This window comes from Daphnia pulex, chromosome 10 (genome assembly GCF_021134715.1).
Source record: "Daphnia pulex isolate KAP4 chromosome 10, ASM2113471v1".
NCBI classification, from domain to species: Eukaryota; Metazoa; Arthropoda; class Branchiopoda; order Diplostraca; family Daphniidae; genus Daphnia; species Daphnia pulex.
This window is the reverse complement of record NC_060026.1, coordinates 9,519,374-9,650,107: the sequence shown is the minus strand read 5'-3', so window position 1 is coordinate 9,650,107 and position 130,734 is coordinate 9,519,374. Positions and strand designations below refer to the sequence as shown.

At 40.5% G+C, this 130,734-nt stretch overlaps 8 protein-coding genes and 1 long non-coding RNA gene across 11 annotated transcripts; 5 read left to right on the top strand and 4 right to left on the bottom strand.

The window, feature by feature from the left end:
* Window positions 1-32,139: 32,139 nt before the first annotated feature.
* LOC124203501 lies at window positions 32,140-35,806 on the bottom strand. The gene is made up of 2 exons (XM_046600175.1): window positions 35,539-35,806; window positions 32,140-35,366 (listed from the first exon to the last, which is right to left on the bottom strand). The coding sequence occupies exons 1-2, from the start codon at window positions 35,804-35,806 to the stop codon at window positions 32,140-32,142; spliced, it is 3,495 nt and encodes a 1,164-aa protein (XP_046456131.1).
* A 279-nt stretch (window positions 35,807-36,085) lies between these two features.
* On the bottom strand, window positions 36,086-39,973 carry LOC124203500 (mucin-4-like). Its single transcript, XM_046600174.1, has one exon. The coding sequence runs from the start codon at window positions 39,971-39,973 to the stop codon at window positions 36,086-36,088; it is 3,888 nt and encodes a 1,295-aa protein (XP_046456130.1).
* Window positions 39,974-43,704: 3,731 nt separating this feature from the next.
* LOC124204105 lies at window positions 43,705-44,311 on the bottom strand. The gene is made up of 2 exons (XR_006878748.1): window positions 44,204-44,311; window positions 43,705-44,132 (listed from the first exon to the last, which is right to left on the bottom strand). It is a non-coding gene; the product is annotated as an uncharacterized LOC124204105 (long non-coding RNA).
* Window positions 44,312-45,178: 867 nt separating this feature from the next.
* LOC124204104 (lymphoid-specific helicase-like) lies at window positions 45,179-49,450 on the top strand. The gene is made up of 17 exons (XM_046601117.1): window positions 45,179-45,402; window positions 45,489-45,548; window positions 45,621-45,850; window positions 45,922-46,179; window positions 46,238-46,378; window positions 46,443-46,625; window positions 46,715-46,856; window positions 46,916-47,003; window positions 47,071-47,299; window positions 47,368-47,526; window positions 47,597-47,799; window positions 47,865-47,983; window positions 48,037-48,131; window positions 48,189-48,425; window positions 48,514-48,673; window positions 48,823-48,939; window positions 49,033-49,450. Exons 2-17 carry the CDS (start codon window positions 45,515-45,517, stop codon window positions 49,182-49,184), a joined length of 2,547 nt encoding a protein of 848 aa, XP_046457073.1. The 5' UTR covers window positions 45,179-45,402; window positions 45,489-45,514; the 3' UTR covers window positions 49,185-49,450.
* An 11,086-nt stretch (window positions 49,451-60,536) lies between these two features.
* LOC124204138 (thyrotropin-releasing hormone receptor-like) lies at window positions 60,537-90,573 on the top strand. The gene is made up of 4 exons (XM_046601149.1): window positions 60,537-62,627; window positions 81,751-81,931; window positions 87,497-87,847; window positions 89,059-90,573. Exons 1-4 carry the CDS (start codon window positions 62,078-62,080, stop codon window positions 89,474-89,476), a joined length of 1,500 nt encoding a protein of 499 aa, XP_046457105.1. The 5' UTR covers window positions 60,537-62,077; the 3' UTR covers window positions 89,477-90,573.
* Window positions 90,574-92,876: 2,303 nt separating this feature from the next.
* LOC124204298 (cuticle protein 38-like) lies at window positions 92,877-94,297 on the top strand. 2 transcript variants are annotated; one of them, XM_046601347.1, is made up of 4 exons: window positions 92,877-92,991; window positions 93,191-93,782; window positions 93,854-94,028; window positions 94,127-94,297. In XM_046601347.1, exons 1-3 carry the CDS (start codon window positions 92,980-92,982, stop codon window positions 93,982-93,984), a joined length of 735 nt encoding a protein of 244 aa, XP_046457303.1. In that variant the 5' UTR covers window positions 92,877-92,979; the 3' UTR covers window positions 93,985-94,028; window positions 94,127-94,297. The 2 variants fall into 2 exon arrangements, with proteins under 2 accessions (XP_046457303.1, XP_046457302.1); XM_046601346.1 differs by having other exon boundaries at window positions 93,854-94,297.
* Window positions 94,298-96,823: 2,526 nt separating this feature from the next.
* On the bottom strand, window positions 96,824-98,400 carry LOC124204396. 2 transcript variants are annotated; one of them, XM_046601451.1, is made up of 4 exons: window positions 98,196-98,400; window positions 97,852-98,136; window positions 97,146-97,793; window positions 96,824-97,088 (listed from the first exon to the last, which is right to left on the bottom strand). In XM_046601451.1, exons 1-3 carry the CDS (start codon window positions 98,351-98,353, stop codon window positions 97,706-97,708), a joined length of 531 nt encoding a protein of 176 aa, XP_046457407.1. In that variant the 5' UTR covers window positions 98,354-98,400; the 3' UTR covers window positions 96,824-97,088; window positions 97,146-97,705. The 2 variants fall into 2 exon arrangements, with proteins under 2 accessions (XP_046457407.1, XP_046457408.1); XM_046601452.1 differs by having other exon boundaries at window positions 96,824-97,453; window positions 97,515-97,793.
* Window positions 98,401-104,328: 5,928 nt separating this feature from the next.
* Window positions 104,329-107,856, top strand: LOC124204311 (trypsin alpha-3-like). The gene is made up of 8 exons (XM_046601354.1): window positions 104,329-104,432; window positions 104,637-104,768; window positions 105,205-105,293; window positions 105,352-105,484; window positions 105,563-105,648; window positions 105,797-106,013; window positions 106,093-106,150; window positions 106,219-107,856. Exons 2-8 carry the CDS (start codon window positions 104,637-104,639, stop codon window positions 106,302-106,304), a joined length of 801 nt encoding a protein of 266 aa, XP_046457310.1. The 5' UTR covers window positions 104,329-104,432; the 3' UTR covers window positions 106,305-107,856.
* A 7,702-nt stretch (window positions 107,857-115,558) lies between these two features.
* On the top strand, window positions 115,559-125,183 carry LOC124203499 (putative leucine-rich repeat-containing protein DDB_G0290503). The gene is made up of 3 exons (XM_046600173.1): window positions 115,559-118,088; window positions 119,654-119,734; window positions 125,038-125,183. Exons 1-3 carry the CDS (start codon window positions 115,559-115,561, stop codon window positions 125,181-125,183), a joined length of 2,757 nt encoding a protein of 918 aa, XP_046456129.1.
* The last annotated feature ends 5,551 nt before the right edge of the window (window positions 125,184-130,734 follow it).

The following is a 130,734-nucleotide window of genomic DNA, read 5'->3' as shown; positions in this document are numbered from 1 at the left end:
CCAGCTCGAGGGTGTCACTATAAAACCAAAAACGGAAAAAAACCTTAATCCTATAGGGAAACTTGCGCGCAAGGCAAGGGAGCGGCATAAGTAGTTATTAGGTCACGGACAATAGCCACCGGCAAAGTTCACCATAACCATCCCGACATTACCACTCCCCCTAAAAAATATTTTGAACAACCGTTAAAGGTGATAGGAAGCACAAGCCCACTCCAACAAAGGTCTTCTGGCCACAGGCAATGAAATGTCGGTTGAGCAATGGAACGGGTTGGAAAAAATTACTGATGCAACAGCACAAAAATGCTGCGCTTTGGACAATCGAGCAGGGAGTACCGTTAACAAGGAAAAAGAAATTTAAAAAATTCAGTCAAGGTTAAATGTAATTTTATTGAGAAACCCAAACAAAGAAAGTAAATTAAGTCGGCATACTTTGCCGAACAGTCTGTGTTCTGAGAAGAAACAAAGGAAACGAAGCAAAAGGTAATTCTGCAATGAAATTCAACGACCCATGTAGTAAACGAAGGTTGGAGGCACGTCGTCTGCGTCGCAAACTGTAAAAAAAAATTTAAAAAAAGTGGAATATTTCAAACACAATACTTGATGCGATTAATTTTTTTTAAATAATTCACCTACGGTGGCACTGTGACGAGACACAAATTCTTCGAGACGAAGCGGAAGCCGTCATCCATCAAACGGAATACCATGCTCCCGAATAACTCGAGCGCAATAACAGGACAGTGGTAAAACGGTGTTCAATAGCGATACGTAATAGCGGGGAGGGCTATAGCCTAATATCTGGCTGTTGGCTTGTACATACTGCAGCGATTGCTGGAGGATGTCAAGAACAGAGTCGCCGTTAAATGTGGCCATGTCGAGATGACCTCCAGCGTCAACCAAAGCCTTGAACAGTGGCAAATGTTCCGGCAAACGCTGATAGTCGGCAGCCAAGCGGTGAAGCAGAGTTTTACCGTACTGATCAATGATGTTCGGATCAGCTCCAAGTTTGAGAGACACTTTGACAAGCTTGATGAGCACTGCATCAGGATTGAATCCATAGTCGTCGGCGGACAGAATTGCCGCGTGAATCACAATAGTGGAACGATCGGAGAAGTAGCAGCGGAAAATAGTTGAATAGTGCTGTTCCAACTTCTGATTCTCTCGCTCAGTAAAGTGGGGGGGGGGAATTGAATCCAAAACGTACAGAAACCGATTGACAAGATGGCCGAAATTGTCGAAACCGTCCCAAACTTCCCGCGACATCCAGTGTGGCGCTTTGAAATAGTTAAAAATGGTGATGAAGAATTGGGGAGGCGCAAGGAGATTGGCGCAAGACAAGTGCTCCTTTCCTGGTGTTCCAGGCGGTTTCAGTAATAGCCGGGTGAACAATGTACACAAGTAGCGCAGTGTCCTGCTGAATATTTTAAATGAATTTCCTGAAATGCTTCCAAGATCGTATCCTCGCTTGTTCCAAGATGAGTAAGCAAGTGTTCATGACAAGCTTGGCAGCTTGGCCATAGTTGCTGCTGCTTACTGCCCAAAGGAAATGAATTGGAGGGCAACGTTGCAGATGTCGGAGATACAGAGAATAGGGTCCATCTAAATAGTCTTGCTTACTAATCCGGGGTACAACAAGAAGGACGTGGCCACGCAATAGCGTAGACAAAGGTTTACTTTCTGGTTCGTTGGTTTCCAGGGTGTTAAACTTGCGTTCGATGTGTTCCTGCAGCGAGTCTAAGTCTTGCATCGTCATCACTTCAACGAGAGATCAAAATATTTCAAAAGAGGCTTCCGATGGAAGTTTAACATAAGGTATTTTGGGGAGAGGAGGCTCACCGTTGGCCGGGAAAAAAACGCAGACTCATGGCTTGCCTCCAGTACCGTAGTCCATCCTTTGCCGCTGGATTTCATAATGGTCTATACAGAAAAGCTATGCCGTCTATAAGCAAGTGAGCACCAATCGTTCTAGTGCAATAATCTTGTCCTCTAGAATGAGGTTGTTGGAGTCGATGAATGCTTGTGCGAGAAATTCTAACCAAGCGTTGCTGGAGAATTCGTTGATGAGGTGTTCCAACACCACCAAAATAGGAATTCTATTTGACAGCGCATCAATGACTTTGGAAGACAGCGCTCAATAATTCAACGCGTCAACTTCTGGAATGTCTTCGACATCTCCGATATCTTTAAACGACATGATGGATGCCACAGTTGAAGAAAGTCCACCAAAGCTTCAACACAACTGCCACTGTTCGCGATGTTTTTGATGGCAAACTCTAAAGGTGTTTCACCGTTGGCATTGCACCGCAATAACATGTTGAGGAAATCCATCTTGCTGTTGACAGATATAACCCATCGCAACTTTTTGAAAGAACCTTCGCCAAGAGCTTCAAACAAGACGCGCCCGCACTCTCGAACACACACGTCTGCTGGGCTCTCGTCCAACGACGAGAACGACAACGACGACATAACAGCCGGTGAAGGAGTACAAGTAATGCCAAGTGCAATTGTTACTTTAAGTCACGATTGTCACTAGACGACAACTTGAAAACAATTGCAAGTCGGATGAGTTGATGTACGCAGCAGACAGTCACAGGCTAGCAAGTCGGCAAGGTACTCGTACAACACACGTTTGCGGTCAGGAGTTCTAATAAGAAAACAGTAACTATAGCAGTCAGGGAAGAAATACGTGATGTGCAATACCTGGCAAATGACAAGGCGCTCTTGCTCCACAAATAAACAAAATGATGACAACTCACACAAAACGAGAAGGTGCCAAATCAACCTGATGAAATGGAAATATTGAATGAGTAGGAAGTGTAGGTCGTAACAATTAGGTTATACTACCGTAGACGTGGAGGAAAAAACAAGAATCACAAAGCCACACAATCACTGTGCCACACATTCACAGGTCAAAGGATGAGCAGGAAGGCAATATACTAAATAGACAAATAAGTTTTCGATTCAGGAACACAAAGAATAAAAAAAATGCTGTACCCGATTCCATATTAAAATTTAACGAGTGCAATAAAAGAAATCAGTAAATCTGTTAGCCAACGAAAACTCCAAGATTCCTTGGGCGCACGCCGCACAACCTACGACAAGATGGCGATGAGAGTTACTGGAAGAAGAAGGAGAAAAAAGGGAATGGTGAAGAGAGGCGCAAAACAGCAAAGCAACGTTTCCAAATTGGGAAAATTTGGATTTCGTCGCTTCAATCACTTTTTACTGGAGTCTTGAATACTCAATGAACACACACACGTCAACACCAAGCAACACCAGCTAGTAAACAAACGCGAATGCAATGGTTGATACAAACGACAACACGCATCAGACTTTTGTTTTTTTTGTTTACTATGTCACCCTATTGCAACAATTTGGCAACTCGGCCTGCTGATTGTCTATCCCTGCAGACGACTTTTCGGTATCAGACGAGTCTAGAAAATACCAGCAACTGGTTCTAAATAGTCTTTTTGTACTGTGTAGAAGACTAGAAGTAGTTGCGAGTGACTGGCTAGTCTACGAGGAAGTTATTAGTGGTTTCTCGGCTGAAAAACAAATTCAGATAATCTGGAATTGTAATCAGCTCTGCCACAATCTCGTGATGGAGAGTGACTTGATTGCCAGCCTGTACCGTAAGCAAATTTTCGTAGCATTGAAACACAAAAGCTTGACTGTCCAAGAAGACGACTCACCCGAATCCTATCGCCAAGCCTGCTATTTAATCGACGACTAATTGCAGGTGATTACTGAAAGTGTACCCAATGTTACTGTCGCGTGCTATGTGGGAGTTTTTTTTTAATTATTGACAATAGGTACTAGAATCTAATTGGAAGACTATGACGTAGTCGGAGTGCAGCATCGACTTTGGACCCCTTTGCCGTTCACCACACCTTTACGACGCGGACTACTTTGACGTGAATAGAAGTTAGATTGTTCGAGTATATCAGAAGGAACAAACAGTAGTTGTACGCAATCGTTGGACCCTCGACATCGTAGACGTAAGTCCAAAATGAGAGATGCACAAACTTGTAGTTGGTAAACAACCTTTGGAATGTGTTTTATTTTACATTTCAGGTTTTAGAAATCCCCATCGCTCAAATCCGATTAAACGGACTTGAGCCTATCGTGAACGCCGTCAAGATCAACGACAGTTACATTGTAGTCTCATTTTGCATTCATCCGGAAATTTGCGTCTGGGATACGACAACAAGGGTTCTGGTAACTCTTTTGAAATGTAACTTTAACTTATGTTTGCCTCATTTGTAGTGCTATTTGTTCGATATATCTTTAGCTGTGCGTGATAGATGCAAACTCCCTTGGCATTGAAGAGAGAGAGAGACACAACGGAGACGTCAAACTTTCGTTAGCGTACGGACCACAGCTGTGGCATAATCTTTTACTGACATGCTACGCCGTGGTACAAATCTTATCTTTTTTTGTGTAAGGACGCTTGCCTTCACTAGAATAATGCAATTTTTTCTTCTCAGCCGACGAACGAGCCACCAGGTTGCTACAATTGGACTCGCACCTTGAGATGCTTGCCGGCACGCGTCGGCGAAAAAGCAACGTTGCTGCATAAGACGGCCATTACTGCCTTCCCAGGTGTCCTTTGTGGACTCTTTTTGGACGATTCCTACACCGTACTTTGCTTTATGCAATTCATTTCATGAACGAGATTGTTGTAGGCTGGAGGATCGATGGAAATAGCTTCGATAGCAGCAAGTGCTGATTTGATGGGTAATAAGGAGTATAATGTTGGAGGCGATGGTTCGATGCTAAGCGGAGTGGTATACGTCAAGGCTAGTGCATCAGAACTATGTGGCGTTACGACAGGTAGATTGTTCATAACTCACGTTTTGTGACGAAGGGACACTCTAAAATTCCTACAAGAACCCAACGGCAAAGGACAATGGATGACCACTCAAACATTCGTTGCAAAAAACTGTGTAACACAAGCAATCAAACTTGCCAAAGAATGCCACGACTGTCCCGTCACATCACCATTCGGAATAATTCCAGTTACGTGACGTCTCTCAGCTACGGATCTTCCACCAGCCAAAAGAGGACGTCCGCAATCTCAATGAAAACAACTCTTAAAAAAGGAAGGGAGGGGAGGAGAAGACACTTATTCTCCTAGCATTACATTTAGAAACATAGCAATACGTAGAATTTTTTTAAATAATGCAGCTACTCTGGGTCCGACTACACAATTTATAAATATAATATATACTAAAAATTGAATTAATTTAATAGTGCGCTATCGTTACCACATAATAACGTCAGGTTGCAGGCGACGAACTGTTGGTTCATCAATGGAACCTGTTGGCTAATTACTTATGAAACCACACAACAATGCTGCGCTTGCTTTCAACAAACGAGCAGTGAGTACCGCTAACATGGAAAAAGAAATCTAAAATTGAGTCAAGGTTGAATGTCTTTTTATTGAGAGACATCGAAAACATAATCAAAAATCTTATACTTTGCTATTCAGTCTGTGTTGTGAAAAGAAACAAAGGCATTGAATCGAAAAGGAAACGTTTAAATCAAGTTCAACGACCCAAGTGGTAAACGTAGGTTGGAGTCCCGTCGTCTTCGTCGCAAACTGTCAAAAGATAAAAATTAAACAAATTTGGAAAATTACAAACACAATACTTGATGCTATTAAGTTATTTTTAATAGTTCACCTTCAATGGCCCTGTGACGAGAGACAAATTCTTGGAGCCGAAGCGGAAGCCGTCCCCCGTCGAACGGAATACCATGCTCCCGAATAAATCGAGCGCAATAGCAGGACAGTGGAAAAACTGTGTTCAATAACGATGCATAGTAGGGGGGAGGACTGTAGTCTCGTAGCTCGCTGTTGTCTTTTATGTGCTGCAGCGATTGATTGACGATGTCGAGAATAGTGTCGCCGTTGAATGTGGCCATGTCGAGATGTCCACCAGCGTCAACCAAAGCCTGAAACACAGGGAGAACATCATGCAAACACTGCACACAGCTTCCGCGGCTAAACGGTGAAGCGGAGTTACACCACAGTCATCAATGACGTTTGGATCGGCTCCAAGTTTGAGAGAAAGTTTAACGAGCTTGAGCTCTGCATTACAGTCTGACTCAAAGTCTTCGGCGTGCCGATACGCCGCGTGGAGAACGATGGTGGAACGTTCTGAAAAGTAGCAGCGAATAATGTTTGAATAGTGCTGTTCCAACTGTTGATTCTCTGGCTCAGTCAAGTGGGGGAGACATTGAATCCACAACATAAAGAAATTGAATGACAAGTTCACCGAAACTGTCGAAACCATCCCACAGTGCAAAAGAGATATAGCGCGGCGCTTCGAAGTACTTCAAAATGGTGATGAAGAATTTTAAGGCGCAAGGAGATTGGCAAAAGACAAGTGCTCCCTTCCGGGTGTTCCAGGCGGTTTCTCTACCAGCGTGATGAACAAGGTTGATATGAGGCGAAGTGTCCTTCTCAACATTTTAAAAGCAAGCGAATAAATGTTTTCAGGGTCGTAGGCATTGAATTGTTCCAAGATGAGCAGGCAAGTGCTCCGCGCAATATTGTTATCTTCGCCAAAGTCGTCTCCGTAGCGCACATCCCATTTTGAATGAATTGGTGGAAAGCACATCAAATATTGGAGATACAAAGCATAGGGTCCGTCTGCATAGTTTTGCTTACTGATCCGGCGTGCAACAAGGAGGACGTGGCCATGCAGCAGCATAGACAGCGGTTGGCTTTCTTGCCCGGAAGCTTGCAGCGTGTAGAAATCACTTTCAATGTGTTCCTGCAGAAGGTACAATTCTTCCATGGTCGTCACTTCAACGAGAGATCCAAATACTGCAACAGATGCTTCAGTTGGCTCAGCCACATGGGGTATTTTGGGGAGAGGAGGCTCACCGTTGGTCGGAAATAAACGTTGACTCATCGCTTGCCTCCAGAGCTGTAGTCCAATCTTTATCGCTGAATCTTAAAATGGTCTAAACCGAAAGGGTGTGTCGTCCATTATCAGGTAACCACCAATCAATTCAAGTGCAATAATCTTTTCCTCTCGAGTAAGGGTGGTGGATTTGAAGAAAACGCCGCCGAGGAGTTCCAACCAAGTGAGAGAGCAGTGGGCGTTGATGAGGTGTTCCATCATCACCAGAATGGGAATGCCACTACAAAGCCCACCTATGACCTTTGCAAACATCGTGTAACACTCGTCGTCAAATTCCGGGAGCTCTCCGTCATCAAGCGGGAGTTGATGCCAACGTTGTAAAAAGGTCACCAATTCTTGAGCACACATTCCATTGCTCCGGTTGGTTTTGATGGCAACTTCCAAAGGTGTTTCATCATTGGCATTGCGGTGCAGCAAAGTGGAAAAAACATCATCCGCGTGTATGCTGCTATAATCGATCGTAACTTGGCAATGCAACCTTCCTCAGGGGCTTCAAACATGATACTGCTGCACTCACACACAGTCAACTCTTCTTCCCAGCCATCAGACGGCGACGACGAGAAGGACGACGACGACAAAGACGACATAGCAGTTGGTAATTAAATGTAGCACGGGTGTGCTTCCTTCCTTGGTGCGCTGATCTTCTAGCCGCTTCTACTTTTTTTTACTTTTTTTCATATCATCCCTTCCAAATATTGAAATGTTTTGAAAAATTTATATAACCAAATCGAAAGTTTTATTTAATTTTTTGAATTATAAGTTAAAATAGTTTATCGACATCTTCCTGAAAAGTGCTTTTAACATTTACACAACACCTTTGCAATTTTGCATGAGGTTATGCATGTCATTCCATTTTTATGACATGTATATTTGTTGTTGTCACAGGATCAATTAAAATCACAAGTAATCATTTTCATTAGCTCCTTAGGAGCTAGTGGTACATCAGTGGTTTAAGGAAAAAAATAATCCGTCATTTAGTGACCATCCCCAATCAGTTTTAAATTGGTCACTCCTAACCAAATTTCTTCCTATATGTAAAAAAGACGAAAAAACATAACTCATCTGTGGTAATAATTTACTTATTTAATCTTGGCAATAGACGTCATATGTTTTAAGTCATATGGTTGTCTAAAAGATGTAAACTTATTTAACCTCTGTAAGTGAGTAAGTCTACTATGAAACTTCACAGATCTTTTTGTTGGAAGAAGCTCTTCTGGTTTAATGGACGACGTAACATTAGCAATGCTTACTTTCTTCTTGAAAATTGTGAATCGAAGGTTGTCAATGTCATCACTAGGTAAGCCACCATATACAATGCACATAGCGCTTTCTCCTGCTTTGTCAACTTCTTCAATTGAACAATTAGGCAAGTAGAAAAATGTTGATAAACTGATTTGAAAGTGAACACTATTTTTTAGAGTTTTAGTGCAATAGCATCCTTTACCAAAGGCTTCGATGTAGTGTCACAACCAAGGAAGGCATGGTTAAACAAAGGTGAATTACACAAGTTGTTTCCTAAGATTTTCTTCACTTAAGTTACATTCCACATTCCCCCCCTCTTTTTGGGCTTTAGGTTCGGTACATTTCTTCATTTATTTCATTGCAGTAGTGAAGTATATATATAGTAAGATGAGTACATCGGTGTCCTTCCCTATAATAATAATGGTAGTTGTTGTTACTACGCATTCTTGTACGGTACTATTTTTAGGTCAGCATCGGACTCTGCATGAATAGTAGATACTCCTTTCTCATTTAGTCATTTACCTTGTTCAAATATGATTCTTTGTTTGTTTCTGCAATTCAAAATAAATTCTTCTTAAGTATTAATTAGGTTCGTGTAATTTGAAAACACAGTTTCTGGTTCAACACTTTTTGTTCTCTTGCATGCGTTATGTCTTTTAAAGATTGAATATCGTAGCCATCAAACACTACTTTTGATCCCTTTTCCATAGTGAGTTATGCGTACTTACAAATATTCGTTATAATTTTCGAATATTTTTCGTTTTTAAGGACAAGATAATCTGTGCAGAAGGCCAGAAGCTAGCCACCATCAATCAAAATGATTAATTCTTAATTTTCTGTCTTCGTGTGTCTTTCTCCAGTTCCCGGATCATACTTTGCTCGAGTTGCCATTTCCTTAGCAAGTTCCAAATTTTTAGAGGTTCTTAAGCTTTAATTTTTACTGAAAAATAAAAGGGGAAAGGAGCTGGTTATCCTAGAAGCTTGAATTTCTGGGTTTTGTTCACTAATTTTAAGGTGAATACCACGCAAATCCAGAAAAACAAGACACATATTAGTTATTAAAGGCTTTAATTATATAAACTTAGATTTATTAATCTTAAATTTTATTATTCATTGGAATAGCAGGATTGATGTTCATAACTTTTGCTAATAATAATGAATTTATATTTAATAAGATTTATGATGATACAGCTTCTTTATAACATTCCCTCTCTACTAGGCATCATGCACCAAGGAGGTGATTGTTGATACAGGTCATTTGTAACATTCCTGTCTGCTTGGCGTCATGCACCAAGGAACTCCAAAGTTGTAATGGAATCTTTGCATCGGTTCTTGTTGTATGGAATTCGAAATACCGTCAATTTGCTAGTCTAAATCTTAAGTTAGTGTAAGTTCCTTGAGTTCAAGTTTAGTCTAAGTTTAGTCTAAAACAGCGTTCGGAATTCCACCCCTGCAGACTACTCCATCGGCAAGACAGGTGAGTTATAGTAAAACCTAGTGTCACTATTTGGATGTTCAGCTTTCTTCCATCTTCAACACCTCCCCTCAAGCTGAAGATCCTCTGACATCAATAATTTCCATCTTATCACGCTGATTCTGGAATCGGTTAGTCTCGAGGGGTTTTGTCAGGATGTCTGCAAGTTGGTACTCTGTTCCAACGTACTGTAAGTCTATTCCATTCTTGAGTTGTTCCCTAATGATGTGGTATTTCATTTTTATATGCTTTGTTCTTTGATGAAACTCCGTATTGGGCTAGGTGGATTGCACTCTGATTATCACAGAGTAGAGTAATTGGTAGTGTTTGGTCCTATCCAATCCCCTTTGGCAGTCAGTCAATCCACATGGCTTCTTTCGATGTCTCACACCCTGCTACATATTCCCCTTCCATGGTCGATAAGGAAGTGCATTATGTCTTTGGCTGGCCTACACCACAGGTCCTCCATGGTAGATTAAGATATATCCAGTTGTCGACTTCCTAGTTTCTTGGTCTCTTGTGAAGTCGGCATCACTGAAGCCTTTCATTACCGGGTGGTTGCTACTTTTGAAGTAAAGCCCATGGTACGGCGTTCCCGCAAGATAAGCAAAAAAGTTGCTATGGCATTTCAATGCCCGTTTCCTAAGTTCTGGCAGAACTATGATACCTGCCCCTCTGCAAAAGCTATATCTGGGTGTGGCTAGATAAAAGAGGGACCCAAAAGCTTCCTGATACGGGATCTTCTCCATGTCTCCTTTTTCCCTCTCAGTTTTTGGCGACATTTCGTTACTTGGGTGTGTCTGCGGGTCTGCGGATACTGATTTTGGATGGCAGTTCTCCATTCTGAATTTCTTCAGTAGTGCCAGAGTGAACAGCGGTTGTGCTGCTTTTAGTTCTTTCTTCTTCCTGTTTCGGATAATTTCGACTACAAGAAACCGTTCTGCATCCATGGTGCGGGTCTGAGATTGCTCTTCCAGGTGTTTGATGATTCGCCTGAGGCTTCCTTCTTGGTTACTGCAAAATATTATGCCATCATCAACAAAAAAGGACAGGATCGTGAACTCCTCCCATTGATTATGGTAGTAAATGCAGGGATCTGCATCGCTCCTTACGAGACCAAACTTGATCAACAAATCGTTGAATCTGTTATTCAAGGCCCGTGGGGCTTTTTTCAGGCCATATAAACTCTTAATCAGTTTGCATACTTCCATGTCACGGCCAGGTACCAAAAATCCTTCCGGCTATGACCTGAAAATCCTCTTATCTAGTTTTTCATACAAGAACGCGAGTTTGACATCCAGCAGAACAGTTTCCATATCCAGGGAGGCTATAAGACCAAATACAGTTTCTTGGGGTGGAGTGTTTTAGAGCAGGGGCGAAAGTTTCTTCATGGTCGACGCCATATTCTTGTGTAAACCCTTTGGTCACCAATCTGGCTTTAAAGCGTGGTGGCGTGCCCTTGTAGCCTAGTTTTTTATTAAAAACTCATTTATTTTGGATGATTACACGTCCTTCTTGGATTGGGGTTAGTTTCCAGGTCTTGTTTTCCATTATTGAAAATAATTCTTCTTTTATGGCCGTCTCCCAGTTTTCGGCGTCTTCAGACATCATCGTTTCTTGGTAGCTTTTTGGCACTTTTTGGAAAGCAGTTATCTCCTTTCAACTTTCACCAGCTAAGCCTTCTAGTGGATCACCACCTTTGGAATATCTCTTTATCAAATCCAAAAGACGGGTCTTCAATATTAGCATCTCCGTCAGTCTCTTGGCTTGGTCCTGGGTCTTCGTCTATTTCAATTTTTTCATGTTGTTGTGTCGTTTCCTCCATTCCCGAGCTTGTAGTTTGTTTCTCGACTTTATTCTCGATTATAATTGGCTGTGATTTTGTTGATTCTCGATCATTATCATCGACTTTTGAATTTTCTCGTCTGACTTCTGTTTCCTATATCAAAGAATAACTGTACGAAAACACAATACTCACGGAATAGAAAAAAAATATTGACCACAGTTACTTCATCAAAGGGGAATAATGAATCGTAATTAGCCTCATTTACTGCCCCACTTTCGTAGGTAGCTCCTTCTCTGAAGACAACATCACGGCTGTTAATAATTTTTTGTGTGAATGGGTCCCACATGCGAAAAGGTTTATAGTTTCATAATATCCAACTTATAGGCATTCCACAACTTTTGAGTCCAATTTACGTCTTGTCTCGTCCAGTATATGGACAAACTTGGGCGATCCAAATATTCTGAAGTATGATACATCTGGTCTTGATCCAGTCCAGATATCGAATGGAGTCACATGGTTGGTACTGGAGATTTTTTTGTTTTGGATGTGTGTTGAACACATTACTGTTTCTCCCCATAGTTCTAGTGGGACCTTCTTTCCGTACAGCATACTCCTGGCTGGTTCAATTAGTGTCCGGTTTGTCCTTTTTGCGACCCCATTTTGTTGGGGGGGGGGGCGCTCTTCTTTCATGACTTATTCCTTCTTTGTTGAGCCACTTTTGTATTTCACTATTTAGATACTCCCCTTCGTTGTCTGATATGATGTATTTGACGTCTTTATGAATTTGCTTCTTTACTTTTGCCACGAAGTCTGGAGGGCAGTAGTCATCTCATACTTCTTCTTTAATATATTATTTGTGCAATGCAATTTAGTTCTTACCTCAGTATTTCTTAAAAATAAGTGTTACGTAGGAAATTTGGTAGTGTGAACACGAAATCGTGCAAATTTTTCAAAATTTTTTAAGGGTTTTTACGTAAGCTATAAAAAACGCTCTTGTGTAACCTAGGCTTAACTTCTCGGGTGTGCAGGAAGCATTTCTATGAAATTACATGATTAGGGGGATTTTTTTTTGGGGGGGGGGGGATTGGGGCAGCATTTTTACCTCTAGATAATCGTAGGCATAAGAAAAAGGAGATAGGCATAAATTTATGCTAAGTAAATTGATTTTACATTAACCCTTTCATGTTTGAAGATTCTTGAACTACTATTTGCTATTTCTACAGACACTACTTATTGAAGAAAATTGGATCTACCATTGGGTTTACCATTTTTGATCATTTTCAACTGTTCTCTCAAATAGGGACTCCAAAATATTTGACTCAGTCTTTATGATATACAATGTCCGACATCAATTTCATGTCCAAAAAATAACATTCAAAGGAACCTCGTTTGCGTTCCCACTTGGATGTCTAAATGATATGACATCGTATCAATTTTTTTAATTAAAAAAGTGGGCACATTTTTTTAATAGGAGGTAAAAATTAGGTAAAAATTTCTTAAAACGGGGGTTACAGTTTGTATCATGTGGCTGATAGAAAAAATAGGCTAGTTTTCATTTAAATAACAAAAGTTAGGATTGCCATTGACATACAGAATTACACTTGGTGCCCATATTCACCTTGAAAAACTGATCGGTCAAAAGAAGGGATCATTTTACGATGGTTTTCATCGGAATGCAAAAGGAATTGGAATTGAGCTTCATTCTGGAAAGTCTTAAACTATTTTCATGCCAGGCTCGTCGCAGTCATTTACTACCTCAGAATTGAAACGAAAGTCTCTGTCAGTATGATTGTATGTCATCTGATCATAGTACTGGCTTGATAACTGCAACCAATCTTGAGTCTGGTTGATGAAAATTAATGAAATAAATGCCAGGAGCGTGGACCGATAAGATCATGAAACATGGGGGGGGGGGGCATTTATTTCAATGAAAGAAACGTAAGTTTAGCAATTAAAAAATTATATAACCTTGGAGTAGAAACAACTTTCTGGTGATTAAGATACGAACAGAAAGTTATAAATTTCCATTAATTCATTAAATAAAGCGGATACAACTAACTCTTCTTTTAGGTACCAACAATGTCGCGCAATGGATCATTTACAGCGTTTTTTAAGAGTTTATTTTCTTCAGTAAACCATTTCATATTACTTGTTAGTTGTAAATAAACTGTTGGAGCAAATACGGGCATGCGATGACGGAGAAAAAGACAAGCATAAAAAAGACTAATGAATACAGCCATTTGATGTACTTTTTGGCGCCCTTGTAATGTTAAATCGAATCCCTGTTAGCAAATTTAGATTGCAAGAATAGAGTGTATATGTCCTCTTCGGTAGGAAGGATACCATTACTTCCCTAGTCCTTACGCGGACAACTACTATTGTGGCGCTCGCTACCAGATGAAGACGGCTGAAGAGTTGCCGCGGAACTATCAGGAGGTGTGCTTTTGGCCCTTGAACGCGATGTTGGCCCACCGCGAGTATGACAATCCGATTCATGTTTAGCGAAAGTTCGCGGTTTTGGCTGTATTTTTTTTTTTACATTTGGAGAAGTCCGACCAACGATTGAAGATTCAGCAGTTGGCGTGGTTGTTGCAAATTTGGTGAGTTCTACCATTTTCCAACTCCGTTAAATTGGCACCGACCGCTTGGGTTTGTTCCACCGAAACATCGATGGTCAGATTACGAAATTTGTCAAACAGCGGGTTGTTGACTACCGCAACACCCATCAAATAATCTGCATTCCGACCTTCGCGTAACGCTGTAAAGTGGGGCAAAATAAAAAAACAAGTTGCACTTAGAACCAAATAGAAATAAATAAATAACCAAATCCAATTTACTGCTAACATTTGAAACACATATTAAAAAGTTAACTTACACGGTTTCACGAGGCTCGTCATATCACACGGAATAGTACTGTCTTTGCCCAGGGGAAAGACGAAGAAATTGTTGACTGGCGACGGTAGACGCTGATGGTGGTGGTCGTGAATGACACCAAACGTAGAAAGCTCAATCAGAGAGTCGTACACATATTTGTAGGCAGATAAGTCATTAGCAGTATCGGGAGTTATTTGGAAAACGATGGTGCGATGGCCAATCGAGCCGGGGGCTGACTTCAAGTAAACAGCATAACTATCCGGGTTAACTTTACCCACGATTCGTAAAGATGTCGGCATTTTGAACAGACGGAGCCATTCAGAGGAATGGTCCTACAGTATATTGCAAGCAAAGTTAATGTGTATCGAATAGTTGCAGCAACTTAAAACACTTACAGTCACGCAGTCCAAGCCCACCTGAACGTCCCTGATCCCTAGACGCATTGTTCCATTCCAAAAGTTCTTGTCCCGGGCAGAAAACGTTAGTATAGATTTTCGTTTCCTTGTCACACTGCCACACGGCCTCTTGCGGTGAGCTCCTGCTGGCCCTACACTCTGTGAAGATTGTCGGTTAGTGTGCCTCGAACTGCCCTGATTCCCCTCCCGTTCAACTGCAATGCCAAAAAGAGGGGGACGGCCATCACTACGCCGCCCATCAGATGGAATCGTCGAAATTTCACCCCTCTGAGAAGAGTGGCTGGTGCTCTGTGAAAAAGGTAAAAGAAATATTATAAAGCAATGTTTAACACCAACAAAAATAAAATGGATATTAAAATACGAACTGCGCTGTGCTGTGGTCGGTGCTCTTCACCTGCTCGACTACCTCTTTTCCGGCTGCGTGGTTCAGCGACATGAGCAGTTACATTGCACCTCTGCTTGTTGGAGTGGTTGCTTCTAGTAGCTGCACGTCCTCTGGCGTAACTTGTAACTGCAACAATTGAGAGTAGCAATTTTTTAGATCATAGTATCATTTATAAGGTATTTTTGGGGTTTTCTTTCTTTTTTAAACACGGAAAATGATTATTTTGTTACCGTTTTAAGGATTACATCAATTTTAGTTCTGGCAGCCCTGAAGAGATTCAGAGACAACTGAAAAGCTCACCCATTCACAAACAAACCCTGAAGGGTGACAACAAAGTGTCGTTATTTGATTTGATCATATCAATTTTATGGTGCTTTTTTATACCACATTTGATGTACGACTTTAGACGTAAATTTGTCAACACAGTTATCAAATTACTAAGTCAACTATATGTTACATCACTCTAATGTCAATTTTTACATTGCGGTGATATATGTCGTAAAACAAAATTCCTTTGGAACTAACCTTCTTAAAACTTTTTTCCTGTTTATCCTCGAGTTTCTAGGTAATAAACGTTTTTCGTACGCTAGCATTAACTTATGCTGGATCTAAAGAAGCGATTGTCTTTCTGTTAAGTTCCTCATGTTCGAACAACATTCTAGTCTAGGCTTGGCTGAGATATGTAATGTATCTGTTGGACACTGAATAAAGAGATTGATGGAATTAACTTTCGGGAAAGGATTAAATGGAATTAACTTTCTTAATTGTAGATTACTCAATAAAAATGAGTAAAATTGAGGAACTGACCCTTAACCATGAGGAAATGACCAATAGTAGAAAGGTACTCAGCTCTTCCCTAATTGTAATGTGCTGCATAAATGCTTATTGAAGAGCATTTATTTCTCAAATAGTCTTGTTCAAAATTGTTTACTTATTTTGCCAAGCTTTAACTTTGACTCAATTCTCTATTTCCATTTCATAATGTGGTGCAAGGTGAGAATGAAAAATGCTTACCAATTTGAAAAACTTATGGTCATGTGTGAAGGATATGACTATTTTGTTGATCAGTATGTTTTAGGTGTATCCTAAAGAATAAAATTTATTTTTACATTTCATGTTAATGCTGTGTGTATATGCAAACTGTAATTACAGTTGGAATATAATATCGATTTCACTATTGAAGGAAAACAATAATCATCCACGTATTCCAATCATAGAAATCAAGCAACCAACCAACCAAGGAACATGAACGGAACTGTCGTCTACGACCGCATTTTTTATCGACTTTGGTGTTTCACTATTGGTAACCTAGATTTTTGGATTGATTTCCAGACGGACCACAATTTATAGTACATGAACACGAATTTATAATACATTTCATTTTTACAACTAAAAATTAATATGCGTGTTCTACTTATGTAAAGGACAAGAAATGCCAAAAAAAGATACAACAGAAAACATGAATTTTACTTCTGGGAACGGAGGGGAATAGAAAAATTGCTAAATAAGTTAGCAGAAAGGGAGTTAAAGGACTTTAATCCGAAATGTTTGAAATTTTGTGGGTGAGGATTCACCTAAGCGCTGGAACGGGACATAGCCATGGAAACTTTGACGTTCGCGAAGACATTCAAGGCATTCTTTGCGTCTTGGGAAGGTTCAAAATGGACAAATGCAAAATTGTCAACCATCTCGACTTAGGGGGTGTACGTCAAGCCCCCCCCCCCAAGCCCGGAGAAATTGTCTACCATCGAACATACGTTTCAGCGTTTCTTCCTTTAAATCGTTAGGAACATTGCTCACGTGAAGAACCTTACGCTGAACCCGGTAAAGAAAACAGATTGCAATTAATTTCATGAAATTACCCACATTGCCCCAAGGAATAAACTAGGAAAAGTCAAATTGTCTTTACCTTAAATGTAACATCCTGGATTGCTTATTGCTTGGCCGGCTCTGCGACAACTTCAAGACCCACATCTGGGGCAAAATCAAGATCGACAACCGGGACTTCGTCAAGGCCGACAACCGGGACTTCCTCAAGACCGACAACCGGAACTTCGTTAAGACCAACAATCGGGACTTCTTCAAGACCACCAACCGGGACTTCGTCAAGACCGACAACCGGGACTTCATGAAGACCGACAGCCTTAGGACCGGTGGGCCGGTACACTTGTGCTTTGTAGTCAAATTTCACGATCCCATGTTAGTAGGGTGAACTACAAAAAAAATCATAAAATCATTAGTATTAACTAAAAAAAGCAATATGGAGGACCTCAACAAACAAGCTGTAAGGTAAGTTTGCCATACCACATATATTGACAACAAATGAAACTAACATTCTAATAATTTCTCTCATCTTTCAGGTCTTGTGTCGAAACATTTCTCCAGACGTCTACGAAGATTGACTGATCCCGTTGTTTGAAGATTGTGGTAAAGACCATATTACGTACCAATATAAAATTGGTATTGGTATATATTATTGGCATCATATTATTGCATTTGGCAATATAATAATATACGTAACGACGTCAGGTAACATATGTGTTTTAACCTTTTCTCATCGTTTCACAGTGTTTGCGGATGCAAACTATATCGAAGTTATTAGTGAGCACCTGTCTGGGAGAACTGTCATGTGCAGACGCGAGGGACGTTTGCACGTTGTATTCGGCGTGGATTTTTCGAGTAACCCATTAACGGAGCGAATTGGTGACGCAGATGTACCGCTTACTATGTCTTTTTCAGCCGAGAACGGGATGCTCACCGCCGAAGACCACCCGTTGCTCTACACTTTCACTGACGGGCAACGGCAATTCCTCTTCCCTGAAGATTGCTTGTTACAATCATCCAACCTGGACACGTAAGTTCTGCTACTTGCTCAGAGTTTCGATCTGTTTTCTACACAACTGTTCGACACGGTAGGCATTTCTTGTCGCCGAGCAACATGCCATTGTTCACGACATGCATCACAATCCTTCCAAAGACGCTACTTTGGAACATCCGGCAGCTTTTGGCTGCAATCGTCACTCATGAGCGGGTGAGTTTGAATTGCGAAGCCTGGCAGGAAAGAAAATTTTGTTGACTGGCACACTAAATCCCATATATGTTCTTTTGTTGTATTCGTAAGGAGTGTAACCTCTTCGCCAGGTGGGGATTTCAGTTGGCCAAGTCGCTAGCGCGTCACACGGTTTTAGACTACATGCCACCTGGGCTGACCTACGGTTACGGCTAAGATTTCCCCACGCCTAAAGATGGCATTTGGCATAACTTGAATGGTATGATGGACTTGTCTACTTTTTTTCTGCACTAGATCTTGACAGACACCTACTTGAAATACCGTTTTGTTCACTAATCGCTAGGCTTTTTTCTGTTGGAAAAGAAGAAGAAATTTTTTAAAATAAAGATAGTATCTTTATTATCCCTAGTTTCTTGAGTTGACAGAAGTTGATAGTCAATCCAGTTGATGAGCTCTTCAACCTCGAAGTTGGTCTGCAAAGCCAATTGAGATCGATCTAACGACCAATACCGGTAAGACAAGGATGAGGTTAATTTCCGATAGTTGTCACTCATGCCAATCTGCCAATTTCAACATTGAAACAAATACCTAATGCAACTTTTCAACTCGGTACTCTTTATTGTCATTGACTTTATAATACTTTTGTTCGCTCATTGTACTTTCATGTGTTGACGGCTTGTTTTGGAATCCCATATCAATCTGGAAAAGGCACTGTCCACGGTTATCATGTAACACAAAGTTGATTTTGCAAGGAACACGTGATGCATATAGCACAACAGGCTGACTATGTGACTCAATTATTTTCCGCTGAGAGATGTTCTTGTAAAGTGGCAATTTTCAAACTTGGCAATGTATTGCCTTTCCTTCTACGGTAAATGCTACTTTGTAGCTGAGATGACAAAATCACTTTGATTACCTTTTTTGTACTTGTTATCATTTTCAAATAAGGTTTTATTTTTTTGGTAACACAAGCTTTTGTTGATTTTGACAGTTGTCTCCTTGCTAAGAGCTTGTCTCGCACCGACTTCATTGCGGTCGTGGAACTGTGTCCATGCGGCATGTGGATCTGTGTCCACTCTAGTTGTCGAATTTAATTTTTTTTCTTGTTGCAATTTTTGATTTGTTGCCGAATAGTTATTCTCTTTTTATGATGGCGTCTGCGGCCGCACCCAACCCTTCGGTGGTGATTTTGAAGACACGCACCATTTCTGAACTTTTGCGGAGCAGGATTTAATTGACTTTTATCACGTCTTTCGGCGCATTTCTGGAATGCATGAACGACGACTACGCCCGGGACATGCCCCATTGTAGAATTATGGACTGTAGCGTTCCGTCTGTCGAAAATAAGTGGAAGGTGGGTAACATTTTATTATGACTGTGCGGCTCGTTATTATTTTTTTTTAATTGTTCCCCTCTCTAAGGAATATGTCGGTAAAAATTTCCGACTGCAAAGTCGGCTGCAAAATGCAGGCCTTGTTGGCCAGCCGAGTTTGGAATGGTCACCATTGCCGAGTTTGTTTTTCTTGCCCATCTCCATGCCAGATGTAATCGCCACTTGTTGGATTTCTTTGGTTATCTCAAAACAAATTGTTATTGTTATGTGGCTATATCTGCTGTGTTTCATGTAAACTGAAGGTCAATTACCGAAATTTTAAAAGTTGTATTTTTATTTGGGTTTTGGCCGTAACATCCATCACATGTAAACATTTTGTTCTCGTTAATGCCGTGACGAGATGTTTGAATGGAAATGTAGTAATTTTTTACCAAACTGTTTCATTGTTATGTAGAATCACGGTAACATGTTGTTGGAAAATGCAGGCGTTCAACGATCAACAACGGAAAGGTTACAGAACGTTTGCAGACAAGTTGGACTCTTTGTTTGTTTTGAAAATCTATTGTTTGTTTTGAAAATCTACCCTTTGATCGTGCTTCTACAACGGGGAGATGGAAGATTCAGCTAAAGATGTGGATGAAGAAAATTTGTTTTTTTTATTATGAATGGCAAGAGATCCTTACAGGTATTCAAGTACTAAATTCTTCAATTATGACAAATTTTTTGTCAAATGATTTTTTCCCAAAATTAATTTTATTGTTGGCTTTAGTATGTTGTAGATGGATGGATCGCACATTATAAAGCTGACCATGACTCAGGGTTGTGCGCTTTAATGCAGCTCATCATAAGTGCTTCAGGATGCAACGGAAAAATTCCATCTAAAAATAAAAGTAGCATTTAGCTTACCACAGTTATCCACGAGATGGCAAAAAAATTTAATAAGGTACAATAGTTAATTAGCTAAGTTCGTTTGCAGCTAGTGATTTAACTCAATATAAGTATGAACTCTAATTAATACTCTTGTACTTTATGAAAGTGGAGAATATCAGTTAATCTGGTCTGCTTCTCAATGGAAGAATTTCCAAAGCAACTTCTGTGAATTTATCCAGAAACTTGTAAAGCAATGCCAATATTCCATCATTTATGATCAGTACCTGAAGGATAAATTAATTCCACTTCTTATTATTATAACTGATTCACAAGTCCTGACGTTTAGTCATACTGCTACACAGTGGCTGGTAAACTTTATTTCATATAAATAGTTGTTTTCTCCATATCTCCACTAAATGTCAAAATCATTGTTTTAGCTATAAAGATCATGACTGCGTTACCGCTTGATGTTGCTTTTTCTATCTCTGTTTCTATTGATAACATGTCTTGTGATTGTGAAACAGAGAAGAAGAAATCTATTCAACAACAAAAGAAGAAACAGGAATACTTCCATTCAACAAAAGAAGAAACAGGAAATAGATGCGGAAATTATCAAACTTCGTCCCGGACCTCGAGACTACAGAGGCTACCGAATCATTAAAGAACTCCGTGTTGCTGATAAAGAGTTTAAGGACAAGTTGGCCATGGACCCAGTTTTTTCGTGAGTTTATACTATTGGTGGTTTTCAATTGGGGTTAATGGTAGTTACGTTGTAAGTTATTCAACCGTTACTCAGGTACTATTGCGACGAACACCGAGTCATCTACAAAGACGGTTACGTGACAGCATGGATGGAGAACTACCCAGAGTTCATTGCCCCTTCATACAGGTCGTGGTCCAAATTGAAGGCGTCAAAGAAAGCTCTATTTGTTCGTCATGCAAAAAGGGAGTACTTCAAATACAACGGGGGTAACATGTCCTACTTTTGGTAGTCTTTTGGAGGTCTTTTTGGTCGTATTTCTGCTTGGATAGTTGGCCTTACTGATTGAAAATGCTCCCAACTGGCTATTGACTTTAAATAATAGTTTAGTTTGTCGTAGAACTTGCCCGAAATGATTAGACATTCTTTAACTGACATATCCCCAACCCAAACCCCCTTTTCCCCCAAAAAATGTGTGTATGTGTGGCAATTATTTTTTGAAAGATCACAAACGTGCAACTATTTTGGTTTGATAGGTTCCAATTTAGGCAACGATGTCATCGACGAAATTTTAGAAACGTCTCTCCGCAAGCACGCCCAAATCATTGGTCAGCCGTGGAAGCAGATTGAGTAACTTAGTGATGAAGATGATTTCGAAGGAGTCTTGACGCCAACGAAAACAGTTTTCAGATTTACTGTGCTGTTGGTGTGCAAATGTACTTTTTGGAGGGGGGGGGGCAAACCATTCTGTTGTTTTCGTGTGTACCGAAATAATTACATTTGGAAATGAAATGCGAAGATTTTTTTTACGATATTTCATTATTCAATACCGAAAGTATTCCATTATGGCTTGCCACACACTGGCTTTCCATATGACATGTCACACGTATAACAGGGCCCAGGTTAATGGAGGGAAAGGGAACCAATGAGTGTAGTGGGGTACGAGGTGGACGTGGAGCACCGAGGATGTCATACATCCAAGACACCTTTAATTTGGTTCTCTTTGCTTAACAGGTCAGTAAAGTCTACGGTGTTGTTTCCTCAAAGAAGTGTAAGCGAACTACCAATTCAAAAGTAAAACTTTTGAAATTCTCGGAATTTCAATTCAAAACAAAACGACATAGAGAGAGAAAAAGAGAGAGAGATTGGCAAGTGTGATGGGGGGAATGAAGGGGGTGTGGATTACGCTTGTGCTGCAATTTAACAACCACGACTGCTGTATCCCTTTGCCTGCATGAAAGGCGTAATAAGCTTATCTGTCTGACATTCTTCCTCATTCGTCCGTACACTCGCTCGAGAGGTTCACGTCCCCGAATAAAGCGTTTCTGGGGATTTCTTCATTGCTGCACACAAGTTAAAATCAGATAGAAGGACTAGACTAGAGTGCAACCTCCCCGGAAGGTTGAACGGAAGGGGATGGGTTGAAACAGCTACACTACGGTATAGCTCGACCACCGGCCTAGAGAAGATCAGACCACCCTCTCGTGAAGGCTTTGTCGCCATCTTTTTTTCCTGCCGAGTGCCGATTAGTCGATTACCAACCGTCAGCACCTCAGCGGTCTTTTGTCTTGAATATCGTTTGTCTTTGTTTTAAATAACTTATCCTACCACTAAATTGGTGACATTTTCTTAATCGAATTGATCAAGAATGAGTAAACAAGTCGTGTGTCGACGTTTAGTCAAACCGAGTCGGGGACGGAATGTGCGAGCTGTTGTTTTGTTTTTGAGGACTATTACCCTGGATTGTAAGTTGTTTGTTTCTTCTTCTTTTGGTTTATTACTAATTTTATTATTATTTTTCTAGTTTGCCTTGCGACCATGTTGGAGTGCCAAAATTGATCAAAGGAATCAATGTCTACAGCGTAGGCACACCAACCAAAGAGTTGCACGAGAAAGCTTCAACTGCTGGATATCACGCAAGCACGACAGCCACTACAAAAACAAGTGCACAGAAGAAGTCAAAAGGTAACACGGCAGAAGTGATCTACTCTTATTTGGTGCATATTGAGCCCAAAGAAAGAAGAGTTGGAGGACCTCCATTGAACTGGAAAGGCCCTCGTCCTTCAAGTGAACGCGAAGTAAGTTTCTAGTAAAATAAGTAGTTGTGTAGTATGTAAGCATTCTAATCATTCCTTCTACCAGGATTTTGTTGGAAACCTTCCATTGGACGTGTTGGAAGACGACCTTATGCCACTAATCCAAGATATTGGATACTTGTGGAGCTTTCGCCTGCCTATGAACCCATCAACGAATCTCAACCACGGTTATGTGTTCATCAATTTACGGCCAAAGGAACGGGGGGGGACATACTGAATATTGAACCAGTTCCATAAATTGGTCTGAGGACAACCCAGAGAAATGTGAAGTGGAACTGCAACTGTACCGCCAGGTTCGCTAGGTAAGGAGGCCCATCACTTCCCGGAGGTACAGTATGGTCCAAAAAATCTGAACAACCTAAAAGCCACCTCAGTCATGCAGGAACTATATTTGGCTTTTTGGTTCTATTTTTTTTTTTTGGGGGGGGGGGGCTAGGAAGAAAGCAATGGTGGGAAGAAAGAAAAAGAAGTAATAGGCTCATTTAGCCACTGGCCATGTCTTTCCCCACAAAAAATTATGAATGAAACCAGATAGGCTGTCTGGAATTTCCTTTGCGGGTTAAAACGAAAAACCGCATTACAATAGCATTAGGCTCACTGTCAATCTTTCGACAAGTGACGAGAAAAGAAAAAAGCTGTCCAAATCCTTCTAAATAAAGCGGGAAAAATTGTACAATATGTTGCTTTGAACTGGTAATGAATTTTTAAATTCACGTATATAACTAATATCTATATAATTCAAGCAGGTAAATACAAAACTAGTATATAACCAATTCTTATTTTGAAGTAGTCTAACTTTAAAACTATCTAGGCTGAAAAGGGTAAAAATGGTCTTCGTTTTGGCTGTTTGGCGAATGATTTGGACGCTAACCGTCCTGTAAAAAAGCAAGCATTCTTTTACCACAAAAACTATTGAAAGATGTTGGGTTCATTCTAAATTACTACCTAAGCTTTCAACTGAATTTTGTAACAACGGAGGGATTGAGCATGGAAAAAAATAGATTGAGCGAAGATTTATGACGTCTGCTCTCTATTTCCTGATATGTCAATATCACCGTGACAAATTAGTTTCAATCGTCCCTGTCATTACAAATGACCGAGAAGGAGAGACCACAATAAAAAGATTGTTTGATCTTAAAGACACAGAAATTTTATATTCAACTTTATTCAACTCTATTTCAACTAATTCATTTTTCCGTACCTATATTTCAAAAATGTAAAATCTCTATCGATTGGAAACTCAAAAAATTGGGTCTATATTTTCATTTTATGGAAGGACCACATAGAGCATTTAATATAAGTGATGCTTTCATAAACATTCTGAAGTTCTTTGACATTTCTAAAAGGTAAATATCAATAAAAAACAATAAATACACAGGTTGCAATAAAATATAGAATACCTTTGTTTTTCGTAAAAGGTAAAATCAAATTTTAAAGTATTTACTGGATTAGAGAATAACTTAAACTTAAGTTTGGAACTTTAAAGAAGCAACTGAATGCATGAGCAATGCGGAATTACTTAAATTATTTGAAGTTCCTTCTGTTTTTAATTTCTTTCTTGTAGATATGAATAAGTTTCTTGTGCCACATTAATAATGTGACATTATGGCAGAATCAATGAAACTGGAATAAACCTGACAGGGGAATTGCCAGACGAAATTCGAAAAGCCTTTCTGGCAGCAAGGAACAAAATTCATCAATATCATGACCTCGCCAATCTGTCAACAATATATTCTATTTCCATAGTTATAGTTTCGCGTTTCAAATTAAAATATTTTAAGGAATCCTTTTACCTCACCAATTTTATTGAAGAAGAGGTTCTAAATGGATGGAAATACGTGGAAATATTACAAACCAGAAGCAGAAGTCAGCCTCTCTTGTTAAGTCAAGCAATAGCATAGTAGAAAGACTCTATCATCAAATTTAGGGAAGAAGTCAAATTGCTTTATCCACAGACGGTATGGAAGAACTCGATGTTGATTTGTCGGAAGATACTGTCAGTTATGACTTAGAAAATGTCTTAGACGGTTGTGATGAAAGGTGCTTCTTCATAACTTTTTATAATTTTTTTATTTTTTCCTTGATCAAGTGTTCCAGTTGAGAGCCCTACAATGAAGTTCCAAATCGCTCTACACTGAAGCCTGAAACTGTCAAGATCTCTTTGGAATTAAAATAATATTTGACTGAATAAATTTCCTGAATCAGTACATCGAGTTATAATTGTTTTAATGTTTTTTTTTAATATATTTCGGTTAATTTATCAACGATTCGGTTTGAACGTTTTTTTTTTAAACGGTATGCTCTCGGTTCCCTTCAGTACGGTATCGGTACCGTTCTAACTTAGCATAACCTTACCTAACCTAACTTACCTTACCTAAACTAACCTATTGTATTGTAACGTAACGTAACCTATCCTCACTGAAAACCAATAAAACTGAACTTAAACCGAACCTGTGCAGCCTTAAACATGTATCACTACCTGTATTAATTGAAAATAACTACACGTTAAACATAAAACACTTTTATTTTCAGTGCTTTTGCTTTTATTTTTTTGTTTTGCTCTTTTCTCTATTTATTCGGGCTTCAGCTTTCTCATCTAAGATAAAACTGAAAAATAAACATTGCCTGACGAGCCCTTTTTAGACATCTTACATACAATTTTTCTTTTTAAGTTGGCAATATAACATCAAAAATTGACATCTAAGTAATTTCAATTTGATATTATAATTTAAAAATTAATTTTTGCAACGTAAATTTAACCCCAATTTGATGTAAAATATTTGTTTAAAAGTCTCGCGAAAATATAGGCTAAATTTAGCATTGTTTTGACATAAAATTAACATACTTTTTTGTTCCATCGACAATATTACATCAACAATTTGCCTCAATTCAATATTAATAAGACATTATAATTTATAAAACAAATTTCACTAGGAATTCGATGTCAATATGTTGTTAAATTTTATTTTTTAATTTCGCCTTCAAATATTGGTATAAATGTAGCATAGTTTTGAGGTTTGACATCATCAACTTAACATCTATTAATGTTCGTTGTTAAATTGACAATATAACATCACTAATTGACATCAATTCCATATCACTTTAACATTTTATTGAAATATCAAATTTAACTACGAATTTCATGCATTATATTCGTCTTGTCAATTTCATATAAATATTTTGTGTAAAAATTATGTCAGTAATTGAAATCAAATTGAGAAATTTTTGACCTAAATAAATTATGTTTCACATTTGATATCATATCAAAGTCAGAATAAAATCAACGTATAATATGTTTGCATTAATTTGAAATTTGACAATCAAACCGATAGAAAAATGATTTAATTAAACATATTGTGCAACATGGGTACACAGATTTGAAATCATTCCTTCTAAAATTTTCAAAAAAAATTTTTATTCAGGAAATAACTAAGGTTTTTTTATTTTAAATCACTAATTCTTGTGGAGAAAACCCAAAACAAGTAGTAACCCAACTCAACCCACTCTACCGTAGTAGACATTTATAGTATTAGATCTATATCCAGTTGCGTAAATGATCGATGCACTAGAAAGTTTGATAAAGTTATCTGTTGAGAATTATGTGATATGATCCAAGAACGGCATCTCTGCTTACCTTGCAAATCATTTTTACGGTTCTTTTCGGACCAATTGGTACTGGAAACGAATTTCACTGATCACATTCAGAAGCGACATTTTACAAAAAGAACATCAGAGGAAATTTAACACATAAAATAAATTTAATTATGGAAAACACCGTTCTTATTGTTGTTTTAAATTTACTTAGCAGATAAGGAGAAGCTAGGATGATTCCAACAAGGCTTCGAAGGAATTAATTGATTTGACAGAGGATGGAAAACGGGTTAAAGAAAACAATCTGGTATATGCCCTATATATTAACCTTTTAAAATGCTACAATTTTATAATAACTCGTAAAATAATTATCCGTGATTTCTTCAGGACAAGGAGGAAAATGTACTAAAAAACAATTCTGAGGTTAAATTCCTTAGCAAAGGAGATGAAGACGATAGCAAAAATATTGAAGATTCTGACAAGGATTCTGGCCGAGCAATCGAAGAATTCTGAAATTGAGTAGGAAGACTTGATTGAAGATAATGATTGGATCAAATGGAGACCAAAAAAACCAACATTTCCAAATAAACCCCTAAACGTCACCACTATCCTTCTTTAATGGAGAAAAAGATGGTGCGCGGATGGATGCGCTCCAAAAGCAAAAGCGAATATGGCCAGTAGCCACTTCACGCGAGAATTAATGAGAACCTTTCATTTATCTTAAAAGTCATCTAAGTGACTTTCAAAAGTGATAACGATGACATTAAGGAATACTAAAGCCTCTTACTTCTTCCACTAAAAAGTTTATTGGACTTCGAAGAGATTACATAAAAAGAGAGTAGTGTACTCTGAATTGCCTATGGAAGAAAGGACAAACGGGTTAAAAGTAAAGAAAAACGAAGAATCGTGGACTACAACGTCATCAAGGCCTGTTTAGAAAAATATTTGTGTTAGTGGTATATAACTTATTTAACCTTGGTTGTCTTTCAGTCGAAATAACTTCACACAAGAACTTCAAAAGCATAAAAAACCATGAATAAATCGTGGAACATCTCAGAAATGTCAAAAGGCCCGCCATCTGCTATATTCAACGAGCGGCAGCTCAGAAATATAGTGATACGGGCGCTGACTATTTATTAATTTAAACTTAAGTTGCAATGTGCTGTCGTAAGGTGTAATTTTAAACGCAAGTAATTGGTGACTTTGTCAATTCATTTTAATAAAATTTTGCAATCCTTTGATTATTGTCAGAAAAAGCTGTGATTAAAAAATGACAGAAACTAGCTTATTTCAATTATAAATATATGTTGGTCTTAAAATTGAGAGCGGAAATTAATAACGAATTTCTTTCAACTATTTGTTATTTCCAGAAAAATATAAAATTCAACCATTATTTATTTATTGAGAAAAACGCCTTGCTTGTTTGTTTGACAGCTGTTTGCTGAGAAATAGTTTCTATTAAAAATATATCTTGTAGCTATGTTATTTAGATATCGTTGATAACAGGACAAAGATTTATTTTGGTATCTATTAAGTAGATATTCGGATATCGTTTATATCTATAGCGTCCCATACCTCATGTACGACTAGGCGAGAAACCCGGAGAAACCGAATCATCGTTTGGTTAGTTATTCCTACCTAATTTATTTTCTATATTTTTAGGGAAAAGATAAATTTTTGTGTTTAATTGGCGGACTTTTCCCCCACATAAAACCCTCAACCAAAGAGACTTCCCCGTCTCTTCCAGCAAGCCTAGTGGCTCAACTTCCCTCCTCGGCGCTTCTACAGCCTCACCCCGTCCCGACTGGCCAAGCCTCGCCAGTACGCCGTTATTTTTCTTATTGTCTTTCTGTCTCCATGTTATGTCGATGTTATGTCCGATAGTATGTTATGCCTTCACGTTATGTCGTGACATAACGTTTTTTTCGTGAAAATTTTTTAGGCCTCTTAGACAGCAAGAAATATCAGCTGATTCAGCTCGTTTGTTGTTCGAGATCGAGGTTCATCTGTTTAAAACGTTTATTTCTAATTAGAAATGTTGATGATGAATTGCATTTGTGTTTATAATCTGAAGGAATTTGAAAAAAAAAATCTTGTGGACTTTCTTTAGCTACGACTATTCTTTTAGCAGACGAGGCTGTCGCAAGAAAGCAGTTGTCGCAGGTAAAGGGGCGTTTGGAAAAGATGGAGGGAAAGGAAAAGGAGATGTTGCAATGAATTTTTAAATGTTTTTTTTTTATGTTTGCACGTTTTTTTACATTAACAATTCAATCATTTCCGGTCCATTGTTTAATTTTAATCTTTAATGTTCTTAATATTTTTAGGAAGTACTTCCATAACTAGAAGAAATTCCTCAAAAATGGAACGGGAAGACCTACTGGCTTTGAAAGTTGGATTGCGAAGAAAGTGAAGCCAGTGATTGGAAATACTGGAGATGGGAGACCAAGGGAGAAGAGGAAGAAATAAACATGGGGGAGTCCAGCGAGGGAGAAAACGAAAGTTTGGGAGAAGACATGGAAAAAGTTCACATCAAGGAAGAAAAGGAACACAATGCAGAGGGAGGGTAATTCAATATAAAATAATCGATTATTTATTTTTTTCTGTCACTCAACATCTGTATGAGAATTATTCAATCAAAATACATTAAATTTCAATACTTATAACTTTTCGTCAGCTTTTTTCCCACAATGACCAAAATAGATTTTAAGGTTGAGTAAAAAAACAAATTTGTTTAATCTAAAAAAATGAGTCATTAGACAGACAATACAAAAGAACAATAGTCACAGAAAACTTACTTTCCTTTTATGAAGGAAAGCTTCAATTTTTATGCCACAGAAAAGAAGTTGCATTATTAAAATTTTAATGTTTACACACATTACTGTTTGATTAGGTCACAAAATGTCCGTCTTGAGTGGAAAGAAAGGAGCAGTTCAAAGACAAGCAATGAATCCAGTTTTCGTTACTATCATACAAAGTATTACGGATTTTTTGTTTTGTACATTACAGCTACTTTACTTTAGTTTAATTGACTTACCAGAACAGATAACGTAATATTGATGTGGAATACCAGATAGTACTGAAGAACAATTAATGGAAATGGAAAATCAGGGATAAAAAAATTTTGCAACAATTATAGTCAAAAATGTAAAACTATAGACATCTAGCTTTAAACATTGCAATGTTGATCACATTTCAATCTTTACTTAATGAGTTTGAAACTTATCTTTAAATGAAAATAGTTTTGTGGATATTACAATGGCGCTTTGACAAAAGATAATTGGAATTTTGATTAAATAACTTTGAAGAATGGTTGAAAACATTATGGATTTAGAGCTATAATGAATATTTTCATTTTCATAAATTTAAAAAGAAAGTATGTGACACATGAAAACGAAGAGTCCTAAGAGCTCACTACAGTGAGAATTACGAAATCTAGGTGACATCAATTTAAAAGTGTCAAAAACTATTGCTCCCTTATATAACAGCCTCGTAGCTAGACATCCATCACGAAAGTGGCAGCCAGTACTGATTAGGTGGGTCTTCTTGTTCCTGGTAATCCCTCCTGCGAACAAAAGGAAAAAAACAGGCATGAACACTGCACAGTGACATCTATAGGTCAAGAATAAAGTACGTTGTTAAATATAGAAATTGCGGGAAGTATAAGTTTCAAAAACTAGTGATGTTGTCTGAGGTATTTTTTCAAATATTTCCTTATAAGAGAAAAGAGGGAAATCAGTACTGGAAAACTGATCTATATCATTTTTTTCCTTCTTACTACTAGTATTGAGATTTTCAGTTGTTTAAATAATGATTTATGTAGCGGAGAGAGTTTTCATTTTAAGTTCTAAAAGTCCTGTTTATGGATTTGAATAAAGGTTGCACAAGTAAAAAATGGTAATTTTCAGAAAAAAATGTTGAAACGTAAAAACACGCAAAAAATGTACTAAAAGGGTAATAACCCAAAATAAACTAAGTTAAAACAGCGAATTAGGACAGCGTTTTTCCTAATACACTTTTTTATGTCGTTTACTTGTATCAGCGAAATGCGATTCATGAGACAAAATGCGAACTCATGGGACAAAAAATGGTTTGGCAATAGATGGACATAGAAGGATCACCTATAAAACGGTCCGTAAACCGGATTTACATAAATAAATTATGACGTTAACTTCCTGAAACGAGAACAATGCTAAGTTCGGAAATGATCTTGAGGTTAACCGGAATTTTAGACGAATCTCTAAAACTCGATTCCTCTCTGCTGTAAAGTCGACTACACCAGAGTGCTGCTGACAGTGGCGGGATTAGCAGGCTGAAAGCTGGCGTTAGCCATACTGGTCCATTTGCGTCCGAGAAATTATAATATTAGAGCGGATCGTTTTGAACTCCACCATTAAGACCGTAATCTCCAAGTCAGTAAAAGGTTGATAAACGGTTTAAAAATTCGTAACCTATCAGGAGTATGCGAGAGAGCTTCCCAAGTCCCGTGCAGGCGTTTGTGCGGGCTCTTGACTGAGCACGGACTATATTTGAAGAAGGTACATTCCACGCAAAAACGCAAAAACCTTGCTACTGCCATATTAACGATTGAATTTTTTAATGATAATTCTTTAATGTAGGTTTAATAAGATTTTTTGTCGAAGGGTTTTGAAAAATAAGGGGAAACAGCTTTGCAAGCAGCGTTTCGGCATCACTGTTCATTCTCACGAGAGAATGAATATACACTTTTCTTTCCGAGTTCAAAAACAATTTTATTTTGAGTGTCACAGTACGTTCAGTCTACAAATTCACTTTAGACAATAGAGCGGAATCAAGAGTCATCGATATACACAATCAAAAGGGACACTGACTGGCAGCTCTCCGCACACCGCCGAGCTCGCCATTTAATGGCCTAAAGCTACTTGCTCGACTCGGGGTGGGGAGGGAAACGGGTGGTGTCGACGACATCTATGATTCAGATTAAAAGACTCAGCAATTTGTTTGTTGTGGCAAAGCTAGTGAGCGGGAACATCGCCGGCTTCATTTACGATACTGTCGGAAATTACTATTGGGTTTTCCTCGATCACGCACAGCTTGGACACAGGTCGATGATAGACTCCTGCTTTGCTTCGTACAAGAGCGGATCTTGGGATTCCGTCCTTTCCAGGGTAAACTTCGTCGACACGGCTGATGGGCCATCGCCCTCTTGGAGTGTTCGGGTCGATGACGAGCACCGGGTTTCCTACTTCTATGTGTCGACGATCAGCAAACCACTTTTTTCTTCTTAGTAGAGAGGGAACTACCTCGGCGGTCCATCTTCGCCAGAAATGATCCCCGATTATCTGAGCGTTCCTCCATCGCTGACGAGAAGTTGGATTGGACTCGTAAATCACATCAGCCGGGAGGCTAGGATTTGCTCGGCCCAGGAGAAGATGATTAGGCGTTAAGACGGCCGGGTCATTTGGGTCCGTGGAGCATCTGCCTATGGGACGGTCGTTCATAATGGACTCCACTTCGACTAAAGATGAGATGAGAACTTCGTCCGGGAAGGAATGGTCCTGAAGGATGAAGCACAGAGCATCTTTGGCCGTCTTGATGAGGCTTTCCCATGCCCCGCCGAAGTGTGGGGCGGAAGGGGGGGGAAAACGTCCACTCGATGTTCTGGGCGCCGAGTTCCTCTGCAATGATGGTTTGATTCAGGCGTTCAAGACCGGCCTTAAGTTCCTTTTCGCCGGCTGTCAGATTGGTTCCATTATCCGAGTATACTACATCGGGCCGAATCCTTCGACGTGCAAATCTCCAAAAGGCCAGGAGGAATGATGACGTGTCCAGGAAATAAGCCATTTCAAAATGCACTGCTCGAGATACCAGACAGGTGAAAATGATTCCCCATCGTTTCTCCTTTCGTCGCCCGACATTAGTAACAATAGGCCCAAAATAATCAATTCCGGTGTTAGAAAAGGCGGGTCGATCGTCTTGAAGGCGGTGAACTGGGAGAGGGCTCATCAAAGGAATGTCCGGCTTCGCCCTGAATCTTTTACAGTCAAAACATTTTCTTATCATGCTGTTGACGGAAGTTCTGCCTCGGGGAATCCAGTATTTTTTGTGTACAGCAACGAGCGTTCTTTCAGCGGTCGCGTGACGGAGGAGTAAGTGAGCTTGTTGCACGATGAGCTTTGTGACGTGATGGTCCGAGGGCAACAGTATCGGATGCTTGATATCCGTCGGGAAATTGCAGTAGCCTAGACGACCACCTACGCGGATGAGTTTCGCCTTCGAGTCGAAGAATGGAGTCAGAGTGATTATAGGGGAATCAGGCTTTATCTCGTTCCCCTTTTCTAGATTTCGGAACTCCCCTTTGTAGCTTTCTCGTTGGGCTAGTCGAACGAGGATGACTTCGGCTTCTCTCAGCTCAGGAATCAGGGCGTAAGGTTTTAATCTTCTTTTTTCGGCTGGAACGGAACGATTATGGATAAATCTGAGGACCCAGGCGATAATCCTTTTCAACCGACACAAGTTTGAGTTCTTTTGAATCAGCAAATGAAGAGGATGAGAATCTTGAACCGAAGTCGATCCTACAAATTTTGAATGGTTGATTTCGGGGTCGTTGTCCGGCGGCTCGAAATGTTCCGGCATGGCTGGCCAGCTGGTTGTAGGTTGGCGGAGAAAGGTTGGGCCGGTCCACCAGCGGTTGTCTTCCGTCAGAGAAACCGCTTCGACGCCGCGGCTACAGTCATCGGCCGGGTTTAAGACGCCCGGTACGTGTCGCCATTGCTTGGCCTCCGTCAGAGTAAGAATCTCGCCCACTCGGTTGGCTACCCAAGTGTGGTAACGGCAATGGGTTGAGTAGATCCAACGAAGTACCGTAGACGAATCAGACCAATACGTTTCGGCGTCTATTTTCAGTCGTAGTTCCCTTTTAATCGTTTGAGCCAAACGTGTGCCGAGGAGAGCGGCGGATAATTCCATCCTCGGTATGGTGAGGTGGTGGATCGGAGCTACTCGACATTTTGACATGACGAACGAAGTCGTGACGTTCCCTTCGGATTTCAGCAACAGGTACGACACGGCTCCGTATCCAGCTTCGCTTGCATCGACGAAGGTGTGGAGCTGGATGGATGTTGGGGAAAATGGTTGCATGCATCGCGCAATGTTGACCGATTCCAAATGATGCAAATCGGCGACCCATTTTTCCCATCGCTGGATTATCGCTTCGGGAAGGATCTCGTCCCATTCGGGCTTCATGCGACAGATGTCTTGAAGAATGATCCTGGCCGGAAGAGTGATGGGAGTCCAGAAGGCTAGTGGGTCGTAGAGGCCGCAAACGTCGCTAAGAATCGACCTGTACGTCTCCGATCCCAATTTGATTTTTACTTTAAATAAGAAATGATCTTCTTGCCAGTTCAACATTATCCCTAACGTTTTTTCAGCGGGGAGGGCGTCGAGATTCAGGTCTAAATCAGGATCGGACCTCAGATTACTAGGGATAGTGTTGAGCACGGTCCTCGATGTTGACATCCATTGGGTCCATAGGAAACCGCCGTTTGCCAATCCTTTCTGGATTTTTCTTCGAGTTTCAATCATTTCTTCTTCGGAGTCGAATGAGTCCATGTAGTTGTCCATGTAGCAATTGTTTTCGACCTTTTCTACCAGTCCCGGGAAGTCCTTCTCGTTGTCTGCAGCAGCTCTTCGGAGGACGTATGAGCAAACGGTGGGAGAGGAGGCGGCTCCAAATATTTGAACCAGCATCTCGTAGACATCGGGTGGCCCTTGTGCGTTTGGCGATCTCCATAAGAAGCGTAGTGCAGATGAGTCCTCTTGTCGTACACGAACTTGATGGAACATGCCTTTAATATCTCCGGAAATGGCGAATTTTTCCTCTCGGAGTCTCAGAAGAATCCCGATGAGGTGCGTCAACAAATCAGGGCCAGTCAACAGGCATTTGTTTAAGGAAATGCCACGGAAGGAGGTGGCGCTGTCGAAGACTACCCGGCATTTTCCGGGTTTGTTCACGTTGAAAACTGCGTGGTGGGGAATGTACCATGTACGGCCGATAGGGCCTTCGAGTTCCTCTTCAGTCAATTTCCTCGCGTGATTTTGATGGATATAATCTTCTATCGTTGCCTCGTAAGCCTTTGCCTTGGCGGGATTTTTCTTTAGGTTTCTGTCATTGGATTGGAATCGGCTCAGTGCGACTGCATAATTATTCGGCATGTCCGGGTGATCCGTGGCCCATAACAGCGGGGCTTCGTAGCGTCCGTCCTTAAAGCGCACCATTTCTTCCAGTAGTTTTAGTGCTCGGGCGTTGTCTTTGCTAACTGGCAGCTTAACATCTGGAAGGACACCGAACGACTCGATAGACCAGAGTTTGTGGACCATATCATTTAGATCGGGTTGAGGTTGTTGGTTCCGGATGAGGTTAAAGGAAGGCGGGGCGTTGTGGCCGGCTGTCTGCAGGAGCGGGCCTCGGACGCACCAACCGAACACAGTTTTGATGGCCCATGGGCCTGGCGAGCCTAAAGCCGGTTTTCGTACATCTAACTCTTCCAATGCTTCTTGATAGTCGGATCCCAGGAATATTGTCACTTTAGAGAAGTCGATTGGGTTGAGATCTAGGTCGGCAAGATGCGGATACTTCAATTTTTCTTTTGGCCAATCGACCACTCCGGGGTGAAGATTAAAGCCTTTGATCGCGGGCAATTCCAGTGCGAACAAAGAAAAGGAGTCGTCGAGTGACGATATGGTGGTCCGCCCGTTGCACCGCCATCAATGCATCCCCGTGCAGGGTTCCCATCAATATTTCTTCTGCGGGCGGGTTCAATTTTAGGGCCCGGAGCGCTTGGTGTGACATCAAACTGAGCTCCGAACCAGGGTCGACTAAAGCGTAGGTGACGAACGAGTGCCCGTTGGCTTCGACTTTCAGCTTGACTACGGCTAGCTGGACCTGTCCAGTCGAGGCTCTCTTGATGCAGTAGCTCTTTCCCTTTAGTACAGGGGGAAACGAGACCTTCGACGTCGTAGATGCGGGCGTCGCTGACGGGGAAGCCGTAGACACGGCGGTCGTAGATGCGGGACCCAGGCGTGCTTTCTTCTTATCTGGTTGAGACGAAAGTGGCCAGGACATCCTTGGTGCACCGTGCATCATCGGATGATGATATGATTTACAGTTGTCACGAGTGCAAGTAATTTTCGTCGTACATCCTTTGCTCGCATGGCCAGGTAACAGGCATCGGAAGCAACATTTTTTGTCGAAAACCAATTCGGCTCTTTCCTTCGGCGGCAATTTTGAGAATTTTCCGCAGTTTGGTAATGCGTGTGACCCTGAGCAGAACACGCAGGGACTCGGTTGAATCGTGTTGAATATTCTTGGCGGGCGGGTGTTCGTTGGCGGCTTCTCTTCTCTTTATTTGGTCGTTCTTTGACGTTGCCGGCTGGCACTTGAAGCGCTGGGAAGAGCTGGAGCTGCCATTACTCTTGAATCGAGCCAATGATCGAAGTCGATAAGAGTGACCGCCTTGGGCTGAAGTTGACACATCATCTCTCCCCATTTTTGAGTCAGTACGGGTGGGAGCTTGGATGTGACTTGGTAAAGCAATCCTGGCGCCAACAGATCGTGGATGTGTCCGCCATTTGAGAGATCGGCGACGGCGGCTTGGATTGCTCCCGAAAACACACAGAGCGAATCGAAATCTCCGTCCTTGGGCCCGGGGAGCTGCATGAGACTCTGGACGTGGGCTCGGACGACTAGCTGAGGGTTGCCGTACCTTTTTTGGAGCTTTTCTAGCGCTGCGCGGTATTGCGCGGGGTCTCGAAGAGAGTTAGCCACGCTGTTGCGGACCCTTTCGGTCAAGTAGTCTTTCAGGAAGACAATGCGTTGCGCGTCGTCCGGAACAACGTCGTGCACCAAACTCTTGAAATTCTGTATGAAGTGGGACCAATTTCTCGGGTCTTCGTCGAAAGGAGCGAGGTTGATGCGAGGCAACTTCGATGCCAGCCAAGAGGACGGATGGCTTCTTGGGTTGGACCAGGTGGCGTCGTTTATCCAGCTATCCGGCGTCCGAAGTGCGCCCGTCGGTAAGGCGGAGGGGTTCTCATCCGGTCGTTTGTGTAGATCCATGCCAAATTTTACATTAGGCTCGGGAGCAGCTGTCCTGGACGAAGTCGGGTCGCCATAAGCGCGTGCTGAGTGACCGTCGGCCAACGGATAGTGGCTGGCAGGAGCATAAGCTGAATAACCAGCGGCGGATGAAATTGGCGGGCCAGCAGGAACATAAGCTGGATAGCCAGCGTCGAAAGTTGGTGGGCCGGCTGCGAATGTAGTCGGTGGGCCGGCTGGAACATAGGCTGGATAGTCAGCGTCGAAAGTCGTCGGTGGGCCGGCAGGAACATAAGTTGAAGAGCCAGCGGCGAATGAAGTCGGTGGGCCGGCAGGAACGTGAGTTGGATGGCCAGCGATGAATGAAGTCGGTGGGCCGGCAGGAACGTGAGTTGAAGAGCCAGCGGCGAATGAATTCGGTGGGCCGGCAGGAACGTGAGTTGGATGGCCAGCGATGAACGAAGTCGGTGGGCCAGCTGCAACATAAGTTGAAGAGCCAGCAGCGAATGAAGTCGGTGGGCCGGCAGGAACGTAAGTTGAAGAGCCAGCGGCGAATGAAGTCGGTGGGCCGGCAGGAACGTAAGTTGAAGAGCCAGCGGCGAATGAAGTTGGTGGGCCGGCAGGAACATAAGTTGAAGAGCCAGCAGCGAATGAAGTCGGTGGGCCGGCAGGAACGTGAGTTGGATGGCCAGCGATGAACGAAGTCGGTGGGCCGGCTGCAACATAAGTTGAAGAGCCAGCAGCGAATGAAGTCGGTGGGCCGGCAGGAACGTAAGTTGGAACGCTAGCAGCGGACGGAGTCGGGAAACTAGCCGGAAAATAGGCCGGATGGCCAGCAGTGGATGACGTCGGGATGGTAGCCGGAACATAGGCCGGATGGCCAGCAGCAGACGTAGTCGGAAAGCTAGCCGGAAAATAGGCCGGGTGGCCAGCAGTGGATGGCGTCGGGATGGTAGCCGGAACATAGGCCGGATGGCCAGCAGCATATGACGTCGGAAAACTAGCCGGAACAAAGGCCGGATTGCCAGCAGCAAATGGCGTCGCGGTGGTAACTGGAACATAGGCCGGATGGCCAGCAGCAGACGTAGTCGGAAAGGCGGCCGGAATAAAGGCCGGATGGCCAGCAATAGATGACGTCGGGATGGTAACTGGAGCATAGGCCGGAACGCTAGCAGCGGACGGAGTCGGAAAACTAGCCGGAAAATAGGCCGGATGGCCAGCAGCAGATGACGTCGGAGCGGTAACTGGAACATAGGCCGGATGGCCAGCAACAGACGTAGTCGGAAAGGCAGCCGGAATAAAATCCGGATGGCTAGCAGCAGATGACGTCGGAGCGGTAATTGGAACATAGGCCGGATGGCCAGCAGCAGACGTCGTGGTGGTAACTGGAACATAGGCCGGATGGCCAGCAGCAGACGTAGTCGGAAAGGCAGCCGGAATAAAGGCCGGATGGCCAGCAGTAGATGACGTCGGGATGGTAACTGGAGCATAGGCCGGAACGCTAGCAGCGGACGGAGTCGGAAAAATAGCCGGAAAATAGGCCGGATGGCCAGCAGCAGATAACGTCGGAGCGGTAACTGGAACATAGGCCGGATGGCCAGCAGCAGACGTAGTCGGAAAGGCAGCCGGAATAAAGGCCGGATGGCCAGCGGCAAATGACGTCGCGGTGGTAACTGGAACATAGGCCGGATGGCCAGCAGCAGACGTAGTCGGAAAGGCAGCCGGAATAAAGGCCGGACTACCAGCAGCAGATGACGTCGCGGTGGTAACTGGAACATAGGCCGGATGGCCAGCAGCAGATGACGTCGGAAGACTAGCCGGAAAAGGGGCCGGATGGCCAGCAGCAGGGGACGTCGTTCGACCGGCCGGAACAAAGGCCGTGAGACCACCAAGGATCGAAGTTCGAGGGCCGGCAAGAGTTGAAGTCAAATGGCCGGCTGTGGCCGGGAGTGGTACGCCTGCCGGAGCGAAAGTAGAGTAGCCACCGAAGATCGAAGCCCGATAGCCAGCGGCGCTTGAAGTTGAGAGGCCGGCTGGGACGAAGCCTGAATGGCCAGTTGGAAAGCTAGCCGGATGGTTGTATTCCGCAATCGTTGGAAGGCTATCTGGAAATAAGGCTGGACGGTTATACGGATAGGCGGCGAATAGGCTGGATGAGAATAAATCTGTAAAGCCAGTTGGGACGGAGCCTGGATTATCAGCGGGAACGGTGGCCGGATGGTTATCCGGATGTGTGTCGAAGAGGCTTGTTGGAAATAAATCTGTAAAGCCGGTTGGGACGAAGCCTGGATTATCAGCAGGAACGGTGGCCGGACGGTTATCTGGATGTGTGGCAAGGAGGCTAGTTACGGGATCCAAAACTAACAGCGACGATCCGGGGCTGCTGATAGGAGCTGTCTGGTCATCGATGTTAGGTGGAACTAGACCTGGGTCGTCACTTGTCCGTCGTTCCGTCAACACGTGCGCGGGAACCTCGTGCTCAGCTACCTGCGGCGGGGCGTCACGGTAGCCGGCTCTGAATAGCCCTGGTGGTTGATCCCAACCGTGAAAGGCGTCATCGCCTCTATAAGAATTAAATGAGGTTACTCTTGGTCTGGCCCCATAATGAGCGTCGTCCACGTCGGGGTGTTGAGTCGGCGCGGAAGATGGTCTCGGTGGAGGATGCGGCGGTGAACGTCCTGGGCGTAGGCTTGGGCTTCCGGAATAACCATGCACTCCATGAAGCTCTAGTTGGTTCACCCGACGTCTCAAATCATTCCAGTCGGGGTCGGATGTCGGCCGGGGCGAATGCGGTTGATTGATTCCTTCACTCAATAACTGCTGCTGAGAAAGCCGTGATCGGACGGATGCCTTGCTCGAAGCCGATTCACCCACTCTGCTGAGCATGTGTTCTTCGATGGTGTCGAGCCAGAAGTCGAGATCCGTTTCGATCTTACTGATCCAGTCAGCGCTCGATCGATCGTCGGGGTTGGCTGCAATATAGCAATCGTTGAAGCGGCTGCATTCTTGGAAGGCGCCGATGATATCTTCCCTCCTATTTTTTATTGATGTACGACTACCGTGGTCGGCCATCAAATCTCGGACAAGCTTCACTAAATTCGTGAAACGCCGTTTTGCGTTACCTCGAAGCACCTTGAGTGTTGCTGGGTCGTCGGTTTGCGTTTCTGCATCGTCTTCGGACATGTTGTTGGCCATTTTGATGGATGAACGCGGATAAACTTGATAAGCTGCGTGGGCGTGGCTCGAGTGATGAGCACGGCACACTATCGAGACCAGCGTGCGAGGTGGGGCAATCGACGCGATTGTACGCTGCACGAGAAAGCTACGCACTCAATAACGGGGCGGCACGAGTGGGGAACACGATTCAATAATGACGGGCTACACGTGGTGGGCATTGGCAAGTTATACACACGACGGGCCGCACAGGGGCCGACAAAGTACAAGCACACACGATGGGCCAAACTAGGTGGGCGACCGCGAGTTGCAATATAGGTTTAAGTCTGGTCGATGAACTGAATTGACAATAGTACGAAAACAAAGGGGGACACAAATGGCAATTACACGGCATTAACTGTTACGGATTACCATTTGTGTAGGTCCTGCCACGCGGGACTTGGGTGGAAAGAGAAGTGCACACTGGGACAGGCTTGTCGAGTCACTTTCCCGGTCAATGCACCATGTTCATTCTCACGAGAGAATGAATATACACTTTTCTTTCCGAGATCAAAAACAATTTTATTTTGAGTGTCACAGTACGTTCAGTCTACAAATTCACTTTAGACAATAGAGCGGAATCAAGAGTCATCGATATACACAATCAAAAAGGACACTGACTGGCAGCTCTCCGCACACCGCCGAGCTCGCCATTTAATGGCCTAAAGCTACTTGCTCGACTCGGGGTGGGGAGGGAAACGGATGGTGTCGACGACATCTATGATTCAGATTAAAAGACTCAGCAATTTGTTTGTTGTGGCAAAGCTAGTGAGCGGGAACAATCACAATTTTGCGAAGGAACTGGATTCCAGATTGCGAGCGAGAAAACAGAACCCCGATGAGCCGGGCATGTCATACTGTTAGGGCATGATCTATCTTTGCTCTAGATTCAACCCGGGGATGACCGATGAGCGAAAAATCCAATTCATTTTTCAAAATATGGAACCGGCGTTAGAGCAAATAGTGTTTCCCCCAATGGATCAGTTAACCACCAACGAGCTATTTCGGCGTCTACAAGCTCATTACCAGGCTTCGCTGACTAAGGAATGATCCATCCCTGTAAACAAAATCACCCCTGCGCCACCCGTAAACAAAAAGGAGAATCGAGAAACTCGTACGGGATGAGGCATAAAAGAGTTAGGGGTCCAATTGTTCGTAAATTGGAGCAAGCAATGACAACTGCCGGGGGGTCTGGATTCAATCCAAGAATGCGGACACCAGAAAAAGGACGAAATTCACAATGGGAAAATCAAGATCGTCCAAGTAGAAGGACAATTGACGGGCATCCTATATGTAACAATTGTGGAAATCCAGGGAACATCGCGCGTAATTGTCCAAAAGGGAAAGGATGTTTCAATTGCCTCATCCTGGGAATTTCTCGCGCAAATTTCCCAAACGAAAACAGGATGGTGGGTCCACAAACAAACAAGAACCAAAAGATTCGTCCCAAAAGCCGACTAATTTCCCTGCTCGTCAGTCAAACTAGAAGCAGTGGCAAGGGGGGAGCGTGCCACCGTTGTCTGAAATTTTCCCCAAACTGATTCTCCTCGTCTTATTCTTAAACAAGTTGATTGCCAGGGGCAGAGTGTTAAAGCCATTATCAATACGGGATCCGGAGCTTCGTCAATTTCTCCCAAATTTTGCCGAGCGTTGGGGATTGAACATTATAAAGAATGGCAAGGGCCTCGATGCTTATGGATGGGAAGACGTTGAAACCGAGCGGAATGGTCAAGTTGAAGTTCCATGTGAAAAGGCGTTTGATTTGGGTCTTGGCGGCGGTTGGAGAAATGAATGGGTTTGATTTGTTGCTAGGAAATGACGCGTTATCGGATTTTAGATGCTTCTCGGTCGAATGCAACGAAGCCGGGGTTGGGAATTCACGACAACGACCACGACTATCGAAGAGAGTCCACGGGAAAAGGCGGGCTACATTGTGAATTATGAAACTCTAAGCATCCTGACGTTTCTCATGATGCAGATCGATGTAGTCGTTCCACAGATGGGCGGGCACAATCCAGGCCATAATGGTAGAACCACCACTGAAAGTTATGGCGGATAAGGGAGTCTCCATTGTGTGACTCTTGCTACCATCGCGTGTAACTGGTTAGACGCATTGTTTTCCCTTGACCAATTTCTCATACCCAATTCATTCCAGCGGGTATTATCGTCGGAAAAATCCTGTCTGTTGATCAAGTTCTGGATGAAAACCCTGATAGTGGTTCCGCTGCTGTCCCCACCGAAGCGTCGTTACCGTTCACGAGTCGGATCATTAAAGATCTAGGGATACGAGGATCGGGAAAGGACGATTGCGCTGTTGAATCAATATTTGCGTTGTTTCGCCGCATGAGCTGGGTCGTTCTTACGTTATTAAACACATAATTGATACTTGGAACTATTTACCTGTCTATCATATGCTAGTGCGTAGCGAGACCGTGAGTTGATTAACGATCAGACCCAAACCATGATGCGGGATAATGTTATCGTCCCTTCCAATAGCGCGTGGGCTGCACCAGTCGTTTTTTTTTTAGAAAGATGTATGTGGAATGGCGTTTTTGCGTCGACTATCGCCGGTTGAATGCGGTAACCACAAAAGACGTGTATCCCCTCCCAAGAATCGATGATGATGACCCTTAGCCGGATGGAAGGTTCGCACAACTTACTCCACCTTAGACATGCAGGCGGGGTACTGGCAGGTCGAGGACCACGAGCAGGATCGGGCTAAAACCACCTTCATTACCGCGGATGGGATGTAGGAATTCAAGGTGATGCCGTTCGAGTTAACAAATGCGCCGGCCACACTCCAACGAATGGTGGATGTCGTTTTAGCTGGTCTCAAGTGTAATTCTTGTCTTGTCTATCTAGACGACATCGTCATCTTCGCGCCCACCGTATTTCAACATTTAGCGCGACGCGAAAGAGGGAGAATGGGACAAATTGGGGAGAAGAGGAAACGTGGGTCCCCTTTTTTTCGTACACCCTCCTCCCTCTCATTCGTCCCATTCTCCCTCTTCTCCCCGTTCTCGTGCTACGAAAGTGCACAGCCATGCTGCGTTGCCAGATAAAACGGCAAAATAAAAAAAGATCCCGAAGAGCCCCATAGGCCTATGCCGCAACAGCCTAGATGGCGTTGCTCCAAAGGTCCACCGTATCATGTCTATACAAATGTCGCTAGTAAAAAAGTAGCTTCCCGTCGAATCCCCTTTACTATGGGATTTTCTGATATAAGTATTTTATTTTAAAAATACATAATGTTTTGACAAATACAAAACACTGCACCTTACTGATAAATTATGAAACCATGTTTTGATCTTTTGACTTATTTATTTCGTCTGCTTGAAAGATAACAGCGATGAGCGATTGGTATCAGGGTGGCAGTGACCAAGCAAATTCAATGCGGCTTTTCGTCCGAAAGCACCTCTCTCCTTTTATTAATGACCGCTTTTTGTCTTGGAGTACAGACTGTACTCTATTCGGCCTCATGCGGCCAAAGTTTTGGACGTTTCAATTTTTTGTATACAATATACAATTTAGAAATACAAGAATTACACAGCTTTAGCTTGTGTTGAAATCGTCAACAAAATAACCAGCGTTTTTTTTTTTTTTATGTGTTATTTAATGCTGAAAAAAATGGAATTTTTTTCTTTTTTATGGAATTTCAAACTCGTGATTACATTTTTTAGACTATATGAAGCGTAATAAAGTATGAATAAATGTTCCAGTAAATTTGGCTAATGTATTGGTCATTGGTATTGGTTGTTGGCAGATCTGTCATGTGTGTAAATTAGTTATTGGGATTATGAGATGTTGTTGTTTCATAACTGCAGAAAAATTAACCTTCTGATTTAAGTTTCTACCCGTGAGTATGATAATGACCCGATGGATAATAACTAGGCGGATAGTAGTAGCTGGGAGCGTTATGGTTAGGATGACGATTGTTCGCTACGATTGCTCCAACTGCTGCTCCAGCAAGAAAGGGCGCATGCCGGGAATGACGGATTAATTGCGGTTGAACAACATCTGCGAATTTCATTTTCCCCACGTATGTCGGAGTGAACGGTTTTTCTTCAGAGAAAGATTGTACGTCGTGCGTCTGGGCCAACCCGCTGAAAGTCAAGAAGCTCAACAGAACAGATAGAATAATCTGTTTCGTAAGACAAAAATAGAAAAAACCTTTTTAAAAATTATAGTATATTCAAATAGAAATTAAGTTACCACGAAAGACTTCATAACGGTGTAGTGTAGGTTTTCAAAGAAAAGAGACGAATGAGTCTTACTGACAGGTGATTCGAGACAAGATTGCTGTCAAAAACTGAAATTACCTTGCCTTTTATATCATTCATGTACGTCGCACGAGGACGTTGTAAGTAAACAGAGAATATGTATTCATCGGCTTTCTGCTTTTAAAAATTCAAATAGCCAACTTCACATCGAAGTTATTAGCATGATAAGGTATATTTTGTCTTGGTACGTTGCATCACTGAGTACTTATTGACACAAACAAAGTAAAAGAAAGGGTCGAAAATTGTCCTCGGGTTAGATTCAGAATTTCGATGGCATGTTGGGTTTACTCTTCAAACCGAAGATGACAAGCGAATCTAATAAGCGAATGGGCGGGTAAACGATCGAATTTCTTTCGAGAGAGGAAGCTTGTCGTAAGGTTATCTTTTGTATGGACGACAGGAAAACCCGTACGTCAGATGGGGAAATCCATTCTAGGTTTATTTTGTGAATATGATTGTATGAGTGACGCACGGTAGAAATGAGAAGTAGGCTAAACAAGTAAATCATTGGTAAATAAACCAAGTGATTTCCTGTCTGTGTTAAATAGCCTTCGGTAAGGACTAGTTCCGAAGAAGTTCCCTTCTAGAAAATGAGGTAATTTTTTTTTTTTTTTTAACAAATATAAGTTAAGCAATCTTCGATTCCATCAGATTAATCAGAACTAAATGGCGCAATTGAACAGAAATGTGATTACAATTGAAAACACTTAGATCCCGATTTCGATTGAGGATCAAACCGATCAAACCGAGAGCGCTTCGTAAAACCCGCTTCTATTCTTCTGACTTCTGCTGACCCCTTTCTCACTAGCAGAGTAGCAGTTCCCTAGGTGCGCCGCTAGCCGCTATTATCAGTTGTACGTAACTAGAAAACTACCCGCACTGTGGCGCTGTTTCGCGCCACTGACATAACTTGTTTTTTCTTTAATTCTTTTGCACAATTGCAGTGAATGCAGTCGTTCATCTACCCGTTCTTGCTGTGTTCCACTCTTTTCTCTTTACATTTTATTAGTCTTGAATAGAGTTAACTTAATAAACCGCGTGCTTTTTTTTACTGCATTCCGCTCATACATTCGTTTGTAAACCTGATTACGGCCTGAAACGCCTTTGTTCATTCATTTTTTCTGTTGAAAGGTAAGCCTTAAAATATTCATGTCTACCTTTGTTTTAGAATTTAAAAGAAACTTTCATTTTAAACGATGCAAAATTATCGTTTATAGAAGGCTGTTTCCTTCTTTCTAAAAAAATGTCTGAGACTCTCATCAATGAAGAAATTATAAGTATGCCTTTAAATCACGTTTTACAAGTTATTATTTCACTTCAGTGAAAAATTGTGGTCTTATAATCAACAGGCCTGCCAGATGATATAATTAAGGAAGAAGAAAATCTTGCAAGGGAAATTGAAAAGGAAGAAAATGATAAACAATCTGAATTGGTTGAAGCCAGGAAATCAGAAAATCAAGTTTCAAATGCTGATGAAATGAGATACAAAAGGTTGATGTGCTTGCTTGATCGTAGTAAGTTTTATGCCAATTTCCTCCTAAAAAGAATGAACTCTAAGAAGGAGGAAGACAAAATGAAAGTAAATATATCCATCAGTGTATTTTAGAGTTTTTCTATTCATATTTTATAGTGATTATTTTTTACATGTAGCAAGAAAAGTTATCCAAAAGGGAAGCAGCAGGGAAGAATAAGCAAAAAGAGAATGGAACCACCAAGACTGAAGAAACACCATCAGAGATACCAAAGTCAGGAAGGAAGACAAGAGGAGCCAAGCGTCAACCTGAATTGCTTAGTCCTAGTGAGAAAACTGATACAACAACAAGGAAGAGGATGCGCAAGAATAATTTATCTGATGCAAACATATTGAATGTGATTGATGAAGAAGAACTTCAGAAACGTGCAGCAAAGGTAAAATTTATCTATACATTTAAAGTGCACATATAACTACAGTTTTTTTTTTGGCCAGGTGGAGGAAGATTTTGAGGATCATGATGAAGAAGAACTTGCTAAGGCTGAGAAAACTGATAAAGTTAATGAAAAACTTCCTGATCTCTTTGAAGGAGGTACCATGAGAGGATATCAAATGGAAGGATTTCAGTGGCTTGTGGTATGAAGTATCCTTGCATGAACTGTTGGTTTCCACTAATTTCTCTGTTTTATTTATATCGTAGTCTCTTTATGAAAACGGAATGAACGGTATCCTAGCAGATGAAATGGGTCTCGGCAAAACAGTTCAATGTATCTCACTAGTTGCCCATCTCATGGGTAAGGGAGTTACAGGACCTTTCCTTGTTTGTGCTCCCCTTTCCACTCTTACTAATTGGGTAGCGGAATTTAAAAGGTTCACACCTCGTGTAAGCAAAAACAAAATAGTTCTACTGCTTTTATTGATACTTTTGTTTGGCAAAAATATTATTATGTATTTTTATATAATTATTTACAGATACCTGTAGTACTCTACCACGGAAGTCAGGAAAAACGGGATGAAATTTTTGGGGAAATCAAACAAAAATTTAAAATACCTGGAATCGACGGCGTCAAATTCTATCCTGTTGTTATTACTTCATTTGAAGTGGTCATTCGAGGTTTCTAATGAACTTTTCTCAAATACGATTGAATTAATAAATCTTGCTTCTTTTTTTAGAAACGAAATCATTGGGGCGTTTGCAGTGGCGCTACATCATCGTTGACGAAGGTCACAGACTTAAGAATCATCAATGCCGATTAGTTCAGTACGTACATCTTTTTAATTTTGTGTACGTATTATCAATTACAAATTTACCCTTACTATTTCAACAGGGAGTTGAAAAAATATCCCTCGAATAATCGTCTACTGATGACTGGAACGCCGTTGCAAAATAATCTATCAGAATTGTGGTCTTTGCTTCATTTTTTGCTGCCAGAAATTTTTGATGACTTGGACGTTTTCACATCTTGGTTCCGTGTTGAAGAATTTCAAGGATCAGATACAGACCATAAAATCGTTGAATTGGAACGCAAAGAAAATGTACTTTCTATGCTTCATCAGGTACGTTTTTATTCCTTCGTTTCGAATCTACTTTAGATAACATAAATGCTGTATCGATGCCTTTGTAGATTTTATCTCCATTTCTCCTACGTCGTCTCAAAACTGATGTCGACTTGGAAATTCCAAAGAAGAAAGAGCTTATCGTTTATTGTCCAATGAGCAAAATTCAAGATGAGTTATATCGCGCTACAATTGACAAAACTATCGCGTTTGTATTAGGAGCGGAGGTAAACTTTCAAATGCAAATTTTTTTAAATCTCTGAAAATAATGAGTTATCCAACCCATTCAAAATCAAGTTCGATAAAAAACCCGAGCCATTGGAGTATCAAGCCAACGGCCGACCTAAGCGGAAAGCCAAGAGGCTAGACATAAATTACTCGACCATGGGATTTGAAGAGGAAACGCAAAACTTGGAGAAGGATTCTGCTGAAAAAGTCGATGCAGATATTGAAGAGTGGATGAAAATGTCAAATGACTTGCATTGGGAACTCCGTCAACCGTAATTATAATTTTTTTTTTTTATACATAAATGTGTAACACATTGATTTTCCATCATTTCTGTAGGAAAAAGAAAAGTATCGAAGCGAAGTCTACCAACATCAAAATGCAAAATCCGTTTATGCAGTTAAAAAAGATTGTCAACCACCCACATCTTGTCAAATGGGAAACTGATGCGGAGACAGGTGGGTTGCAAGTTTCATAAATCCGGGATATTTTTTAATATTTTCTTGTATAGGAGAATACGTTGTTGACGAGAGCATGGTTAAGGACTCGGGGAAATTAACTGTAATGGATCAAATGTTAACTCGGCTGATCAAAGATGGTCACAAAGTAAATATCTTTTTAATTTTTCGTGAATTTTATTTAATCATCATTGTCTTTATTCAGGTGTTGATATTTAGTACACTTACGATGCTGTTAGACGTTCTGGCTGACTACCTGTCAATGCGAGATATGAAGTTCTGTCGATTGGACGGACGAATGAACCTGGAAGATAGAGCCACAGACATGGACACATTCCGAAACGATCCGGATACATCAGTGTTTCTCATCAGCACAAGAGCGGGTGGTCTTGGCATCACCCTAACTTCTGCTGATACGGTTATCATTTACGATTCGGATTGGGTAAGAGCCGGAGAGTCGTAAACTTTCGTCAAAAGACTGGCGTCTCTTCCTTCTCGTCTAACCTTTCATTCTTTTGTTTTCACAATAGAATCCTCAATGCGATCTGCAAGCCCAAGACAGGTGTCACCGTATCGGTCAGACAAAACCTGTCGTTGTTTACCGCTTGGTAGCCGCAGATACCGTTGACCAGCGCATCATCGAGCGAGCTGGCGCCAAAAGAAAGTTAGAAAAATTAGTAATTCAAAAAGGTACGCTTCTTCATCCTAATATAATACATTTTGCATTGTTCTTTGCTTACGAAAGTAATAATTTAGCGAAATTTGAATTCAACTTGTAAAAGTCTTAATCAGAATTTTTTTATTTTAATTATGTATTTATTACTATTTTAAAAATCTAGGTAAATTCAAATCTGGTCTTCAAGGTAGCAACAATTTGGGTATTACAGCAAACGAAATGATGGAGTTGCTGAAAGCCCGTGATCATAACGGAGAGTACCGAAGTTTATCTGATCAAGGTGGGACTACTTTTTCTCTCTGAACATTCGAGATTGAGGAAGTCGAACCAAACACCTAATTTTTTCTATGTGCTTTCGCTACTTTCCATTTAGTGTTTACTGAAGAAGAAATGGACGCTCTAATGGACCGATCCGATCTTGTCGAGGGAGCCGAGATTAAGGTTATGGAAGAAATCAAGGGTGTTTTTAAGCGCACGGATGTACCAGAAGTGGAAACGAAGAAGGGGAAAAGTAACCTCGTATAAAACGTGTGTGGCATTCAGATATTTATGGGAAATGAATTGGAAGATGGAAGTTTTAGAACTTTAACTTACCTGATATTCTATTACAAACGAAAAGGAGGGATCAGAGTATCAGTATTTAATTAGCCTTTTTAAATACTTCTGTTTTCTTCAAACTCAGTATTTTGTTTTTACCCGGAAGTGTGTGATTTTCGAAGCACGAGTTTGGTTGCGTTATTTCTCGCTGATGATTTTTTTTTTTAATACAAAGAAAGCGCATTTCCACTAAATCCGGTGTGTGTCTCTATTTTACTTTGCCTGATTTTCAAAAGACTTTCAAAGACAATCCAGGGAGCCAAGTGAGAATGTTTCGGACAGCCATGCAAACTCTCTAGTCTAGATTTCTCAGCTTTTTGCCTGGATATTGGTACTTGAGTCAGCCTCGTCGTGGTGCTCTCTTGGAAATTCCTTTTATCTATTCAATTCGTTTCTTTGTCTCGTCGCTTCACCGCCTTTTTCACTTCTGTTGACCTATTTCTTGACGAGAGTAAAAGGAATCCCGAATTCAAACTCGTGACCCAAGCAAACAGATCCCGCACTCAACGGACTGGAGAAGTTCAGGAATCAGAATATATACTGTTAAAGGTTCTCCGCGTTAAAGTTAGGCGCCCCAATAAAAATAAACGCCATTTTGTGAAAGTAACACGAAGCTGAGAAGAATTTATCAATGAATGACGTTAGTGCCCCCCCCCCCTAGCCCCTACATCTTCAAATAGAAAAGTAAATCTCAGAGGCCCAAGTTCGAGATTCTAACTTGTATGAATAAGAGAGGGTCGAAAAAACGAGAGTTACTTCTAAACACGTTCTCTCGTCTGTCCATTTATACCTTCTTCTCTCTGGCTAAGTGGATCTAGAGTAAATAAGTTGGGATCGGAGATGGGTACTCTCGTAATTCCTTACGTCAGTCGAATTGAATAGGCAAGGAACGCATTGACCATGTAGTTTTCCGCATTGAAATTTATCCAGCCCGCCCATGACCAGCACGTTTCCCCCCTATATACCCAGCCGACTTATTTGAATGACGCAAGCGTACGCGGGCCACTCGAATCTCGAATGCCGCTGTCAACTAGACTGCCAGTGAAGCGTAAAGTGCAAACGAAATTAAACTCGCTTACCTCGTCGCCTCCATTGTCATTTCTCATAGTCAAACCAAAGGAGTGTGTGTGTGTGTCACCTATTATGTCACGTCTAAAGTAATTCGGCCCCAGCTTAATATTGCTCTCGCAATATACGGTGAGATAGCGCACGGAGGGTTCTCAATAAGTTCTGAGATCCGGCTTATCGGCATGAATTCATGGAAGCGAAGGCAGGCCTCGTCGTGCTCCAGTTCCCTCCTTGTACACAAAAAGGAGCCATGGATGGCGAGAAGGAGAGATCACCACGATCCATCATCCATTAGAAGATGTACGTTACAAAGATGGGCATAGGCATTTGGGTCATCATTATTCAATAGAGGCCGTCGGCGATCAATCGAACCAATTGATATATATTCGCGCATTTTCCGCGCCCATCTTGTGAAACATGTAACCGATGATGTCAAACTATTTGCATCGTTCTCAATAGTATATGACTTAATCGTTTGGATATAAGTTGAAGAAGCCGTTTGCAATAAACAGTGGGGATATCGAGAGAGTTTAATGGCCAGCCCGTTATCTCTATGAAAACCGCGGGCCCTTGAATGATTTGAATCGACTATTTTCTTGTTGTGATGAGAATCAAACAGCGAGAGAGACGGGCAAACCCCTCCAAACTTCGTGAAATATATAGATGTGTAATTAGATTCCGACTGCTGCAGCCATGTGGAATGGCGGATAGGTCCTTATCGAAGTGCGCGGCTCCGGTCAGTAAAAAAACAAAAAGGAGGATAAAAGATGATTTGTCTTCTTTAGACCGCAATGTGTCGTGCATTTCTCCAATAAGGGAATGATACGCATAGCGTGTCCGATGCAAAACTCGGCGGTTTTCGCCCTTTCGCTTTGATGTGCTCCGATGCTCCTGTTACACCGCACGCGCGGCGAGGAAAACGGACAAAAACAACAAGGCAAAGAAGCCCAGCAAAGTCAAACAAACAATGGAAATACGATCGAGGATCGACTGATCTTTCGCTGCTGCCCACTTTTTTGTTGTTTTTACTTACAGTTGCTTTTGGTGTTTTGCCAACTTGTCAGATTTTGTATTGCTTGTAGCGTTACGTTCCATTGGTCGGGATGGTCTTACATTACGACAGCACTTGATCCGAACTGTGTCGGAACAGACGAACCTTTCGTGTATTATTTCTACTTTCACACTGATCAAAACACTGTCGACACAAGTTTAGTGTTTCGTTTTCATCCGCTGAGAAGAAAACGTTTCAGAAGTTGCGCATTACCATCTTTGCGGTACCCTTCCAGTGAATCCTTATGCGACTTTACGTCTTATAACGAGCTGTGCGTGTATAGGCTATACACTATGACGTTTTATACGTATCAACTATATTCATGGGAGACAATGTTTGGATCGTAAATGATGAAAACGACGTCGTAAGTTGGGGGTCCCTGTTGTTTCCTTTGAAACTTGTCATTCCCAATGGAGTCGAGAAATATATATCGTCGACGCGGCTTTGGAATAGAGGAAAGTTGGCGTGGTATTACGGATGGCGCGGATGCGAAACGGTTTCGACCGCGCCGGGTCGACTCACAAGATGCGCAGAGGGTTCAGCGGCCTTTGGCAGGTCACGACGAGCAACAACACCAATAGACACAACAGCTCCGTTTGTGTTCGCGCGCGTCCCGTTGCCCGGGCATGTTTGGTTGTCGTGGTTTTCCCACATGTGCCACCCAATGTATAAAAAGGAACTCGTTACGTGTATATATGAAATGTATAAGCATCGGCCATGGAACTGTGTTTGTATCTCTTTTGATAAGAGATCCTTGTAGAGATGCGGTGCGTCTCTTTACAAATTCTTTTGAATCTTCGTTCGCGTGCGTTTAGATTTATTTATTTGGTGGTCCTACACAGGAATTCGCGACGCACTTCCGCTTTTCTGCACAGAGAATCGCGGCCCAAAAATAGCCGAATGAAACTGTTGTATTTTTTTTTTTTTAATGTCTGTTGACCCAAGACCCATGGACCCGCGGTGGCTTGAGCATTCCCTCGGTGTACTACTTGTCACGCGCACTGTTTGTGTTATATACACACTCCCGTGCAGTGGATAAAAAATGGGCAAACTGTTGGACACACAGTCCCGCGCTGCTGTGCTGATCGCCGAGTGAGAGAAAACGGAATGCGCTCGGCAATAATGGATGAGTCGTGATTTGCGAAATGAGGAAAAGAAAAAAGAAAGAAGAAAAAAGAAGAAGAAGACATATCCTCTAAATACAATGCCTCCGTCTCTTCTGGCTTAATAACTAATAAACTAGACATCGTAAAAAGGGATCCTCATTTTCAGATAAAAACAGTCGGAAAACGGGCGTATTATGATGATATTTACGACAAGCATATAACCATAGCCGTTATTTTTAGCAAGCCGCAGAACGGACTGTGTGGCAGCAGCAGCAAGGGAAAGACGAGATGTGGAATGTTTAGGAGCTGTGCTGCCGGCCAGTCACTAGGTGCCTCGGTTGCCAAGGCATGAGGCGTTCATTTTTGCGACAGTTGGCAGATGTTCTTGCGGATAAACTTCCTCCGGCTCGTCTAGAGTCAGGCATGGGGCGGTTGAACGATTGACATCACCGACTGCTTGGATTGCAGGAAAAGGGGACAAAAAAAAAGAAATTCTCAAGCACTCTATTTTATATACTGCCGGTTTAGAAAGCACAGCGACAAAAACCACCACCCAGCAATGTATAGACTCACCCAAGTATCTTTCGTATGGGCAGCAGCCCCACAGTTTTGCCATCGTTACGAGTCTGCACGCCCACTGTAATGCGCGGTACTAGCGCACCGAGATTGGCCAACAGCGGTAAACGCAGAGTACTAACAAGCGCAAGGGCGTTGACCACCCAAAATCCTATTCCTGGATAATTGTTAACTATTTGTGTAATGACTGAATCCAAGTTGCGGGTCCAGCATTCATTGATTTTGAGCGGTGGAATCGGAGCATATACAGACGACGAGGATACTGGATAAAGTAGCCAACGGGCAACGGTTGAACTAACAAAATACATTTGCTGCAATGCCCGGCTGCGGTTTGTGCAAGTTTATGGCGGATCAGACTCCTCATAAGAGCCTTGCGGGGCAGACCATTCTGTCCATTCGCAATTGGTTCACATAAATTCAACGAATCTATTCAAATCAAATCGTCTATATGTGTAGTTAAACACCAAACCCGGGCCAGACCGTTAAATACCGCATATAAACGGCTATATAAAAGCATTATTTGTTCTTGTTATAAATTAACGTCTATACTGTTGCTGGTCTGAATCTTGACCCCGACTTTCTCAATCATTCTCCAGCCAATAGGAGAAGTTTCACCTATGGGTTAGTTATTACGAGTAATAGGCTTTAGCGCCGTCAGCAGTCTGCGAAGTGTGAATAAAGGATTTCGGGATTATATTATTTGTGTGTGTTTGTGGATGGGATTAGAAGAGCGTGGAGCTTGAGTGACGTAATGATAATACACCGTAGTGGCCTTTTCAGTCTCTACACACTTATACGTCTGGAATATGCGCCAGAATCTATCGATTTTTTCTCCTTCTTCTTTCTTTTTTTTATTATTATTTCCATAGCAATTTTTTCTTCCTCTTTTTTTGTCGGTAAGGCTATCGGTTCCGGAATATGATGGGCCGGGGGATAGTGAATCTGGGCGAGGCAGAAAAGGTCAGAGAAAGCAAATAAAAAATGGGTGGGTCAAATGGATTTGATTTCTTTTCTTCGTTTCCGTTGCTGCTGATATTGGCAACGTGTATCGATCTCGACTTAAGCGTCTCGCCGCTATTTGCTATGCAATTCTAAAAAGGGAAGTGGTTTTCTTTCGAATCCGCTGATGGGATGTCTGTTGAGTCGTGGACGATATTTCCTTTTTCACGCGTGACTGACAATGGGACTGTCGGTCCCAATAGTCGTGACGTACATGTACCAGAGCGCCAGCAGACATCTATAGAGGTATATGGACAGACACTGGGGTGTCGTGTTCCAGCAGTTTAGATGGACTGTATAGTGTGTATAGACGACGAGTAGACTCTTCCTGTGCTGATGGCCGCGTCCAGCCGAGCCAGCCAGCCAGTAGCGCGGGAATTGCGAAACGAGGTTGAGATGTTTCCCTTTCGGCTTGTCCCTTAACAAATCGCTCACTGTCTGCGAGGCCGTGACAACATAACAAATGACGCCAGACACACACCGCTCGCGCTCACGATGAGGATTGGTTTTATACGTACTTGTGAGTTCTTTTGCTTTGCTGTCGACAGCCCTCACAGTCACCAGCAGCAACTTGTATAAAAGACTAGTCGCCAATCCTTAATGAAATAGTCGCGTAGTCTGGATGAGAAATGATGATTAACGAACCCTGCCCAAGCTTTAGAGCTAGATGGCGAATAAAAACAAACGGGATCATCCCACGGACAACCCCCCCCCCCTTCCCGTATAATGTATACCCTACTGTTGATTTAATAAGTTTTAGGTAGCGGAATCGAGTGCGGCCTGTCTCGATGACATAGAACGAAGCCGTTTGAAATGGTCACGGATGCAGAGTCTTAACAAGAGTGGGCGTCAACACGCTCTTCTCTCTTTCTCTCTAGTGTTGCCAATTTCCTCTCTCGAAAATGACAAACCAGTAGAGGTCCGTCTAGCTCTCTAGCTGTTAAGTGGCAGAGGTTTAAATTTGGCTTCTCGTTTTTACTTTTTTTTTTTTTGTCATCCAAATTAAAAAGAAATGAAATAATTTACTTTGGTTTTTGACATCCTTTTGCTGCTTTTCGTTTTGGAATATAACGATGCCAGCAAGACTGATTAGTGACTGAGTGTGTGTGTAGCGGTTAAGTAGAGGTTTGCCAGACCGAAGAATATGTGGCCATTTTATTTTTATTTTTGCACACAAAAAGAAATTCTAAAATTATTTATTTGCGAAGAGAAACTTTTGTCGCGTACTATCCGCCACCGGGTGTAAATTCCGATTTTTCGTAAATAGATACAACTGGCAAGCCGTTTCGATTTCGAGATGACGTCTATAGGTGGAGTGCTGTGTACTGTACACACACACACAGCGCATATAGAGTTGTCTACGGCTGACACGCACGCTGATCGTGTCTAGACGCTAGATGGAAAAGTGAGAATTTGGCCTAAACCAGTGAAAGACGAAGAAGAAGAAGAATGAGCGCGAGAGAACATAACGAATAAAAGGAGTGCGCAAAGAATAAAAGGAACAAGACAGTAAGACACAACACAAAATGAGAAACGCGAATCAATTCATCACCGTCAGCCTGGGCCGAGCTTCTCCTTTGACAGGTTCACTTTTCTCTCTCATTTTATTTTTCCATGTTCCTTCAGCTCATTGTGTGTAGAGTTGCAATCGGGCGCCTTTTTTAAAAAACAGTAGGTCAGCCTATTATCAAATATTTGCATTCGAGATTTTCTCAAGGGCTGTGCTGGACGTATGCTGCACGGCCGTGCGTGAACCATTGAACCTATCGTTCTCGTGAAATCGTACGGAACGAAAAAAAAATCGCATGTACTATACAGCAGCATCAGCTGTATGCAACCATGACCTCGATAGAACACGGATTCAGTTTTTTTCCCGTTTGATCGTTTGCCACTTTCCAGTGAGGCCGACAACCAAATTCCTCGATCCGTTCGTTATTTGGCTGATTGCAAAAGTGTGTATATACACAAAAATGCCAAACCGACAGTTTTGTTTTACTATCGGCACGAATCTTTATTACCATTAAATTGTCGTGAATTCCATTATATGAACGGAGCGTGTCACGCTGGCTGCTGGGTCGCGCCGCACAGGTGCACCATTATACCAATGATTACCGAACATCACTAATGACGCTGGCGGGCGCAGCAGCAGCCCGGCGGTTGGAATCAAATTTAATGTTATTTGTTTTGTTTCCTTGTGAGCTTCTTTTGTTGTGATAACCGAGTCAACATGTCCGTTCGTCTCTCGTCTTATTCAGCCTCATTTGTAAACGCCAATTTACTGGAATCGGGCGGTGGCCCAAAAAGAGAATAAAAAAATAAAATAAAAGAGAAATAGAAGTTGATCGATAAAGTAATTTAGTTTTCCCTTTTTTCCCCGATTTCCCCATCGATATAGGTCTGAAACATAGACACACACATCAGCCTCGTGCCTGCTGGGCCGGTATCTGATGGCCGTAGTTGGAGCTCTCCTCTCTTGGTTGGGGGGAGAGCTGTCAAGTTAGTTGGCTGACTGGCTCTATGAAGCTATTCATTCCCAACACTTCATTTGGCATTTTCGTGGCAGGAATGGAGAAGCAAAAGGAATTTTCGGGGAGGGAAAAAAATGCGCACAAAAAAAGTAGAAATAAAAGAAAACCATCCAAAAAGATAAAAAGCTGAGTGATAACAAGCTCATCTTCTTATATATATTCTGGTATAGCTGCTCTGCTGCTTCCTTTATAACGCGAAAAGTGTTCGACAACAATAAGACACAACACGCTGATGCGCAATACACAGTTGGCCACGATCTATAAAGACTCTTTTTCCCGCCTTGTGCAAATGTATGTACAGATACCGGATATACACACTATAATATAATACTGTCTGGAAGCATAATATAGGCTAATGACGAAAGTTTCTATACATAAGAAAATATATCCTTTTTTTATTATTTTTCTTTATCCTCCCTTCAAATTCTGGCTCCATTCTTTCCCCCCTTTACTGTAATCGTTATTCCCGGGCAACAAACAATGTTGACCAATGTGAAACCTATGTTCATTTTGGATCGGTTTGCATTGGTTAATCTATATAAATAAATTGAAATTGGGCCATGGCTGGAAAAATATTAGAATTTCGTTTTCAAAAAGCCAAGTCAATATGAATATTGGGCCAAGTTTAGATAGTCAGTTTTAACCAATGTAAATACCCCGATCCCAATCCAATGTCTATGCAACTCTGAGTTTTCGATTTGTATACATCGCGTTTAACCAATATGCAACCAACATTTCATTTCTAATGAAAGAGTTCCAAGATTAGTTAAGTATAGGGACAAGTTTAAAAATTCAACACTTCAATTACAATTCTCTTAATGGTAAACCAACATTTCACTAACACTGATTTTCTCAGCTTAGCCCAAAACTAAAATCGAGAGGTTGGTACCGCATATGGTCAAGCTTGCCAATCCAATACGAAAAAACTAGTCGTTGCCAATATTCGGCCAATAATTTATTACTAAAAATTATGCAGTAGATTAATTCCAACATTTGTTTAGCATAGGGCGCAGCTTAAAAATTCAATCGTAAAATATGAGTCTTACATCGGTAAACCAACATTAGGTTAATACTGAATTTTCAACAGAAATTGATTAATCAAATGACGAGCTAAGTACAACATTGCGCTTAACTTTAAAATCCAACTGAGGAAATACAAGTGTACTATCGGGAAACCAAAATTCTTCAAATATTGAATTTCTTTACGTTAATTCTATAGTTAAAAACGATCTGAAAACAGCATGGGGACAAGGTTATAGTAATTAGCCTGATGAAATCCAAGTTTCCATTCGGCCAACCGGCACTCTACCAACACCGAAATGTTATACGGATATCAATAAGTAATCACCAAGATTAAAACGATTTCAAATCACATCCCACAAAAACAAGACTACACATCCGATATGTAATAGCGATTACCATATAACCAACACACTTGAATCGGCTTTGAATTGTCAACCCAATAAACTGCCAATATTATTACATCCAGCAATGTCTGAATTCCAAATCCAGTGCAAAATAGGTAAAACGAGTTAATGCCAAATGATTGAGCCAGGATATTTCTAAACAACTTAAAATGTATTCAGTTGGAGCGATTTTGTGTGGAGTATCTAATGTTCAACCAGTCAAAGTTTGTTGTCTTGTTGAGATATTTTTACAGACATGAGAACGATATAATATTACATTGCCGACTACTGGGGACGAAAATATTTCAGAAGACAGGGTCACTTTTTATACTATGGTCAATAAGGATAGCAAAAACTTTATAATTTGTATCAAGAAATGATCTAGTGGTTAGAGATTTCAGCTACGGTTTCACTGGTCAGTGGTTTTCTTTTTCAATTTATGAATTTAACCTTCTTAATTGGCTATTTAAAGGTGAATTTATGTCCGGTTGTACGCATTTTATTATCCTTTTTTAGGCAGTTATTGTCCTAGAATTATTTTTTCCAAAAATATTTAAAATAATTTTCTCCAAATAACGGACACGTCATTGGAGTCCATGTGCAAGTTTCGGTTAAGTAAAAAATTTCTAGTGTATCGAAACTGCATTTTACCAATTCAAACGAAGACCAACTTAACCTTACAAATATAATTCATTACTCAAACCAAAATTTTTGCATTGGAACTTATATGCAAGCTGAAGTGTCGATATGGCATCTCTTTATTGTGTCTGTAATGTAACATGAAGTGGCACAATGGTAAGGTGTTCATCTAGTTAGCGGATCCCAGGAAGGTTCATGGTTCAATTCCAGAATAAGGTAAAAAGGTAATAAATGGTTATAAATAATAAATATCTAAATCATCTTTCTTAAAAATATTAAATTGGCTAACAGAATTAACGATTAACGCAACAAAGAATGGCATATATTCGAAAGCTACTCGATGTGTTGGATTTCCTACGATCATCAACAGTTAACCAGTTCTGGAATTCCGGTAGTCCCCGATACTTGAGAGAGCATCGGTACCTGCCACCTTTTTTTAACCCAGAATCATATGGTGGAGTATATTGGAATACCAGTACTGGCTAGATGTTGGTAACCTGTTACTGTGAATGTAATAGTGGACCAATGTAGTTTTCCTCCATTATTGGCTCCAGATCGGAGTCGCACATCGGCCCGGGCCTGTTCCAATATTTTAATTGTGTATACTGGTAGAACATTGGTACAATATTGGTGATCAATATTGTAATTGTGAACTGGTAGAATATTGGTAGAATATTGCTGATCAATATTGGCTTCAATATTAAACCATGCCTGGTCCGCTGTGCGGCAACAATGTTGGACCAACCATTGCTTTTGGCTCGGCACCAACATTGGACCAAGCGAAATTTTTTACCCGGGATTTTTACACAAAAGATTCGCCACGCCATGTATACTGATGACAGGCCTGCATGGTGGCTTCGGGGTGTACTCTCGCAACATCTTAACGCGCTGGATGAAGATGCGGTTTTTCTGAGCTCGGTTTGTTGTCTCTCCCCCCACAGCTGGGCTTATACTTAGGCTGTACCCAATTCCGTTTAATATTGGCGTCCAACCGTAAAGAAATAAAAGACAAATCTAGCCCTGTCTACAATAAGATGGCGAGGATATATAAGGCGTGCAACAGCAATCGAAGATAACTACTACCTTGCAGCGGTCTCTACTACACTAATCTTTTCCCGAGTTCTTTTTTATGTTTTGGCTGTCATCATCATCGTCACAACCGACGTGATGATCCCTGACATTTATAATAACACTTCGCGCTGTTCGTCACAATTCTTTTTGGGCTCTAATTCTTCGCTAAATCCCATCGCCGTTGGCTTTGTGTTGGCTGTTGGTATGTGTGGTCGGTACAGAGAGAAAAAAAAGGAACGTAGATATACACGCTAGACGAAATTCCCAAATTGACTGACGTAAAAGCATTAAGGGCTATTCATGGACTGTATGGGAGGGGGTGGGCGCATGTAGTTGTCTGAACTGACTCTTCCTACTCCACACGCACACACATACGTATATAGATACATTTTGTGGAGATGATGATAAGAAGAGCACAGGAAGGAGGCTAGAAATTGTGCGAGCAGTAGAGCATGTACTATAAGACATTCTATATCCCGTGCTGCTGCTGCTGCTGCTCCTGCCGGCCTTGTTGTATATCGGCTCGAGCTTGACTGCTGCTGCTGCTGTAGGAGTCGTCAAGCCCGGGACGATGGGGGGATGAGTTCTTGTAACGAGCTCTTTCACCAGCAGTATTCCTTATAGTATATTCTGATAGATCTATGGGTAGGCTTAATATGACGCGTCGTCGTGTTTCTCTCATTGGGTTTCCGCAATTCTCTCCGGAGAGTCCCTACAGATTGCCATAACATTGCCGCCGCTCATCACATAGGCCGAGCGAGAGAGAGAAAAAAGAAGAAAAAAGAAAAAAGATGAAGAATATAAAGAGAGAAATGCAGAAGGCGCAAATAAAAGATGATGGTAAGAAAAAAAAAGTCAAAAGAGAATAAAGAAAAAGGAGAAATGTGGGAGGAGCCGGCTCACGTGACCACCTTGCGTCACTACACGCCGAGTCGAGAAAGAAAAGAAAAAGAAAAAAGAGAGACAGAGTCTCCCATCGGCACTGAACACTCTGTCCAGCCTCTCTCATTCTTCGCTGCTCCGTTCACCGTGTAACGCCGGAGCAAGCGCCAAAAAAGCTTCGACAACAACCCCCTCCCTCCCAAAAAAAAATAACCGCCGAGGTACACACACTACACTCAAAACGTACGTTATACTTACATGTCGACTGGGCTGTTTTGTCAGAGAAAAAGTTTGCCATTCTCTTTCCTTCTCTCTGTGCGCCACCACCACCACAATCCCGTTCTATTCTTTTCCCCTCCCCCTTCGTTCAATTCTACACACTCCCGCTGCTGCGGCTGCTGCTCTATACGGTTTAAGAAACAAGTCGCCAGACTATCCGGTACTCAGTCGTTCACAGATCCACTGTGCGACAAGACTTGGTGAGAAAACAAACCAACAAACATTTATCCCGCCCGTGTATTTATCACGAGCTATTACAAACAGAATAGATCAAGGGGCTGTGCGAGTTTTTCTCTGGTCTATAGGTCCAGTGCTGCCGCTGCTGTTGTGCTGGGCTGGCAGCAGAGAGAGAGAGGCCGGCCGGCCACCAGCGTGGGCGATTATAACATCGACGTCGCCCCGTGTGTTTTTTATCAGTGCGCTGCTGTCATCACTCGAAGGCGGTGCTGCAGGTCGTCCGCTCTGTGCGTCCGCTTCTACAATAATCGGCGCCGTAATATGAGTTACATGTTATTTTATCCTCTCACACATCGTCAGACAATTAGGCACTGAGAGGCCTTGATAGGAGTGCGTCGAATCAGGTGTTTTTGGTGATATGGCATTCTTCGGCGCCTCGACATCCTCCTCCTTCTCCTACCGTCCGTTGGTGAGACTCGACTCTCGTTTCTGTGTCCGGTTATTTGGGAGCCAAGATCGCCGCCCTGATCAAACGACCGTTGTTGTCTGGCACCTCGTCAGGGTTACATGAAGTTTAATCAACAACAACTACAACTACAGCAGACACACTTCGTCGACGTTCCAACTTGGCTGCGCGTTTCTACCCCAGCACTTTTGATTGCGTCCCAGCAGCCAATGTGCTAGCTCATTTTTGGCCACAGTCGACAGCTCACCCATCTCGCGTGTCCCGGGTGATTAACAACTTTTCTTCTACTTCTTCTTCTACTTCTTCTTTTTGAAATTTCTTGTTGGACTGGACTGGCGAATCAGTTTTGAATCGCAACTGTGAAACTTGTGTGCTGGTATAATTTAAATAGCGATCGGTGTATCATAGTGGCTCATTTGCGTATTGCCCAACGGCGATTCCATTCAAGTGGGTTGTTGCATCAAGTGAGCGAGCGAGAAGAGAAAAGCCCATCTCCACTCCACTCCACGTCAGAAAGACACCCGCCAAAGTAGCGACGAGAGTGGCAAAAGACTCAAAGAGACGAGTTGGCTAATGGAGCAAGTGACGAACGGGAGCATCGGCCATGGATCGACTCCATCAACCCTACTGCCCTGGGGAGAAGATGCGGAAGGAATCGACGGCAGCGGCCTGGGTCTTTGGTTCGCTGCCGGCAGTGGCGGCGGATCCAGCCTCGACGTCGGATCAGGTCCCCTGTCGTCGTCGTCGGCTGGTGGAATAAGCGTCGGTGACCCGGCCGTCGTCGTCGGGTTGAGCACCGTCACCATGATCGACCCCAGCGATGGGATCGACTTGCTGTCCAGCGTCGGTCCGTCGCTGAGCGGCATGGAGGGCGACCTGGCCGGCTCGACGTCGACCTACATCGCCACCGTGACCATCATGAGCATCATCCTGCTGGTGGGCATCACCGGCAACGTCCTCGTCCCCATCGTCATCGCCCACAGCAAAGATCTGCGCAATTCGACCAACATTTTCCTGGTCAATTTGGCCCTTGCCGACCTCCTAGTCATCCTCATCTGCCTGCCGACCGGTTTCGTCGAACTGCATTCCACTCCCGGCGTCTGGTACCTGGGCGAAACCATGTGTAAGTCCAGTATTAATATCGTTATACATTAGACATATATCTATATAGTAGCTTATTATCATGATTCTCCTTCTCTCCTTATATGGCGGGAGTATTACATCCGCCTTGTCAATATGTTTATCCTGCGCATACTTGATAAACTTCATACGCCGAACTGTTTGTACAGACAGATCTCGTCGTTTCTCCGAATTGTCAAAACAGCCAACGGCCTTTTATATGCCCAGCAGCCTAGTCAATGTAGAGTATATTATATAGTATAATGTTGGAGCTCATTTATCCAAAGAGTTTCAATCGTCCCGATCGTCGTTATATTCATCGCGCAATAAAAGTCTCCGATAAAATAGACGTCGGAGCCAATTGAGTTCGTGTGGCACATAATATGACGTGGACGTGGAGAATTCTTGGTCTCTACATATACTCTTTCGTCTTGTTGAACCTTTCAACACAAATGCTGCAGTGTAATAACCAAACAAAAAATAAAAATGACGTGCTGAAGATGATGAGAGACAAAGAAAAGAATGGGTGTAAGGGACGAGGGTGTATGCGGACCTGGCTCTTAGCCAACACGCATCTATACAAGGGTGTGTAAATGATGGTTGACGGACAGGGCCAATTTTTGTTTCAGGAAAAAAAAGAAAATAAAAAAATAGTGAATGCAGCGTGCTCGGCTATTCACAGCAGAGACGTTGTTTTCATCCTCATCGACTTCTTTTTCTATTTATTTATTGTATTAATAGTTTAGACGGCGCCGTGACGTCAAGATGGTAACGCCCCTCGTTTCCATCGCGCACACACACGCACCCAGTCAAATAAATATAAACGCGCCTATTCTCTCTACTCGAAAGAGAAGCGAAAATGTCTTGTGATCATTACATATGTGAGATCGTTCCTCATTTGAATACATAAGATTCCAAAGGTAAATGCCAATTTTTTCGGCTGTATGCAAAAAAAAAATAGAAAATTGGAAAAAAATCAAAACAAAGATATATGTATAATAGTGACAAATAAATAAATAGCCGGTTCGGGAGGAGGAGAAGAAAAAAAAGGGGAGCGGGAGAGAAATGGATGGACTGGCGGGAGTGAGTCGTCGTCGCCGTAGCAGTAATAAGTCATCCATCACGTTCAATTGGGGTCTCGTGTTGTGCCCGTTAGATGCTGGAAAGCAAAAAGAGAGAGGCGTTTCTTTTAACTGCAAAAGTGCAATACAACAGTCAACAGCTTTCAACTCGACGGTGGTGGTAGGATAGACTGTCAACTCCCCTCCGTTGCCCGACACGTTGAGTTTTTCTCGGAGTCTGCTGATTGTGTCTATATAATATCGTGTCCCGAAATTGCGTTGCAACCGTTTTCCACTTGGGATTAAATATAGGTACGTGTGTCTGCTCTGAACACGCCAAAAGCTTTTGGCGTGACATTGAAAGTCCGAGGGTTTTGTCGACGGGGAGACGATGAGTGAAAAGGGCGAGTCTCTGTCGACGTGACGTCAACACCAATCAGAAAAAAGACACACAACTTCTCCCTTTGTTGGCGTTAGGGAGTTGATTCATATAGAGATTGCAGCCCAGCCTTGTATACAGCAGCCCTGTGTGCTGATCCAACGCGCTGTGACTTGGCTCCGTAAATATAATGACAATTTGCTAAAAGCGACACATCAGTTTTAGACCGAGAAAAGCCGAGCGTTATCTCCCAGATTGCCGAGCGAATAGATTGAAGAAAGACTACAAGAGACAGACAATAACAAGAACTAAGAAGAAGAAGTTGCTGTCCCTTCGTTCGTCTTGGGTGCATTGAGGGAAAACAAGAGAAGCTCTATCGCGTTGTCTTTTATACGCCGTCGACTACTTTTTTTCTTTTTTCTTCTTTTACGGCAGTTGCCTCATCCGCGTGACCCCCCAGTCGGCCGGGCGCGATTCACGGAAATCCGTCCAGCCGCCGAGTCTCTTTGATTCGTTCGCGTCTCCCCTTCGTAACTCGCAAGGATTCTTTAGGAATAGACGAAAAAGAGAGATGTGGAAAACAAGATTCATTCCTGTTCGGTCGGAAACTAGCGACGACAATTACCGGACAAGCCCCCCACCACCCACCCTGTATATAAGTAGACTATAGGCGCCGGGACAGGGACCTGATGACGACCGGAACCGCTCCGCTGAATCACGCGTCCATTTGCTGACCCACTATGTGTGTGTGTGTCGCCCTCCTATATAGTAATATTCTGGGTGTCTCTGGGCGTTATTATTAATTAGATTTTCACTGTCAATAAAGCCAAATACTTGATGAAAATCTGGTGCGTACGTGCATCATGTTGCAAATGGCGAAAATGTCCATAAGGGTGCTGGACCAATGACGACCGCGACCGTTGCGAAAATATATAACGGTGTGGCTATTATTGAATAAACTGCACCAATCAGCTGCTGCTGGTGCAAGAAATTCAGCCAAAAGTTTGGCCAGGAATTCCAATGAATACAACACACAGAGTGTATAAATTACGTTTATCGCCTGCCCATCTTGCCGTTATTCGAATACTTTTTTTTATACTAATGAAGCGATTCACAGTAAGTTTGGGCTCAGCTATATAACTTTTAATGGACGTAAAAGTTCCAGCGCGTATAGCCCATCGCGAGGCTATAAATTTAATTACTCGTGCAATGAAATAAAATTTTCGAGATTTTCTACGGGGCCGTGTCGTGGTTTTTTCTACCGCGTAAAGATCCAAGAACGGGGAACTTGAACCAACTCAATTCTTTTTTATGGACTTCATAATATATTTGAATAAGATAAATTTTTCCCATAAAAAAAAATAACATTTACCTATTTAGCGCGTGATTTATTCCCAGTAAAATCTCGCTGAATAGAAATTCGAAAAATTTCGTATTAATTTTTATTCGTGGAGATTGCGTAATTGCGGACATTCACGTTGGCCACTATGGGATAATAATAAGCGATATTATGCTGATGTTTTGCGAATACAATTGCAGCACGCTATTTTCTTGTTTTTCAAGTCTCATCGCCGTCCGAATAATGAAATTTTTCAAGCATTCATAGTTGGAAATAACAAAAGGCCAAATTTTCTTTTTTAAAAAAGCGCCACAAAAAATGCGGAGCACGAACGAAGTTACAGCGCCATCGCATGCGAATACACACGACTCGTTTTCGCTCGTTCGTCTATATCAGTTCTCGTTTTTATTCTAAACATTTCTGGGAGAAACTGATTTACTTCTGAACGAAAATAAAGCCTATACGATATATTATTGGCAGTCAGCCGAGAATTTGATCAGCTCACTTTATTGTTTGCCGTGACATTTCGTTTATCGATCGACGGCGTCAACTTTCATCATCACGACATCGGATCGGATTTTCATGGCAAAAAGGAAAAGATCACTGTTCGCTTATAGATTGACGTCCCGCATATCCTTGTAGTAGCGCGCATTTCAATTAGATTTATAAATGACAAATACATGGACGCACGAACGACGAAATCAGTCAGACAGTCAAGAATTCTCGGTCATTATTACGGAATGAAAAGTCAGTCGAGTTCCAGGGACTCTATATAAGCAAAAGCAACCCGTGCACACGAGCGTTGTTTTTCTTTCCAGCAATGAAATATTGTTTCGAGATTTCTTTTTTTCCAAAGAATTTGGGCACTTTGGAGGGACAAAAAAGTGTCGGCAATTTCCTTCGTTATTTTTCTCCACTTATAAAAAAAAAATATTCTAGGAGACGTGAACTCTACAAAAGAGAAGGAAATGGAGTCACGTCAGATAAGAAATTAAAAGGGAAACTCGCGAAGATATGTCGCGCCGGCATCGGGTTTTTTTGCGGTGAAGCGTCACAGTGAGCACACACATCCGCTCGACGCGCGCGTGTATAACAAAAAAGGGAATTTCAAAAATAAAACCAAAAGTGTACCGAAATCGGGTTAGAGTGTAGTAGATTAAGAGATGTGACACCGAAACGGACTTTCGCGGGCTCTTTTGATTTTCGATGACGAGCCTAAAGCGCCAGAGCCGTGAACCCACCGCCTGGTGTGTGCACTCTCTGATTGGTATATTTGAAACAGGAAGCGACGCAATGCGCTCTCGTTTCTGGATCGCACCTTGATATACTGTGAGCCGACCTTTTAGTCAGTTCGTTGCCCCAGATCGTATCGCGCATCATGTGCATACAAAACAGAACAGAACAGAACAGAACAGGGACAGAGAGAGACAGGCGGATGCTAACAGTGAAATAAGCGGACGCTGCAAGGAGAGAGAGGGAGAGAGAAAGCATCACCGCAATAACGTAGCAGCGCGTGTATAGATAACGCACTTGCGTTATTCATGTCATGGTGTAATATACCTTTGCTGCGTGAATAAGGAAATAGCCGAAAGGCGGAAAAGGATGGACGCACGTTTGATTATTATTATGGGCAAGCCTGTTTCGTTTCGGGTGACTCACAATATCTTCAAGAAGAAGACGGTCTGATGCTGATGGCGTCCCGAAAATGTTTTTTTTTTATTTAAAAGGCCATCGGGTGTGCGTCGCCAGCATTTATCGATTTCCACATTTCAGAATAGAAAAGGACGACACGGCGGCGTCCTTGCAAGGACGAATAGTTTCAGTCCTTCGCCCATAATCAATTTGGCCAAAGTCTGATGCTTTTTTGAATATTCGATGAAGGCAACTACTCTTATACTCATCCCTGTTTTTCGTACGTGGTGCGTCATCATCGGCCAACTTTTTGGCATCATCCGCTTAGAATTCAACAATTCAGTCAAAATTCAGTTTTTTTTTAAAGATTGTTTGCGCTTAATCACACAGCGCATATGTGTATGTTTCTATATGAATAAAAAATAGCTAGCTAGCTTTTAGCGAGTTTCAATTCATAATTGGGTTCGGATGCATGATCAAAAGTTAATTAGTGGAACAAACCAAGTTTTCCTCTTCGTCTAGATTGTTTTTAAAAAATGTGTCTGTAGACTTTGGAGTGAATTTATTATATCAGCCAGCTTTATATAATAATAAATCTCTTCGTTGATGTTCAAACTTTGGCTGAAATTCAATTTGAAAGTCCATAGTTCTTGGATGTCATGCGTTGTGGATTTTGTTTCCATCTCTCATTGTGCCCAGTTTTCCATTTTCGGTTTCCATCGTCGGCAGACAACATCTGTCGTGTGGTCTATTATAGCTACTGTGTTCTGCCTCATGGAGTTCGTGACAGCGTACCCAATTCCCTCACTTGCGTTTGTTCCAGTTTTCCATCAAGATTATATAAGAGTTGCGGGGACAAAATTTACCAACTGTCAAGTCCAAGGCCCATCCATTTGTCGTGTAAATAAGGCGTTCATTTTTTTTTTTTTTTTTTTTCAAATGGCAACGTATACCAGCAGAGGTTGACTCTTGAGTGGGCGCCTGGGCAGTATAGGACACTTACTATTTGACAGTCGAGACTATACAGTCAAGGAACATTTATAAGAGTAGTAAAAGATAAGGCGAGGACATACAAGAACCAAAATGAAGAAACTCTTGCACCACACTCGCACACCTTTGCGACGCAATAACCCGGCACCAACGTTTGCTGGAATATATATATCAGCAGCAGTGACGCAGTACTATTATTCTCCCGCCTTTTTGTTTTAAACTTTTTCTCTCTATACCATATGGTTTGAGATTGATTGAACCTCTCCCGTATGTATACGCAACAACCTTCATTGTTGCTGGCAAAAAGAAAAGCTGCAATGTCAGCGTTTTGGTTGTATAGTCATCAGGAGATAAAAAAAAGTGTTGGATAGCGCATTGGACGGACCCGTTAGTTGGCTGGGTCCGCGCACGCTCACGACGTGAAATGATTTCAGTCTATATAACTTAAAAAGAAAACAAAAACGTATATGGTCCCAAAGAGGCCAAGATAAAAGGAAAGCCATAAATAACGAAGAAGAAAATGTTGTGGAAACCCAAACAAATTCGGGCCATATTTTCCTTTTGAATGGCGTGAAATCTACTCATTATAGAGCGCGTTTATTATATTATTATTGCGAGTCGACTCGGCTCGATTGGCGGATTCAAAAACCTTATTGTCTTGTGATTGTTGATTGTTTACGCAAGTTCGGATGACTCACGCCGATTACAGACGGACGCGCACAGCTCCATCTACGACGTGTTGTGTTGTCTATGCATAAAGGTGAGGTTCGATACTGCCGAACGCCGAAGGCCATTCGTATCTATTGTTGAAAGGTATAGATACGACGGCGCTCGAATTGCGTGAAGCAGTTGTGTATATACTCTATACAATATTTGCTTGGTCATATTATTCCAAAAGATCTTGGATGCAGCATCGCACAAACGCTATAAATATTATTTGTTGTTCGTCGAATTTCAAATAGCTATGCTATTCAGCCGAAACATTCCGTGAGTTTGTTGTTTGTATATTTTCATTTTATCAGTCAAAAACTAATAATAATATGAACGACGACGGCATGAAAGACGAGAAGAGTGGGTTCGCATTTGGAATGTCATCTCGTTGGGGCAACAGAAATAAAAAAATAAATAAAAAAGAATTTCTGTGTCTGTCGCACAATTGTTGCGTTGTACTACATGACCCGCGGCGACGTCGATCTTTCTTCAACGAGGAATGAAAAATAAGAAAAAATGACAGTGAGATGTCAAATCAAATACATCAAGACGTGCACCACAGTCGGTGAACTTGAAGTATGCAGCGGAGAATTTTTCCCAAAGTGTTTCGTGAATGAATTTCATGCCACAGTTATATCCTGGGCAGCTTTCACAATATTTATGAGCGCAAAAAAATAAACCAGCTCAATAGAAAAAAAAAAGTTGAATAGAAGCAGCCCAAAAGGATTGAATACATATAATATTAGAAGCCGTTTTTTTGAGTAGTATAGTTATACAGCCGAATAATCTAGCCTTATATATAAATATATTCGTGGGTGGAATGGGTAAGCGCGGGGGGATAAAGATACAGCACAGCCTGATGCTGCTGGCAGGCTAGCAATGCGGCGATGGAACCGCGTCGTGATCTGCATACAGAAGACTGCGGCACTTGGAAATGAATAAATAAAACAAATCTAATGCGTCTATATGTACAGCATCATCGCGTGTTATTTGAGTTGACGACTCTCTCTGTCTGTCGGCTGTTATACGCGTAAAGCGGTTGCCTTCGTTGTGGTTATTTTGACCCGTGAGATGCGCCCACTCACGAAAGACTTTATTTATTTCTTTTCTTTTCTTTTCTTATTTCCATCGCAATAATTCCGCACGGCAATAATAAAAACATGTCGGAATGCGCTGACTCTCTGCCCAGCATACTGATAAGAAATGATTCTTTGCAATGATTTCGCAGTCGCCATTGCACCGCTAACTTTTGTCTGATGAGCGGTGCGGTTGTAATACCAGCCAGATATAGAATATAAGGCGGCTCTGTTTTGCGGTTGCTGTTGTGTTGCGATGATGCTCTTCTTTTCAGCCCTCCCATATTCTTTTGTTGGTTGTTAAATTGTGTCCAGAGTTTGTCTGTGCGCTCTGGCGATATATACGGAACGCCCCAAAACGGGCGATAAGCATCAAACATCGCAACGACATTTTGTTGTGTGTGTAATACGCGTTGGCCATTTGAGCGGCCATGAATAAAAGAAACGGTGTCACTGCCGAATTTCGACACGCGAAGACTCTCTCGCAGAAGCTGCTCGCTCTTTTTATGGACACAATCATGGAATAAGCAAAAGAAAAAAATAAAACGTCTCGAACAAAAGATAGAATATACAGCAGGGCGCGGTGTGCTGGGCTGATGCTAGCTATGCCAGCCAATCGCGCCCAGCCTCGTTCTGCTGCCCTTTTTATTTCCAAGCGCTTATTCCCTTCGCCAGCGTGATGAGGACACTTAATCCCGAACGAAACAAGGGTATTACAATCAAACAAAAGAGGATAAAGAACGCCATTCTATATCCCATAGGTTCTATACCTCTATGGTAAAACGTTTTTAGACATTTTGTCTCTCGCTTAATTCTCTCACGAGTCCCTTAATAGGTATAGCACTATAGCTGCTTTGCATGAATTCTTTGATAAACTCTATGACGACCGCGCCCTCCCCGACGATGACGTAGTTTCATTCTATTTCTCGGTTGATGAACCGCTTTGCATAATTCTAGGCCCATAAACAGTTGATTGGATCAACAAGAAGGGAAACAAAATGTTTGATGATTCAATTTCGGGGTGGAATATATATCTGCTGGAAGGCTTGTTAGAAATAGAGTATAAAAATGGATTGCATTTGCATTATTTACACAACACAGAGTGTATATATAGAGAGAGAATAAGAGCCATCCCGGCGAAAACTCTGGAGCTTATTATGATCAAAAGAAGGTTATTCTTGATCTATGTATATAGTTTGAAGCTCCTGGCATCTCTGCCGCTTTTATCCTCACCACAAGTCCGTCGATTTGAATAAAATACTCGGCAATATAGACGACGACTCGACTATCTCGTACATTGGCATTTTTTTTAAAGAAGAAAAAAAAAGAAATGTCAGAGAATCGCGAAACATTCAACTTTAACAGCTTTTATTTTCTTCTTTTTCTTTCTTGCTTCTTTTTCCTCCTTTTTTTACGATCCACTATATGAATATCAATGGATTTTGCAACCTTCAACAGCGCATTCATTCCGCATGGAAAATGGCTTTGGGGGGAATTGTCGGAGTTGGCACAGAGATATAGAATTTTCTCGTCATATTATTACAAAAGGGAGAAAATCAATAAAATTTCAAGGAGTCGAGAGTTGATTCAAGTTCCGTTTCTGCATAGACGAGAGTTTGTTATTTTTTTTTATCACCTGAAAATGAGTGGGCTATGATTAGCTACTCTTTCACTTCAGCCCAAAAGGTAACGCCCTCTTAATCTTCCACACGTCAATGGGTTTTTTTCTTTCCTCTCTCTCTCTTCCCGCAACCATCCCGAAGAAGAAAACTTTGGCCAAACATGGTGAAGTATATCGAAAACACACTCTGCTGTGTGGGTTGTACAGGACAAAATTGCCTGGCCGTTCTGTGTTTACAGCTGCAAATTGGCGGGGGGATCATTCGAGGAGTCCACCTTTTGAGGGGGTTTTTTTCTTCTTTTCTTTTTCTTTCGTTCTTTTGTTGTCGAAATGGCGAAACACTCTGTCGACCCATTTTTCATCTATAGAAATTCCTGCGTGAAAAGTCGATTCTCGGCGTCTATGACATCATGCGCAGCAGCAATTCCAGACGTGGAATGAAAATAAGAATAAGATTTTCCAAGTTGAAAGCTGCTGAATGGAAAATCAAAAAAAGAATAAGAGACACAAAAAAATATATTTTGGGGTTTACGTATATCAAAAGTGGTCGGGTTTGATTCATCCCGACGTTGAGACTGATGGGTCGGCCGGACGTCTCAGCAAACCGTAGAGAGAGCGTGCCGATTGTCGAATAGCCACATAGCGCGCACCATTTTGGGGATTTGCACTCGGCCAGATTTATGTTGGCTGTACATACCAACTGAATGCGAGAGATACAGAATAGTTCCTCTATAGTCGCTGTGTCGTGTTGTGGCCGTACAGACTGAGCGACACTACAGTGCTCCAACCAACTAGATGCCTGTCGATTCTCTCCTATATAATAGCTCTGACTTTGCCGGCCAGTTTCTCTCTCTTGCCCACATACACAGAAGATCCTTTATCTTGATTTTCTAAAGAAAAACCAGCCATTCTCCTTGTCCGGTCTTGGGCAAGGAGTCGTATAAAGCAATGGAGACGAATGTACCATCAGTTCTATGTATATTCTTTTCTTCTCGGCTCATATAGTGTATAGACTGGCTGGACATGCAGCCCGTCCAATTCACGAGAGAGAGAGAAATGGGTGAAATAATCAAATCCAACGTCTCCATCTCCGCAATAATAGAAAACGAATAAAATCAAGTTCTTCTTTTTCTTTTTCTACACTTTATCCTATCCATTTATAGAGGCTCTCCCCCTCTTTGAGAAAACACTTTGAATCCAATACAAATAAATGTTCTCCGTGTTATGTCTAGCCTAGAAGAAGAAAACAAAAAAAGAAACGTGGGAAAAAGAGTCAGAAGAATTGTCTGGATGGAAATAGACGAACCATAATGTATTATTATGATCCGACGGAGCAGCCCCTCTTGCTCCGCTTTTATTTTTTCTTTCTTTCTCCCCTCCCCCAATGCAAAAGAATGGAGAGGAGACAAAGAGATAACAAGTTCCTGTTCACCCAAAGTATTTACTTGATGAGCCCTGTGGGGGTATATTCTAAAGCTGTCATTCATTCTTTTCTTCCAAAAAAACAAAAAAACAAAATTCTTTTCTTATGTCAGCCATTTGGTGGATGTTTGTGGATGTTTTGTTTTTCTTCTTTTTGAGGCAACGTCGATATAACACGGCCTTTGGGCTTTAGATTTATTCCGGCGGGTCCAAAAAAAGAAGAAGAAGAAGAAGAAGAAGGGTGCGTTATATTATGCTCATAGTATGCGTGCGTGTGTTGATAGAGTGTGAGAAACGGCGCGTGCCGTGCCGTGCCTTGCTGCCGCCTCTTTATTTTGCGTGCGCTGCCCGGATAAGAAAAAGTCTCGGCGACAACTGACCTATACCGCCGTGACACTTATTTTTCCCGCCCGTCTCTCTCTCTCTCTACGGCCATCTGACGCAGCTGCCCTGTCCACACTATAAATCTATAAATACAACAACATCTCTACACTCTTATTTATAGAGATAGCAGCGGCTCTAAGGCAGAATCATATTCGCTCCTCGTCCAAACAAACGGCCCTGTGCTGCACTCCTCCTCCTCCCATTCAATGAATCAGGACCGTGTTATATCATAGACCAACACCCCACCCATTCTTATATACCCAACCGACAGATATTGCACGAAATGTATAGCAGCAGCCCACACGGGCCAATAGTATCACTCCCCACTCCTTTGTGCATATTTTATCCTTTGATATATTCACTCTAAAATGCAAAACAAAATGTTCAAGAGTCATTTGATATGTATAACAAACGATGACAGTTTTTGCGGCTATTTCCCCCCTTACTTTTTCTTTTCGCCGGCGGGAGATGAGACACACACACACATAAGAAAAACGATCTGATCAAAACCTATTAAACGTACATCATTCAGCGAGGGCGTCGCCAGCTGCTGGCAAAGTCAAAAGACACACGGACACATTATTCTTATAAGCAGCGGGCGTGTGCGTGTGTGTGTGCCGCCGACTACTGATGCCTCACTTGACGCGCCCTATTTGCTATAGAGACCCACGTCGCCCGTGTGTGCAGACTCTTGAGGCGACGACGATGTGGGCCATTCGCTCCGTTTGAGACGGGCGCGATGAATGAAGAGGTGAAGACGACACCGTCAACCAAAGAAGAAAACAGGAAGAAGAAAAAAAGGCCGAAAAACGGTTGGGCTGCTGCTGGATTATATCAAGGAAAGAATAGAACAATACCCTGGGGTTGATGGAAGAGATGAGTGGCGCAGTAGCAGCAGCAGCAGCAACTAGGGCCCGGCAACTGACAAAGACACGGTCCCAGTCGGCCGGAATCTACGTCAGCGCATCAATAAATGGATTCACGCGTTCAAAGCTAGCGAGCTTTTTTTCCCCCCACGTCTATGCTAATGCAATGTACGTATAGGCTGACTGGATATAAAAGGAGAAAAAAACACCTTTGAAAAAGTTGAAAATGGAATGAAATTATCCGCTGAATTGATTTCATGTATTTCACGTTGAAACGCGACGCGGCAGCAGCAGCATTCACGCCTGAATCGTTTCACCTCTAAAACGTTTGATTCACCGTAATCTCTCCGCGCATTAGCATATCAAGTGACTGGAACGGGACCAGAGACCCCATCAGACTCCAGACAGACCATCAAACTCGATTGAATCGACACCGTCTGCTGCTGCCCTCCTGAAATGGCAAAGAATTGAAGGCGCTGTTATATACAATATATGTCTAGATTGTATACATATACGTATTATAGGCACATGTTTTAGTCGTCGTCGGATTGACTATGCAGTCTCAGAATATATGTAGGGCACGCGCGGTCTATAATTATATAAGATTGACTCTGGATGCTGGGTGGTGGAGGAAGACTCCTGCTGCTGCAATCTAGTACGGTCCATGTTCATGTTAGGAGCGCTCCCACACGAACTATGCCCAACTCTTGTTCTCGATAACTAGGACACTCCTAACAACGATAACTAGGGCACTCCCTTTTGATTAAACAGTTGAAAGGGGAAGAAAAAACAGAAGATAACCTATCAGAGGATGTATAGAAGACTCTATAGCTGACATGTGGGCCTACCTATATATATAGTAGACCAGCCAGTCTGAGGCCTAGGCCCTGAGAACCATCTCTTTAATAAGGGAAAACAGAATTGGAATAGCTGGCCGGCATACGTGCAGCGGAGGGATCTGGTTCCAATCTCCTAGGCCTCTCTCTTTCTCGCTCGTCTATATACGCTGCGCTATGTGTCAATATGTCTGCAACCGGACGGATTGTAAGCCGTCGAGTAAAGTAAACCATCGGGACTTTAAGTAAGCACGCACATCACGGACGCGGCTAAAGGCGTATAGCTATATAGTAGAACAAAAGCGCCTTTTTCGCTCCTCCTGCTGGCTTTATTTCTATACCGCTGTCAATAGACTATACAGACTAGTATATGTCCGGATTGATATGGCACGGTCGACAATGATCGATCCGCCGGGAGATGAAATCAGATCTAGTCCCACAATACCGAACTACTATATATACAAGATCCGACATGGCATCAAAATAAGTGTAAAGGATTATATAGTGCGCAGCAATCTGCCAGCAAAGAAAGAAAACGAAATCAAGGCTCAACAATGAACTGCTGTATCTACACGCCAGATTTTTTTTTTTTTTGATTTGGTCGAGGATTCAACGATTTCGTTTGTTGATGAAGAATTTGACTCCATGTTTGACTTTGGCGTCACGGCCTCCACAGCACGTCGATGGGAGCCTGGCACGATCAAAGTCAATATGTGTTATAGGCTCAGAATGCACCAACTGATGTGCAGCAGCAGTCAGAACCGAAAAAGGGGAGGTCCTTTTCGTTCGCTAAGTGGGTGAACCGGTGAAAGATATTTGTTGTTATTACGGAACTAGATATAGTGCTATACGGGATATATGTACAGAAACCTTTTTTCTTTTTCGGTCGAGTGGTGGTGTCTCTCCACTTTCAGTACATTTGCTCATGCGGAGCTAACGTGTTATCCGCGTGACTGTTTAGACGTCAACCAACAGCCATATAGACAATATAATACAGACGATTGCTGCTGCTGCTGCTATCAATGCAGAATAAATAAGGAACAGCATGTATATGAAACGTTATATAAGGATCATACACTGCCGGATCCATCCAGAACGAAAATCTTGCTCAATTGTTTGACGATGGAAAGCCTTTTGGTCTAGTTGACGGATGAGATGAGAAACATTTGAATTTTGCAGTGCAAAGTTCGTGTTGACCTTTTATTTTGTTTCTCTCTCCTTCTTGTTTGAACTGCGCAGCATATGCATTACTCATCTGGCAATCTTCTTCCGTCATATTTTCGACGACTACTCACTTGACGACATCCAACTCTCAATGTCACAATCGCAATAACCCAGCTGACGCGTTTGTTCAAAAATCATCTCAAAGCTAATCTCAGCAGACAAGAAAACAAGTCCGAAAAGCAATTTAGGCAAGTCTGATGCAGTTTGACATCACCATGTCGGCGAAACGCTGTACATTCAATTGCAGATATTAATATATTATATACTTTGGTGTACTCAAAACTATAGAAAAACTTGTCGTTGCATTTCCCGTCTCGTTTTGGACATTTGTTGGAGTCACGCGGGGTCTCCAGGGACTGCTAGCCTGGTAGCTGCTGAGCTACCTGTTGTTTGCAGTAGCTGTATTGTTCCCGCTGGTTGCTCGCGTCTATTGCGATTCATTCAACCTAGTACTAAAGATATGCTGAAAAGCCAGCAGGTAGTAATTAGAGTTGTCTTGATCATGTTAATGAGGCCCTCTCTGCCGTTGTATATAATGCACCCGCGAATATGTATGCGCCAAGCAAGTTTAGACCTTGCCAGTTGCCACGCCATCATTAGAACTCTACCGTATTACAGAGCAACTTTTAACAATTAGAGGGGGATAACTTTTGCTGAACAAGCGAATACATATATGCACTCAAGCTGTACGACATGAACTTCTTTTGGCGGTCTTGATCTGCCAGAGTTAATCTATAAACTGTTTTCTAAAATGTTATCGTTGTGTCATAGTAAGTTCGTGTACTTTGGTGTGCGAAATTATAACCCCATTTCAAAGGTTTCAAGTTTCCCGCTCATTTAAAGGAAGACAAATTTTCATTTCTAATTATACATTCATCACATTTCCTGCGATTCTTTACCATTAGTGAGATTTCTATGGGGGTGCTCTTACCCCTACAGCTCTCTCTCTATAATAGTATAGCTTGACATGAAACAGGAGACGATTCCCATAGTGCAGCCATTGCAGTGCATCACATTAGAGCATAGCAATGTTTTAATTGAATGTTTTCCCCAGGTGACGATGTCAGGCTAGCTGCTTTATCTCTCTGCTCTCATCCAATTTCAAATGCTTCAAAACGTTTTAATTGAGGAATGTTATATCACGTTTTCAAACTCCCATTTCTTTATCTTGCTTATTATAAAGCTTCATTCAGACACCCGAAATAGAAATGAAAGTCAAGTTATAGGTTTTCTTTCATTTTTTATTTAGACCTTTTGTACCGTACACTCTAGAGGCTATTTACGTATGATTCGATTAATTATATGTCTAGACTGTGTGTAGTAGTATAGACGCATTTTCTTCATTTTAAATCTTGACTTGGACGTCCGAGTGCGCTTATTCAGGCTTGGCCTGCTGCCGGAGTCGAGGGAGCTTTCAGCCTCTCAACTGCTAGTCAGATTTATTCTCAGTCAGCATCCGAAAAAGAAAAGAAAAGAAAGTCGGAAGTCGGAAGCTAATTAGGTGCTGTTATTCTTCTTTCTTCCTTTATTCTTCCTTACATGTACTTAATTCACCCAACCTATACGTATGTTCATGTGAAACATGCGCACGAAAGGGGTCCGCTAAAGCGTATAATATAGTTTTCCCTTGCCCTTGCCCTTCTCCTATATACCCATCACTCCCGGGAGACTTTCCTTTATTTGTTTTCTCTTGGAGATTGCCATGACGTCTAATGCCAACAAACCGACTGGTCCAAACTGCACACGGCGGCAGCGAAAAAACCTTGGAAAAAACGGCAGAAATGTTCAAATACGATACCGTAGAACAAGGAGCTCTTTAGACTAGGCTACTATAATATACTTTCATATGAGACGCTTCACCAGGCTTGTTATTTGTTCAAATGCTCTGCTATAGATATCGAGAAGAAGATACCTTACATGCGCGTATTATACAAATAAAATTTCGACGGCGGCGGCGGTGGCTAGCTGCCTGTGTCGTCGAGTTTCACTAGAATAGTTTCGCTTCTGGCACAAAGTGATATTGTCGTTGGTTGACCTTCGTCTAGAGTTGATTGTCAAGTTCTCTTTGTTATTATATTATTCCAGCCAATGCCGTGGAGATAATAGAGAAATCATATCTTTTATTTAAAAAAGAGAATTCGCGTAAGAGAGAAGTAAGCGGAGAAGAAAAAAACAAAAGAGCCGACGGCGGCCGAAATATGTTGCCCGTTGCCATTTAGACGATATGACGTTTTTGTTTTGTTGTTTCATAGTTTTGGGCAACAGCTTCTTTCCAACCCGGCGTGGCTACCGATATGTAAACGTCTATAGCAGTCTATAGCTCACAGCTGTACAGGCCGTTTGTCTTTGAGCGGACAGTATTTTTTATCTTTTAATGCTGCATGGGCCAGCATTCTGCCATTTTTGTTTTTTATTAATCTCCATCCTTTATACCTTTTAAAGAGCCTCGGGGGCTATAAGGAACTTCTTTCTTCTTGGATAAAGGCATTTTTTTTGTTTTTAATCCATCCAGCCCCCCCCCCCCCCTATCAAGCTGTCGACCTTCAGATGGGCTCCCTTTCTGTGTTCTATAGTCCCGCGCGGTCCCGCCGATGGAGAAAGCCAAAGGCACGGGCCATTAGCGTTTACGGGGAGAAACGCGAATGACCGCATTAATCCATCAACAGCAGGGGCTTTTTTGTTTCTGTTTCGTTGGCGAAAAATATATAAATAAATTTCCTTTTTTTAAAAGAAGAAGAAGAAGAAGAAGAAAGAAAGAAAAAAAGATCTGGTGAGTCGTTGGCACGGGGTCGCATCGTTGGCATCGTTGACATCGTTTGCGAATCCTTCGTTCCCGCCAACCCCCACCGTCTATACACCTATACCTAGACTACTCTATCTACCACCCACTTCTGCTACGTGTATATGCGCACCTCCCACACCCTATACACACACACGCTCTCTCTCCGTCACAAGAGAAAAAACGTCGGAGTCAAAAAGAGTTTGGAAATAAGTGGACAGAGTCATTAGTCGCCGTCAACGACCTCCACTCACACAGTCACACAACTGCAAGTCTCGAAATGGACCGCACAGTGTGTCGTCTGTCTCCCGCGTATAGAGAGATCCTAGCGCGGGATTACAGCACCTACAGTAGATGCCAAACGCAAAGGCCGTCATCTGTGGGTCCTTGGAACATAGGAAATGGGCGGCAGGCTCAAATATATCTGCACTTTTTCTCTGGCTTTTCAGTTTGTACAGTAATAGATAGAAATATTTATACAGAGGCGGGTATAGGACATGGGTGGGAGGAGAATAGGAGTATAGCGGGGGGGGCGGAGACCCACAATCTAGAGAGAGACAGGAGAAAAGATGAGCTGGTGGTTTATTTTCGTATATGTAGAGTAGAGCATCAGACTTGTACACAACACAGCACACACTGTCAAGAGACTATAAGCAACTTTTTCACTCTCTCGTCAGTCCCTCTGCTCGTTCCTTTTGGAATATTTGTCGTCGGCTTGGGTTAATATCGGCACACAAGCTCATCAATTACCATATAAATAGACTGGCTGCGCTGCTGCTGGCTGGCTGTGCCGTCCCCTCATCTGTCTGTCTCCCTCCCTACATAGACGATGTTTATTTGCAGTATATGATTATATATACGAATATGCAGGCAGATCTATGCAATAACTCGGCGGACGAAATGGATTGTCTCGATGAATGACTCCCGGCATATCGGGCAGTCGTTAAACAACTTGTTGGCAGACTGTAAACACATAGACACATCCAAGAAAACGACGGCCACCACCACCACCAGCACCACCACTGGCATGCCAGTCGAAATAATACGCAAGAATGTCGGAGGACATCAGCGCGGGCAAACAAATAAAAGACTGGCCAACAGATATAGACGGAGATACACATATGGCTGAGGCAAAAATTAAATAATAAAAAAAAGGAGAATTGAAAAGAAACAAAGAAAGAAAAAGAAAGGATAAGAATGTGTACGCGGCTCGATTTTATGTTTTTTGGTTTCGTTTTTTTTTTTGCCCAGTTTCTTGGCGGCACTGCTGCTATAACATATCGGTTTATCTAGATCTACGCTCGTCAAATTGATTTCTTTTTCTCATATAGTCTCGCGGCCGTTTTCGATTTCATTCTTCTGAAAAAGAGAGTCTCAGATTTTATAGAGCCCCATGAATCCAAGATGATGACCCAATATAATCTTTTCGACTCTCTCTTTTGCCCCCCGCCGCCGAATAACACTTCATTCATTTTTGCGGGCCACAAAATTCGTCTGCTCCAGTTTGTCCCTCAAAAGACGATTGGCTTATTTTTTCATATTTTCTTTTCTTTTCAATTGAATCGAAATTTTCATGTCGGGAATTTCTTTTAACAATCGCAGCCTACTCCCCAGTAGTATATATCTCGGAGCCGAGTCGACGAAGGCCAATGAAAACGGATGGCGCCAAGTTTGAAGTGAGAGAGTATATACATCTGGGCGGGGGACATTAAATAATATACTTTGGCGTTGATAGACTGTGAGTGTCAATTGCTGCCGCTCGTAACACTGGATCCGAGTATAATAACGACCGAAACAGCCAAGGCTGTTGTGAACGAACTAAAAAGAAAAAAAGAAAAAGAAAAAGAAAAGAAGAAGGAAAAAGACGGAAATGGCGATCGCTCGGTCCACTCGAAAATGACGGCCGGTCGTGACCGCAAATGGTGATGTGGTTATCTCACCGCACTCGCAACCCGCAGTTTTAGCTGGACCCTTATATTTTATTTATATATAGATATATATACTATAAATATACAATAGTTATTCTCTCTGAACCGCATTCAATATAATAATCAGGATGGATGTAATTGAATGTGGCGGATGCATTGAATAAGGGCTCGTGTCGCTGACCGGACCGTCATCATCTTCAAACACGAATGAATATAAAAGAGAGAGACGACGGCCAGCGCCAGCACGTACGCACGGGCGACTTTGGCTTTCCTTAGACATACAGTATTATTACACTGCCCGGCCGTATATAGGACTGCTGCTGTGTTTGGTATTCACGCAACACTGCAGGCACTGCTGCGCTAAACGGTTCAACACTCTTGGCGTGTATACGTGATTATTACGGAGCCAGCGCACATTGCAGATGAGACTATGAGAGTTGTTGTTATACCTTTTATCTCACTGATGCCGGGCACTTGGCGGCTCACTGACAAACAAACGGACGTGTTTGACCCACATATAAAGCCAATCATTGTGATTAAACAAATCCTAGTTTGTCCTTCCAAAATTCCATTTCGGTCATTTTTAGACAGCAATAATAATAAGCTATTTAAACAAATGTATCCAACCAGAATGGCACTAGAATTTTCTTTGAATTGATTATTTGTTATATAAATTGTGTGGGGAAACATGTCAAGAAACCCATGCGACGCTCACATGAATCGATGGAACGTTACATATAATATATATCCAATACATGGAAAATCAATTTCGTCAAGTTATTGCCTCCAGGCTATATAGACATCATCATTAAAAAGGAGAGTTGTAACCTGATATGTCTGTACACATAATATAACTTGCTTTATTCTGTTGACATGCAGGTTTGGTGGTGACTTTCGTGGAGCTGATTGCTCCGCACACCTCAGTGCTGACCATTCTGGCCATCAGCTTTGAACGTTATTACGCCATCTGTCAGCCGCTGAGGGCCGGTTACGTCTGCACCAAAAGCCGGGCCATGGCCATCTCCCTCTTCACTTGGCTCTGCGCCGGCATTCTCACCAGGTACACACATACATATACTACCCATCGCTCTTTTCTTATATACAACGTCAATAATAATATTCACCCATAATGATTTAAAGAACTGACATTATATAGTACGTAGAATACAACACGGCCAATGTTCTCCGCCGGCCGAATTCAACAATAAGTTGAAAGCCAGACGCTTTGTCCAGCAACAGCCATTATTTAAATATTTGCAATTACACCGCCCATTATTGCCCATTCGTCATGATGTAAGCAGCGCGTGTTTCCAATGATTTAATCACATGTTTCCTTCGTATAGCTAATTCACTATACATAGTTAGAACTGCTCCGAGATGATAGATAATCAAATAATAATAGATTGATAGATGATCAAGGCAAGAATAAGTCCTGGGACCGTCCTTTGTCTGCACTGTGCAGTGTCAGTGCGCGCACCGTGAATATGGCCGCCCATGTATGGCCGTCGCCGCGTCGCTCTCGGCCGCATCTCCAACATTCATCAAAGGGCGTACCGTACAGATATTTTTCCCGTTTCGCCTTTTCTCTGTCCGTAAATATAGCCGCCGCATGACGGGTCCAGGGGATGTTGTGTTGTCGGTCCAAGGCGGACGGCGGCCGACGGATCGCACAGTGGGCCGACAACTCGAGATGACGGGCAAATGGGTGTGCTAGCGGTCCGCTCGTCTCTGCTGTGCTGTGTGTTTCGAGTTTCTACGTGTGCGGTATCGATGAGTAACGGCCATGTCTGGAAAGTGCCAGGTGCTGCTAGAGAGACTGGCGGGCGCACTCTCGGCCAGCCGACGTAATGCCGCGTACACACCCAAAGCAAACTATCTACACACACGTATAGATAGTATTTACAGTCGTGTCTTGAAAGGTTCTCTCCGGCATCGCATTCACGCGTGTCAATTTGAATTGCAAAAAACCGGGAGAGGGGTGGGTGGGGGTTGGTGGGAGGAGAAAAGGCCCCCACTGCCAAAAGAAAAAAAGAAAAAGAATCAAAGGATGTAACGGAAAATCTAAAGTCAAACAAAATTCAAAGGAAATGGCGGTCTGAAATTTTTTGGCACCGGCCTTTTTTGTTCAAATTTTTATTATTTGACATCCGACGGCTATTTTCAGTCGTTTCCGCGATTCACTCTACATATTACTGATGTGTGCTCACATAGTGAATCACGGAATTACCATTGTCCGACATGCATAATATAATAATATAAATATAGAGAGGGAGTTTGTGCTGGCAGCAGCAGGGGGGTGTGTTCTTCGATGCTTGGCGTTTCTACATATGTATATATCCGATGACGTCACACCCCATGGAAGGGCATCGACCCCCCTATATACAGCAGCCGCAGCGCGCCTTATAGATTTCCGCCGTATACGCGTTCCCGTTGAGTTGGGATTTTTGTATTTATTAGATTTTTTTTCTTTTCTTTTCTATTCCGGCTATGCCTGTTTTGTATATTACATCAAGTGAATACCTCCTATGTAGACGTGTGTATAGACTCCACGTATACCATATGTATAGATGCTTGCATACAATAGATGTTTATATGTGCAGGCCGTTTTTACTGCCGTCAATATATGACAGGCTCTTCAAGGGATGTCGTATAGTAGTTATTATTATTTCTGGCCAGCCCTTTTTTTCTTTCTTTCTCCAGACTGCATACGTATATAACATCAACACAAAAAGATTTCGATACGTAAAAGGGAAGTTAACCTAACAGAAAAAAAAGAAACGACAGCGAAATGATTTGGACTTTGACCGAGTGTATAGAATCGACTCTATATATTCCCGTATACATGTGTGTGCCTATATATATATTCTAACTGTTGGCGCAGCATTGCTGTATTGAGTTACGCAATAATCTATAACTGCTGCTGCTGCTGGGCCGGCGTGAAGGCCAGCATATATCCGTATATAGAACAGAACAGAACAAAAGAGATTCCTTGAAAGTTTCAGTTGTTCTCATATATTTAGGGAACAAGTCAAGCGTTTGACATTTTTATAGGCGGTGGTTCAAAATCAATCAGGATTACAAAACAGCTGGCGTCAAGGCCCCGCGGGGCTCTAATAGTATATCACGCCAGAACGTTATAACGACACGACAATGCGGTGCCCAGCAAGCGCCTAGGCCATAAAAACCGGCGACGTCATCCGGCGGCAGCAGCAGTCGGCCGTCGGCTCTTGGGTGGGAAACAATATTTTCCGGGCAAAAATGCTTTCCATATACTACAGTACTACACACACCTACATCTAAGCCAATATCCTGATATATGAGGGTGCATAGGGCACATATAGCCGCTTATAGGAAGGACACCGAGGGGAATGGCCAAGAAAAGGCGATGATAAGCAGCTAAAAGGTCATCGTCGATCGGCAACGTCTTCGCTAGTTCACGCGCATATGTGTAGGCCGTTGCGGCGGCGGCGGCCATCACGCCTGAGGCGGTTTAAGCGCAAAATGCCAGCCCACCATTTCCCGTAAATAGTGCTCTATATATCTGTGTGTTATATTGTTCTATAGGTTAAGCGGAGATGGCAGGCAGGGTGGGGTGGGGGGTGGACGAAAGAAAAGAGGTGGCCACACAGCACGGCATACAGCACACGTCGTGAAATCGATATGATAGCTTATATAGCCGGCTAATGTGTCATTGCCACCGCTGCACAATTCAATATCCGCTCAGAAGGAGAGAGAGAGAGAGAGAACAGGAAGGAAGCTGGAGCGCCAGGGAGGAAAAAGAAACAAAAGAAAATAAGAGATGATGATATAGCTCGTTTGTATAAATAAAGCCACCACCGGAGAGCTGCTCCTGCTGCTCCTGCTGCTCTCCTGTGCGGTTCCCCGTCAAAACAGGACAGAAGCAAAAAGAAAATAATAGAATCTCACCCACATCCGCGAGTTGATCACGAGAACTTGTATAACGGACGCGCTCTGTTGTTCCTGTCGTATTTCTTCTATTTCTCCCGTTATTCCGCGACGACGTGATTTTTATTTTTTATTTTTTTTTTGGGACTGCGTGTCGTCGTCGTTCGTCTCAGCCGAGCCAATAACATTTGACGAGCCACCTCACCCGTGTCCGTATATCAAAGGCCAGCCAATCTGTCCTATCGTATCTTTCGCGCTTGACATATTATATCGTCGGTCGGGCTGCTGCTGGGCCGAGCCATTTCCAAACCCCACGCTACGTACTTACGTCTATCGCGACGTCTTATTCGTTCTCGTTCAATCTATGGATAGATATGAAAGCATGTTGCAGCAGCGCAAAGTTCGATGTGCTCCGGACGAGCTGCAAGTGGTTGATGTCAGCTGCGACTGTGCTGGATGGTCGACCGGGCGCGTGTGATTCGTCTCTCTCTATAGCGGACACACGAGCGAGGGCACGCGATCCAATCCAGCGAATGACATATATTACATCTTCTTGTTTTTTGTTTTTTTGTTGTATATTTATTTGATCGTCGAAATGAAGTGAATAACTGTGGAAAGACGAAAATCGAGCTGCGGCGCCATCCAATAACTTTGAAGGGGTCCGTTTCAAAAACCACGATTTAGACAGTAAAGAGATATAAATAGGATCTAGATTTTCAATAGGACAAAGTGCCGGTCTCAGTAGTGTTTCACATTACACAAAAACCTATATCGAGTCATTGAGAACATAGAGATGTTATCTGCTCTGCCTGCATATCAACGTCTCATAGCTTTTATACATCCGTCGTCTTTGCTGGGCCGGTTGGGTTCCTTATATTGTACCAATAGGCAACCAATACGTTTCAAAGTGGAACAAAACACTGAACCAATCTGTTTTTTTTTGTTTTTTTTTGGGGTTCTTTTTTCCCTGCCGCCTATATTACTTTCCATTCGAGTGTATGATATTGGAATGGTCACCAAGTGCTGCTGCTGGATGATGTCGACTACATAGTGCATACAATAAACTTTCGTTAGGATGTAATATGGACTTTCTTCTATTACAGGTCTCAATTATTTCTTCGATATCTTATATGTAGGTTATATATAGCCCACTCTAGGTTCTACTCAGCGTTTCTATGAGCAACGATTAACGACATACATTCCTAGGCTCAGCCTATATAGGCCTATCGTTTTCCTCCTTCAATCTCTAATACAAAAAGCTGCTGCATAGGCCTTATACATGTATATAGGATACACGATGTAGGGCCCACGCTGTCTGTCCTATAAATTGTGTCTACCAGCACAACTTCTAGTTAGACAGATTCCAATCGAAAAAGAAAAAAAGGGCAGGAATACCTTGGCTTGTACAATAAAGAGCGTTAGATAACAATTCAATATCTATCGATTCCTGGAATACAGTACAGGCTACACATACAGTTTGTCGGAAGTGCTGCAGCCAATAATAAGCTCCCAGGAGCCAGGAGTGTAACTATATAGGCCGGTGTATGTACTGTGCCATATATTACGCCAGGAAGCACATTGTTCTCTCTCCCACTCTCTCCTTATTTAGTTTTATAAATATATAGATGTATTTCATCACTAATAGGCTTGTTATTTCTGATGTATTCTTGTGATCACCCTCATTTGCTTTGAACCTATGGAAAAACCGCAACGTGGTTATTTCAACCGTCGAAATAGGTTTTGTTTCATGCAAGAGTCAAGAGTGTGCAGCATCCAATGCTCGTTATTATTTTATTATGATAAACGTTTGCTTTGTGGATTTCCATTTTATTTCTGGTTTCCTAGGGTTGATGCATTTATCCATTTTATATAGCGTTGCTAATAAGTTGGCGGTGTCGTCACACATTATAGAACGTCGAATTTGTTGTTGCTCCGTTCTATTACCTTAAAACCTGTTCTACATCTTTATGAGGTGTAGACATCTGTCGCTGCGAACTTACATTTCTTCCATCTCCTTTTGTCTATTATTTTTTTTTTACTTATGCAATCAAATGGTGTGTTGGGACATATGAGTTGCGACACTATATCCTCTATGGGAGGACAGCCCAACGCCAACACCCAACAGATCACAATCCGTCAGGATTATATAAGTGTCTGGGAAAAGCCTGTATATCTTATTTTGATTCAAGCTTGTATACACACACACACCATGTATACACACACGGCAGTTGTTGTAGCCTATATACTATAGAGCACTTGCCACAATGTGTGGAGATCCTCCTATATAGCTGGGCAGTTCCCCCGGCCGTCTAAATATAGGTCTTTATGGTGGCGACCCTCTTTTCCCAGTCTGTAGCATTCCAGGCTGTCTCGATGACGGACAACAAAAGCTATACAGCGTCGACATATAAAGGATATACAATACAAATAATGCGCTAACAGACGACAAGCTATACACAGGCCTTGTTATAATATGCAGCTTATAACGAGAAAAAGAACACAGTCTCTATACTTTTGCTAGAGCCAATATTGCACGAACCAATGGCCATTACTATATATAGAGGCCGATATACGGAACGATTATACCGCGTCTAGATGAGAATTTTTATTCCACAAATGTACTGATGGCTTAAAGGCTCACCACATCACGTATTAATAACTCAAGAATTCTTTTTTGTTATTTTTTCCTTGTTTTTCTTTTGTTCTGTGGCACCGACAGTCCAATCATCGGCCTGACAGAGTACGATGTCATGCCTGGCGACACGGAGCCGTCGTGCGGACCCTCGGCCGCCGAGTATTGGACCAAGTTTTACTATATGGCCTCGTTCACGCTGTTTTTCCTCATTCCTTGCGTCATTCTCCTGGTCCTCTATGCGCTCATTGCCCAACATCTGATCCGAGAACCGGCGCGGATCAGCAATCCGTCCTCGGTCGGAGTGTCTTCGGCGGCGTCGGCGGCGGCGGCCATCGTGGCCGGAGAGAATCACTCCTTGGGCGGCGGCAGCGTCAACCGGCAGCCGAGGAGGAGGAACCGCATCCAGCGCCACCAAAACTCCAATAGAGCACGCAGGTGACAATCAAACTATACCATTTTCTATTCCTATATACTTGTGATTTAAAAAAAAAAAAAAAAAATATATTTTGACTCGTTTCATTTGTGGTAATTCATGGTTTTCAAACCACGCAGCGCCATCTAACGCTAGAAATGAACAGCTTATTAAAAAAAAACTACATTTTTGGGAGAAGAAATGAATGAATCCGTTTGCGTGGTCGAATTAATTTGTCATTAACCTTTCGATGAAGACTACTAGATAGTTATCGTGGGCGTGAAGAGGGCGAGTTTCGCCATTCAGTGGAAAGAAGTTATGGGGCTACTGCACTTTTTAAAATACAACAGCAGAAAGCAGATTGCCAAGTTCGGTCACGACCGTCACGACTGGGACTCATAAGGCGATTAAAATAAAAGTCCTACACTGCGATAAAAAAAATTGTCCCACTCATCCCATAGATGTACGCGCTACGCAACTCGTAACAATGTTCTTTTTTAGCAGTCAATTGACGCCAGGAAACTTACCCGTACGTAAGTTATAGATCTATCGATGAACTGCTTCTCGGAAGCGCGAATCCATTCCAGCAGCAGGATATAATGGCAGCGATCCAGCTGTGCGAACTAAAACTGTTTTCTTTTATTTATCTTTTTGCCATTTGCCACGGGCGATGGTGGAGGTAAATCGATTTTGACCAATTCCAAGTATTAGCTTGTTTATGGGTTGCATTTCACACGAAAAGCGCAAAAATGTTCTCGTGTCTAAAAGTGTCACATTTAATGACCCGACCCGTAATAACATTTTCTACCGGTATAACACGTGCGACAGCAGAGCAGAAGGCAGAGCTCGAGGCGACTATATAGTATAATGAGTTATTATTAGTATATGGACATCCAGCAAAAGGTTGGACGTTATAGCGAGCCCAGCAGTTTGGGATCATCGACTCTGTCTATTTCAAATAAAGAAATTAGACATAAAAGAAATTTCAAGCCAGTTATTAAGCTTAGTAGATTGAGGTGGCACTTCTATCAATCAACAATTGGAAAGTTCATAAAAAAAAATTTAACTTTTGCCCGTAACGCATGCACTAATATTAATAGCTATACATAAAAATGTTTGATGAATTTGGATGAATAATGATTCCTTTTAGGAAATGAGTTTTCCTAAAATATTATATATGGCCAAAGTATCAAATAAAAAAGAAAAATGACCCCATACATGTTTGTGTATATAGGCAAGTAGTGGCGATGCTGGGGGCCGTGGTGGTTAGCTTTTTCGTCTGTTTACTACCGTACCGGCTCTTGAGTCTGTTCCAGGAGTCGGAGAGTGTTAGTCCCGAAATTTTCTACATGATGGTCAATTTTTGTCGCGTCATGGTCTACCTCAACTCGGCAATCAATCCGATCTTGTACAATCTGATGTCGTCCAAGTTCCGAAACGGCTTCTTGCGCCTCTTCGGCTTCAAGGGATTCGCCCGCCAGGGCACCGTCACCAGCTCCTCGATGGCCAACACCAACACGACCAGCACGACGAACACGACGTCGTCGTCGGCTGCCGTGGCCCAGGCCAACGCTTCGCTGGCCCATCACGGCACCCTTTCTTTACACCGACCGCTTCACTATCGTCTGTCCAGCCAAATGCAGCCCATCTAAATTGATATATATTTTGCAATGAAATCAGACTTGCAATTTCGTGAGAGAAGCATCTCATATCAACAAACTATTAGACGGAATTTTTCTATATACGAACTCGACACTGCACTTCAAACTCATTTTTCTTTTGATTTCCACACATCACAAACAGACGCTAGATACTTTTCTCTCTCTCACTTGTTTAATCCATTTTTCTATCCTTCCTCGCTTGACGATCAATTCTAATTTGATTTTTCGTGGATTCAATATATGTGTATTGTATATTTATATCTGTGTATATTTGTAAAGTTGCCATGCTGTGCTGGTGGATGTACAACCGATACTTTTGCTCATAATCATACATGATTGCCGTTTTGTCGATGACAGAGAACGTTTGAATGATTTGATCGCGCCGCAATTATTGAAAAAGGACCCGATGCGTTTTGTCTCGTCTTGTCATTTATATATACCTCCAAAACACGGTGTTACGTCTGGCTTATTCTATGATATACCTTCGTACTGGAAATACTTAAATTAAAAAAAAAAAAAAAAAAAAAAAAACAGATTTCACCCGTTAATCATTACCGTGTTTTGAGGGAGGGGGGCACATATATTTCCCCGCGTGCTGTTTTGATTATAATTATCCATTTCGTTCTCTGTGACGACTTTAAAAAAATCACGCCGCTTTGAAGCATCGTCACACCCCTTTCTGATGGTTTGGGGAGCGACGAGCGTGTTTCGCATCTACAATACATCTTCTATAATTTCCTACGATATGTGTACACGGCCCAACGTCAGAAATTGTCTTTTTTTGCATCAATTAATATATACACGAAACGGCGAAACGCATCGACGTACACACAACTTCTCCTCATGATATAACGTTCCTTCTCCGGGGGCTTTCAGAAGAATCAGCTCACCAGTCACACGCATGTTTACAAAAAAGAAAAATAAAAAAAAAAAAAGGAAAAGAAAGAAAAGATTGAAGAAGAAAGAAAAAATAATTATTGTCCAATAACATCTTCCTTCATGAAGACCAAAAGTCCCCTAATATAAATTGTATTTGTACAGTAAATGTCAATAAACTCCGGCATATTCCGCCATGGGTTGCTATACTATGATGCACGCTTGGATACGAATATTTTCTTGATTTAGGATGATGCACGAACTGGGCGGCTACAAATTCAATTAGAATTCATTTTTGGCTAATTTTGATTGACGAAAAATACTGTATTCAAATTAGAGTCCTTACTCCTTAGACGCGCCACAACAATCAACGGGAAAGGTTGCTGTATATTCCATATTATATCAAGAGACAAACTACATCTATTCTTTGTCGGATGCATGTTCAGTCACAGACCTTATGCGTGGTTTCTAGGAAACAGGATTCAATCAAATCTAAACTCACCATGAGACCCAAAACAAGTTTGACGGCAAAGGACACTCTAAGTTTGATTGAAAAAGCTACAAGTAGCTAATATAATTCGAAAGAAGTATAACTTGGACGACCTAGTATGGAATATAGGAAGGGTTTCTTTGACCACTTACAAATAAAATTGATTCGTATGTATTTAAGGACACGCATAGGTCGCTAACCGAAAAGAGAAGTCTTAAGACTTTTGAGTTTGGAAACAAAACAGAAATCTCTGGACGTTGCCAGATGAGCGAAAGAAAACCCTAAAAATCCCTTGATTTAGGATGTATATGAACTGGGCGGCGATAAATTCAATTAGAATTAATGTTCGGGAAATTTTTATTGACGACTTAAACGGTATATTCAAATTAGAGTTCTTTTTATAAACGCGACAACAAAGCAACGGGAAAGGTTGCTGTCGGTTGCTGTATGTTCTATATTATATCAAGAGACAAACTGCGGCTATTCTGTGTGGGATGTTCAGTTGTACATGCAATCTTTATGCGTGGTTTCTAGGAACCAGGATTCAATCAAATCTAAACTCACCTTGAGAACAAAAACAAGTTTGAAGGCAAAGAACACAAGTTTGATCAAAAAGCCGGTTAGGGAAGAAAAAAAAAATCAAACTTTATGCAGAAGAGAAAGCTACAGGTATTAGAATTCAAAAGGAGTAACTTGGACAAACTAATATAGAATATATAGGAAGAGTTCTTTGACCACGTCCAAATAGAAATGGTTCGTATACATTCAAGGACACCCATAGGTCGCTAACCGAAGAAATAACTCAAGAAGTCTTTCAATGACTTTTGAGTCCTCCAGCTGCGCTTTTATGGACAATATAAATTGTCAAATGTCAAGAGATTATATAAAATCTCGATATAACTTTGTAGTTCGTTTTGTGTGTTTCCTATTTGGCAGATGCTGACGAAAAGCCACCCTGACGCCAAATTCTAAGTGTCGTTTCGGGATCCTAGTGTTATTTTTTTAAAAGGGCATAGCATATCTAAGTTTTAAATTTTTCTATAAAAATTAAGTCATTGACAAAATATGCTTCTGTTGAAACTTGAGATATAGGCTAACATATAAGACAATCTTGCAATTTGAACTTAAGTAAATATTACTATGACTTTAGTACAGTCGTTAAGAAAAAAAAAGATGACCTTCTATAACCGAACAGAGAAAGTTTCCGACCGCTCGCTTTGCCCTTACTCCAGGGCAAATAAAATTTAAATATCCTAACGTGAATTTATTTTTTCTTGTCGTGTTTTCTCCTTATACCATTAATTTTCTCGAAAAAAAACAAATCAACATAACTTTTCCAGCATGTCCTTTTCGAAAAAAGTCACTCATACATTCTTCAAGATTGTGACTTTAAATTGTTCGCCCGTATAAGTTTACTCCTTTGTTTAGGTCATACCGCGAATGTTTAGAAATTAAATTACAAATCTATTGAGCTTCAATCTTTTTTTCGTTACATTAGCTAGGCTATATTATTAGCTTATATATATTAGCTACTGTATATGTATTTTATATACACTGTACAGACTTAACTATACAGTTTTCTTATAGCATTTTCAATTTTTCATGATTTATTCAATAACTCATTTCAAGTTTAAAAGAATCCCAATCACGTGATCCGGTCATGAACTGAGGAACGATGCTTTGGAACATTTTCAGTTTCCTATAACTCGAATGCCTTTTGAATGCCTGGTCGTTGAACGTTAGCCAAAGAGAGAACCCCGCCCTGATATTTGTTCGTAACATTTGGTTTTCTCCTTTTGTGCTGTGCACCTCAGCGATAAGGCCTACGGGGCATAAAAGAAGACGGGTTGCGGGTAGAAAAAAAGACAACAAAAAAAAAACGAATAAGGCAATATTTAAGCAGTCGTGCTTTCTAACCAATGACTTTGAGGAGGCACAAAAAAGGAAGAACTGTATCCAAGGAAAGGGTAAATAAGGGAAGAGGCTGTCCTTCGACCTTGATGCAAGCATAACACTGGGGATGAAACGCTTGAACGGAGTATAAAAGACGGCGTGATGGCCACAAATATCATCATCAGTACTTCTTGGTGGTTTGTATAGCAGCTCTCACTAGAAAATCTCATAGAAAATGAAGGCTGTGGTAAGTAATCAAAGACTTTTTACTGTTTTATTGTTTTAGTATAATGTTTTACTTTTTTAAGAATAAATTTGAAAAGAATGATTATTTTCAGTTATTTTCACATTTCTGCATTTGTAATTCACATACTGTTCACATGTTCGATAAATTCCATACATCAAAGTGTAAAATGTAATAAGATTGTTTTTAATGCTCAAATTAGTGTATTGCTGTCTTTGCCCTTGCTGCTTTGATTGCTGCCGAGGAACCCAAAGAAACTGTAGTCATTGCTCAAGATCCCAAAGATGAAGCAGTAGTCGTTGTTGAAGAACCTAAGGAGGTCCGCGATATGAAGGCCTTGCAACAGGCTTACGCCTTCGCTATTCCTTATGCTTACGCTGCTGCTCCTTTCGGTTATGCCGCTGCTGCTCCATACGGTTATACCGCTGTTCCTGCTAAATTCGCTGCAGCACACTTCGACTATGGTGCCAATTCCGCTAAATTCACTGCCCCCCCTTACGGTAATGCCTACACTGCTGCTCCATTTTATGGCTATGCTGCCCCTTATTACGGTTACACTGCCCCCGTAACTGTTGGTACTGCACCCGTTGCCTTTGCCGCGCCTGCCAAATTCGCCGCACAAACGTATCCATTCGCAGCCGCGCAAGCGTATCCATTTGTTGCCGCACAAACGTATCCATTTGGAGCCGCACAAACGTATCCCTTCGGAGCGGCTAAGCAGCAACAGTACGCCGCCTACGCCCCGCAATATGCTGGCTACCAGAACACCGGTTTTCCATACAGCTACGGTTATGGTAAATATTTCACTTCATTCCAAAATAATACGGCAATGAATTTTTATACAGGCCTAATTTTCTTGTTACAGCTCCCAGTGCATACAGCTTCAAGTTTCGAGATTCCGCAAAGGAGCAATCCGCTTCTTACTTGCCTGAAAACTTCCCCTTCGCCTATCCATCCTACGCTTTCCCTGGATTTCCGGTCGCTACCAAGGAATAAATTATTACTGTTGATCACATGATCTCCATTTCACATAAGTCCAAGTAAAATATACCAAGTGTTACAAATATTATATATGCTTAACGCTCGAATTTTATTTCAAAATGGGTTGCTTATGGAATGCGTTTCTATTTTTTTTCAGTTATCGAACCAATTTCAACAAAGTTGATGGATTTCTTTGACTAGCTGAATGCATCTCAGAATATTTGGATGTCCATTGTCCTCTTACAATTGCCCTATCACAACCATGAAACAGATTTATCTTGTGTTTATGCTATGCTAAAATTGAATACAAACAAGTTGTCTGCATATATCTATTCATGTACATAAAAGTTTTCGGAAATTAGTGTTAGCAAAAGTTTTCTTTAAGCCATTTTACCTGATTACCCAGTTCCTCCACAACGTATATAACTATACAGTACCTACCTAAAGGTTGGGAACGCGCGAGAGAACCTTTATGGAAAAAGGCGTTTTTCTTGGCGTTCCAATTTTCAAAAAATCCAATGTTCGTCGGATTGCGACGAATTTTTTTGGCCGTAGCCATTATGGGTAGGATTAAGCTGATTTTTTTTTAGATTTTTCCTATCAAAGGGAAGGATGGGTTTTTAATCGAGCCCTAAGTTTGGGAACGCTCCGTTGAGCTATTTTCAAATTAGGGTTCTTTAAAGGGGGATAACAACGGAACGGGTCAAGGTAGGAAGACCCGGAAAACTCTGAAATGAAGAACTTTACAAGCTCAACAACAGTGTTTACTTTCAGATTTTTCACGTCATATTAATTGTAGTCAATTGAAGATTTAACACTGAGCCCAACACTCAAAGAGGCCAACATTGGGGGTTTTGGGGGTTTACAATTTTTGGAAAAGGGTGACCAAGACATCGCAGCCAGTCCCCGAATAAACCATCTTGTGCGGAATTTTACGAAAAACTCAATGGTGAAATCCGCAATGTTCTAGCTAGCATAATTTTTAAGTTATTTAATGGAAAATAAGGGACAAGCCCCAGAAATTGTGGCGTTTTTTCTGATTTTTGACATCAGTTTTCGGACAAACCAGATCTTAAAAAAAATCTAATTTTTCAGAATGAAAGATTTTGCCGATCGTGTAGCAACTACAAGGATTTTGGCAGCAATCATATTCTCAAATTTATTCTGTCTTCCAATTTACAGTAAGTAGATAACAATAGGACATATACACAAAACGAAGAAAATAAAAAAAAATTAAGAAATACTTCTTCCTCTCCTTTTCAACTTTACAATTTTTCCGTGCATTTTGGCATCACATAAATCAAAGTCCTCCATTGCTTTGGATTTTCCTAGATTCAACTCATTACACGATATTTTACATGTATCACTTTAACATGTAGCTAGCTTTAATGACATGACATGTTACATATAAAATCAAATATTAATATATAATTTTACTTGTGAAAGTAAATTTTAATACATGAACTTTTTTTTAACCTGGGATAGTCAAATCTCAAATGAAATTAACAAGATGTTTCTACACTTCGCAAACACATTTCAAAAATAGTACAAGATTTACGTAAGTCTTAAAAGACGCATTAAAAATTTATTAATTCGAATAGTATTAAATTTTTAAAATATTTGTTTCTGTATTTCCAAAAACTAAACTGACACACTACATTCTTTCATAACCTCTAGATGTCGTTGTATCGTTCTGTATGCCAACCACTAGAGGGTTGAGGCAAAGGCAGAGGGAGCAAGTTGGAATCTCTCACTTCTTTCTTAAACGCTGAGCCAAGAGGGCAGTTTTTAGGGAGATGCGGTAATACTGGCATACTAAATACCACATTAAACAATTATTTACAAGAAAAAGTCGATTATGGGATTTTAACATCGTTTTCTTTGACAAAGAAGAATTCTTAATCTATTGTTTGTAATTTAAAAAGATATATTTTTTTTTGGTTTGGGAGGGCAAATTGCATTGCAGCAAAACCATTTACGCATGAGTGGCCACCCATATTTTTTAAATATAGGCCATATAAAAAACCTGGTGCCAATCATCAACACAACGCCAAAGGATCCTTGAAGGAATGTTAGTTCCTTTTCCATTATTCCGCCTACTTGTGCTGCTAGCCCGTCAATATAAAAGAATCTCGGGTCAACAGGCCTGGCAGCTGTAATAGGAAGACAGAAGAATAAGCCCAGTAGCATAGCATCTTTCATCTTCCTGGCGACTTGAGTAGCATCGCATAGACTTTTTGTAGGCATTTAATTGAACCATGATTCGACGGTGGTTGCAATTGAGTTGGCACCAGACGCCGGCCAAAGAACTCCTCTCTACTACCGACTGGGGTAATATGGTTGACTCTTTGCAAAAAAATGACATCATAGACTCCAACTCTAAAATAATAAACAACATATGATCCTTCGTCACAAACAACGACTTCAACGTCATATGTAACATTTACTTTTAGTAATTGTTTGAATAAAAAATTGTGCTTTGAAAAAAAGTCCTTCTTACCTAGCTTCGTAGATATAAGAACAGGGACCAGCCTTGGACATGTCGATCTATCTTCTTTTGAAATAAAAAGAAGTGCAAAAACACAAAAGAATTTGATCAAGAACTTTAATTTCAGCGAGATAAATACGATTCAATTTTAAACAATTGTATGCAATGGGCGGTCGTTGCCCTCGTATTCTTAACTGATGCGGGAAAATTTTCTCTGTCTAAATCCAGTTTCTATTCCTTAAAAAAAAACGTTATAACAAAATATACAACACATGGAATTTCTGTTAAATATAAAGGGATAAGCAAAGTTCCCCCTTTTAGAGGAAAATAATCAGACTGAACACTTTCACCCTCGAACTTTCAAAATAATCTTCACCAATGTCTATATTTACAATGTTGGCAATGCCAGTTGAATCAGATTACGTAAAAAACCAATAACAAAAAAAAAACATCAGGATAACCACAAACACAAGAAAAAGAAAAATATTAATAGAATAAAAAAATGTGTATGGTGCTTAATATCCGTACTGCTTCCGCTTCATCCTTATTAAACATTTGTGAGTGGAATGAGGCAAGTTCCTTTTTGGCCAATGCCTCATTCCGCAAAAATTTCTCCAAACTTGCTTGAGCACTGAAAGAAAAACAAATATAGAAAAACACAAACCAGAAATAACTTACTAGAACTTACTGTTGTTTACTAGAACTTACTGTTCTCTTCATTTTCTTATATTTAAGTTTAAGCTGCATTCTACGTATCATTGTTTTATGGATTACAAATAAACAGTGATAACAGGAACAACCAACAAAATACACAAAAAACAAACATAAATAGAAAAAATTGAAAAAAACAAATCAAACAAATCAAACAACTTAACAGCATCGCCAAACATCCTTTTAGCCTCAGCCTCATCTTTGCACATTTTGGAGCGGAATGAGGCCAGCTCCTGTTTGACCAATGCCTCATTCCGCTTAAATCTCTCCAAAGTAGCTTCAGCACTGAAAAGAAAAAAAATATATACATAAAAACACAAACATGAAATAACTTGGTAACACTTACTACTGTCTGTTTTCCTTCAATTTTTCATGTCGAGTTTTGAGCTGCACCTCACGTATGAGATTTGATCTCCTCCTTTCCTCAATCCTTTGACGTTCTGAAATGGTCCAGGAATGAAGGAAGGTGGGGAAGACGGCGGAGTAATGAATTGCATTAAATGAAAAGATTGATGTTTCAAGCCTGGACTACTTCCTTTATTTATGATCAATATTTCGGAATGAGGCCAGCTCCTTTTTGGCCAATGCCTCATTCCGCTTAAATCTCTCCAAAGTAGCTTCAGCACTGAAAAGAAAAAAAATATACATAAAAACACAACATAAAATAACTTGGTAACACTTACTTCTGTCTATTTTTCTTCAATTTTTCATGTCGAGTTTTGAGCTGCACCTCACGTATGAGATTTGATCTCACCCTTTCCTCAATCCTTTGACGTTCTGAAATGGTCCAGGAATGAAGAAAGAAGAAAGGTGGGGGAGACGGTGGAGTAATGAATTGCATTAAATGAAAAGATTTGTGTTTCAAGCCTGGACTACTTCCTTTATTTATGATCAATATTTCGGAATGAGCCAGCTCCTTTTTGGTCAATGCCTCATTCCGCTTAAATCTCTCCAAAGTAGCTTCAGCACTGAAAAGAAAAAATATATACATAAAAACACAAACATGAAATAACTTGGTAACACTTACTACTGTCTGTTTTTCTTCAATTTTTCATGTCGAGTTTTAAGCTGCACCTCACGTATGAGATTTGATCTCCTCCTTTCCTCAATCTTTTGACGTTCTGAAATGGTCCAGGAATGAAAAAAGGAGAAAGGTGGGGTAGACGGCGGAGTAATGAATTGCATTAAATGAAAAGATTGATGTTTCAAGCCAACTACTTCTTTTTTTATGATCAATATTTCATGGCTTAGTATTTAAAATGCTTAGGAAAAATTCAAAAAATCGACAGTTTCACTTCAAATTTAAAATGTTTGGTTCAAATCCAACATTTGAAGAAGTAAAATCGACGTAAAATTGGTACTCGAAATTCCAGATTTGTTAAATCAGATCATTCATACAGACTGTAGCGTAAGATAAAGTGGAGAGTAGATTCGCTTTCAAACACTAATAATTCAAATTCAAATCTTGAAATCAATGGAAATAGAAATCACTTTAAATTTTAATCAGATTGAAATTTCTCATTCAGCAAGTATCAGATTTCATTCTTTCAAACATTTATTATCAAGTGGGAATAAAGAAAAAAAGCAAACTAAATGCAATTTCAATTATTCTGACTATTAATGATTGCCAAGAACCCAGAAATAATAGGGACAACAAGAATTGGATAACAAATAAACAGTTATAACAGGAAAAACAAAAAAAAGAAAAAAAAAACACAAACAACAACAAAGGAAAAAATTGAAAAAAACTAATTAAATAAAAAAAATAAACACCATCGCCAATCATCCGTCGTGCTTCAGCCTCATCTTTACAGATCTTTGAATGGAATGAGGCCAGCTCCTTTTTGGCCAATGGCTCATTCCGCAAAAATCTCTCCAAACTAGCTTCAGCACTGAAAATAAAAAAAATAATAAAAACACAAACATGAAATAACTTACTAGCACTTACTATTGTCTGTTTCTCTTCATTTTTCCATATCTTACTTTAAGCTGCAGACGGCGTATCATATTGGATCTTGTCCTCTCTTTGATATTCTGACGTTCAGAGATAGTCTAGGAATGTTTAAAGGAAACAGGTGGGGAAGACGGCGGAGTAATCATTTCCATATCCATGTATTCAAACACCCCGTCAACTTCGTCGTCACCCATTTTATTTTTGCGGACAACCACTCAAGGGGAGAAAGCGACGAAGGAGAAGAAACAGACAGATCTAACATGCAAAAAAAAACACAAAAAAACAATGAATACAAAAGAAAAATTGCATAAAATTAGAGGATGACTTACTAGAGTTGGACATGTTGTCAGGTGAAAGCTTAGAACGAATGTGAAAAACAAATATTTGTTGACTTGCCAGCAAAAAATAAGTCGCCATACAATAAAGCACCCAAAGAACGTCCCTCACCAAAACCCCGCCTGCTGGTTGCAATTCCTATCGTTGATCTAACTATTTTTAGTACGTAAAACAAAATCCTTGCCCAGAAGTTTAGAACCAACCTTTTCATAAGAAATTATTTAAGTTGAAGTCATGAAAAACAACCTCTACCACATCAAGTAAAGATAAGGTAACTGTTTCATTTTTCAAGTACTCCATAAACATTAACTTTAACATTTAACTGGAATCAAACCTGAAAACTTTATCGTGCTGAGAGAAAACCCTAACCAATTAACCACAATTCATGTATAAACATATTTATCATTCAAGTGGTTGTTCAACACGTCTACGTATCACGAAGCTTATATTTAACAGTTGTTCTTACGGGCAGAAGATAAGACATAACGGGGCAAAATCTTACGTCGTGCGATCAATAATTCTATTTAAGGCAAATATAACTATGCACCATCGATGTTGGCTAGCGTGGTTCATGACTTATTCCCCTGATTACGTATAACCGTAATTTAACAGCTTATTGGTTAAAGCATTGGGTCCAAAAAACTACGGCCAGTTGTTCAAGCTTATACCAATATAAGTACGCACAAAATGAAAAACTTATGTGGAGAAATCCGTAAACCCGTCCAAAAATTTTATTGTTTCAAACACATCATTAATTTACTTAAACATACACCAGAATTTAACCCGACGACTTGAGCATGGTCGCCTGTCTTCATTTTGAATGTAATGCCACATACTTTATAAGTTGTTCTTCAACATCTCTACATATCACGACGCTGAGTTTTGATAGTTTTACTAACAGACAGGAGTAAGGACTTAATGGACCGAAGACTAAGGAGGAAAAACAAACTATGACTCATCAAAATTGGCTCACGTGGTTGATGACTTATTCCCTTGATTGACATATAAAGGGGAGGGGAGGTTACAAGAGGTGGATGGATATAATGGATAGTAGAAAAACGGGAAGTATGCGAGAGATAGGAGATAGTGTTCGAGGTAATAAAAAAATCCGAGGATACTTTCACCACGACTCAAGCCTGTGGGGTTGGGGCTACCGAAGGAGCACCCCCGTGGCCCAAATTCAACTATAAATGATTCAAACGAAAAAACAAACACACACACGACGACTGGCTCACGGTGAAGGATGATGGAAGTTCAAACACGTAACACGAAATGTAATCTAAAACTCGGTGGGTGGAGCAATGGATGGAACAAGTCACAACACTGGCTCTAGATAACCCCCATTTTGACTTGGCTGCACTGGAAATAAAAGCCTAAGGGGGTTAGGAACCCGGCCTTGGACGGCATTCACAAAGCGGTAATCGAATATCATAAAAATAAATTGTTTTAATCTACATACAAAATCGATACCATTTTAGTATTAGTTAAATTGTTTAGATGTGGAATGGTAAACTGTAAGTGTAGAAAAAGGAAATGTAATGCGACAAGTGCTGTCTTTGTGCTTGTACTTATATATTAAAAAGATCTTTGAATAGGAAAATAATCCGTAGATGATTCCTATCCTCCCGGAACGATTGTAAAACTAAGTGAACTCCCGAATGAACCAGAAGGCAAAGAGTAGGAATTTACTTATCACGTTGTGCATTCCTCTGATGCAATCGAAGTCTTTTCCGTGCTTTGCAGACAGACGAGTACTCTTCTCTTATAAGACATCTATCATCATTTCAAATAAGGCCAGCTATACTTACATGGAACGAAGATTCCCAAGAAGCAAAACTGTAAGAAAAAGAGTGATTAATATGTATCAAGAAATTTTACGACTAGTATCAGTAGCTTTGTGTGGGCCAATGCAGTTGAACGCTTCGTTTAAAAATGCAATTCAAGTGATCATTCTTAAACTCAATAAAACTTCATGCAACTTCCATTCGGAAAATTCGTTGAATAAGGTTATATCTGGTGGTTTAAGTAAAAACTATACTGAATACCGCACTGCTCAAGCCATTTTTGAGTTTATTGGGAAATTGCAACTTGCAATTGAATCAGACGTGGGGAAAAGGATATGAAACAACTACTCAGGGGCAATTCACTCGTTCCTGCATTGGGAGGCGTTAAAAAATTCAATCCAAAAAAGGTGGATTACGCTTTGTCTTTTAATCTATCATCGGAAAACGTAAGCTATACTCATGGGAAACTACCCGGTTGCAGTCAAATGGTAAAGAACACGTTTTTCCCACAGCCACAAGGAAGAAAACTAGATCTTTCATGTACAGGAATTACTGCTTAAACTGACAGATTCCGGCAATACATGAACTCAAACGAGCATCGTTTTATATGTTAACAAAAAAACTCACCCACTCTGACCCCAGACTGCTTCAAGTTTGCATGTTTTTTCTCACATTAACGATCAAATAAACGGTATTGAACAATCACGTATTGTATATCAATGACATTGGTAAATTGCAAAAAGTTCCCACAGTACCTTTACAGAACAAATACAGCTGTCATACTATGCATTACAGAATCGCTCTGTATTTCAGCAACAGTTCCCATTAGTTAAGTATAATATTGAACAATTATTCCATCAACTGTTACTTAAAATAATTGAGACTCAGAAATAAATACTGTAAAGCAGAGAAACAGCAACATTATTTATTTGACTCTTTTGTCCACCATTAGACTCAATCCCTGCTTTACAGGGGGATTTCATCAAGAATATACTTCAAGAAATTTTCAATTCAAATTTTGTCCCAACCGTTTGCAAGTTTTGCCATTCTTGTTGCAACTTAACTTTTTTAATGTTATAGTTCGTAGAACAAAATTAATTTTAAGAATAAAAGTTTACACACCAGTTTTTTATTTTCTTGTTAAATATCCCCTACACAGTTTAGATCCATGTTTGAGTCATTTCCTTGGAAGAGAAATCCTGTTCCAAAGAGCCTCTTCCCTGAGGAGTCAGGAGCGCACGATGAATTGAAATTTGTTGGCAATTCCTTCAAGAAACTAGAAATACAGAGGGTGTTTGGTTTCCACACATAGAGAGAATTAACTTTTTGAACCAATTTAAAAAAAAATTCCCATTAATATGAATATAGGTTAAAAATAAACTCATACCAGTTGTGCAGAACTTACACACGTTTCTGGGCAAACAATGAACAGAGTGGGAAAATTATAGAACTAAGCCATCGAACTACAAGCGATTGAAATTTGATTAGTAACAATGGTACGAATAAATCTTAAGTTAGGGAGTACCATTTTGCACCAATGAATGTCAATAACATAATACACTGAAATAAATTGGAAATACCACGAAAAAAAAATCGAGTTACCATGGAATGGCCCGGATGCAAAGGACGGCAGGGAGTAGTTGGTGAATGACACGAAGAAAGATGATTGACAACGAAAAAGTGTTAACAGTAGCGAAATTAGTGTGTACAGTAACAAGTAACTGATATTCTTATTTTTAACCAGGCAACAATAATTGACACCCTCATATATATACACCACCAGGCAAGTGAATTTCTTTTCAACGTAATTTTTCGAATTTTTTGATAAAAAGGCAGTTGCTGGATGTTGTCAAACGTAATTAACTAGTGGTAGTAGTTAATGGGATGTGACAATCTGCTCTAGCGCTGTGGTTGGGAACTCAATTCGGGTACAAATCGCGCTTCATTGGAGTTGATTCGCGACGTGTCGGTTCAAAATCGATGTATGTCTGAACAAATAGATTGAAATGTAATGAAATGGTTTTGCAATTGCCCAGTATATTTAAGGGTTGGCAAGAATGAAAAAATACCACAGATCTTTTTTTCAGAGAATTTTTTTAACAGCCACATTTTGAGAGTTAAGTGTAATGTTTTGGCTGTATTATTCACAATTGTATAAATTATTTAGAAACTTTGACTTTACGAACTCTATCAAATAGCGTTAAGTACGTTAAATTGTAAATTCCGTACACTATAGGGCTTTGCTGGGGTTAATATTATGTCATACATTTAGAGGGAATTTTTTGACGGAATTATCCTTCAAATTACATGAAAGGGCCTCGAAGTGCTCTCAGCTACTAGAAACTTTGTGTAGGTCATTTTGAGCGCCATGTAGTGTATCCACATTACGCCATACTAAGTTGAAAGGACTTTTAGGCAAACTGAAGTAAGAAAATGACATATTTAAATATATGTATATATTTCGGTACAAAGGGATTTATTTATTAAATTACCGAAAGTTTAGGGGCTCTTAACGCAGCACATGTTACAGTAGTATGCTGAGAGAGGCACCCCGAAAGTCTTTTTTTGGGAATTTTTCAACAATCAGAATCGAGGAAACCATAAAAAAAGGATTAAAGGGTATTTGTAAGGTAAAGTTTTCATAATTTGGGTATGACAAAATTAGTCAATGCTACGTTTCGTTAAATGAAACATCAAACTATGTGACTCCTTCAATCTTTGGGAGGAATAAAAACACGAAAAAACGGCCATTTACATTTTGGACTTTTGGTGTCGGATATTTGTTTCGTTCGTTCTAAGTCTTATTACGTCTTACGAATTTTATCCATTCCCAACTTAAAAATACAGGAATTTACTTTCCTATGAGCTTATTCTAAATCCCGAAGCCCAACCCAATCCGAGAGGCTGTATTCGTCCCAATTTCGTTTTTTTACACCTGAACAAAGTAGAACTGTTGAACGGCCAATTCAAACAGTTGTTATTGATTTTCTCATATTGTGCAGATGGTGTCAATAACGCCATAAGGTGTGAGCAAATAAGCACAAATTGTACCTGCGTCACTCTCATCTCCTTTCCTTGACGTTAAAACTACATATGTAGTTATCATAGTTATCAATGTCCTAGTATTAGACACAGTTCAGTACTAATTACATCTGAAATAGACATTGTTACATCTCTTGTGTAACTAAAGGTAAGGCTAATACAAAAAATTATTTTAATACGAGTTTTTAAGTAGGCTTATATCTCATCAGAAAAATTAAGTAAATTTCATAGTTGAAAAACTACGATGCAGTAGTAAGGGAGACTGAATTTCAACTTAAAGCTGAAATTATCATTTCGGTCTTTTTAGAATGAAACCATACATCTTATTATTTCCTTTGTGTTTTCTGTTTAGATGCAGACATTGGTTATAATCTTCACTATTTTCACGATTTCTTGTGCATTTCCGAACGCATATGATGATAACGAAGACATAGATCACATTGTCGGTGGGCATAAGGCTAATTCATACAGCTTTAACTTTTTGGTAGGTTTGGTTGTGAAATGTTAATTTATGGTTATTTGAGGGGTAGGTAACAATAGGATATATTATATCCCTCAACGCTTTGTCTTGATACGGATTGATGATACATCCTTATACCGAAAAACGAATCCTGGCATTACATGCCCTATTATAAAAAAAAGTGACACATGTAAAATATTTCGCAACCTAACCTTAAGTTACTTTATCTTGCCTTTAAGAACCTGAGTAACCTGTCATCACTTATCTATCTTGATGAGGGATATAACGAAGGGAGAGGATGTGTTGGCATGGGAGAAGTATAACGTCTATCACTTTAGGAGACAAAACGCCATTGTTGCAATTTCGCTTCCCCACTAAATAATAACGGATGCGATTCTTAAGAACCTATTTTTGTGAAATTGGAGCTGACCTGAGTTAATTTATAATTTTGTAACTGCAGACCGCTTTGTTACGTGATGGGGAATGTTTCTGTGGCGGATCCCTTGTTACGGCAAATCACATTCTGACAGCTGCTCATTGTGTCGATTAGTAAGACATTTGACTTTTTTCTAAATCATTGTTGAATTTTCATAAATGACTATTTAAGTATCAAACCTAAGGATTACGGTTTGATACAACTTTTACTGAATACATCTACTCTCAACCCACCCGACAATGGGGCGATTCATAGAGGGGTGAAAAAGATTGTACATCATAGAAATTATAATTCAGCAACTAGTGTATGTATTAAAACTAGTTTTTACCGATATATTTTTATAATTTTCTTTTTTGTGCTTTTTCATTAAAAATCTACGTAGGTTAACGATATTGCCATAATTACGTTAGATTCTCCCGTTGAAAATATAAAACCCATACCCTTACCTCGTATCGGATCTACTTTGAGGTATTTAATTCTTGATTTCACTTTCATTAAAGGTGTAAAACAGAAACAAATTTTAAATATTTTTTAAATATTTTAAGTGTTACATTCTCTGATATTTTAATGATTTGTGCTTACTACGTCACAAAGCTGATTATGCTCTTCAACTTAGTTATTCCGGTATGTGGGCCACAGTAATAGGATTTGGACGTACATTGAAAACCCTGGCGGAAGATGAGTCGAGCGGGAACGGATCTAATACGCTTATGGAATCGTCCTTGCAAGTCATTAGTAATTCCAATTGCTCTGAAATGTATTCCGAAAGTAAAGAAACGAAAATAAGCGCCTCAATGTTATGCGCTTACGCTGCCGGAACCGATACTTGTCAAGTAATATTAGATTTTTGTATAATTAGTTTTACTAATTTGCATGTCTGAAATTAATCGCCATCCTTTCATTTTAAAAAAGGGTGACTCGGGTGGACCCCTGATTGTTGAAGGGACTCAAATTGGCATTGTCAGCTGGGGTATGTAGTTTCTTACGGGGTTATATTTTATACATATAATAATATACCATCAAATGTGTAACTAATAGGATATGGTTGTGCTGATCCCAAGTATGCCGGAGTCTACACTAGGCTGACCTTTTTCTACACCTGGATTAGATTTAACCTAGTTTAAGGGCATTTTGTTTTCATTTTGGCTAAAAGGAAATGATTTTCTCTTAAATCAATTATTTGGACCGTAAATATTATAAATACACGATCCTATGCACAAAAAAAACGGGCAATCCTCAAAATAGCCTAAAAGACTAAAGGGAAAAGAGGTTTGCAAACCCTGAGGGCCTAAGAGAGCTGTAAGCAGTACAAAACAGTGACTTGAATAAAGATCGTAGAAAGTTCATCAGAATTTAGGGAACGCCCCACAAACATGGTGTGCTGTACTTTTTTAAGTGGGGTTTGGTATTTTTAGCCTTAATTAAAAGTGGAATTCTCCTGCTTAGACTATTTTACAAATGAATAAAAATACTAACGTTACCAGCGTTATAAACTGTGTCGACCCATAACTGTAAGAACAAAATCCTCTTTTCATACAAAAAACCTCCTATTACATTCACAAGGGTTTTTCTTCTGATTATTAAACTGGGTTTTTCTTTTTGAAGATCAATAAGACTAGAAAAATCATTGCTGTAGTTTGACACATACAAAAACAAAAAAGGGAAAAACAAATTGATTTTATGTCGTGGGATTGAGTGAATAAGACAAATGGGGAACGATATTATTATTTTGTAGTGAATTTTTGCTAGATAATTAGATTTTATTAATCTATAAGAAAATGTAAGAGAAAGTGGTTCTTAAAAGATGAGTAAAATTGAAAGAAAAATATTTAATAAAAAAACAAAATTAAAAACAGTAATGGAAATAATGTAAAATTAGACGCCACCTTTCAGCGCTTTTTCTTACTTTGAGATATTTTTGCGCATTTCAATTGTTTTCCCATAAAATAACACATTGCACAGACGGCAAGCACAGAAGGCAAAGGAAACAGGCAACAGGCAAAGGCAGCACCACAGAAAGCTTTGAATAATTGATTGTAAAATATTTGATACTTGATATAATAAATTGATTAAATATTTGATTGATATCTTGAATATTTGATAAGCCATTTTGTAAAAAAAAATCTATGACCGAACCCTAGTACTACCACGTTCGATGAAATTACCTAGGTTTAGGGTTAATCAATCTTTTTTTTTAATTAATGTTTTTAAAAACTACGGTTTTCATCATCATTTAGGGGGTTTTTAGGCAATTTGAAATAGGAGTTCAAAAGTAAAATCCCTATTTATCTATACATACCCACGCAGAGACCACATAAAATCAGATAACCAGTTTCCATTAGAGCCCAAAGGCTCTAGCCTGCAACCCTTCTCATGCGACTTCAATCGACTTACGACATACGAAGAGGTTCGTCTGCTATCTGCTGCGCAATGACTCAATGTAATTTTTTGCCCTTAGCTCTCAGCTCGTTGTTCGTTTTCCCTCCCAGCCTAATAACCATTTTTCTGTAGTTACTAAAAAGAAAATCTACTGTTTTTTTAAATTAATAATGAATAAATAAATTTTAAAATATTATTCCGGCAGCACTGTTAAATAATTACAGACAGTCTTGTTGGATTTTGCTTTCTTTTTATTTGTTCTATTATTTGAATTAGAATAAACATGTTTTTCAGTTAGTTTTGTTTTAAAAATCGTTCATAACTTCCTATGATAACTTTTACCGCAGCTCTAATGAGTATTGCCTATATAATAGGCTATGTGTAGTTACAAATTTCCAACGGCCTATAGGCCGACATGACTGCCAAAAATATTTTTATTTGCTTTTCTTTCAATGTTTTCTTTACCACGCTGTATTCCCCCATCTTTTGCAACATTTTGATTCTTTTTTATCACCCCTTCCACATTTCATCATCATGACGACTTTTTTCTTTGCTCGCCCTTCCTCCCCAACATTTTTGTCGCATTTTTATCTTCGATTTTGAGGCAGTCTAAAATCTGATTTCTGAGACAGCACATAGTTCGCTTGTCTCGTCTTCCTCTTTTTTCAGTTATTTTTGGCTCACACTTACTTCTATATTCTACTTACTACTGTTACACTTATTGAAATAAAAAAACCAAACGCAAGAAATCTTAGTTCAGCAGAAGTATTATTTCTTAATTAGTTCTTATCTTAGTTCTTAGCACACACCAACTTCTTTTCTTTTAGTTTTGAATATAGCTTAACGGCAGCAGAAGAATTGCCCATAAGCTGCTCCACTGGTAGCCATATGGAGCCCAGCGAACGGTGGTTGCCACAGTTTCTACATGTTTTGGGTTCTTTACACTCTAAGGAAGGCCTCGAGTTGATGTAGCATTGCATTGCAACTAAAAAACGTAATTAAAGCATGCTTTGCAGAAAAAAAATAAGTCTGCATTTTGTTTTAATTTGGAAAAATCGTTTCCTTATACAACGTCTTTTCTTTGGCTTAAAAATTAAATCTGTGATTATAATCTAAACAAATTGTTTTTAATATTTTGTTACACTAAAATTTTGTGTTTGTTACTCAACCTTACAATCTACTCGACCTTACAATCTAAGTGTTGGGCGTTGGGGGGAAAAACTTACAACAAAAACTTGTAAGTATTATTAAATTTCATGTATTTTAATATTTCTCATACAGAACATTTGGAAAACAGAAAGATTCAATTATTATTCAAGACTGAATACTGCTCCCTCTGTATTATTTTCATTTTCTTCCTCGCTGCCCACTCTTCTTCTTCTCCCTTGGCTTGTCCCAAACTTTCTTCTTCTCCCTCTCAGTCCCAGTTCCAAAATTTCCATGTAGTGTCTGTCTGACTTTCTTCTTCGATATACAACTTTCCTACCCAGTTGGTCTTGCCGTTCCAATTTTTAGGAACTTCTTCTAATTCAGGAAGTTCTTCCTGAAGAAAATAAGAACATGATTACAATTCAAATTGCCCTTTGGAAGTTTGAAATCGCCATAAGAAGTTCCATGTCAACATAATTGATGCCCCTGAACATCGCTTTATCATCAAGAATATGATCACCGGTATCACCTAACCTAACCCCTTGTAAATGAAATGTGTTGTATTTGAGACTCTAACTCCATGGCATAATTGTGTCGATGACGCCGCCTAAAAGCCACAGGTAATCCATCTATGGTGTTTGGTCGAGAAATCAATCACAACAGCCATCTCGCTGCTACCCCTTCTAAGCTGAACTCGATATGGTGGAACTGTTGATTAAAAACTGTTTCGACGCAATAATTTGAGAGCCTTCAGAGATTAACCTCAAAGAGAATGTTATAAGCAGCCATGGAATTTATTCGTTAAAGTTGAGATTCATGCACGACACAATAAATGGTAAAGACTTGTTTGAATGTTTTGTGTAGTATGTGGCTAATCAACAAAGAATCAATTAATAATGTGGAAAGGGACAGAACAATAAAAAATCATACCTGGGATTGCAAGAGCAATCATGAGTGGCCACCCAGCCCAAAATAACCAAAGTTAGGAAATACAGACACAAATGGAAAACAATAAGCAACAATAATTATGAAATATAACAGTAAGCAGTTTATGATATTTGCCAAGAGCCATGCAAGTTAGACATATCAGAGTTGCTCTCAGAATGACAGTGCAGTGCAGAACGGAAATATTTCGAAATTAGAAATAACAAGCACATTCACAAATTGGGCAAGAAGGGCAATCGGTTCTACACATTAATATACTCACAAACTGAAGAGAGTTTTATTCAAAAAACGCCCAATGTTAAGAATATAATCATGACAGGACTCGTAACTATCTGCTTCTAGAGTTCAACAAGCATGGACTCTAGGTCACAGGAAAAGAACAGACGAATTTACTTTCTATAGTGGTTTCTTGAGACCAATTGTAGCGACTGAACATGCCTTTTTGGCTTCTTTGAGCTGAGGAACAGGGACAAAGAATTAGACACCACGTGTAGCGTAGCGACGTAGTTTGTTCTATATTATCAGTTCAGTACATCTAAAGAGGCAAATGAAAGAATTCTGTGGCCAGCGTTCAAAAATTTATTTTTGTAGTGAGCCTGAATGTTGGGTTTTTCTTGGCTTGCTCAGGAAAAGAAAAGGTTTGCATTTGAGCTGCAGATGGCATTGAGTTCAAAAAAGGCAATCTCGGATGTTCTTAATAAGGAACAAGGGGTAAAGTGTTATCATTTTGTGGGCCAGTTTTAGTATGGGGAGATTTGCATTTACTTGTGCATACAGGTGAGCAAGAACAATCTCAAGGATACAAAACTGTAAGAGGAGCAAATATTTATTCATTCTTCTTAGTTGCTCCAGTCGGCGAATAAGCTCCTCTCAACTTGCCGCTCCTACCCTTGTCATTGGCCATCCTCTTCCCCTGGGTGCTTGAAGTGATGTGGATGGACTGCTGCCGACTGGTGGGGTTACTTCCGGTGGGGGTTCGCGCAAGCTCTTCCCAGAGCACCTTAACGATGTCTTCTTCTTCCTCGTTATCCATATCTCTCTTCATCTACTTCTTTGATTGCTTGAGGCTGCTGTTGGTTGTTAGGGAAGTTTCCTAACGGCCCCTTTGTCTCGGTCTGAAACGGATATCGCCGTGATATCTGGACCTAATGGCCAATTCAAGCTCAAAGAGTGAGAGATGATGATCTATGATTGGTAGGCCAATCAACAGTTTCAGGCTCTCACGAAAGTTGCTTCATAGTGGTGTTGGTTTTTTTGCAGATATTTTAGTTTAAGGGGGCGATTCACTTTACTAATTATTTTTTGGGGGCTGGGCTATTCTTCTTTATCGTTTGTTCTTGTACAGGGGATGAAGAATGAGGCCTGTACACTCTGGCACCAGTCCAAGTCTTCGGGCCTCGGCCCGTTTACGTATTTTTGTTACGGACGAATCTTGAAATTTAAAAAATGAAACTCTATATAAGGAGGAAAATGTTGACTGGTACATTATTCACTCCAAATTTTTGTTTTTTAAGTTTGATATTTTAGACTTTATTCACATTTTAGTATAGGGGGATCTCTGGTGCCATTTTGGAAAGGAAAATTGTCCTCCCGCTACATCAAGGAGAAGAAGTTGGTATATTTGGACGACAGAATTTGGAAACCCTAAAAGTACGTTAAAATAGGGTTGTTGCACGAAATTTAGGTTTTTTTAAAACATACATGGTAAGAATCAGTTTGTCACCCTGATTCTCATGGTATTTTTTAATATTTCTAAAATAAACTGAAGAATGCGTATTTCTAATGCAAAGTTCGAAAAAGATGCCAAATTCCCAAATCTCGTCTCTTTCTCTCTCTTATCTCGTCACCCCACCACCAACCTACTCAGCTTCGAAGTTGGGTGGGTGGTGGGTGACAAGGAACGGGTGGTGGGTGACGAGGGATGTGTGGGTGGGTTCGTCACCAATTCAATTGAAGAAAAAACTTTGGGATTTGGCATACGACGCGTCAAGGTCGTAGCCGTGCGTCAGGGTTGACACCCTAGCGGTGTTGTACCAAAACGCAACAGCCGCTTCGGTCCCAACCCTACTCACCCGATAAAGGACGGAAAAACGTCTATACACAATAATTCTGACGAAGCTCAATATTCAATATTGGTCTTTTGGTTTGGTGAAAGCCAAAAAATAATGGCAGTTGCAATCTCAAAACAAATGAAAAACTCCACGCAGGAAAAATAAGTTTTAAAATGTTACATCCTTATGAAAACGGCTTTTAAAGAAAATATAGACCACACAATTTAAAAATTTGTAGTTTAGAATCAAAATCAAACACTACTTCCGCCAAAAAAAGCGATTCACAAGTAGTAGTAGGTGCTAGGAGTTACTGCGATTAGTTTCAACAGGGGTATGGAGAGTCTCTCTCTCTCTCCATACCCATGGTTTTAGTGTTTGCCACTTGTTGACCTGTGGTAGCCTATCTAGCTAAATAAAGATGAAGTTAATTGAACTGTCAGGTGAACATCGTGATCTTCGAAAATGTACGTTTACTAGGATGTACGACATTCAGGCCAAGTCATTCAGGCCCAGGGCCTGAATGTCGTTTGACATGGGCCTGAAATGCGTTAATAAATGCAGACAGACAAATTGCCACTTGTGTCAACTACACAGTCTCCTTCAACAATAACAAATTAACATTTAGACATAAGCAACTGATTTCAATATTTGTCTTTCTACCTTCGTGGGTTTTCTTGAGGCAGGCTCATAACAAGTAAATGGCATTGAGATGTGACTCAAGGTAAATGAGAATTGATAACACCAGCATCAAAGAGCACAGACGACATGGAAGCATCTCACCAGCTGGCTGCAACCAAACCAGGAGCATGTTAGAACGCAGAAGCTCAGACTTCACCTTGCTGTGAAACCTATTCGACAAATTTTTAATTAGTTTGGATTAACAGATATCTCTTGGGTGACAGGAACACCAAGGCAGATATATACATAATTGATTCTTCTGTCAAGTTTTTAAGAATAGGATGAGACATGAGACGTACAGTCGGTACACTTAGCAATGGACGACATTATGTCAAGCCAGACATGTGATCAGATGATTGGCCAAGTGGAAATAGGCCAAATTAACTGTATATTCACACATAAATAATTTGCATACAGTAAACTTAAAATATCAAAAAAAGATTAACCTTTTTAATTTTTATCAAAATGTTTAAGAGCGGGTGATAAAAACACCACGGAACCAAACACCACACCACCAAAATCCCCCAAGTTGGGATTTCCTGACTTGACACAGAAGATTTTGACTAAACAGCATCCAAAATTAAATTTCGCATTCTAAATTCAAATTCGTCAATAATTTTTAAAGTATGGAAATAAAATAATTGAATTTAAATTTATTTATTCAAGATACACCAATGTAGAAACGGAAACCAACGAAAACTACTTACGAGTTAAGATACGCGCAAACTATTTCTAGGATGCATCAATCCATTAATGGATATAAAACATGACCGAAAATTTTTTTCTGAGTTTTAAAAGGTGAATAGCCAGAATAGGAATACATTTAACTAACTCACGAACCCAGCCATCCCACAACTAAATCTTCTATCCAAGAATTGTGATTAACTCTTCCGACGAGTACAACGGGTCAGCGAGGGTTACGTTATTCCGTTTTTGGTCTTCATCTGTAGATAAAAAAATTGTTAAAAAACTTACAAATAAAGTCAGCCACCAACATTTAACTTACCGAAACAGATTGCTATCGTATCGTTAGCCACGGCATAAACGCCAAAAAACAATCCGGAAATAAAATGGGCGGCAAACAAGGTGGTGGCAGCTGCGACCACTTTGTAGTGGGTGGGCGGCAGATAGCCAATGCGGTCGGTGAAGACGAAAAAAATTCAGGATTCCCACCGAAGTTTAAACCAAAAGCCGGCATATTAAAATGAGGAGATTGGCCACACTGGCCACCTCGTTGACTCGTCTGAGTTTTCGCAATTTAGCCTTCGAGGCGGAAACAGAAAATTTTTTTCCCTCGAGCGCAGCGATGACACAGAGGTAGGTTCCGGTTCCACTCACATAAGAAAAGTGGTCCCAAAAGAAGATGAAAGCCCGCGTGAAACAACTTCGGCTGTGACGGCAGCAACAGATGATTTCCCCGCAACATTCGAAGTCCAAGTGCCATTTCTTTATCAGGTATTCAGGTAAAATCTGGAATGACCGCATAATTGCGATGAAAGATACGTATGCGACGGTCCCCATGTTGCTGTCATTAAAACAAACAAAAACAATAAAAGTTTTTAAATTAGACCCAAATACAAATAATGTAAAATAAAAAAATTTGCAATTACAAAGTGGTTCTGTAGAAACTTTGGGTCAAGGCGTAGATTGGCACGTCACGAGGTATGTTTCTTGCACTGTACCATGAGCCAAAAGCACCGGCTAGTACACTTTCAGATACTGAAGAAACGAAACACAGACCCCAGTAAAGACAGAACAAGTTGTAAATCTGAATGACGGTCACGAAAACTTCATTCCACCCGTTTGGAAATTGGAGATTATCCGAATATAATTTTACAAATAAGAAATAAGTGTAAACTAAACGAATAAGCAATCGTTGAGATGCGTTAAAGTAATTTTTCTTTATTTGGTGAATTCACAGACACCGAACACATTTGAAAGATACACAGAATACAGCTTCATACGTTAAGAGAATGGAAAATAGTCCCTCTGTACATTTCATACACATAACTCGGAGCCGTTTCGTTACAGCAGACACAACAAAGAAAAAATTCAAGGGACCAATTCTTACAAATTTCAGTTGATTTAAATTCAATTAATTTAAGTCATTCAACACCAAACAGGAGCAAATTATTCCCATTTTCAGAGCGAAGGAAGAATGGGGTAGCCAAAATCTAAATCGTTGGTACCAATCGGATCGCTTTTATGAGAAGGATATGCAGAAATTGCAAACCATCATTTCCACGGAAAAGACAGTTATTATACAACAAAATTAAAAAAATGTAAGTAAAATCGATAACACAAAAATATTTTCTTTCAAGTTGGTAACACACCTCCAGGTTTTTAAAGGTGTTATTTTAAGAAACCTCAAAAATTTGAGGAAGTCAATGTTGCGAAGTGGTGTGTTTGTAAACACCCATTTGCGAACACCACGGAACCTCAAACTGTTTCAAGGACTGGAGGCAACAGATGCACTTGCAGAGGCACTTGAAGGGGCACTTGCAGAGGCACTTTTAGAGTGACTTGTAGATACACTTGTAGAGCCACTTGGTGAGGCACTTGCGGACTCGGAATCAGAATTTTGAGTAAACAATACCAAATACTCCGCGTCAGTTAGAATGACGAGATCTAAACTAGTTAAAAATAGTGGGCTCATATCAGCTCTTTCTTCTTCAACAACCTGTTAGTAAAAAATTATTAACTTAGAAAAGGAATAAATTGTAATGAGCCAAAATAGCCCGGGGACGGAGCGCGAACTGACAGCGGGAAGATTGACAGCAAGAGCAAACCCAATTCTCATCTGTCATTCACGTTTATTAATTATGTTACACACCCGCGCTTGTCACTCATCAGACCCATGATCATACCGTGCACAATCCGTATAAATACTCCCCAATCTGTAGCAGTAGGGCAGAGTTCTCTCAGCTCTCCTTCAAGCTCCAGCTCCAGAAGTAAGATCACCCTTCTCATACGTTCTATTGTGTACTTGTATGTGTGCTATGTGTGCTATATGTTCACCGGAAGAATACATGGCGTAAGCACTCTACAATTGGAGGTCCCAACGAGACTCATACGAGACTTACAGTAGAGACTTTCTTGCTGCCTGTATTTTTTAGTGCGTTTGTGTACTTGTGAACAACGAGTGGAACTCCTAAAATCTTTTTGGAGGTAAGCGGATGCCTGATTCTTTGAGCAATCCTGAGACTTCTCTCAACTCTTTCTTTACCTCCCTATACCCTAATCTATCAGACGAAAACCTACCTTCCACACATTTACCATTAGAAACTTTCGAACATTCCCCAAGTACTCCAATATCAGACCCTACGGTTAATACAGCCCGAGACAATTTCCTAACAAATTGGAAGGCATCAGTAGAAATCGAATCTTCTTACTTAACCGAAACAAGTAGACCCCACCACACATCATCCGTACGCAAGCTAATTTTACAATTGGAAGAGGAGAAAAAGAAAACACATAAGGCTACTAATAACATTTTAAATCAATACGTCTATCTTATCGTTAAGGACAAACTCGAGACCACAGTAACTCCAGACACTATAAGAGAAACAAGTAAGAGGCTAAAAGATTATATTGTGTTACTGAGAGGAGACGTAAACAGTGTAAACCCCCTGGTACAACAATTACAGATCGTTCACGGAAAACAACGCGAATTTAACACAGAATTAATTACGGTACTAACCAGAGAAGCCCTCTTACAACAAGCCGGACTCCGAAAAACCCATACTGAATTAATTAAAGAAAAAGAGAAAGTAGATAAAAAGTGGAAAGCCGCCGAAGAAAAACTTAAAGAGCAACGAGAAGATATCAATAAATTAGACCAACTTAAAAAAGATAACGCCACTAATTTAAAACTTTTAGACGATTCCCAAAATCACGTAGAAACATTGCAACAGCAACTTAGAGAAGCAGAGAATTATAACACTGACGGCAACCAAATAGTAAAAGACCTCGAAAATAAAATAAAACTACTAGAAATCGAAAACACGACTGCGAAAGATAACGAACTTCAACTTAAGAAAGCATTAGATATAAAAGAGAAACACATTTCCGTAGTAGAAGCAAATAGCTTAGAAGCCAATAATACGCTCGAATCTGAAAAGGAAGAATTAGAAAACAATCTAACCGCAGGTCAAAAGCAGATAGAAACCCTCAACAGTCAAATCACCGCACTCAAACTTGAAAACGAATTAGGAAAACAACTAATTACTCAGATTACGCAAACAAAAAATAAAACCCATAGTAATTACGTTACCGCCACGTTGCAAATTAAAAAATACGAAGAAGAAATAATAGACTTAAAAGACGATAAAGAACAGCTAGAAAATAGGATATCCAATCTTGAGGAACGCAATAAAGATTTAAAAGAAAGGGAAAAAGCTTATCACGACGCCGAGGATCAGTACGAAAGGAATTTTCAGGAGATCGCAGAAAAAACCTTCGAGACAACCAAATTTATAGACGAATTACAAAGCTTCACAGGACGAGACTCATTAGATAAATCATTATTCACTGAACTCGATACAGAAAAAGCAGATATCATTAAAAACCTACAAGAAATTATAGATAACCTTACAGCACAAAATAATAGCCAAGCGACGACAATCTTTAAACTACAAAAACGTAATACGACCCTAAAAAAGAACCGCAGAGTCAGTATTTCAAACATGGGAGCAGGTGCAGGAGCAAGTCAAAATGGAGACGATGATGCAAACAAAACAACACTTACACCCCCACAGGATACCACTATATTAGATAATGTAACAAAACCTATAGTGAAAGTATTAGGCGAACTCTTCTCACGAGAAGACAAAAAATCAATTCCAACGTTTAAGGGAAAAAGTACCGACAAATTAATCACCGAGTGGTTAAAAACAGCAGAACACGTAGCGAGAAATAATGACTGGGACGACGACCAAAAGATACGTTTCTTTTCAGACCGCCTCAAAGGAGAAGCTTTAGAATGGCACGATAATTATGCGGAAGAGCAAGGCGACTTTATTAATTATGTCGACTGGAAATGCGAAATAATAGAAAGATTTCAAGATTCATACGACCTAGCAGCCCTTAGAAAGAAATTCAATCGAATGAAGCAAAAGCCCGAGGAGAATTGTAGGACATTTGTATCCAGGCTAACTAGCCTTTACGACAGCCTAGAAGGAAAATTAGATAAATTAGACGAGAAAAACAAAACAGACGTAGAAGATGCACTCCTCAGTACAGTTAAGAAGATGCGAGACGACATTAAAATCAAAACTTTACTCCAAGGAATATTACCCAAAGTAAAAGCCGAATTGTATTTGCGAATGCCAGAAGATTTTAATGATTTTGACCAGTTATGTAAACAACTATTTATTTCGGAACAAATTTTACAAAATAAAGAAACTAATGAGGATAAAGAAATAACGGCAGTTATCGCTGGTATTACGCATCACGAAAAACAACAGGATGACGAAATAACACAACAAAAAGTGGAGCTTGAAATAATTAAGAAAGAATTGACAGAGTTAGGAAATATAACTAAAAGACGACAATCCTCACAGGAAAATATTGCCACTATTGGCGCAGTGGACCAGTACGGTTCTAGACGAGCAGAATCCGCGGACCGACGTCCGAGACAAGACGACTCAAGAGTACACTTCAACAGACCCCCACAGGGACAAACAAACACCAGAAACCAAGAAAATCGTAATCCAGGATATAATCGTGGGCAGAGTCTTTTACGATGGGACCCCCAATGGTTTGACAATTGTTGGCTTGAATCTAAAAGCGTTCGGGCTTTTAGTTGTGTCTCAAATTCTAATACTTTTATCTTTTCTTCGATACAATATAGCCTTTTAGGCTTGCTTTGTTTCTTTTACTTCCCTCAGCCCTTTGGCTGGTTTTATATCTATTTTATTAGTAACTTACAACATTTATCTTTTCGTTGGACACTCTATTTCAATGATCTGATCCATTGATTGGATCCATTGTTCTTTCTTTTTAATTATTTCTATCTCTGATTTTTGTCAGCCCTTTTGACTGGTTTTTATACGTATTGTTTCCGAGTATGAACTGTCCCTATTACCGGTTAATATTTACTGGTTATCAGCCCTTTGAAAAAATGACGAATAGAGGGATAAAAAAGACATTTATATTTATCCATAAAGTTATGCTTTCAATTTATACAATTATCCTTTGGTGATGGAATATGCCTTAATCAACAATTAGAGGACTAATTCTTTCCCTCAGAAAAGGGGAAGGAATGTAATGAGCCAAAATAGCCCGGGGACGGAGCGCGAACTGACAGCGGGAAGATTGACAGCAAGAGCAAACCCAATTCTCATCTGTCATTCACGTTTATTAATTATGTTACACACCCGCGCTTGTCACTCATCAGACCCATGATCATACCGTGCACAATCCGTATAAATACTCCCCAATCTGTAGCAGTAGGGCAGAGTTCTCTCAGCTCTCCTTCAAGCTCCAGCTCCAGAAGTAAGATCACCCTTCTCATACGTTCTATTGTGTACTTGTATGTGTGCTATGTGTGCTATATGTTCACCGGAAGAATACATGGCGTAAGCTCTCTACAAAATATACAAAACAAATATTAGTATCGCAGTTACTATGACGACATCAGAGTGAAGAATATTTTGGTCGGCACGATCCGAGCCACTATAGATCGTGAACGTCAATGAATTTTTACAACAAACACATTCAATCATTTCTCTGAAACTCCCTGGAAAATAAAAAAAAATATATATAAACAACGAAATTCCCACATGCTAAACCCACAGAAAAAGACCATCATAAAAAAGCAATGACCAAAATCCAGACCAAATAGAAGAAAACACACAGCATAACGGTTTTAAGGAAAACAGCACGTTACTGGGATATCCGTAGCAGACAAGCAGCTTGGCTGTAGTAAAGAACTCTTCACTTCGATTTGATGGAACGTAATAATGCTTGTGATTGAAAATCAGAGAGGCGAGGACTATCGCTTTGTTGAAACCTCTGAGAGCTAACAGAGCTAACAATCCGCCTGTAAACGGAAGAAATTAATTGGAGTGGAACTATGTTTCTTTTTAAGTAAGAGATAAAGAATACATATTATAAGGGAGAACGAGTGATTCACGGAACAAGAAAGACTTTAAACACCATGCTTCAAGGTGTGAAAGAGGATCCTCTAAATTTGGGGGAGTGGTCTCAACATCGATTTCCCACAAACCATATGAAATCGAAAAAATCGTATTTTTTCTTGTCCTTGTCAGGAGATGGAGGCAGAGACGAAGATGAAGACGAAGATGAAGCCGAAGACGAAAACGAAACGAAGACGAAGAAAGAAAACCTTTGTAAGCTATTAACTGAGAATCTCCGACTTTTAATGTTAACCAAACATCATCTTCCATTATGAATTCATGATCGTCTTCTCCAACATCTACATGAACTAAACCGACGATAAAAATTATAATTGATGGAACGTTATCAAAGGATATCTTTTTCTCCTCTATATACTGTAGACCGTCCCTGTTGTCTATTCCATCTCACCTGGCCGCAATTTTTGACTGGATTCCTCCCGCTGTTAAAAGAACTGCCATCATAGGCATTGATAGCAATGCCAAAAATCCAGCCTGGAATAGTGTTTGAATGGACAAGAATGGCGTTGAATTAGAATATTGTTTTATAATCCAGGCACTCTCAATTTCAAATGTGGACATTTCACTTTTTCCACACAAGCCATCTAACACGTCCTTTGTGGATGTCACTCTGGTTGGTGATTCCGTCTCGCTTAGTGGATGGCACTATCCTGTCCGCCCGTCCCTATCATATAATCCGTTCATCTCCTACGACGTGGTGAATGTCCGAGAGATGGTCTCGCCAGCTAGCTCAGTACACCGTATTCCATCCCCAAAATTCTGTAACATTCCACTCTTTGTTTCATGCCTTGACAGCTCCTTAGCTAATATTATCAGACCAGACGATACCCATGCGATTAATTCCACAAATGATATAGACGACGTGTTAAGCTCTCTTAACTTAGTATTGAAGTCAGTGGCCTATAAAAATAAACTTGCCTTCCATGGCTCCCTAGCCCCGGCCAAGATGCCTTTGTGGTACGCAAATCTGTGGGCTCTTCGTTCAAATCTCAGAGATTCGTATAAGTTAAAAAGAGAATCTCCCTTTCAACAGAACATCGACGCTTACATAAAAAAGGCCCTCTACCAGAGAGGGCTTAGATCATCAAAGAAAGAGAGTTGGAAATCCTTTTGCAACGATAACTTAAACAAAGACATTTTTGGTAAACTAAAAAAACTCGTAAGCTTTTCGCCTCCCAATTCTATTCCTAACGGGTTAATCATAGATGGTGCACATATCTCAGACCCACTGAAATTCTTTCTACGTTCAGCTCTAATTTCTTTCCAGTCATTTCACCTAACAGTTTGTCTCATAAGATTGCTTACGACAGTACAATGGCCTTCTCTGATGAGCCCCTCTCGTCTACTCCTACCAAACCATATGTCACGAAGCCAGATTTTAAACAGGCATTTGAATGCTTGCTCCTCACCAAATCACCAGGCCCTGATGGTATATATCTTCTGTCTGGCTAAGTGAAGCTTTCGAGTTAATCAAATTTCACCTTGTAGCTCTATTCTCTGCCTGTTTCAAATTAACTTATTTCCTGAAGAGCTGCAAATCGGCCAATATTCTTATCTTAAAAAAAGCAAAAGCATACTACAAGCAACCTAACTGTTGCAGACCAATCAGCATTTTTAATTCCTTCTCATATAGTTGCTCGAAAAAATAATTCTTGTCAAGTAAAAGCGACTAGCCTCTACTCAAAACTGGTTTAGCCCAAGTCAGCACGGCTTTAGGTCAGGCCTTTCTACCGAAACCGCATCTCTCTCTCTCTTATTAGTCTTATTGAAAACAATAAAAAAAAGAAAATATCTTCTTGCTGTGCTTTCCTTGGCATTAAGGCAGCTTTTGATTCGGCCTGGCATCCTGCCATTCTAAACAGTCTTATGAAAAAAAATTCCACTCTTCCTTGTTAAAATCCTTAGCAGTTTTCTCAGCTCTCGCTCATGTATTCTGTCTAATAGTTCAAGGATCATTAGTCAACAATATCGAACTCGGCTGTCCTCAAGGCAGCGCACTTTCTTCTTTTCTTTGGAACCTCTTGCCAGAAGAACTCCTGAACCTTGGCTTTCTTTTTCTTTTCATTACCTGTGAAGGCGATATTGTAATTTGCTCAATCGATAAGGATACTCTCTCTGCACATAGAAATCTCTAGCTGATGTGTGACGCTGTGGTCGCATGGGGTGCATCGGTGAAACTATCATTTCATGGCTTGAAATCTGTGCTCATGATCTTTTCCTCCAAACAGAACTTACCTCCACTGTCCTTATTAGTTGACGATGTCCCGGTCCCTAGGTCAAACTCTTTTCCCTATCTTGGGTTAACAATAGACGAAATCCTCAGTTGGAATCTCCACGTCTCAAAAAATGTCAATCTTAAGAAAAAAACTTTTATTCCTAATCCTAAAATGTTGTCGAATGTTCTGGGGCCTATCACGTAACACTATTTCCTTGGTGTAAAAGTCAACTGTTATCCCTACTATCTATAAAATTGTATGGTGTGACCTCGGCCATCAATAAAAAACGAGTTGTTGGATTCCTAAAATCGCAACATCCTTTTGCTTTGGCCATTGGTCGCCTCTTCAAATCAACCTCATTGGATGTTGCTCTCATTCTCGCAAACTTAACCCCATTATACCTGGAGTACTACATGTACTCAAGGAACATACATGTAACATACATGTACTCCAGGAACATACATGTAACATACATGTAACCATTGCTACTTAAGTAGTGAAATCGGTAGCTAAGAGAGCCATCTCGCCTCTTACTGAATTTTTGCCTTATTCCTCACGTCAGGTTGTTGGAAAAATCACATTAAAAGTCATCACGTCTGTTCCACCTGCTAACACTTCGCTGCGTACACACGGGGAAAGACTATTAACTTCAGAAATCGCGGCAAAATGGAACTTTGCTTGGTCAAGTTCATCTTCTGGTGCCCAGACACGGTTGTTTTTTCCGTGGAGTCCTGTGGAGTCGGCACTGATTTTAGGATCGTCACTTACTCCTTTCTTTCTTTGCAGTCTGCTCTCTGGTCACTGCGTCCTAAATAAATTCCTCTCCAAGCTTAAAAGATCCCCATTTTTGCTCTGCTGCTGTTCATCTGGCGAGGGAGAGGACGTCTCCCATATGTTATTTGATTGTAGCAATTATGATAGACACAGAGATGCACTTAAGCTTTGCGCAACCGACTTTGAGTTATCGTGGCCATTCCCATTGCACTCCTTCCCCAAACACAAAACCCTGTGGTCTGCGTTGATCGAATTCTGGTGGCAACAAAACGCTTCCAAACTTTAAAATGTCTTTCTTTCCTTCGACTCAAAGACAACCAAGCTGTTGCTTGAAGCTCCGCGGTTTCTCTTGGCTCGGGTCACCCGTTGGCTGTAGCGGACGCCTTAATCGGATCGTAGCCGTGACGGACGACCGAGGGTTTGCTGGGTTGCCCATAAAAAAGTCAGCCTCGCGAAGTCTCGGACCTTCCAATGGGTTGATCCTGGTCTTTAGAAGTACGCCTCAAAATGTCGCTAAACGTCGGGAGTCTCCTACGTGGTGCTCGAGAACGGTTCAATATCAAACACAATTCACTTGTCCCTGATTAAAGTCTCTACATCGTCTTTACCACTTCTTAACCTTGTTGCCAAGCACATTTCCCGAGTCCGTTATCTCTTGGTTGCAAATGAAAGCACTAGGCGTCATTTCTCAATTTTTTTACGTTTGTACATGTATATATTTTTATTCCCTGTAAATAAACAGATAACATTCGCCTAGAAGAATACACAACTTTTATACATATAAAAAACCAAATCACAACAGAAGAAGAAGAACAACAGTTTTAGAAACGCTCAAGTTACAACTGATGACAGGTGCGCAAATATAATTATAGTTAAGTCACGTGCTTTGAAATCGTCTATCCTTTAGACGTGCCTTATAAGAAAGTTAAACGTGCACTTAGGCACGTTTAGGACACCCACAGCGCTCACAAGACAATCAGCATGACATCATTAATCAAATATAAATTTGGTGCAATATGATCCGTTACAATAGCATTAAAATTGGTGTAAATATTGGCACATTTTTCTAAAAGTGCTGTACTGGTGAGATGTTGCTTGTTTTTATCATCATCCAATCGTTGTAATAAAAAAAATGTCAAGTTCTCCATCCACTTAACTACGGTTAGATCAAAAGAATTCATTGAATTATCAAGTCCATTGGTGTAATGGTTAGCGAGCTGGGCTAGCAATACAAAGTCATAATCCTGACGTGGTCTAACAGTTAAAAAACAATTCACCGAATAAAATGCTTCGAAATGCTCAAAACATTATATTTTATCTACGAAACAATACTAATTTATTACTAAGATTTTTTAGACTTCGCCAGGATTCGATAACACAACCCCAAATTGTCATAAATAAATCGGGTGATTTAATCACATTATTACTGTTCCAAAAATTTCCATATGGGTGGCACAGAATTATGGTGCCGGAAATGGCAAAAATGGTGCTGAAACAGACAATAATTTTTCATGTTCGAGGAAGTGTGGTTTGCATGGGGTGCCGAAAATGACAAAATCAAAGTGCCGAAAAAAAGTGCCTAAACTGGTGGCGACCTTTTTAACAAGTGACCCACGACTCAAGTAGACAGAAATTCCGGAGCGGCTTTCCATGACTAAATCCGGAAAAGGCCTTAATATATTTAAAAAATGTATCATTGTTCGTCTCCGCAGTCCGGATTTACCTTGAAGAAAATCTGAACACTTTTTTACGTTTTTGCGATTTAGCACTATACTGGACCTTATTGATCAAAACGGAAAAAGAAAAAAATTTCTGATTTTCTTTTCACTATTTTTCCTTCATAATTTTTAACAGAAATTTTACATACACCGATAGATCTCGACGAGTAAAATTCATTTCTGTAAAAATTATTATTTTCTGATATCATTTTACCCACAATTCGGTTTTAAAATTTGTGACTATTTCTGGGGGAGGGAGAGACGTCAAAAATATATATCATTTCATAAAATCTTTGTACTTTTCCTGATTCTCATTCAATCGTGCATCAAATGATCTATTTGAAACAATTTTATTTTTAGTTTCTATTGTTTAATTCCTTTGCAATGTGTCCGCCAATCACAGTCAACCTAGAGCCATTCCCAAAATAGATAGGGATTTTTTGAATTCTCACCGTGACATAATACATTTCACACAAGAATATCAGTATTAACAGTTTACACAGCTGTATTTTTGTTAAATAAAAAGAATTAAAAAAGACCTTTCATAACATTTCCATTGTCCAGAAGACAAAAAGAATCGGAAAAATTCAGATTTTTAGGAATAAAGCCTTCTTTGCTATCACCATCTTCCGAATCATAACTCGCCCACTAAACGGAGCCGTAAAAAAACAAAGAACTTTTTGTATAGTAAGACAGTATATTCAGACATTCTAACATTGTTGGTACACAGTACTTCTTTTTAGAAAAGCAGAATACTTTATCAAAATTTAAGGAAACATCCTTTGTAAAGATGAAAGCTATCCGACGTTTCCGTCCAATACTGCCGACATCGCAACATTACCAACAGTTATCGACGGCAGCGTAGAACCGGAACCGGAACCACCTATTGCTCACCCGGCGCCAGAAGAAGCTCCGATACCTCCACCGCCTATGTAAAGAGGGAAAATCCGAAGCCAAGGCCTCAAAGAAATATTTACACTTATCTTATAGTAAGTTTCATTTCTGGTTGATGGAACTTCTTGTTGGTGAACTGCAGCTGTAATGTGAAAGAGTAATTAATTCAGTTGTATAGATATGCAGTAACAGAGGAAGAGATTTCCAACCTGAGGATCAGTGTTGTTTGGTCTTGAGTTTGTTGTAGCCTCTCGTTGGTGAACCAAAACCTGTAATGTGGAAGAGTTATTAATTTAGTTTAATAAAAAAACAGTACAGACGAAGAAGTTTACTACCTGAGAATCAGCATTCATGGGTTCATCATTGATAGCCTCTTGGGCTAAATCAGGATGTGGTTTGTCAACCAATTTTCTTTTCCTGCTCACAAAAATTTCAGGTTCAGACCCTGCAATACAAAGATAAAATCAGTAGCAATAAGTTAAAATACCACAGAATATGCTTTCCCAATCGCACTGCTATGGATCAGTTCATTCAACCCTCCTGCTGTATGCATTTTTCTTGTTGGTTGTTTTTTGGGATTTTCTGCCACCATAATTAAAAGTGAATGAATTCCCATTGTACTCAATTTATCTTGAAGTTTTTCAATGGAATTCATGGCATTCCACCGTTTCTCCATATCCCATGTTACAGCAGGTTTGTTATTATTAGATAAGGCAGCCTCTGCTGTAGTGTTTTGCCTCCATGGTTCTATTTGCCATTTTGTTCTTTTATGAGATTATTATTTAAAAGGTTAAAAGAAGAATAAAATGAAGCATTGGTTTTAAATGACAATCGCTTTTGATTTCAACATTTTCGAGAACGGATCTGTGTCCGATCACTAGAGCCTCTGGTGAAAGAACGCTGAAAGGCGTTGAATGGTGAGATCGGACTATAATTCGTTTTTCCCAGCTAGACGTTCCGATATAGACGAAAACGAGATCGGACTATAGTCCGTTCACGGTTGAAGTTTGTGTTGATTCTTTATTCGTCCACGCTAAAATGAATAAAGTCGTGCAAAAAACTTTGTAAAGAGTAAATGGACATTTTACGGTAATTTTGGCACTCAGGCTATCATGCTCCTCCCACTACCATAGTTAGCGTTGTCGAAATACACCCCCTATAGGGAACACCGGACCAATTTGGGACATCGGGCCAAGTACATGCAGACCGCAGTTACGAGAAGATTTGACACCCGTTCTTCTGAACCGACAGCAGCACAGTTTGAAACTCTGTCCGACTGTTTCCGATATTCAGAGATTCAACAAGTGATGGACGAAAAAAAGCAGATTAAAAAGCCTATCCATCTAGGGAGGAATCAATCGGCCAAAGTTCTTCAGAAACTGGTCAAGTAAGGTTTGTTAACATAAGGTAAATCTCTAACAACCATCTGTCAAGTATACGTTAGCTACCGAATCGGGGAGATTCAAATGCTGACGGAGCCTAAAGGGTCGGTCTGTTCCAGAAAAACTAAATCCCGTGGATGTGGTGTTGAGATCACAACTGGAGGAAACGATTTTTCAGACTTGGTGGCTTGATAGCCCACAATTTTAATGTAAAGAGGAGGAGCAAAGTTGGCCACCGGATTTACCATGGAGATGGCAATGGCAACTTAGCAGCAGATGAGCCGAAGAATCTTTTCGACCGGGAAGCGATTCGTCTCTAATCCAAGAACCTGTTTCCTCTTTCATCCAATTATAGACGACCGATGAATGATAGAAGTCTGATCTACGTCAATTTTTGCACCTGACCCTTTTCTTACTCATTCTCTTTGTTCTTTTACCCGGAGTTGGCAGGATTTATTATTTCTTCCACCACTCTGGGTGGCCAATTTGTATGATTTCCTACAGAGCCTGATTTTAACTGTGAATTTCATCGTAACTTCTCTTTTATTTATTACTGCTTATATTAATTGTACATATATGTTTAGAAATTGGTTGAAAAATGTCGATTAAATTTCAAGAGTGATAGTCCACAGCCCACTCTCTACTTATCGAGTTATCACTGACCAGCGAATAAAACATTTCCATTTCTGTAGCCCTTAAGTTTTTTATCATTCCATCGCAAAACTATAAACCTGAAGACATTTCAAAACGAATGTGAAGTGCATCATCATGTATTATTTTCTATATCTAATTTTAGAAGAATTTTCGATTCAGATGTTGACCATCTTATAATGTGGTTGCAATAAGGATTCTGCTAATTTTGGGTTAATTCAACCGAAAACCAGCAGTATGGTATCGTCTCATTGAGCTCAGTGTACAAATTTTTATAACCCATCAGGTCACCCACTTTTTAGAAGATGTAGAAAAATGTCAGTATGGGTTGAAACCAATGGCACTTTTCATTTGGTTAGTATTCAAGGCTTTTTCGAGGGTGTTAACGTAGTGGTAATCTTCAAGCCCAACAAATTCAATCCCACTGTATCGAAAGGTAAAAAATCTATTTCCGGCAACTTCACGTGTAATTATATTTTAAATAAAAGACAACTCTATTGAAGCAAAGATTTGTAATCGAAGAAACCAAACAAACTTTTTCAATTTTTACATATAGTTAGTTACTGGACAAAAAGCTTGATTTTGCTTTTTTTTTCTTACATGTTCGTTTCCTCAAACCTCCTTAAACGTCTCTCAAATTTTTCAATGCCTCTGTATGCGTCAATAGAAGCAATTCACATCGCGGTTTTGCGTGTCAATTGTTTCGATGTCCGCCATTTTCTCTGGTTGTTTATGTCATGTTTTGCGTTGTCTGTATTTGCTGAAGGTGTGTTTTCCCAACACAAAGTGGATTTTGTGAATCAGTTTGTTATTTTTTTTTATTCTTTTTTTGTGGCATTTAATTGTCACGTATCTTAGTTAGTATGTGTAGCAATTTGTGATTCCTTCATTTCTTTATTTAAAAAAAAATTCCCTGTTGTTTACTTTTTTTGCGACGGAATCCACAGAGAATTGGCCCGAGGGAAGGAAAGAGAGAAAAGGAAAGTATTAAAAAAGGGGGACCCATACTTTCCTCTTCTCTCCTTACAAAACCACCTAGTGGCTGGTCATAAAAATTTAAGTCTTTGCTTTTAGAAAAAGGTTGCAGGCTAAGGAAACTGATTTACTTTCCAGATCAAGAAAAAGTAAAACGTTGAAAATCGAAAAAAGCCTTTTTTAGCATTCCAGACTGCATCGTTTCAAGGTGACACGTAGCCTAGAGTGCTTCCGATGCGTAATTTTCAAATTTTCTGCAAATTCCTTTTTTTTCTTTCTCTGGAAAGTTCATCAGTTTCTTCAAACTTCAGCCCCTTTTCCAAAAACAAAGACTTGGGTTTTTCTGAACAGCCACTTGGTGGTTTAGGACACAAAAATCTCTTTCTTTGTCCACCTCGCCCGTGTTGAGGTTTGAAAGGGACTACGCTACCCAATCTCGAAAGGATTTCACAAAAACGTGTCCGTCGGTTTTCATTAAGTTTTAATTGAAACTAGAAATAAAGACATGAATAAATCAAAACGTTTTCGGAAGAAACTTACTTAACCAAAATTTTTCAACAAGCTGAAACCGTCAGTATGATTCAATAAGAATTGGTAGCCATCGGAGATTATCGTTACATAAAAGCTGATCTTGTTCTGATCAAAATTTCTTTGTCAACTGCCTTTAATTGCAATTCTGTTCGTCGCGTATCATGTCAAATCAATTTAGGCTTCCCTGAGAAAATAAAGTTGGTGTAAAATTTATTGCAAAATTTCATAGATAATGAGAGGGAAAAAGAAGAATCAAAGCTCATTAAAAAAGAAGAGATTGTTAGAATATTTAGTTTTCAACGAACTCTGCAACAGTATCACTCGTTGCTGGGAAATCCCAATTCGACAGAACACAGTAAGCTACTTCTTTGATTTCTTTTTTGTCTTGGTTGGTTGTCAACAAATTTATCTTTGGTAAGAAATGGATCAATTTCCTCTTGATTCCTGTTTCCTTTGAAGGAATGGAAATAAGGCAATTATAATCCAACATCTGGCTAAATTTTGATGTGAAATTTAAACAAATATTTCTAATGAATCATTTGCGAATCGGAAAAATTGGAAAATATTACACTTATTCTTAATTTTAATTTCAAGGTTTTAAAATTTAATGAAATTTGTGGGATCGTACCACACGATGAGAACAACGCCAAATTCCAAACATTTAAAATTGTGATTTTTTTCTTAGAAAAAAAAAACAGAGTGTAATGAATGTATGGTATACCCGTTTCGGGATTTAAAGTAGTGAGAGTTTAGCATTATTTTTTTGCATAATTTTAACACTTTTTTCTAATAGGTTGTTGACTGCAAAGATTTTCCCACGTGGTTCCTTTATTGTTTTTATTCTCTCTTGATCATTGGAATCAATTGCAATAATTATTTAGATATGGTGTTATGTTGTTTATAAATAAAAGGTGTTTTGGTTTGAGCACAGAAATTTTATTTTTCCATTTTAGGCAGATCAAAATCTATTTCTTCTATTCTATTTCGAATTTTCTTAAATTTATCTAAATTTTGTTATAATAATTAATGTTTCTCTGGCCTACACTACATAATTATCATATCACAATATCCCCTATTTAATTTACTTAAATTAATTCCTGGTAAGTGTTTACATCTCATGCCTCATTGTACGCAAACGACTTCATTTTTTGGGTGAGAAATACAATTCGTTTTGTGAGAAATCAAAAGAAGTACAAATAATAACTATACAACATAATGTCTAACCTTAAGAATAAATCATTTCCAAAATTCAATGGTGGGCGGTGGTAACAAATTGTTCTGTGTGAGTTACTCATTAGGGTCGTTCAATAGAATTCCAACTTAAAAATGGCTTATTCCAACGGATCTAAGACGAAATGCTATAATTTACAAGACTATACATATACATGCAAATCCTTTCAAATGACTTAAAATTGGATTCGCACCAACAGTTGCTCCACCGCTTATTTGCAATCGGTTCCGTCTATTGGGGTAGACTTGAATAGGGACCTCACGGACATGGCCACCAGCACATCCTCCCTCTTTTGTGCAGCAGCCTGTTTCCTCCAAATGTTTTGTCCTCTTGCCAAATTAATATCTTTCGACGAGGAAGATTCCACCCTTTACAAGTATTCAACACAAAATTATACAAAACACGCTAAAATATTACTCACGTTTTGGAATGTAATAATTTATGATTTATCTATGAGCTTCAAAAAAACTTTGATGATACTTGTCACGCCTTGCATTGAACTACCAGTGGATTATTTCAACTTCTTTCATTGTGCGCCTAGATTGACCGTACAATTTAAAAGGCTCTAGCGTGACGATGTTGAACCAATAGTTCTGCATATATTCGAAAATAATTTGAATTTTTGCTCTAATTTCAGGTGTTTCCCCAACTAGGAAATCGACTGCCTCTCGTTGGATGTGCTAAAAAATAGTCTGAAAATGCATAGAATGGAATCAACCAAAACAACTAGAATCTTTCTAAATTAGCCGACATTACCATAAAACCCAGATGCACCTGAACAACAGGCAAAAAAATGCTGTCGTGATTAAAATTTTGATAACTT

Bases quoted from the DNA above. Each gene is read 5' to 3' on its own strand.
- LOC124204396 (XM_046601451.1), bottom strand. From the start codon at position 98,353: ATGCAATTCATTACTCCGCCGTCTACCCCACCTTTCTCCTTTTTTCAT. The intron at 98,137-98,195 runs GTAAGTGTTACC...TTTTCTTTTCAG, and splicing joins TTGAAGAAAAACAGACAGTA to TGCTGAAGCTACTTTGGAGA. The intron at 97,794-97,851 runs GTAAGTGTTACC...TTTTCTTTTCAG, and splicing joins TTGAAGAAAAATAGACAGAA to TGCTGAAGCTACTTTGGAGA.
- LOC124204298 (XM_046601347.1), top strand. The intron at 93,783-93,853 runs GTAAATATTTCA...TTCTTGTTACAG, and splicing joins TCCATACAGCTACGGTTATG to CTCCCAGTGCATACAGCTTC.
- LOC124203501 (XM_046600175.1), bottom strand. From the start codon at position 35,806: ATGTCCTGGCCACTTTCGTCTCAACCAGATAAGAAGAAAGCACGCCTG. The intron at 35,367-35,538 runs GTTTGATGTCAC...CCGCGATCAAAG, and splicing joins CGACCCTGGTTCGGAGCTCA to GCTTTAATCTTCACCCCGGA.
- LOC124204104 (XM_046601117.1), top strand. From the start codon at position 45,515: ATGTCTGAGACTCTCATCAATGAAGAAATTATAA. The intron at 46,626-46,714 runs GTAAGCAAAAAC...AATTATTTACAG, and splicing joins TTAAAAGGTTCACACCTCGT to ATACCTGTAGTACTCTACCA. The intron at 47,004-47,070 runs GTACGTACATCT...CTATTTCAACAG, and splicing joins CATCAATGCCGATTAGTTCA to GGAGTTGAAAAAATATCCCT.
- LOC124204138 (XM_046601149.1), top strand. From the start codon at position 62,078: ATGGAGCAAGTGACGAACGGGAGCATCGGCCATGGATCGACTCCATCA. The intron at 81,932-87,496 runs GTACACACATAC...TGGCACCGACAG, and splicing joins TGCGCCGGCATTCTCACCAG to TCCAATCATCGGCCTGACAG. The intron at 87,848-89,058 runs GTGACAATCAAA...TTGTGTATATAG, and splicing joins AACTCCAATAGAGCACGCAG to GCAAGTAGTGGCGATGCTGG.
- LOC124203500 (XM_046600174.1), bottom strand. From the start codon at position 39,973: ATGGCCAACAACATGTCCGAAGACGATGCAGAAACGCAAACCGACGAC.
- LOC124204311 (XM_046601354.1), top strand. From the start codon at position 104,637: ATGCAGACATTGGTTATAATCTTCACTATTTTCACGATTTCTTGTGCA. The intron at 104,769-105,204 runs GTAGGTTTGGTT...TTGTAACTGCAG, and splicing joins CATACAGCTTTAACTTTTTG to ACCGCTTTGTTACGTGATGG. The intron at 106,151-106,218 runs GTATGTAGTTTC...TGTAACTAATAG, and splicing joins AATTGGCATTGTCAGCTGGG to GATATGGTTGTGCTGATCCC.
- LOC124203499 (XM_046600173.1), top strand. From the start codon at position 115,559: ATGCCTGATTCTTTGAGCAATCCTGAGACTTCTCTCAACTCTTTCTTT. The intron at 118,089-119,653 runs GTAATCCAGGAT...TGTCCTTGTCAG, and splicing joins CACCAGAAACCAAGAAAATC to GAGATGGAGGCAGAGACGAA. The intron at 119,735-125,037 runs GTAAGCTATTAA...TCCTTTGTAAAG, and splicing joins GACGAAGAAAGAAAACCTTT to ATGAAAGCTATCCGACGTTT.